The 144,179-nt window shown below is 42.9% G+C and overlaps 2 protein-coding genes across 3 annotated transcripts; one reads left to right on the top strand and one right to left on the bottom strand.

Annotated features, from left to right (window-relative positions):
* Window positions 1-584: 584 nt before the first annotated feature.
* LOC110569671 (cartilage associated protein) lies at window positions 585-34,270 on the top strand. Of its 2 annotated transcripts, XM_021677572.2 has the most exons (7): window positions 585-1,122; window positions 5,198-5,347; window positions 8,235-8,406; window positions 14,019-14,147; window positions 17,993-18,138; window positions 19,248-19,331; window positions 33,496-34,270. In XM_021677572.2, the coding sequence occupies exons 1-7, from the start codon at window positions 652-654 to the stop codon at window positions 33,547-33,549; spliced, it is 1,206 nt and encodes a 401-aa protein (XP_021533247.1). In that variant the 5' UTR covers window positions 585-651; the 3' UTR covers window positions 33,550-34,270. The 2 variants fall into 2 exon arrangements, with proteins under 2 accessions (XP_021533247.1, XP_021533248.1); XM_021677573.2 differs by lacking the exon at window positions 5,198-5,347.
* Window positions 34,271-43,023: 8,753 nt separating this feature from the next.
* On the bottom strand, window positions 43,024-102,879 carry SUSD5 (sushi domain containing 5). The gene is made up of 5 exons (XM_021677542.1): window positions 102,789-102,879; window positions 92,744-92,921; window positions 88,658-88,776; window positions 70,068-70,256; window positions 43,024-44,327 (listed from the first exon to the last, which is right to left on the bottom strand). Exons 1-5 carry the CDS (start codon window positions 102,877-102,879, stop codon window positions 43,024-43,026), a joined length of 1,881 nt encoding a protein of 626 aa, XP_021533217.1.
* Between the last annotated feature and the right edge of the window lie 41,300 nt (window positions 102,880-144,179).

Consider the following 144,179-nt stretch of genomic DNA (forward strand, 5'->3'; position numbering starts at 1 on the left):
ATCTTTTGATGCACACACACGTTTCTCGATCATATTCTGAAGAGTGGAATCGCGGACTCAAGGTATGTGCATCTTCAACTTGATCAGATAAATAGCTTACAAAGTGCCACTGACATCCTTATTAATTTTATTTATTCTTCCTCTCTCATTGAAATGTAAGGTCGTTGGCAGTGTTATCAAAGTGTGGGCCTTGGGCCCTCAGCATCAGCCTCACAAGGTGCTGGTTAGAACTGCAAATCCTCAGACCCTCACTCCAGACTTGCTGAGTCAAAAACGCTGAGAGCACGGCCTAGAAATCTGCGTTTTCGCGTCTTCTAAGTGATGAGAAAGTTTAAGTCGCGCTGTGATGCGTTAGGGCCGCGCCTGGCTTGCAGGCCGCCAGCTCCAAACAAATGAACAGTGGAGGCCGGGAGCCCGGGTTAGACGATGCAGAACCAGAGGGCAGCGCGCCATCCCCAGGGCACCGTCCCTTCGCCGGCAGCCGCTCCCGGACCCCCCGGCTGGGTGGGGAAGGGCGGCAGGACGGGGCGGGCCGGAGGCTGCTGTCCCCGCCTCCCAAGCCTTGGGCTCGCCGCGTTGCGCAGTCCTCCGCCTTCCTTGCCTTCTCGTCCCCCTCCTTCCTTCTTTCCTTCCTTCCTTCCGCCGGGCGCGATGGAGCCGGGGCGTGGGGCAGCCGCGGCGCTGCTGGCGCTCCTGTGCGCGGGCTGTGCGCTGCGCTGCGGGCGCGCCCAGTACGAGCGCTACAGCTTCCGCAGCTTCCCGCGGGACGAGCTGATGCCGCTCGAGTCGGCCTACCGGCACGCGCTGGACCAGTACAGCGGCGAGCACTGGGCGGAGAGCGTGGGCTACCTGGAGATCAGCCTGCGGCTGCACCGCCTGCTACGCGACAGCGAGGCCTTCTGCCACCGCAACTGCAGCGCCGTGCCCCAGCCCGAGCCTGCCGCCGGCCTCGCGCACTACCCCGAGCTGCGCCTCTTCGGGGGCCTGCTGCGCCGCGCGCACTGCCTCAAGCGCTGCAAGCAGGGCCTGCCAGCCTTCCGCCAGTCGCAGCCCAGCCGCGAAGTGCTGGCCGACTTCCAGCGCCGGGAGCCCTACAAGTTCCTCCAGTTCGCCTACTTCAAGGCAAGTCGGCCCGCTCCGCCCCCAGGCCCGGGCTCCGCCCCCAGGCCCGGGCTCCGCCCCTCCGTTTGGGGCGGCCTCGCACCGCCTTTCCCGATCCAGCCTGCTCCCACCCAGCGTTGCGCAAGGACGCCTCCAAATCCTGTCTCCCCCCTTCTTCATCTTAAATAAGGATGAAAATGCTTTTCTGGAAGGGTTATTCTGGGGCAGAGAATACGTACACAGAGTGTCTAGCCATCCAACAGTGCCTGATAAATGTTAGCTGTTATTTGAAGACAGACTCGTCTTTTCTGTGCGTATCTTTAAAACCCCTTTTTCTCAAGTAAGTGGTGACTTTCAGTAATGGAGGGGAAGAGGACCTGAGCTGCCGTCTAGTTCCCTTTAAAGAGGAGGAAGTTGAGGCCAGGACAGGGCAGGGGCTCGTCGGGAGCACACACCCAGCCTAAAGGAGCAGAAGTGTGCACTGTGGTTCATCAGGATTGGTATCGGCTCTTTTATCTGGAATTTAACACAGTTGTCTTCCTCCTTCTTTGTGGCTGCTTAAATTCTGTGATTGCTGGCTAAAAATAGCCACAAATTGCAGTTCTTGATCCTTGGAGTCCTTTCTCTGGGGACCCGCAAATTTTAAGAATGGGCTGAATGCCCTGTTCCTGGATAAAGCGACTTTATCTTGGCGGGTCGTTACCAGGTTTTGCCAAGAAAGCCCTCTCAAAGTCCAGTTTCTACTTTATCTAATTGAAAACGATTTTTTTTTAAAGATTTTATTGATTTATTTGACAGAGAGAGACACAGCGAGAGAGGGAACACAAGCAGGGCGAGTGGGAGAGGGAGAAGCAGGCTTCCCGCCGAGCAGGGAGCCCGATGCGGGGCTCGATCCCAGGACCCTGGGATCATGACCTGAGCTGAAGGCAGACGCTTAACGACTGAGCCACCCAGGCGCCCCGAAAACGATTTTTAAAGGAATATAGTGCATTTATTTTAATGACTACAAAAATAGATTCATGGCATATTCCAGACTCTGGAGGTAGAAGTTGTTTTGTTTTGAAACTTTGAGTCTTTGGACTGCAAGATCTTTGTTTTTTGTATTTCTGAAACAGAGCCACCTTATGTTGTTGCATTCATAAGAGCAATAAAATAGCACAAAACCCTAAATAGGTGAAAAGATGAGTTATTTCAGTGCTTACATTTTATAAAGTATTGGTTTTGTGAGTGTTTGTCCTGGCAATAAAAAAACAGTTTTAAAATAGAACCAGGGGATAAGATTAATAAAGCTCCAGGACATTGAAAAATGATGGCTGGCTCTTAAAGGACTATGTTTTAAGTTAAAAATGACTCATTTAATTCTCTCTTTTTTGTATAGCTTTTGCCAGATACAGTCTGAACCAAATTTGAGTCATATAATCAAGGGGGAAATGTTTTATTTTTAAAACTGGAGGATAGTAGAAGCTGATTTATCTACAGATGAATTTGAAACAAGTGATATAGGGAGCAGGGGAAGAGTATTTTACTTAATGTGACCAGAAGGCAAAGGTTTTCTCCTTCATGATGGTGTCCTCAAAGGTCAGGATGGTCACAGCTATTCTTCAAAACCTTCCACCGGTCTTGTAACAATCACTTACTTAAAACTAAGCGAAATGCCATCTGTCTTGGTATTTTGAGATCTCTTAAAGGACAGGAAAGGTTCAGGATTTTATTAGTAAGCCAGGATCTTCAGTTAGTTGCTTCAACTGAAAGTCACTGAAGAAGTGATTTGAGGTGGTGTTACTGTATGGTTTATTTTTTTCCTTAACGATGTTTCTGTTGTCACACTCGGTCTGTGGGTAGTAGGACGTGATTGGTGGCAGGCACATACACCCTGCTGGGCACCCGAAGGCTGGAGGCTGGTGCCGGAGACAGAGCTGCCTGCTTGTGGCGAGGCTGAGCAGTGTTCTTGTGCTGCCCTGGTTCGCAGGCCTCCGTTTCACTGATTAAGGACAAACGTCTCAGTTGAACACATAGGTGGGGATGGTGGGTTTGGCCTGTCAGAGGGAGGTAAAGAGGCACGGATGTGTGGTCTGGCAGTGAAGGTGCTCCTGGTGGGTAGCCCTGAAGCCCACCATAGGGGTTTATGTCATCAGCCCACCTTAGGTCCACACCATCAGCTGTGGTTCCCTCCGGGGCTGCATCTCTGTGAAATGCCCATCTTCCCTGTAGGCCGAGCAAAAAGTGGGCCCCCACACTTGATCAAATCTTTAATGGTTGTTAAACTGAGCGGGTAGAGCTGGCCCCCTCCCAGGCACTCCTACCCCCCACCTTGCCTGGACAAGGACTCTGTCTCCCCACCCCCACCCCCAGCCACAGGGCCTGCCACTGCATTGAGGCCGATTTAGGAGTAGCTCGTTTGGTAGGTAGCTGGGGTCCTCTCATGCAGGTGGCTGTCTCTCAGGAGCACCTGGGAGGGTAGTGCTCCCACCCCCTTCTCCAGAACCTGCCTGGGTTTCTGTCAGAGGGTTAGCTGCCAAGATGTGGCTCCATGTTCCAGCTGGCAGGGCCCAAGCTGAAGTGAATAAATCACCCTTTCCTCTCCAGGAAGGGGTTCCATTTTGTTAAAACTCAGGTCCTAAGTTAGAGGCCTTAAAAATCCCTTTCTGTGCCCCTTTTCTAAATGCTCTTCTGAGAATTAGAGAATCGCAGTTCGTTGGCAAATGCTTTAGAGGGCTGCATTCATACGTCCTCCCCTCCTTGTAGCTGGCAGACTAGCCTTTTTCTGGCCAGGGGTGTAAGGCGTTCTGTAGAACTCTTTGAAAAGCACTCCCACATAGGCCACTGACTGGCCCTTCCAGAACATCAGCACTGACACCTGGGAGTCTGCCCTCATTACCACCCAGCCCTTCTCCAGTGCAGCTGCTGCCTTGTCTCCAGATGACTCAGCACCAGTCCTGTTTCATACAGATAATCTGCTACCCTCTGATTCTCAGAAATCCAGAATGTACCAGGTATCCCTTTATTTTCTCTCTGCAAACCTAATTTCCTAATTCCCACCTCTGAGCGTCGCTCTGGGTTGGCTGAAGGAGTCTCTGTGCACATGTAGGGTGCCTCCCCTTCCCCCACAGCAGGTCGTGCCATGATTCCAGGGGACAGCCAGAGACAGCACATTAGCATGGGGGCCCGATGCTTGTTGGCTGAGTGTCCACACAGGGAGGTGTCCGTATCGCTCTAGCCCATACCCCCCAACACACAGATCCCCCCCAGAGGACCTCTGCCCTCTGGGCACTGTCCACGAGGGGGCCAGACCTGAAGCTCCAGGGCCAGAGACCTTAATCGAGGTTGCTCGGAGATACACGGAAGCATACTGGAGTATATCGCACATGGAGGCAGGGTTTTCTTCCCCTGTTTTGCTCATTGCTACGGACCCACTTCCTAGGATAGCACCTGGCACGTAGGAGGGCTGTGTGCTGAGTGAACGGATGAGTGAATGGGGGGGGGGGGTCATCGAGAATGGTAAAGCAGGAGGTTCTATGAGAGACTTGGGAAGATAGTAATATATTTGGGGATATATCATATATATATATATTTCCAATATATATATATTGGAAAATATTAATATATTTTTCCAGCAGAAAAGGTGTGGTGTAGTCCCACTGGGTAATTAGAGGGATGTTGAAAGGTGGTTATTTACAAAGGCTAGTAATGGTGGATGTGACTCCGCCTGGGCCAAAAAGGGCACAGGAGAGGAAAGTTCCAGGAAGCAGGAAGGAGCGAGACTATCCAGAGAGGGCCACCTCGAGAGGAACTGTGACCTTCAGTTAAGGGCCAATAGCGGCCCAAGGTGACTGAAGGGAGGGAGCCAGGAGACTAAGTAACCCAACTTACCCCCTTGCCTTCTTTCAGGCTCCCACTGGGGCTCCTCACTGGTGAACCCCATTGGAAGCTGGAGAGCAAGAGAGTGCAAGGCTTGATGGGCCATGGTAGTCACTGAACCCTCAGCTGGAAGCATTGTGTTGAAATACAGTTACTTGAAGGACTGAACATTCTTGTTTTGCAAAAATCGCTGCTCATCCTCCATTGAGTAGAGCTCCTCTTACTTTGTTGTACTCAGGCGAATAATCTTCCAAAAGCCATTGCTGCCGCTCACACCTTTCTACTGAAGCATCCTGATGATGAAATGATGAAGAGAAACATGGCGTATTACAAGAGCTTGCCTGATGCCGAGGACTACATTAAGGACTTGGAAACCAAGTCATTTGAGGTATATTTGGGTTTTTACACAGCAAGGTAGCTGCAGTGTGAGTGGCTAAAGAAGCGGATCTTGATGAACAGCTATTGACATCTAAGGACCTCTAATGGTTTTTGATGGCATTGATGAATATTATGACAATGGAAATGATTGACTTTTTAGCACAAAGTTGACCCATTTGAGAATGAGATTTTATATTCTATGATGCACTTAAAGCCACGTTTCCTTTAAATGCTGTATTTTAGAAATAAGGTCATTTTGGGGTGCCTGGGTGGCTCAGTCGGTTAAGTGTCCGACTCTAGATTTCTGCTCAGATCATGATCTCAGGGTCGTGACAGCAAGCCTCATGTCAGACTCCTCGCTCAGTGGGGAGTCTGCTTGGGATGCTCTCTTTCTCTCCCTCTGCCCCCCTCCACTCCTGCTCTCCCTCCCTCTCTAAAATAAATATATATTTTTTAAAGAAATAAGGTCATTTGATCATTTAGTTTAAAGATAGAGGAATAAATACATGTCTTGGAGATCATCCAGAAATGACCAAGAATATAAAAAACAGGAGCATAAGTTTCCATTTCTGATGAAACTAGAAGACACATCTTTTTATACACACACACACACACACACACACACACACACACACCCATATGTATTGAGGTGGAAAGGGAATCGAGGAGCTTGGAGGACTGACTTGACATTTTAGAGGCTACTACTGAAATCTAGGCATCTTGAAGGGGAGTCTGATGGGAATGAATGAGGAAGACTAACTCCTTTGAGCACTTACTGTTGTCCAGATCTATCGAGTTTGGATGCCAGGGGCATGGGTACCAAGGAAGGGTTAGGGTAGGGTTGAAAACAGCAGGATGTGCTGAAAGTATCCAAGGACTGACTTTAGGGTTACCTGTCGTGTGACCAGACTGCAAACACACTTTGTCATTGGTGGTGACCCTCAAATAGAGGGTGCAGAGTTTCTATTCTGGTGGCCCTTCAGTTTTCCAGGGAAGAATTCTCCAGCCTTTTGCAGGACTAGTGAAGTGTCATGCTTGTCTGCCTGTGTCTGAGAGCCAGTCTGGGGAGAGGGGTGGGGGCCTCATAGCTGAGTCAGAGACTTTACCTGCTTCTTGGTTCTTAGCCTCATGCCTCAACTCTCGATCTGCAATGCCTGATCCCTGACCCTACAGCCTTTATAGATAGAGTCTCTAGAATAAATCACCAGTCTCTGGTGAGGAGCGGCTTTGGGAGGTGGGACCCCTTGGGTGCACAGGTGGGTGGGCCTCCAACAGCCCCGTTCAGGCTTTCAGCCCTGCCTTCTGTTCTGGGCCTGGCACCAGTCTCTGTGGTCGCCAGTGCCTGCAAATGCCAACACGTGTGTGATGTAGTGCAGTGCGTAGTGGGGGAGGGAGGTCACTTCGCCCCAGACCCTCCTCTTTGATAATTTGGCTTTCTGTCCTTCCAAAAGTCGGAATGTCTTGTCTGCTGCTGGCTCCTTTTCCATTCTCCCGTGAAAAGGATTTCTGCCTGTGGTTTTCACTGGGCTTGGGGAGCAGAGCCGAGTGCTTGTGGTCAGTGTGCTGTGCCTCACTCCTTCCCTCTTTGGAGTCCTGCCGGGTGTGGTGGGGCTGCCCGGCTGTGTGCCCAGGGCCACCACCGCCATGCCTGGCTTTCTTCTTGCTGCCGCCGCCCTGCCACCCCCGCAGAGCCAGCTGCCTGGCGTTGCTGCTCGTGTTCCCAGCCTCTAGGCAAGTGGTTCAGTTCTCTGCCTGCCTGATTTACAGGGGATGCTGCCTGCTCAGGAGGTTTAGGGGAGATCACCCTCTCTCCCTGACACCTTAAGCTTGGTGAAGAGTTCTGGTCTGAGGGGTGGTCCCTAGACACCCCCATTCTGGAGCAGCTGAACAGGAGCTCTAAATGGAGTGTGCCACGCTTATTTCCGGGCCTGTCCTGGACCCTCCACGAGAGCAGGGTCGTGCATGTGCCCAAGATCTCTACTTATTTCTTGTGAGACCAAGCAGCTTCCTCAGCCTTCGTTATCTCTCTTTTATCTGGTCCAGTCAACAGGCAGCAGAAATTTCTTGAAGTTCCACTATCCAGTGCATGGCCACCCCCCTAGTAACTAGTACTAATGCTTGGCATTCCTATTTTATACTTAACTGTTGGGGGCAGTGTATCTGGCACTGCTCTAAAGCTTGTATCTTTTCTCTGCTTCAATTTTAAAGATCAGCTTTATTGAGGTAGAACTTATTTAAAATTTATTTACCAGTTTTAAGTATATAATTCGATGAGTTTTGGTAAAGGTATGCGAGTGTGTAACCACCACCATAGTCACAACATAGAATATTTTCATCTCGGGGCACCTGGGTGGCTCAGTCGTTAAGCGTCTGCCTTCGGCTCAGGTCATGATCCCAGGGTCCTGGGATCGAGCCCTGCATCGGGCTCCCTGCTCCGTGGGAGGCCTGCTTCTCCCTCTCCCACTCCCCCTGCTTGTGTTCTCTCTCTCGCTGTGTCTCTCTCTGTCAAATAAATAAATAAAATCTTTAAAAAAAAAAAAAAGAATATTTTCATCTCCCCTTTCCAGTCAAGCATTTGTCCCAACCCCTGACCTTCGGAGGCCACTGCCCTGATTTCTGTCACTCTAGTTTTTCTTTTTTTCTTGATTTGAATTTGATTTTATTATCAAGCACCTCCTACTTTTTGAATTAAATTAAATAAGAAGCGTGCCATTGTACATAGGATAGAAAAAGCTAGATATAAGTCAGTTCCTGGCCGGCCTCATCTTTAATTAAGGGTTGGCATGGTTTTCTTGGGACGCATGAGACTGTAACTCCACGGTGGTCTGACTCCTTTCGGTTGGACGGCCCACCTCCTTCACGTCTGAGAGCTTCACCCGCCTCTTCTCGCTTTCCAGAGCCTGTTCATCCGGGCGGTGCGGGCCTACAACGGCGAGAACTGGAGGACGTCCGTCACGGACATGGAGCTGGCTCTTCCCGATTTCTTCAAAGCCTTTTACGAGTGTCTCGCAGCCTGCGAGGGCTCCAGGGAGATCAAGGACTTCAAGGATTTCTATCTTTCCATCGCAGGTTGGTGGCGGGCAGTATTCCACACGTGAATGGGAAAGCTGCCCTGTGGCATCCACATGCCTTCCTGGTGGCTTGAGTGACTGAGGAACTTTTTTTTTTTAAGATTTTATTTCTATATTTGACACACAGAGCAAGCGAGAGAGCACAAGTAGGCAGAGTGGTAGATAGAGGGAGAGGGAGAAGCAGACTCCCCACTGAGCGGGGAGCCCGATGGGGGACTCGATACCAGGACCCTGGGATCATGACCTGAGCCGAAGGCAGACGCTCAATGGACTGAACCACCCAGGCGCCCCTCCGAGGAACTTTTGAGCTTCAATGTGAATGGTGGCTGGGGAGGTAATATGTAACCCACACGTCCAGCCTTTGGTTTAGTAGGGGTTTCTGGAAAAATACCTGAGTACAGTGTTCAATCAAGCACAGGTCTGGAAAGGGGGTCTAGCAGATCAGCCCTGCCCGGTTACAGATCCCCCACAGGCTTTTGGAAAAATAAAAATGGGCCCAAGAGCGACTCATGACTCACGTTATATAAAATGTTACTAGTTGAGCCACCCTTAAGAGTGCAGTCCAGTGGCATATAATACATGCACACTGATGTACAGCCACCCCTGCTGTCCATCTCCACCACCCATCATTTCATCTTCCCAAACGGGTGTTCTGTACCCATTAAACACCAGCTCCCCATCCTCTGCCCACAGCCCCTGACAGCCACCACGCTGCTTTCTGTCTCTGTGAATTGGACTACCCCATGTATCTTGGATACGTAGAATCCTGTAGCATTTGTCCTTTTGTGACTGGCTTATTTCACTTAGCATAACATCTTCCAGCCTCAGAAATAATGTAGCAATTTGGTTGTCTTTTAAATCTCTTTTAACTGGTAGGTTCTTCCTCTATGTCTATTTTGCCCCCGTGGCTATTGAAAAAAACCAGATCATTCGCCCTGTAGAGATTCCCATAGTCTGGATTTTGCTGACTGTATCCCCTTGGTCCTCTGTTCTCTGTATTTCTTATAACTTGGTAGCTGGATGTAGAGGCTTGATCAGGCTCAGGTTTGATTTTCTTTTTTTGCGGAAGTTGGGGCACAAGCCGGCTTCCTAGTTGGTGCTCAGTTCTCGTGTCAGGAGGCACCGGATGTCTGGTTGTCTCTTTCTTTGTAATGTTGGCAGCTGCTGGTACTCATCCTGGCCCTCACGTAGTGCCTGTTAGCCAGTGTACCTCTGCTGGTGAGAGGTCATTCCTTCCAGCATCCCTTCCTGCCTATAATGTCAGGAAGTACTCCTTACACTCAGACTGAAGGAGGGGGACAAAAGGGTGCTTGCTTGGAACTGCAGTGTTTTGACTATAGGTAAAAGACAGTTACTAGAAAAAGTAACATTTACTGTGCTCTAACTAGATGCCAGGCCCTGTTCTATGCTCTTTATGGGTATTATCTCGCGTTTGCAACCCTGTGAGAAAGGTACTAGCATTCTCCCCATTTTACAGCTGGGAAAGCTGAGGCCTAGAGAGGTTAAGTACTCTGCTTGTTATCCTCAGGGGAAGGGCTGGGATTTGAATCCAGGCAGTTTTGACTGGAGTCTTACCTCTTAACCCCAGTGAAATAGTCTCACCTCACCTACATTGCACTTAATCTCGAACTTTATTTCATTTTTGAATAGGTAACATGTATGCACATAGTATAAATTGTGAAAGACACAAAAGGATAGACTGTAAAAAATGAGTCTTCTGTATAGTCAGGGTCTTGACTGGAGATAGATGGCCGACATACATGAGGATACCTCAAGATGGATTTATTTATAGAAATGTGGGTGAAGGTGAACCCCAGGGGGGCGAACTGATACCCTGGAGCTACTAGTAGCTGAGTTATTATCTCCTAGGCTGAAGGGGAGGAAGGAGTTACAGGCAGTTAGAAGGAAGTCTTGCTTCTACCCACATCTCTTCTACGCATTCCACTCACCCCAAAGGTAACCATTTTTATTAGCTTCTGGCTTATACCTCTAAAAGGTTTTTTTTTCCCTACAAAAATAAGCAAAGATCACTTTATCTTTGATCTACCTAAGGTATATCTCTATAACTATATCTTTATATGTAGATAGATAGACAACTGAGAAATTTTTTTTGTTTTAAATTTTATTTTAAAATAATTTTTTATTTTTAGTTTTTATTTTAATTGTTTATTTTTAAGTAATTCCAAGCCTGTAGAGAAGTAGCAAGAGTAGTACAAAGAACTCTCATAAACTCTTTAGCCAAATTCGCCAGGTTTTCACACTGATTGTGTCTCATTTACTTTATCATTCTCTCTGGATATGTGTATAATTATTTTTATTTCAGAACCACTTGAGAGTACGTTGCATACATCATGACCCTTTACCCCATAATACTTCAGTATATTTCCTAAGAATAACAATATTCTGCAAAACTCCACAATACAGTTACTAAATTCAGGCAACTTAATATTGAGACAATACTTTTTTATACAATCTATAGTTTATATTCCAATTTTCTCCATTATTCCAATAATGTCCTCTAGGAGCTTTTTCTTTCCTGGTGAAGTGCAGTCCAATATCATGTTTCCTATTTATTTGTCATTTTTCCTCAGTGTTCTTTAATCTGGAACAGTTCCTTGGCCTTTCTTTTTGTGCCATTGATTTTTTTTTTTAAGCTATTGGTATATTTTTTAAGAATATAGGCTAGGGGCGCTCGGGTGGCTCTGTCCGTTAAGCGTCTGCCTTCGGCTCGGGTCATGATCCCAGGGTCCTGGGATCGAGCCCTGCATCGGGCTCCCTGCTCAGTGGGGAGTCTACTTCTCCCTCTCCCTCTGCCTGCCACTCTCCCTGCTTATGCTTGCGCTCACTTGCTCTCTCTATCTCTGTCAAATAAATAAATAAAATCTTTAAAGAATATATAAGAAGGGCGCCTGGGTAGCTCAGTTGGTTAAGCGACTGCCTTCGGCTCAGGTCATGATCCTGGAGTCCCTGGATCGAGTCCCGCATCGGGGTCCCTGCTTGGCAGGGAGTCTGCTTCTCCCTCTGGCCCTCCTCCCTCTCATGCTCTCTGTCTCTCATTCTCTCTCTCGCAAATAAATAAATAAAATCTTTAAAAAAAAAAAAAAGAATATATAAGAATACAGGCCAGCCACTTTATAGAATATTCCTCAATTTGGGTTCCTATTACATTCAGGTTGTGCACTTTTGGCTGGAACACTACAGAAGTATGCTTCTCGGGGTATCCCATCCAGATGCGTGTGGTGTCTGTTTGCCCCTTACTGGTGATGTTGACTTGTAAGCATTTGGTTAAGGTCATTTCCAGTTTCCAGCTTCTCAGCAATACTATTTTTCCTTTTTTTTTTTAAAGACTTATTTATTTATTTGAGAGAGTGAGAATGAGAGAGAGAGAGAGTACATCAGAGAGGGGAGGTTTAGAGGGAGAAACATGCTCCCCGCCGAGCAGGGAGCCCGATGCGGGACTCGATCCCGGGACTCCAGGATCATGACCTGAGCCGAAGGCAGTCGCCTAACCAACTGAGCCACCCAGGCGCCCTATTTTTCCTTTTGATCTTAATAAATAATTTGGGAAAAGATACTTCAAGACGAGGACAATTTGCTCTTCATCAGACTGTCTCTACCCTCTCCCCTACTACCACACACATACCAGTTTAGTGTGTATTGAAAATTCTTGCCTGATTCTTTTTTCTCTATAAAGGTCATATGTGTATATATGTATGTCTATTTTTCTGTATTTTTTTGTTTGCTTTTTTCACACTGAATAGGTACCATATTTTATACACTGTTCTGTTCTTTGCTTTTTCCACTTAGCAGTGTGTCCTAACTAGCACATAGAGAGAGTCATTCTTTTTTGTTGTTGCTGACTACCCCACTGAGGGGTGGGGGGAGTGATGCACCACAGTTTGTTCAACTATCTGATGGACGTTTGGTTTGCGCCAATCTTTTGCTATTACATGTAATACTGCAATGGGGAACTTTAGGCATTTTCTTTTCTTTTTTTTTTTGCTAAGTGTGGAGGTATGTTTTCAGAATCAACATAAGTGGGATTAATAGTTCAAAGAGTAAATGTCTCTGCAAATTATTTAGTATTTTAAGTTACCATTTTGTATTCCTAGAAAAAATGTGTGAGAATGCCTGTCCTCCCCAGTCTTGCCAACAAAACGTGTACCATCATCATGGAGTCTTTTGCCGCTAGCTGCCTGAAGGGACAAAAGGGAGGGGGCCGAGGATCATGTGGAGGATTTTAGGGACCAGTCCTTAAAGCGGTAGAAGTAGCATTCATTAGTTGTTGCAGTCCACATTTCAATGGCACAACCAGTCATATGGCCCCAACCCAACTGCAAGGGAGGCTGGGAAATGTAGTCTTTGACGTCTTTATCTGTTAACATATTTAGGTCTACCTATTCTCTTTTAAAGGCTCTATAGAGGGGTGCCTGGGTGGCTCAGTCGGTTAAGTGTCTGCCTTTGGCTCAGATCATGATCCCGGGGTCCTGGGATCGAGTCCCGCATCGGGCTCCCTGCTCCTTGGGGAGTGTGCTTCTCCCTCTGCCCCCCCGCCCATCTCTCATGAATAAATAAATAAAATCTTTAAAAAAAATAAATAATTCTGTTTGTTTGTATATACCATAATTGATTAATCACTATTGTATTGATTGGCATTCAGGTTATTTCCAACTCTGTTTGTTGTTGCAAACAATGCTTATGTGTGCCCATGTCTAAAGAAAATTTCCTAGAAGTAGACTGCTGGGCCAGAGGATGTGTGCATTTTAACCTTTGATGCATTTTGCCAAATGGCTCTCCAAAAAATGTGTTCCTGTTTTGCTTCTACCAACAGACTATGAGAGTGAAAGTTTCACCATTTTCTCCCTAACCCTGGGTGTTACCAAATTTTTAAAATTTTCCCAATTTAAATGACAGATGGGAGCTACACTTGTGGTGAGCACAGTGTAATGTATAGACTTGTTGAATCACTATGTTGTACACCTGAAACTAACATAACATGTGTGTCAACCCTACTTCAACAAAACAGGGTTTTGTTTGTTTGTTTGTTTGTTTTTGTTTTTTGGGGTTTTTTTTTTTTGCCATTTAGCAGTTTAAAATATTTTAGGTGGGATTGTGTTCCTTCATTACAAATGAGGCTTAACATCTTTTCACAATGTTTATTAGCCATTTTTACAGTTTCTTTTCCGTGACCATCCTTTGGCCATTTTATATTGGGTGTTTGTCTTTTTCTTACGGATTTTTTTTTTTAAGATTTTATTTATTTATTTGACAGAGAGAGACACAGCGAGAGAGGGAACACAAGCAGGGGGAGTGGGAGAGGGAGAAGCAGGCTTCCCACAGAGCAGGGAACCCGATGCGGGGCTCGATCCCAGGACCCTGGGATCATGACCTGAGCCGAAGGCAGACGCGTAACGACTGAGCCACCCAGGTGCCCTTTCTTATAGATTTTAAGGAACTTTGTATATTAAGGGTTTTCGCCCTTTATTGTAAGTGTTGCAAGTATTTTACCTTTATCATCTTTACCTTTTACCTGGATCGTTGAGGGAGGCAGAAGCGGTACTGAGAAGCTGATGGATGCACTGCTCTGAGAATTTGTGTGTCTTCTTTCAGATCATTACGTAGAGGTCTTGGAATGCAAACTACAGTGTGAAAAGAACCTCACCCCCGTTATAGGAGGCTATCCAGTGGAGAAATTTGTGGCCACCATGTATCATTATTTGCAGTTTGCTTATTACAAATGTAAGTAATTATCTACTACAGATCTTGGGCAAGGTCCTTAGTCCTCCTAAGACTCAGCTTCCCCATCTGTAAAAAATCGGGGTAATAACCCTTACCTCTGGTTTTTGAGAGAATTCGTCAAGGTCTCATTGACAGCCCTGGTGCATGCTTTGCACGAAAAGGCAGCAAGTTCTGGTGATTCCGGGCACAGCCCCTGGAGCCAGACTGCCTGGATTTACATTTCAGCTTCATCACTTCCTAACTTCTCTGTGCCTCAGTCTCCTCATCTGTAAATTGGAGATAATTTGTACTAACCTCATCAGTTGCTATGTGTGGAGTGCTTAGGGTAGTCGTACACTGGCACCTGGCATTATTTCTTCCCTATCATCCGCCTTCCCTTCCAGACTGAGTTTTGTCCCACTTGGTCCTCCTTGGGCCTGAAATTCGAGTTAATCGATCAGAACATCCCAAGGAGTTGAAGGGAAACAAAGAGAAAGAGATTCAGAGTTCAGGCTTCAGAGTCTGTCTTTTTGCCTTTTCCTCCTCTCCCCGTAACTGATGTCATCTGAGTGGGGGTACCGTGGTGGTGACACGCACAGGAGGATCCTTCCCGCTAGGGGGCGGGTGCCCTCGGGATCAGGGATGTGCTTGCTGTCAAGAGTGACCGGTGACCTTGGCTCCCACAGTCCCCCTTCCCCACTGTGGCTGTTTTATTCTTTGTTGAGTTCCCTCTTCTTGCAACAACCACCTCCTGTCCTCTGCAGGATGCCTGCTGAAGGTTGAAAAAGGGACAAAAAAGAAGAAAATTTTCTTCTATATGTATATACATATATTTTTATTTTTATTTTTATTTATTATTTTTTTAAAAGATTTTATTTATTTGACAGAGACAGTGAGAGAGGGAACACAAGCAGGGGGAGTAGGAGAGGGAGAAGCAGGCTTCCCGCCGAGCAGGGAGCCCGATGTGGGGCTCGATCCCAGGACCCTGGGATCATGACCTGAGCCGAAGGCAGACGCTTTACCAACTGAACCACCCAGGTGTCCCTATACATATATTTTTAATTTTTAATTTTGCTAATCAGGATTGTTCCTGAGAAGGCTCTGGAACAGTCATTTACCGCAGAGCTTTGTGAGTAAGGGAACTTGCCTCTTTCAGCAGTGAACCTGCTATCATGACAGCCTGAATCTCACCTAAGGATGCAATGAGATATCCTGAAATGTCCCTTAGTTGGGACATTTCTGAGATCAACAGGAGGGTGAGGTGTGTCTTCAACAGGTGTCCTTCCCCGTGCACAGAGGGCAGGGATGAAGTTTTATTTGCCGCTATAATCCTGGCACTAGCTGTTTGGTAAAGGATTATTTAGCATAGAGGACAAGAGTCTTATTCTTTTTTTCTTTTTCTTTGAGAGAGAGATTGAGAGTGAGCTGGGGGTGGGACAGAGGGAGAGAGAGAATCCCAAGCAGGCTGCATGCTTAGCACGCAGCCTGACATGGGCCTCAATCCTACTACCCCAAGATCATGACCTGAGCCAAAATCAAGTCAGATGCCCAACTGACTAAGCCACCCAGGCGCCCCAAGTCTTACTCTATATAATCTAGGAACACGCTTTCACATAAGATGCACTAAGCTCACAGTGGGTTCCCAGCAAATACTTACTTGGCTGCGTTCTAATGCCGTGGGGACAGTTATTCTACTAGGCAGTTTTTGCTTATGAAGAGCCCTCTTTTTTAGTGTAAGTGATTGATTAGTGCTCTGTTACAAAAAGACTTGTAATATAGGCTTGTCACAGCAAACCGAACATCTCAGAGATGTACAGAGAAACACCCAAAGCAAACCACCCATTCCCATCTCCCCTCCTCCCCCAAATCCCTCTGTTAACTGCGTATATTCATCCATACTTGGAAAAGCCCTGCTTTAATGATAATTATGGAAAGTTATGTACATTTTATTTTATTTTTTAAAGATTTTATTTATTTGAGAGAGAGAGAGAGCATGAGCAGGATGAGGGACAAAGGGAGAAGCAGACTCTCCGCTGAGCAGGGAGCCTGACGTGGGGCTGGATCCCAGGACTCCAGGATCATGACCTGAGCCAAAGGCAGATGCTTAATCAACTGAGCCACCCAGGTGCCCCAAGTTATGTACATTTAAAAAACTTATTCTGGAAAAAAAAGCAACCTTATTCTGGAAATTTAAAAGTGTACATTAGAGAGGATGGTATAATGAACTGTAGTATGCCCATCACCCACTTGAATTTTGATCAACACTTTGCCAATCTTGGATTCACAGTTTAAAAGTTTTCTGCTGGGGCGCCTGGGTGGCTCAGTCATTAAGCATCTGCCTTCGGCTCAGGTCATGATCCCGGGGTCCTGGGATCGAGCCCCGCATCGGGCTCCCTTTGCTCAATGGGGAGTCTGCTTCTCCCTCTCCCGCTGTCCCTCCCCCTGCTCATTCTCTCTCTCTCTCAAATAAATAAACAGAATCTTTTAAAAAAGGAAATAAAAGTTTTCTGTGGATGAAAAAATAAGCTGGTGTTGTAGTTGTTTTTTGATAAGCTACTGTTTTTATTTCATTTTCACAAAAACCTGCGTTGGCACCTTCCTGAGCTAGGCCCTGAGTTGGACTCTGAAACGCGGGGAAGAATCCAGCAGGTGTTCCGGCCCTCTGAGCGGGGCTTGGCTGTGCTTGCACAGAGCCAGGAGACTAGGAGTTTCGAAGTGTTCCAGATACATGCAGGCCCCTCGGGCAGCGCACTGGTCCTTGGAGTCATCGCATGCTCTGAAAGTCCCCGTGCGTATCAGGGACTGCAGCAGTGACTTACAGACACCAGTAGACCAGAACCTCTAGCTCTGCTGGTTGCTTCACGGGAATGTTTGCTTTCTGGGTTTATAGGTAAACAGTATGAGTAAGATGTACTTCTTGAAATTAGCTTCTTGAAAGTCAGCCTGTTGCGAACTTTTTTGAGATTATCTACCACACTGAATTTTTTGAGGGAAGGTGTTATTTATGCTTGAACCCCAGCCCCGTAGGCCTTCAAATAAGTACCTTTCCCCGCCTTGTAGACTTTGTGAATAATCTGTGCCCTGAAGCGCTCGGTTTTTAAGGTTGTTGTTACAGGAGACAGCCACTGGGTGGCACAATTTATTCATACCCACGTTTTGGTTACTCCGCCAACCAACGCTTTAGCAAAGGTAGTGGGTTGAAAATTGGAACATAATGTGCCAGGATAAATACACAGGGGCTTGTGGCTTATCACCTCTTTCCCCTTGCCGCCCCCCCCAGCCCCCAAATAAATCCCAACCCTGCAGATCTCCTGTGCTGAAGGTGCTGTGATAGGTGGGGCAACTCTGAGGAGGGATGCTAGAGGTGGGAACCCCAGTTTCCAGGAGGTGTCAACACCAGGTGACTTCAGATCTCTTCCAGCCCAGAAGGCCCACCATCCTTTGGGTCTTCTAGGTTTAGGGTAGCTGTAGGAGGGCTGCCTGGATGTGGGGGTTGTGGTGCCATCCAGATGGGACGCAGGCACATCCTCCCTACCTCCCTCAGCCCCAGGAAAGTCCAGGGGACCCAGCTTTCCCAGCTCAGGTCAGTGGAGCCTGAACTGGAATATAGTAGACATTTCTGGAAAGGCAGATTCTGCCTAATGAGGAACTTCCATGTTTCAAAACCGCTCCCCAGGCTGCCGTGGAGACCCAGTCTGTGATCTGCCCACCCAGGGATAATTCTGGCTGGCCACAGGCTTTGCCAAGGAGGGGCTGTGGAGAAGGGGCTTGCCCATGGATATTTTCTTTAGGAAGCCGTTGCTGCTGAGGGGGATTTCAGGGCACGGTTGGCTGATTTCCTGTGCCTCTTTTCTCCGCGGCCTCAGTGAACGACCTGAAGAACGCAGCCCCGTGCGCAGTCAGCTACCTGCTCTTTGACCACGACGACAAGGTCATGCGGCAGAACCTGGTGTACTACCAGTACCACAGGGACAAGTGGGGCCTCTCGGACGAGCATTTCCAGCCCAGACCAGTAGGTGGCGGGGCACGGGACATCACGTGTGCGGGCCTCCTCTTCTCACTTTAGGGGACTGCTTTGCACCCTACAGGAAAAAGTTATTACAGAAATGAAGGGGAACTCCTTTTTTTTTTTTTAACATTTTACTGCTCTATTCTGATTCCTAAATCAGTAAAAACAACCAAACATTACAAAAATGTTTTACTTAGAAAGTGAAATTCCCTCAAAACCCCATACTTTTCTTTACCCCCTGCCTTATCGCTGTGCGTTTGCTCATACATACGGCATGTATTTATTTTTACCGAAACAGGGTCACACTTTACCTGCTGTTGTGCAACTTGCTTTGTCTTTCCAGCAATTCATCATGAACGTTTTCCATGTCACACTCCTACAGCTACTTATTTTTTAACACCTCCAAGATAGATTCGTTTATGGATGGACCATCATTTAGTTCACTTGACGGACAAGCTCAGCTTTGCATGTGTTTGTTTTCAGGGAACTCTAGAGATTATATATTGCTTTTTTTTTTTTAAGATTTTATTTATTTATTTGAGAGAGACAGAGAGAGAGATTGTGTGTGTGTGTTTCTGTGTGTTGGCAGGGGAGTGAGGTGTGCATGGCAAACTGGGACAGCATACAAAAATCTCCATGAAAATACAAGTTAAGGGCAAAAACCAACTAGAAAAGATCTTTTAAAAGTAATATATAATCCCAGGCGCCTGGGTGGCTCAGTCGGTTGGGCGTCTGCCTTCGGCTCAGGTCATGATCCTGGAGTCCTGGGATCGAGTCCCGCATTGGGCTCCCTGCTCAGTGGGGAGTCTGCTTCTCCTTCTGCCCCTCACCCCACTCTCGTGCTCTCTCTCTCTCACTGTCTCTCTCACTCACTTGGGGTTGGCCACTCTTTTTTAATTGAGGTATGTTTCATATACAGTAAAATTCATGCTTTTAAGATGTACAATTTAGTGGTTTCCAGTAGACTCACAGAGTTGTACAACCATGACCACTGTCCAATTTTAAACATTTTCATCACCCCCAAAAGAAATCCATACTCTGTCTCCCCCTCCTCCCAGTTCTGACATCAAAGGGTTGGTCATAGAAACTGCTCTGTGTTTGTGTCTGAACAGGAAGCAGTTCAGTTCTTTAACGTGACTACGCTCCAGAAAGAGCTGTATGACTTTGCGAAGGAAAATATAATGGATGATGATGAGGTAAGTTTTCATGTTTAGCACACGCCTGGCTAAGAGAAAATATTACTCACATCTTTGCAGAAATCACTGGAAGGCCAAGTCATCCCTGAAACAGAAGGGAACCTTGAGAAATACGGTTTCTTTTTTTTTTTTTTTAATGTTTTTTTTTTTTAAAGATTTTATTTATTTATTTGCGAGAGAGAGAATGAGAGACAGAGAGCATGAGAGGGAGGAGGGTCAGAGGGAGAAGCAGACTCCCTGCCGAGCAGGGAGCCCGATGCGGGACTCGATCCCGGGACTCCAGGATCATGACCTGAGCCGAAGGCAGTTGCCCAACCGACTGAGCCACCCAGGCGCCCGAGAAATACGGTTTCTATGGGCGTTTTAATGAAAGAGCACTGGAGGGGGGAACACAGCTTTGTAGGAAACCCAGGTCATAGCACCACATTTCCTGACAGTGACTATGGAGGAACCCACCATAGGAGCCATCCAGTGATCATTTTTTACCTTTAGAAAAACGCAGTGCATTTTCAATGACTCAGCGCTCCGAACACACTTGGAAAGCCTCATCCCAGTTTTTCTGGGATATAATTATTATCTCTTTTCTTCTTTTTCTTTTTGTAAGTTCAGTCCTTGCTGTGAGTCATTTTATCGTTCTCTGAGATTGCTTGAAATTCCTGATTCTCACTCAGCTGTCTCCTTTTTTTTTTTTTTAAGTTTTTATTTAAGTAATCTCTACCCCCAGCGTGGGGTTTAAACTCATGACCCTCGAGATCAAGGGTCACATGCTCCACTGACCGAGCCAGCTGGGTGCCCCTCAGCTGACTCCTTTTTTTGACAAAGACTCCACTGGTGATGGATGAGTCATTTTGGGGTGGGGAAGCCTAGTCACAGAAAAGCCCTCATTATGGGGGTATTTAGAGAGATGTATTTGAAACAAACCAGAACATGCTTCTGTGGCCTCTGGGGACTTGTCAGCTTTTGGAGCTTGCTCTGGCCTGACCCCTCACTTCATAGATGAAGAGCCTGGGGGACAGGAAAGTTCGATGAGCTGCTAGGCCAGACCCAGAGGCCCCGAGCTTCCAGGTCTTCTCTTTCCATTGCCCTGGTTTTTGGTGAAGCACTTTTAAATAAGATATGATCATGGAATTTGGGGGTAGACCCCCACTAGCAGGTACTGAATGGGGGTAGACCCATCACTAGCAGGCACTGAATTCCCCAGAGCTCCGGTTTCCATCTATAAAATGGGACTAATAATGTTGACTTCACAGGGTTGGGAAAATGAAGTACTATGCTGCATGTGGAAATGCTTTATAGACTAGGAAGTGATCATTGTGTTGTGAGTCTTAGGTTGGGTTAAGAAGCAGAGCCTGACATAAGGTCACAAGAATGCTGCGAAGGAAGGAGTGCTGGCTAGAATACAAGCAAGGCTGGCTGCTCTAGTTTGGAAAGTGGAGAAAAATATATTTAGAAAAAGGAAGAGTTCAGTTTCTAATGATCCAGAGCAAGCCGCTCTTGATATTTTGATATAGATACTTCCAATGTTTTCTATACATTTCTAATATATATTCATAATAAACCCAACTGTAATAGATATCATGGCTTTCCATTTAGCATTGTAATATGAGAAGTTGCCCTTGTGATGTTTTCCTAGAACAGCTTTATTGAAATATTACTCACACACCATAGATACTCCTTTTTAAAGTACACAATTTAGTGGTTTTTAGTATATGTGCAAAGTTGTACATCCATCCCTAAGAATTGTAGGGTGTTTTCATCACCCCAAAAAGAAATCCCAAACCTGTTAGTAGTCATTCCCCATTCCTTCTCCTCTGCCCACCCCTCCCCCACATCTGTCCCCAGCCCCTGGCAACCACTAATCTACTTTCTGTCTCTATGGATTTGCCTGTTCTGGACATTTCATATAAATGGAATCTTATGGTAGGTGGTCTTTTGCTATTGGCTTCTTTCACTGAGCATAATGTTTTCAAGGTTCAGCCATGTTGTCATATATATTCTGTTACAATGTAAAATTCATTTTTTTTTTTTTAAGATTTTATTTATTTGACAGAGAGAGACACAGTGAGATAGGGAACACAAGCAGAGGGAGTGGGAGAAGGAGAAGCAGGCTTCCTGCTGAGCAGGGAGCCCGATGCAGGGCTTGATCCCAGGACTCCAGGATCATGACCTGAGCCGAAGGCAGACGCTTAACGACTGAGCCACCCAGGCACCCCTAAAATTCCTTTTTATTGCTAAATAATATTGCACTGCATGGATATACCATATTTTGGTCACCTGTTCCTCTGTTGATGGACATTTGTACTGGGTTGTTTCCACTTTTTTTTTTAAAATTTTATTTATTTATTTGACAGAGAGACACAGCAAGAGAGGGAACACAAGCAGGGGGAGTGGGAGAGGGAGAAGCAGACTTCCTGCAGAGCAGGGAGCCCGATGTGGGGCTCGATCCCAGGACCCTGGGATCATGACCTGAGCTGAAGGCAGATGCTTAATGACTGAGCCACCCAGGCGCCCCTGGGTTGTTTCCACTTTTTGACTATTTTGAATAATGATGCTATGAACATTTGTGTACATGTTTTTGTTTGGACCAAAGTTTTTAATTGTCTTATGTACCAGGAGTATATATGTAGAAGTGGAATTGCTGGGTCAGATGATAGCTCTGTGGTTAACTTGAGGAATTCCCAGACTGTTTCCCAAAGTGGCTGCACCATTTTACATTCCCACCAGCAATGTATGAAATTTCCAACTTGCCACATCTTTGTCAGCACTGCCTGGTGTTTGTCTTTTTTATTATAGCCATTCTAGTGGGTGTGAAATAGTATTTCATTGCGGTTTTGATTTTAATTTCCCTAATGACTAATGATGTTGAGCATTTTTTCCTATGCTTATTAAGCCATTTGTGTATCTTCTTTACAGAGATGTCTAGTCTATTCAAATTCTTTGTCCATTTTTTAATTGGGTTACTTGTCTTTTTATTGTTGAATTGTGAGTGTTCTTTATATATTCTGGTTATAAGTCCTCCGTCAGATATATGAATTGCAAATATTTTCTTGCAATCTGTGGGTTGTCTTTCATTTTCTTAATGGTGACTTGAAGCATAAACGTTTTAAATTTTGATGAGATCCAGTGTGTCTGGTTGAAACTACATCATCTTGAAATTGAAAGTATGAGTCTTCCAACTTCATTCTTCTTCTAGGTTGTTTTGGCTATTCTGGGTCCCTTGTATTTCCATATGAATTATAGGATCAGCTTGCCAATTTCTTTTTTTTTTTTTAGATTTTATTTATTTATTTGACAGAGAGAGAGAGCATGCACAAGCAGGCGGAGCGGCAGGGAGAGGGAGAGGAAGAAGCAGGCTCCCTGCAGAGCAGGGAGCCCGATGTGGGGCTCGATCCCAGAACCCTGGTATCATGACCTGAGCCAAAGGCAGATGCTTAACCGACTGAGCCACCCAGGTTGCCCCAGCTTGCCAATTTCTGCAAAAGGCCCCTGGGATTTTTGATAGGAATTGTGCTAAATCTGAAGATCCTTTAGATAGTATTGACATCTTAACAGTATTAAGTCTTCTGATCCATTAACATGGGATATCTTTCTACTTCTGGAGGTCTTCTTTAATTTCCTTCAATAATGTTTTCTTAAATTTCGTTATTCTTGATGCTGTTGCAAGTGGAATTTTTTCTCATTTTTATTTTCAATTGTTCATTGCTAGTATATAGAAATACACAATTGATTTTTGTATAATGATACTGCAATTCTGCAAATTTGTTGAACTTCTTATTATTATTCTAATAGTTTGTGTGTGTGTGTGTGTGTGTGTATTGCTTAGGAGTTTTTATATGCAAGATCTTGTTATCTATGAGTAGATGTGATTTTACTTCTCTTCCAATCTGGATGACTTTTGTTTATTTTTCTTTGCTAATTGCCCTGACTAAAATCTCCAGTAAAATGTCAGATAGAAATGGAGAGAGTGAACATCCTTGTTTTGTTCCCAATCTTCAAAGAAAAACATTCTGTGTTAGCATTAAGAAAGTTGCTAGCTGTGAGGTTTTTTTTTTTTTTTTTGTAGGTGCCCTTTGTCAGGTTGAGAAAGTTCCCCTTCTATTCCTAGTTTGTCTAATGTCTTTATCATGAAGTGGTGTTGAATTTTGTCATTTGCTTTCTGCATCTATTGAGAAGATGTTGTGGTTTTTGTTAACCTTGTTAGTTAATGTTTATTATAAATATGACTTTTTTTTTTTAAAGATTTTATTTATTTATTTGAGACAGAGAGAATGAGAGAGAGAGAGAGAGCACATGAGAAGGGGGAGGGTCAGAGGGAGAAGCAGGCTCTCCGCCGAGCAGGGAGCCTGATGCGGGACTCGATCCCGGGACTCCAGGATCATGACCTGAGCCGAAGGCAGTCGCTTAACCAACTGAGCCACCCAGGTGCCCTAAATATGACTTTTTGATGACTAATATTCCATGGTATAGATTTTTTTTTCTTAATAAGTTTTAAAAATTTCTTTTCTCCCCCTCCCCTTTTTAAAAAAATTTTTTTATTGTTATGTTAATCCCCATACATTACATCATTAGTTTTAGATGTAGTGTTCCATGATTCATTGTTTGTGCATAACACCCAGTGCTCCATGCAGAATGTGCCCTCCTCAATACCCATCACCAGGCTAACCCATCCTCCCACCCCCCTCCCCTCTAGAACCCTCAGTTTGTTTTTCAGAGTCCATCGTCTCTCATGGTTCGTCTCCCCCTCCGATTTCCCCCCCTTCATTCCTCCCCTCCTGCTACTTTTTTTTTTTCTTAACATATATTGCATTATTTGTTTCAGAGGTACAGATCTGAGATTCAACAGTCTTGCACAATTCACAGAGCTTGCCAGAGCACATACCCTCCCCAGTGTCTATCACCCAGTCACTGCATCCCTCCCACCCCACCCTCCACTCCAGCAACCCTCAGTTTGTTTCCTGAGATTAAGAATTCCTCATATCAGTGAGGTCATATGATAAATGTCTTTCTATGTTTGACTTATTTCGCTCAGCATAATACCCTCCAGTTCCATCCATGTCGTTGCAAATGGCAAGATCTCATTCCTTTTGATGGCTGCATAATATTCCATTGTATATATATACCACATCTTCTTTATCCATTCATCTGTCGATGGACATCTTGGCTCTTTCCACAGTTTGGCTATTGTGGACATTGCTGCTATAAACATCAGGGTGCACGTACACTTTCGGATCCCTACTTTTGTATCTTTGGGGTAAATACCCAGTAGTGCAATTGCTGGGTCATAGGGGAGCTCTATTTTCAACTTTTTGAGGAATCTCCATACTGTTTTCCAGGGTGGCTGCACCAGCTTGTATTCCCACCAACAGTGTAGGAGGGTTCCCCTTTCTCCGCATCCCCATCAACATCTGTCATTTCCTGACTTGTTAATTTTAGCCATTCTGACTGGTGTGAGGTGGTATCTCATTGAGGTTTTGATTTGGATTTCCCTGATGCCGAGCGATATTGAGCACTTTTTCATGTGTCTGTTGGCCATTTGGATGTCTTCTTTGGAAAAATGTCTGTTCATGTCTTCTGCCCATTTCTTGATTGGATTCTTTGTTCTTTGGGTGTTGAGTTTGATGAGTTCTTTGTAAATTTTGGATACTAGCCCTTTATCTGATATGTCATTTGCAAATATCTCTTCCCATTCTGTCGGTTGTCTTTTGGTTTTGTTGACTGTTTCCTTTACTGTGCAAAAGCTTCTTATCTTGATGAAGTCCCAATAGTTCATTTTTGCCCTTGTTTCCCTTGCCTTTGGCGATGTTTCTAGGAAGAAGTTGCTGCAGCTGAGGTCGAAGAGGTTGCTGCCTGTGTTCTCCTTTAGGATTTTGATGGACTCCTGTCTCACATTGAGGTCTTTCAACCATTTGGAGTCTATTTTTGTGTGTGGTGTAAGGAAATGGTCCAGTTTCATTCTTCTGCATGTGGCTGTCCAATTTTCCCAACACCATGTGTTGAAGAGACTGTCTTTTCTCCATGGGACATTCTGTCCTGCTTTGTCGAAGATTAGTTGACCATAGAGTTGAGGGTCCATTTCTGGGCTCTCTATTCTGTTCCATTGATCTAGGTGTCTGTTTTTGTGCCAGTACCATACTGTCTTGATGATGACAGCTTTGTAATAGAGCTTGAAGTCCGGAACTGTGATGCCGCCAGCTTTGCTTTTCTTTTTCAACATTCCTCTGGCTATTCGGGGTCTTTTCTGGTTCCATACAAATTTTAGGATTATTTGTTCCATTTCTATGAAAAAAGTGGATGGTATTTTGATAGGGATTGCATTGAATGTGTAGATTGCTCTAGGTAGCATTGACATCTTCGCAGTATTTGTTCTTCCGATCCATGAGCATGGAACGTTTTTCCATTTCTTTGTGTCTTCCTCAATTTCTTTCATGAGTATTTTATAGTTTTCTGAGTACAGATCCTTTGCCTCTTTGGTTAGATTTATTCCTAGGTATCTTATGGTTTTGGGTGCAGTTGTAAATGGGATCGACTCCTTAATTTCTCTTTCTTCTGTCTTGTTGTTGGTGTATAGGAATGCCACTGACTTCTGTGCATTGATTTTATATCCTGCCACTTTACTGAATTCCTGTGAATTCTCGCAGTTTTGGGGTGGAGTCTTTGGGGTTTTCCACATAAAGTATCATATCATCTACAAAGAGTGAGAGTTTGACTTCTTTGCCAATTTGGATACCTTTTATTTCTTTTTGTTGTCTGATTGCTGTGGCTAGGACTTCCAATACTATGTTGAATAGCAGTGGTGACAGTGGACATCCCTGCCGCGTTCCTGACCTTAGGGGGGAAGCTCTCAGTTTTTCCCCATTGAGAATGATATTTGCTGTAGGTTTTTCATAGATGGTTTTTATGATATTGAGGTATGTACCCTCTATGCCTATACTCTGAAGAGTTTTGATCAAGAAAGGATGCTGTACTTTGTCAAATGCTTTTTCTGCATCTATTGAGAGGATCATATGATTCTTGTTCTTTCTTTTGTTAATGTATTGTATCACGTTGATTGATTTGTGGATGTTGAACCAACCTTGCAGCCCAGGGATAAATCCCACTTTGTCGTGGTGAATAATCCTTTTAATGTACTGTTAGATCCTATTGGCTAGTATTTTGGTGAGAATTTTTGCATCCATGTTTATCAGGGATATTGGTCTGTAATTCTCCTTTTTGATGGGGTCTTTGTCTGGTTTTGGGATCAAGGTAATGGTGGCCTCATAAAACGAGTTTGGAAGTTTTCCTTCCATTTCTATTTTTTGGAACAGTTTCAGAAGAATAGGTATTAATTCTTCTTTAAGTGTTTGGTAGAATTCCCCTGGGAAGCCATCTGGCCCTGGGCTTTTGTTTGTTGGGAGATTTTTGATGACTGCTTCAATTTCCTTAGTGGTTATAGGTCTGTTCAGGTTTTCTATTTCTTCCTGGTTCAGTTTTGGTATTTGATACATCTCTAGGAATGCATCCATTTCTTCCAGGTTATCTAATTTGCTGGCATAGAGTTGCTCATAATATGTTCTTAGAATTGTTTGTATTTCTTTGGTGTTGGCTGTGATCTCTCCTCTTTCATTCATGATTTTGTTGATTTGGGTCATTTCTCTTTTCTTTTTGATAAGTCTGGCCAGGGGTTTATCAATGTTGTTAATTCTTTCAAAGAACCAGCTCCTAGTTTCGTTGATCTGTTCCACTGTTCTTTTAGTTTCTATTTCATTGATTTCTGCTCTGATCTTTATTATTTCTCTTCTCCTGCTGGGTTTAGGCTTTATTTGCTGTTCTTTCTCCAGCTCCTGTAGGTGTAGGGTTAGGTTGTGTACTTGAGACCTTTCTTGTTTCTTGAGAAAGGCTTGTATTGCTATATACTTTCCTCTTAGGACTGCCTTTGCTGCATCCCAAAGATTTTGAGTAGTTGTGTTTTCATTTTCATTGGTTTCCATGATTATTTTAATTCTTCTTTAATTTCCTGGTTGACCCATTCATTCTTCAGTAGGATGCTCTTTAGCCTCCATGTATTTGAGTTCTTTCCGACTTTCCTCTTGTGATTGAGTTCTAGTTTCAAAGCATTGTGGTCTGAAAATAGGCAGGGAATGATCCCAATCTTTTGGTACTGGTTGAGACCTGATTTATGACCTAGGATGTGATCGATTCTGGAGAATGTTCCATGGGCACTAGAGAAGAATGTGTATTCCGTTGCTTTGGGATGGAATGTTCTGAATATGTCTGTGAAGTCCATTTGGTCCAGTGTGTCATTTAAAGTCTTTATTTCCTTGTTGATCTTTTGCTTAGATAATCTGTCCATTTCAGTGAGGGGGGTGTTAAAGTCCCCCACTATTATTGTATTGTTGTCGATGTGTTTCTTTGCTTTTGTTATTAATTGCCTTATATAATTGGCTGCTCCCATGTTAGGGGCATAGATATTTACAATTGTTAGATCTTCTTGTTGGATAGACCCTTTAAGTAAGATATAGTGTCCTTCCTCATCTCTTATTACAGTCTTTGGTTTAAAATCTAATTTGTCTGATATAAGGATTGCCACCCCAGCTTTCTTTTGGTGTCCATTAGCATGGTAAATGGTTTTCCACCCCCTCACTTTCAATCTGGGGCTGTCTTTGGGTCGAAAATGAGTCTCTTGCAGACAGCATATTGATGGGTCTTGTTTTTTAATCCAATCTGATAGCCTGTGTCTTTTGATTGGGGCATTTAGCCCATTTACATTCAGGGTAACTATTGAAGGGTAGGAATTTAGTGCCATTGTATTGCCTGTAAGGTGACTGTTACTGTATATTGTCTGTGTTCCTTTCTGGTCTATGTTGCTTTTAGGCTCTCTCTTTGCTCAGAGGACCCCTTTCAAGATTTCTTGTAGGTCTGGTTTCGTGTTTGCAAATTCCTTTAGTTTTTGTTTGTCCTGGAAGCTTTTTTCTCTCCTTCTATTTTCAATGACAGCCTAACTGGATATAGTATTCTTGGCTGAATATTTTTCTCATTTAGTGCTCTGAATATATCCTGCCAGTCCTTTCTGGCCTGCCAGGTCTCTGTGGATAGGTCTGTTGTCAGTCTAATGTTTCTACCATTGTAGGTTACATATCTCTTCTCCCGAGCTGCTTTCAGGATTTTCTCTTTATCTCTGAGACTCGTAAGTTTTACTATTAGATGTCGGGGTGTTGACCTATTTTTATTGATTTTGAGAGGGGTTCTCTGTGCTTCCTGGATTTTCATGCCTGTTTCCTTCCCCAAATTAGGGAAGTTCTCTGCTATAATTTGCTCCATTTTACCTTCTGCCCCTCTCTCTTTCTTCTTCTTCTGGGATCCCAATTATTCTAATGTTGTTTCGTCTTATGGTATCGCCTATCTCTCAAATTCTGCCCTTGTGATCCAGTAGTTGTTTATCTCTCTTTTTCTCAGCTTCTTGATTTTCCATCATTTGGTCTTATATATCACTGATTCTCTCTTCTGCCTCATTTATCCTAGCAGTTAGCGCCCCCGTATTTGATTGCACCTCATTAATAGCCTTTTTGATTTCTACTTGGTTAGATTTTAGTTCTTTTACTTCTCCAGAAAGGGTTTCTCTAATAACTTCCATGCTTTTTTCAAGCCCAGCTAGTATCTTTAAAGTGATGATTCTGAACTCTAGATCTGACATCGTACTAATGTCCGTATTGAGTAGGTCCCTGGCAGTCGGTACTACCTCTTGTTCTTTTTGTTGAGGTGATTTTTTCCGTCTTGTCATTTTGTGCAGAGGAGAATAGATTAATGAGAGAACAAAATGCTAGCAGGGTAACAACGTCCCCAGAAAATATACTCTAAACAAATCAGAAAAGACCTGAAGCAGTGGGAAAAGAAAGGGAAAGAGAGAAAAGAGAAAAAGAAAAAAAAAAAAAAGAAAAAGAAAAAGATAAAGATAAAAATAAACAAAAACAGAACAAAAAAACCCCAAAAAAACCCCAGAATGTGATCAAATATGATCAGGCTGGTATATAGATCAGTGCCACACACTAGATTTTGGGTGTATTTTGGTCTGTTAGAAGAAAGTGCCTCCCAAAATTTTAAAGAAAGAAAAACTTATATATGTATAAAAATAAGGGTTGATATGATGAAGGGATGGAATATGACTGTAAAGATGGAAATTATAAAAAATTTTATAAAAGGAATTGATAAGAAGTTGTTTGAAAAAAGAAAGAAGAGGATTTAAAAAAAAAGGAAAAAAAGGGAGAGAATGTGATCAGGAAGGGGAGTAGAAAAAAACCATAGAGATTTAGGGTATATTTTGATCTGTTAGAAGAAACTATCTCAAAATTTTAAAGAGAGAACAACTTATATATATATGCCAAAAATACAGGTAACTACTATGAAGGGATAGAATATGACTCTAAAAATGAAATATAAAAATGTTTTTTAAAAAACGGATTGATAAGAAGTTGGAAAAAGGGAAAAAGAAAAATTCAAAAAAAAAAAGAAAAAAGACAGTTAAAAAAAAATTAACTTTGAAAGACTAAAGAATCATGGTAAAAAAGCCATTAATTCTATGTGCATTATTCCCCTAGCGCTGGAGTTCTGCCATTCTCATTGATTGGTAAACTTGGTCTTGGCTGGCTGTTCTCGCTGATCTTCTGGGGGAGGGGCCTGTTGCCATGGTTTCCAAATGTCTTTGCCGGAGGCGGAATTGCCCCGCCTCTGCTGGTCTGGGCTAAGTAATCTGCTCGGGTTTGCTCTCGGGAGCTTTTGTTCCCTGCAAGCTTTCCGTACAGCTTTGGAGGCGGAGAGTGAAAATGGCGGCCTCCCAATCTGTGCCTCGGAGGAGCCGAGAACTGGGGCCCGCTCCTCAGTGAGCCCCCAGAGAAAAGCCGTCAGTCACTCCCGTCTCCCCGGTCTCCGGCCACACTCCGTGTTCACCCGGCCTGTGACCATGTGTTTCTATCTCTGGCACCCGACCCCTTGTGGAGTCTCCAAACCCAGCAGATCCCTGCAGTGCGCTCCCGCGCCACTCCTCTCGGGGGAGGAAAGGGAGTCTCCCCGGATCTGCCGCTTGTTGGGTCCCTGCTGGAGGAGCAGGGGCCCGACTGTGCCACGGATCACAGTTTATGACAACCCCGAGCTGAGAGCTCATGCCTTGGCTCCGTCTCTGCAGCCGGCTTCCCTGCTCCGATACCTGGGAGCTCTGCCGCACTCAGGCACCCCCGGTCTTTCTGTGACCCCGAGGGTCCTGAGACCACACTGATCCCGCTTAGCCACTGGAGCGACCTCCCTCAGCGGAGCAGACTTTTAAAAGTTCTGATTTTGTGCTCCACGGCTCTATCACTTGCCAGAAGCGGCCGACGGAGGCCCTCTCCCCCGCCGTCTATCCTCTGGAATATCGCCTCGGATTCACTTCTCCGCACGTCCTACCTTCCAGAAAGTGGTCACTTTTCTGTTCAGAGAGCTGTTGCTATTCTTTTCTTCGATCTCCTGTTGAGTTCGTAGGTGTTCAGAATGGTTTGATCCCTATCCAGCTGAATTCCTGAGAGGAGACGAAATCCAGGTCTCCTACTCCTCCGCCATCTTGCTCTGCCCCTCCATGGTATAGGTTTTTTAAAATAAAGCTTTTTGGTTTTTTTTTTAGGCATTTAGGTTGCTTCTAACTTTTTGCTTTCACAAATAACATAGCTGAGACTAAATTGGTTACTTTTTTCTAGTCATTTCCTTAGGATAAAGACAAGAGAACTTTTATGATATTCAGTAAGGCTCTGTCATGTCACAGATGAGGAGAAAAATTCAGAAAGGTAGAGTGACTTGCTCAAAGTTACACAGCTGGTTTGTAATCATCCATTGAACACCAGGCTTATCCTAGGCTTTAAAATTCCTAGTATTCTTGGACTTGACACTGTCAAGATAAAAAAAAGGAGTCTGTTGAAGGTCCTGGAAGTAATTAGCTTATTAATCAAAGCTTTAGAATTTTGAAAGAATTAATCCATCTCTAAAGAACAAGCTATTTTCTTTTCTCTATATCAAAGTATGACAAGTAATTATTTGAAACAAAGTATAATGAATACAATAAAATTCTTAGTTTAATCTTTAAAATTTCCAGAGGACAAAATACTACATTGGAACAAAACATCAATACGATTTAGCTACTGAAGTTAGGGGCATTCTCCTTTATTATCTTTCTGGGGTTGAAATATGTTGTAAGTTGTTGTAAGCTCCTGAAAGTTTGCACACTGGTTAAAAATTTTGCAGATGCTTATTATAGTTTCAGAAACTTTATAAAGCAGGCTGAAATAGATGCTTCAAGTTTTGGGTTCTGATGGTTGTTTGCTTTGGGAAGGTCTAAAAGAAATAGATTATAATTTGCAGGAGTGATTTATTGAGGGAGTGCTCTCAGGTAGGAAAGAAGTGAGGGGCAAGGGAAGGAGCCATGAAAAGATACGGTCTTAGCTGATGTCAAGCTTAGCCTGATCCCACGGGAGCTCTGGAGCATGAATTGTACCACAGAGTCTTCCTGCATTTTCTAGGCAGCTTATCCTTCTCTCCTTGGTTGTTGGCAGCCCAGAGGGGCTGGTGTGTAAACTCCCTGGTGGGGCTCCCCTTTTAGTCAAGATCAGTTGTCCAGAGAAGGAGCAGCCATTGGCCCATCAGCAATCGGCCCTCCCAGCAGTTGGGGCATGGGTGCAGATCTGAGCTAGGCTGTTGGTGCCTCGACTATAACAGGCCACAGAGGGGCTTGTGTTTCTTTCATCTGTATTGCCTTGGGTGCTTATTAGTGAGCTCAGAGCAGGCAGTACCATCATCCCAGGTCGCAGCTGCCGCACAGCAAGGAACAGTAACTCTGGGAAGAGCTGTCACGGCCGTACATGGAGTCCCTCTACGGTGTTTTCCTTTTGGGTTGCTTCCAGAAAGCAACCAAAGAACATTGTTTTTTCTTTTTTTAAGATTTTATTTATTTATTTGAGAGAGAGAGTAGGGCGAGAGAGAGAGAGAGTAGGGCGAGAGAGAGAAAGAGAAAGAGAGCACGGCAGGCAGAGGGAGAAGGAGAAGCAGGCTTCCTGCCAAGCAGGGAACCTGACATAGGACTCGATCCCAGGACCCTGGGATCACGACCTGAGCCAAAGGCAGACGCTTAACCGACTGAGCCACCCAGGCACCCCAGAACATCGTTTTTTCAATCAGTGGTCTTCCACTTCCGTGACTTTAGTTTCTGATCTCAGGCATGACAAGGTAGAAGTATTTGATGAAAATAATAAGACCCCCTGTTGTGTCTCATGTACTTGGGAGATTTCCCAACTATTCTCAGATGCTGAGATTTTCTAACGGAAAGTGTGTTAAAATATCAAAAAGAGCAAATAGGCTCTTGGCCTGTGATGGTGGCCTCTGTGAAGGAGGCCAAGCTTTAGCAGGGGTGATTAGCTTCAGTGGGGCTGACCCTCTCGTGGGAGTGGGACTTGGCCTCCTTGGTGATTCACTCATTCTTGGCAGTAAAGAGAATGGGTGTCATCAGCTGGGCCCAGGTGTGTTGTGGGAGAGAAATCAATGCAGAGAAGGAAATCAGAAAGTGTGCCGGGCTAGTTCAGGTTGAGGCTTAAGGCTGATTGTAGAAGGAGGGAGCAGGTGGGCTCCTGGCCCTGACAATTGGCAAGTGGGTCCCACTGTACCCAGGAGACTGTCTCGTAAAGGGAGTGACTGCTTGAGCCACACCAGAATTATGCACGCGTACACTCAATCATTCTTCCTTTAGCGGGTTTCCCACCTTCTGCATGCCACGTTCTGGGGAAGAAAAGCAACCCAGGTCCTGGTCCTTGAAAAACTCCTGGTCTGCTGATGAGGGCAGAAGGGGACAGATAGAGAGTGTTCCTGTGGAATAAGTGCTAAGGGGTAGGGGGGATGCCCAGAAAAGGGGGCACTAAACAGGTCTTTCAGAGGGTGGCTGGATTGCCCCCTTCCCACGGGCCGTCTGCGGGCGTTCCAGAGCACGTGACTGCATGTTCACATGGAAGCCAGGTCCCTCCGAGGGGAAGTCAGGTCCTCCGGGCCGAAGGGCAGTGGGGAAGGGCTGCTCCAGGCCACGCAGGCCGGCGGCAGTGACATCTTAGAGACCGTCTCTGCTTACGGGCACTTTTAAAGTTGGGTAGCCCACCTAACGCAGATGTCCTCTTGTCTCTTACAGGGAGAGGTTCTGGAATATGTGGATGACCTCTTGGAGCTGGAGGAGACTGGCTAGTCCACAGCAGAGAGATGCCCCTTGACGTTCAGGAGACACAGATTCTTCGTCTTCCTTTCCCCAGTAGCCCACTTTATTGATACCTCAAAGCCTTCTCTTTACTCTGTGAAGTGAAAGGGAAGCCTCAGCTCTCACTACATGCAATAAGGGGTGAGCCTGCCTTCCCCGTAACCACACCTGCCTCCCCAGGGTCGGCCCACGCTCACACCTGTCTCCCTCCCCATCTTCACACCTGCCTTCTCCATGTTCACACCTGCCTTTCTCACCGTTTTGGTTGGAAGGACAGTCTTCCATTTTTTTCCCCCCAGAAAATCACTATTATATTTTAAATAAGAAAAATACTCCTAAAATTAAGTAATTGTGAAAACCTACTTTGGATTTTCACTCTTCCAGATTTTATACTCCTTCATCCCCATGCCCTGATCCAGGAAAGATAGTGGAAGACAAAGGCCAAACTTCTCCCCGCCCCTGACAGCCTCCACATTGTCTGACCTGAACCATTTCCGGCACCCACTGAAAGACAAGTTGGGTAGATAGTGCAGGCTACAGAAATACGGCTTTTGCCCAACACTTCTGCATCTCCAAAGTCTTACAGTGGTTGGTCGGCCCCTCTTGGGGACAAGAGTCAGTTATAAGTCTCAAAGTTGGGAATGGAAGAAAGCAGAGAGAGTCTAGTTTCATTTCATTCTTTCAATAAATATTGAGCACCTGCTACATACTAGACATTGACCTGGGCACTGAAAATACTGCACAGAATGACAGAAAAAAAAAAAAAACAACAAAACCCTGCCCTCTGGAGCCTACATTCTATAAGGAGAGACAGACAGCAAATAAGTAAGAATAAATATATACAGACTATCTATAGTGATAATTGCTATGGAGAAAAATAATGCAGCGAAGTGGGTACGGAAGCCTGGAGATGAGGCTACAGTTTTAAATAGGATGGTCAGGGAAGAAAGACTTCACTGAGAAGGTGACATCAGAAGCAGGTCTCAGGGAAAAGCATTCCAGGCACAGGGAACAGCATATGCCATGCTTTACAGTGAGAACATACTCGCTGTGGTGAGGGAATAGCAAAGAGGCCAAGAAGAGGGGTGAGCAAGGGGAAGAAAGGAAGGAGATAAGGTGAGCGAGGTGGGAGAGAGGACAGACAGTTTAGGCCAGTGTAAGGCCTTTGGCTCCTACTCTGAGTGCGATGGGAGCCATTGGAAGGTTTGGGTGGAGGAGTGCCTTGGCTGACTGAAGCCCTCCAGCTACCATATTGTGAGCAACGGTGGATGCAGGGATACGAGGCAAAGGGAGTGCTGGCTTGAACCTGAGCCGTCACAATGGAGATGGTGAGAAATGGTCAGACTGTGGGCTTATTTTGAAAGCAGGGCCTGTAGGATTTGGTGACAGATTGGATGTGGAGCATAAGAGAAAGAGGGGTTAATGGTGACCTCAAAGGTTTTAGGCCAGAGTAGCAGGAAGGATGGAGTTGCCATTTACTGAATATCGGGAAGTTGGTTGTGCGTGGTAAGTAAGGAATTTGGTGCAAAGCAGGCTGTCTGAGGCTGGGATGGGAGGTTCAGGCTGCAAATAAAATTTGAGAGCGTTCTCAGATCAGGCCTTCAACAGAGCCTGAAACAGGGATCCAGATGCATATGGTTTCTTGTGGGGGTACATTCAGAAGAAACTTGTGAAGGCCTCCATCAATCCGTTAGTTATTGACTGTCCCGTAGGGGGAAGGGGTGTACCTTTGAAGGCAAGTAGCTCGGTCGGCTGAGGGCAGTTCTCTGGAAGAAGGACTGTGACCACAGGGAGTGGATAGGGGCCGGGGGTGCGGATGTGGGTCTTGGCTCTGTGAAGGGTGTCTGGGAGGAACACCAACCCTCCCCCCCTGCTGAATCATCAGCATGTACATGGTATATAAACCCAGGAGCCTGGATGGGGTCACCTAGACTGCATGCATGTATTAAGAAATGAGAAAAGGGCCGAGGACAGAGCTCTGAGGCTCTCTGGGAAATGAGAAACTTGCCAAAGAGACTGAGAAGGAGCCACCTTTGAGATTGGAGAAACCCAGGAAAGTGGTGTTTTGGAATCTGAGTTTTCTTTTTTCAACCTTATTCCCTCCTCCAATAAGCCGCTTAGTCGAGTTGGGACTCTCTGGGGATGGAGGCTGGAGGAGGCTGGCTCAGCATTTGGGAGACAGGACTTTTCTTACAGTGGCATGGAGTGAAGGGAGCTAGAATTTGGGGTCTTTAATGTAATGGTGAATAATTGGAGGTGGAAAACTCCTATATTTTTCCCTACCCCCCATCTCGCTACTCCAAGCTCTGGGAACACAGATGGGCCCTTCTGTTTCTCCTTCTGCACTATTCTGCTTCCCTCATCCCTTTCTCCTAAGAGCACTTCCTCCTTTACCTGCACAAGAATCCTCCTGGCAGGTCCTCCTCCTGGGGCACTCAACTCAAGACAATAAGCTGCTACTTACTCTCTTTGGCTGGACTTGGCCAGCCTACAGAGCCTACATTCCCAGGGGCTGTGTGGCCAGGGAGTCCGTGTGACTGGCATTGTGATGGCCACACTGGTGTCCCCAGCAGCCCCCAGTCAGGGCAGCCTCCAGCTCAGCAACGAGTCAGATGCTCCTGCCTTCCACCCGTGGAACACTGGGTCCTCCTTCTTCCCTCGCCCTGCCCTCCACTCCACCAGAGAAACTTCCTTTTGAAGCCAATGGGGAGGAGAGTCATAGGGCAGGACTCTAAAGTAGAGGGGGCCCCAGTGAGTGGATGCCCTGCCCCAGGATGCCTGGAAGCCAGTTGCGCCTGGCAACTCCGGGGGGACCTCTTGGCTGCAGCTGTCCTTCCCAGCTGTGCGAGGACAGCCGAGGACACCACCATGGGGACCAGCTGGGTGGGGTGGTCTCACCCACTCCACCTCTGTGTGCCCTGCAGAGCTTCCATTTTGTCCTTTTCCTTGAGCCTGGGCTGAGCTGAGCTCTTTGTGGATGATGTTCTTCCACACAGGGTTGAGTGGTGGTGGTGGTGGCAGGGGTCCTCATTCACTCTCTGAACTTGGCCCCTCTTTATGGGGGGTTGAAAAGCACCTCCACCCCCATCCTAGCAGTAACCCTGAGGAAGAAGCCCTGGGAGCAGGCTGGTCGGCATTGTCAGCACTTTGCTTTGACTGAAGGCTGTGGAACCCGGTTCCTGATCTTTTTATTCCAAAGGAAAACAAACCAATCTTAAAAAAAAAAAAAAAAAAAAAAAGAGGTGGGCCGATTCCGCCACACCTACCATGAAACCCAGTACTCAGGCTGCACTCAGCGACCTCAACCCAGCACCTCCCTGAGCGTGTTTCTTGGAAGAGCCTAGAAGATTCCTGGATTGAGACTGCATGGGTTCAGCATGAGTTGTGCCTGTCTTTTGAAAAAACAAACACATTTGTTAAGCTTTCTGGGAGTTTCCAGACCCAGGCTTGCTTATCCTCCGACCCATCTGCATGGAGCCCAGCTGGGAGGCACGGGGACGGGGTGATCTGTCCAGCCACCTTGTCCCCTGGGCAGCCCAGGGAGGGGGCACCCACTGTGGCCCCGTTAATGTTCAGTCTTTACACTAGTGGTGGAAGCGGGTTTAAAAGGGACTAATTGAAATGTCTCACACACCAACATGTTCAGTGTGCTGGGACCTCTGAATTTGGAGCCTTTCTAATGAGGGCCACTAACCTGTTGTGCGCACCTCTGGGAACCGGGAGAGCCACGGGGTCTGTTGGCCACGAAGGCCGCCTTGGGAAATGCTGCTTTTAGGAGTTCTTACTAAGGGAATTTTAAGAGCACAAACATTTTATTGAACCAAACTCAGTGGCAAACAAAAAATGATCTGTTCGATTGTCAATGGGGAAGGGCTTATTACGACTGCTGGTGGGATAAACAGCCGCCGGTTCCCGCCAACCTTTATGGAAATAATGTTTTTAAGTTTTGAATGTGAGCTGTAAACCTAAGCTACTTCAGTTTTTTTTTTTAATTCAATACTGAAACCGTGGGGGAAAGGTGGGTTGGTGCCAGAGAAAACATTCTCATTTAATAGTGTTTGCACATGGAATTGCAACCCAGTTTGTAGCGAGGCCCTGAGAAAAACCCACAACTAATCCTTCATCACAGCTGTCTGCGCTCTTGATCATCTGCCATCCCCCGAACAGCGACTTCTTTTTTCTGGTGACTGCAGGCTTGAATGACCTAGTGTGGAGAGTTTCAACTATATACAAGGAGGGGAAAAGGGAAAGGAACCTCAAATAAGCCTCAGCCAAAGGTTTTGTGCATAGGACTTCCTGTGCCTGCAGCCAGGGTTAGGGCCGTTCCCCACCCCGTCCATCCCTGTAGCGTGTCCCCGACAGGGAAGACACCGGGACAGCCCAGCTTCGCCTTGACTGACCCACTCCTGTCCCTGAAACCAGTCAGGAGCGCTATGGTTTATGCCCCACGGTAGGGCCCTTCTCCCCCTGGGGCAGGTGTGGGAGCAGCCTGACCCCAGCCCCTCTCACTGCCCACTCTGGTGCCTCCCCACAAATACCTGGCTTTGGTGGCTTGTTGAATGAACAGTTTGGCTCACTATTCTCTCGGAGCTGATAGGGTAAGATACTGGTGCCTCATTTTATAAGAAAATAAGAAGGAAGTAAGCAATTTGGCCAACAGATACAAGATGGACGGGTTTTCAGGCCTACTTGAAGGTGGCAATCAGGAAGCCAGATTATGAACATTGTTGCCAGTGTCTCTCTCCCCTCCCTTCCCTTGGCCAGGGCTGTATGTGCAATCCCATTCTTACAGGAAATTAGGACTTGGAAAGTCATTGAAAACAAAGATTTTTTTTTTTTAGGAAAATCACATTAAATGTTTTATTTTGCTTATGTTCTACTGTTTATCTACTGGGTGGGACTGAGCCACACCCCGTCATTCGAGGATGCGTGTTGTAATGAGCTCTGTTTTCTCAGGTCCCTGAGATTTCTAACGGTCGTCTAGCAAAGCAGAACCCTTACCCCAAGGACTCTGGGATCTTACTCTTGCTAGCCTCGCGGGCCAAGGGCCTTTTCAGGAGACAGGGACTCATTCCTCTTCCCAGGAAGGTTCTCTTTTCGAGGAAATCTAAACATTTGGGATCCAGGGCTTGCTTTCGATCTAAAGAGCTGGTCCCTTGCTGCCAGCATCGGAGAAGTGATAAAATATGTACCGTTTCAAACAAGGACCAAAACACCTTCAGGTATGACCGCTAACAGCTTCCATGCTTCGTGCATGTCAGTAAAGGGCAAGAAAGGAGACAAAGAGCGGAGGAAGCAGGTGCAAAGAGTGAGGGACCAGACGGGACAGTAGCGGAGACAGGGCATGGAGTATTCAAACAGTAGCCGTGTGAAGGGGGGCGGGGGGGGGCACACAGGCGTTTTGTTGGAGTTGGCCCAAAAATCCACAAGATACAGGGGAGAAGTATGGATTGAGGAGGAGGGGAGATGCAGGGAACCAGAGCTTGGGAAGGCTTGTGTGGGATGGAAGGCTCTGAAGTGGGGTGTGAGGGAAACCAGCCTTAGGCTGATCGCATGGGAGGTCAGGAGCACGAGTGATACCAAGGGTTGGCCCCGCTGCAGGCAGGGAGGCAGGCCTCAGGTATGCCCATGCCCGTCCGAGCTGCAGGCTGCCCTGGCCATGATGAGGTGGGTCTGACTCCTGGGAAGGAACTCCCATCAGGCCGAAGGCAATCCTCTGGAGGAGAAGGCGTTTTTGAGCATTTTAGCAGCCAACATTCAGGGCAGCTGGAGGGTGGGTTCACCTGCAGAGTGAAGGGGATCTGGGCGGGGCACAACAGTGTCCGTGACACTGAGGAACCTGGGAGGCATGCCTGGCCTCCTGGAGGTTGCAGAAGTAAAAGGGGACATAAGGCAGATGGGATTGGTGCTGATGTTCTCTGAGCTGCATCTCTCCATTTGTCTCTCCAGATCTCTTTCTCAGCCTGCCCTGCACCCCAGGGGCCTGACCCTTATGGTTGACATTGCCTGGGCTCCCTCACCCTCTGACTTCAGGTTGCCACTGGGACGTGCTGCCAAGATTGCAGGGTGAACCCTGCTTCCTTCAGGCCACCATTGGACAGCGGGGCTGTGCTCTCCTTGAGGCTAGAGGTTTTGTCCTGAAGAGCCGTTCCTGTCACTGAGCTCTCCTCCGGTCCCCTAAGAGCCCTCCAGCACCCCTGGATGTTTCTGTTAACCCTGCCCACGCTTTTATGACTGGTCTCTACATCTAACTCTCTTGAATCATCCCTCCGAGTGTCCAGTCAGGAGAAGGAGGGCAATCAGCCCTGGGCTCTCAGCCCTGCACACTCCTGCACACCCATCAGCTACACACCCTGTTAAATGCGGAGTCTGAGTCAGCGGGTCTGGGGTGGGCCTGGGATTCTGCATTTCTAGCAAGCTTCCAAGTGGTGCCTGTGCTGCTGGCCTGGGAACCACACTGAGCCCTGATCCTGGGCTTCGTCGTAGTGAAGGGCCGGGTCTCCGGGTGAGGTGAGGAAGAGGAAGGGAGGCAGGAGGAGGGGCGGGGCTGTGCAGATGTCCCTGAAATCCTGCTGCAAGAGGTAACAAAGTGGAGACTCCAAGAGGGTGGTCTTAGAGCAAATATGAAGACATGCTTTTCGAGTTTTAAACCATCATGATGTAACCCAGATATAAAATACATTTGGCAACCGTTTAGGGGAAATAATTATTTATTTTAAAGATCTCAGAAGCTTTGTGTTGATGGACCATCCGACCCTCAATTTTCATGAACATGTCTCAAGACGTGCATGATGACATAATTTAGATTTACAAATGTTTTCATCATTCCCTTTCCATATGCATTTTTAGATCCTGTAACATTAATTTATTTTTTTTAAAAGATTTTATTTATTTGACAGAGAGAGATAGCGAAGGCAGCAACACAAGCAGGGGGAGTGGGAGAGGGCGAAGCAGGCTCCCCGCTGAGCAAGGAGACCAACGGGGGGCTCGATCCCAGGACCCTGGAATCATGACCTGAGCCGAAGGCAGACGCCTAACGACTGAGCCACCCAGGTGCCCCTGTAACATTAATTTAGATGACAGCAAATCAATAAAAACTTAAAAACTGATGTGTTGGGTTTGTTTTCATGTAGTTCATATCTATAAAATAATACATTTGCATGTATTAATGTATCTGTAATAAATTTATTAATATTCGTATTACCATTACCTATTTTTGTGTTGGTATTAAGTCAGTGTTCTTGGGTTATTACATAATAATAGTCAAATAACACAATCCCAATGTTGAGATGGGGGTTATTTTATATAGTTAACAATAGAAAAGTTATCTTGTCATAGATTAGAAAAGAATCTAATTTATAAATATATACAGTCTCTGGCGTCTATTCTGTCGTGTTTTGCTTTGGCTACATGGCAGAAAGTATTTCAGTCCTATTCTAGATCTCACCTGACACAGAGGTGTTCCATCCCATAGCTTCAGGCCTTCATTTCACCCAGTAATGGGGACTAGCGTCTTTGATTTTGCTGCATTGCCTTTAGAGCTACTTAGCCAGTTATTTTTCCAAAGCTTGCACCGGAAAGAGGTGGCAGGGTGGAAAACATGTTATGCAAATTCCTTTTTCCTTAGGTCAAGGACCACCACCAACTTTTCAGTTGTAACGATCAGGATTTCTCTCATGCCCCATAAAAGCACGTAGACACTTAGGGTCCCAAAATCAATGTCCAGGCTTCACCATTTTTTACCACTGAAGACTGTTTCTAAGGTGACTCACACTGTAAAAATACAACGTGCTTCGTTTCCGTGCGAATGCGCAGGAGCCCACCGGAGATGGCAGGGTCGGACGCTGCCCCCGGGGCACGCGGCAACGCGGACTTCCCGGCGAGGCAAGCCGTGGGTGTTCCTCACCGTCCGAGCCGCCAGAGCCTCCGCCGGCTCGAAGCTCACGATTCACACGACAGAGCAACGGTGCTCAAACTTGAGTGTGCTTCAGAATCACCTGGAGGGCTCCTCACAGCGCAGCTGGCTCAGCCCCGCCCCCACGGCTTCGGCTTCCTGCTGAGCCGATACAGCCCGTCTGAGGGCCATGCTCCGAGAACCACTGTCGTAAACGTGCTGAGCCATCCTAAGACGACCCAGATACTAGGAAATGGGTTGCTCAATAGCCAGGGGAGTCCATCCTGGGCTCATGATGTTTCCACGGAGCTCCCAATTGCCACAACAGAGTACAGAGGAGGTCAGCACAGAGCATTTCGTATTCCTTTTTAATTCCTCTGCTTTCCCACTGAATAGGTACCCATACTTGATATCTTAGTCCGCTTAAAACATTGTTTTCCTCCCGTGTCATTCCCTCTTACTTGGGTTCAGAGAAATGGTTAATCCTGAGAGAGGAAACCAAGAACTGAGTTTTGTTAGTTCAGCGAAAAATTCTAGGGCATTCCTAGGCACAGGCTGGTCAAGGACAACTAGGCCACTGCTTCCAAGAAGAGATGATGCTTACTGGTACAAAACTAACCGTTTTTTAATTTTTTCTTTTATTTTTAAAAAGATTTATTTATTCATTTGGGAGAGAGAGAGCATGTGCTTATTTATTCATGTGAGAGGGAGAGAGAGAAAAATCATCAAGCAGACCCCCTGCTGAGCACGGAACCCAATGTAGGGCTCGATCCCAGGACCCAGAGATCATGACCTGAGCTGAAATCAAGAGTCAGACGCTTAACCGACAGAGCCACCCAGGTGTCCCCAAAACTAATCACGTGTTTTTTAAAAAAACAATGGTCTGTCCTACAAAATGGAGGGAACAAAGGTGGATGTGTCTTGCTACTCCTCACCTCCCTCCCCACCCCAACAAAGCATCAGTCCTAAATTCTCTCGGATTTTTTTTTTTTTTCCTCCCTCCAATTTCAACAAAAAATTAAAAAGAAACCAAAAGCTTCTAGACTATGTCCTGGTTCTTGGCTCATTTGCCTTCACAATGTTACAACATTAAAACGAAATAACCCATTACTTTTCTATGTCCCACCCCCAACAATTAAATATCTCTATCCTAAATAACACTGCTCTCAAGTGCTCAGTTTATCACACTTTTTCTAAAAATTTCAGGTCATGGAGTTATTAATTTTTTTCTTAAAACAAGGGAATGGAGACAAGAGCATGATGAAGTGAGAGGTGAGTTTTGACCTCATACTGGAATTAGGGCCTGAGCACAGGTCTGAGATCAGCACAGTACATTCCAGGGTTGTTGGTTAAGGAGATACCGATGCGTATGATGATGCCACCAGAGCCTTCTTGTCCTACCAGGTGCCTCCAGAGGGACTTCTCGGCCTATAGAACAAAGACCCGAGAAAAAGAGAGACGAGCCCTACTCCACCTGTTTCATGCTCTAGTGAATTATCAGTGTTTATCAATGAGACGTGGCAGTTTCTTTTCCTCCTAAGTGGCTTTGGGAGAGCCAGCTCTGAAGGTGGCTAGACCTTCTCCATCTCAATCTGCTGGTGGTAGTGCCGTGCCTGCCGCTGCCCAGCATTCAGCTTGTACACGGAGCTCTTGTGCTGGCACTTACGGTGGCCCCACACTGCCCCCACGCCTGCCAGGAGCACCAGCAGACACAGGACGGTGACAGTGGTGGCAATGACAGGGCCTCCGCTGAGGCCGGGACACCCATCCCCTCTACACGGCTCCACACTTGGAAGAAGCTCCTCACCTGCACCTGGGCCAGGGCTTTCCTGTCCCAAGAATTCCTCAGACAGCAGGTATGGGAAACTATCCTGGACCTCAGTAGCAATGGTTTCCCCTGGAGTCTGGCTGGCCGCCATGATAGTTGAGGGAATGCGATTTGGCATCTGCTGGACAGCAGTTGTCACCGTCCCCAGGGTAGAGCTGGTGAGTTCATAGGGTAGGGTGGCCATGGGAGATGTCTCTGTGGCAAAGCTCCAGGGAACAGTAGACTGGTACCTGGTCAAGTCACCATCTCCCTTGCTCGGACTCTCAGTTTCAGACACATTCATTGGTCTGAGAGCCAAAGCTTCTACGTCTGGTGTTTGAGAGGGAAGAACTGAACTACGGGTCATGTCGTCACTTGGTGTGAGGGTGGTACTCCCGGGCTTCTTAACTTCGACAGGAATGGGCTGATTAGGAGTAACGGGAACCCTCTCTTCCAGCCCTACTGACCCATCTCCCTTGTCCCCATCTTCCTCCTCTTCCTCCTCTTCTGCCTCTATCTTCCTCCAAGCCCCATCGGTCACAGGGTAGCCATCTAACCAGGACTCATCACTGCTGCTCACCATTGGGTCCCCTGTCTTGCTGTCAGTCCTACCCAAGAATGGCCCCAAAGGACCACGAGTGCTGCTATAGATCACCTCGGCTTCAGGTTCACCTGGAGCTGGTGTTGGGCTACTATGGCTGTCTCTAGCTGGAAACTGCTTTTTGGTGCCATCATTCATCTCTTTCTCCAGCTCAGGCTTGTGGAAGTTCTCAGCAGGAAACCAGAACAAGTACTTCTGGTTTAGCTGGGATCCTGGCAGGTCTGTGGGGACACTGCTTCCCATGATGGACAAGCCTGTAGTTGGCACAAAGGCTGTATCCTGGGCTATGTTTTCTCTCCCCACAGAAATGGAGACCAGACGGTCCTGTCTTGGAGCCTCTTCAGAGGCCTCTCCCGGACCTCTGTCCTCCTCTGCCTCTGTCCGGGAGTCCTCCATGAGCTCTCTGAATGACACGGATCTGTCATCCGGGAAATAATCCTCATAGTCAATATGTGCCTCAGCTGCATCTGGAAGGGGAGAAAGAAAAACCCCATTAGGTCCAAGGTCACAGAGCCAGCAGTGTAGAACACAAGAAAAGGAAATAAAAAGCATAAGGACTGGAACAGACAAAATAAAACTGTCATTCACAGGTGATATGACTGTGTATCACAGACAAATCCAAAGAATCTACATATAAACTGTTACAATTAATATATGCGTTTATCAAGGACACTGGGTCTATTGTCAATGTAAAATATCAACTGTATTTCTATATACCAGCAATATACAGAAACAAAAATTTTAAAAGACACCATTTGCCATAGCATTAAAAAAATCAAACACCTAGGAATAAAGCTAACAAAAGATGTGCAAGATTTCAACATGGAGTGGTACGGAATATTGCCAAGCAAAATTAAAGACCTCACTAAATGAAGGGATATACCATGATCATGTAATGGAAGGCTCAGAATTGTTAAGCTGTCAACTCTGTCCAAATTGATCTATACAGATTTAATACAACCCTAGTAAAAATCTCAGGCATTGACAAGCTGATGCAAAAATTTATGGAAATGCAAAGAACCAAGAACATTTCTTGAAATCTACAAAATTTCAAGATTTACTCTAAAACTGGAGTACTTTTTAAAACTGTGATATTGGCGGGGTGCCTGGGTGGCTCAGTCGTTAAGCGTCTGCCTTCGGCTCGGGTCATGATCCCAGAGTCCTGGGATGGAGCCCCTCATCGGGCTCCCTGCTCAGCGGGAAGCCTGCTTCTCCCTCTCCCAATCCCTCTGCTTGTGTTCCCTCTCTCGCTGTGTCCCTCTCTGTCAAATAAATAAATAACATCTTAAAAAAAAAAAAAAAAGACTGTGGTATTGGCACAAGGACAGATAACTGGATTACATTAACTATAGGAACTTGTGTTTATCAAAAGCCTCCGTGAAGGGAGTTAAAATGCAAGCCACAGATTTGAAGATATTTGTGACACATACTATCTCCAAAGGAGTCCTATCCAGAATTCATAAGGAACTCCTACAAATCAATACTAAATAGGCAGACAAGCCATAGAAAAGTTGGCAAAGATACTTGAATTGGCACATCACAAAAAGACATCTAAGTAGTCATTAAACATGTGGACAGGTGCTCAACCTCACTAGTAATAGAGATATGCTAATTACAGCCATAAAAATATGCCATTCCATAGCACCACAATGGCTAAAAGTAAGCAGACTGACAATATCTAGTGTAAACCGATGGTATCTAGTGTTTGGGCACCAAAGGACATGCACATGAATGTTCCTAACAGCCAAAACCTGGAAATGATTCAAATGTCCCTAAACCACAGAGCTGATAGAAGCCATAGCATATTTGTACAAGGAAAATCTGTACATCAATGAAAATGAACCAACTATTACTTCTGAAGGACATAGATGAATCTCACAGCCATAATGTTGAGGAAAAGAAGCCAGACACAAAAGAATACACTTTGTGTGATTCTATTTACATAAAGTGCAAAAATAGGCAAAGCTAATCTATGATGTTAAAAGTCAGGTTGGTGGATGGAGAGAAGGGGTGATGACTAAGTCTGGGGACAAGCATGGCTTTGGGGATCCTGGCAACATTCTACTTGACCTGTGTGGTGGCCAATTTCTTTGTTTCTTTTCTGATAATTAATTGATCTGTCCCCTTACGATATGTATGTATGTTAAGTAAAAACATATCTTTTAAAAATCCTGATTTGCTCTTTGCTTGAGGCCATGCTGTGAAATATTCTAAATCCAGCCAAGTAAGAATGAACAAAGGGCCCCGCAGTTAGGAGACCAGAATGTAAGGATAGCAGGTCAGGAAGGCTCAAGGAGCTGTGTCCTCAGAAGACAGCAGCCCACTGGGCTTTCCCCATTCTCAGTGGTCTTTGAAAGTCAAGTCCTACTGGAAGTCATACTTAGTTATTAAAACAGAAAGGCTCCCTAGGACGTTGCAATGTAATAAGAAGTATATGTTTAGTCTTTGCCCCCGGTTCCCGGCACAGAGCTCCTAAAACCCTTGGAATTACCTAAGCAATGGGGGTGATAAGAACATCTTTTGTTATTCATAACAAGCTCCTTTCAGCCTTACCTGAATTTATGCTAATGAGGTGACCCCTAGATGGCTTCTGGATGGTGGCTGGTTGCCAGAGGAACCAACCAAGTGATCAGAGGGTTGGAACTTGCAGACCCAGCCCCTGACCTGTGAGGAGGGGGAAGGGGGCTGCAGGTGGAGTCCATCATCAATGGCCATGATTGAATCAATCATGCCTAAATAATGAAACCTCCATAAACCCCCTGAACTACAGGGTGCAAAGAGCTTCTAGGTTGGTGAATGCATCCACGTGCTGGGAGGGTAGCTCACCCCAATTTCACAGGGACAGAAGCTCCTGTACTCGGGATCCTTCCAGACCTTGCCCTTTATATCTCTACATCTGGTTGTTCATCTGTATTCTTTATAATATCCTCTATAATAATTGGTAAATGTAAGTAAAGTGCTTTCCTGAGTTCTGTGAGCCTTTCTAGCAAATTACTGAGGCTGAGAGGATGGTCATGAGAATCCCCAATTTATAGCTAGTTGGTCAGAAATACAGGAGGCTCAGGACGGAGGATTGGCGTAATTGGTTGCTGGTGTGAGAAGTGTTCTGTGGGAAGAAATAGATCTTAGTAGTCTTCCCCCACTTCAGTTTGCAACTCGGAAAGCACAAATGCAAAGAGCTCCAGAACCAAGGTCTAGATAGAGTGCTGAGCTGTCATGTGGTGAATTCCTAGGCTCTGAAACTGGATTAGAGGGCATTTGGCTTATTTCTTACAAGACTCCTTATTTTGCTTCCTTAATGCGAGTTATAAATAAATTTAAAAGTCCTTTCTGATCTGCTCCTAAAATTTAAGTGCATTCACTTTATTTGTGTCTTCAAAAATGCAAAGGGGTGCCTGGGTGGCTCAGTCGGTAGAGCACGTGACTCTTGATCTCAGGGTTGTGAGTTTGAGCCCCACTTTGGGTATAGAGATTACTTAAAAATAAAATAAGAAAGAAAGAAGGAAGGAAGGAAAGGAAGGAAGGAAGGAAGAAAGAAAGGAAAGAAAGAAAAAGACAGTCTAGTAATTATTTCAGGAGACCCTTCTACCACATGATGTCCTGTTCACAATCCCCAGACAAAAGCCACATCAATGGCGGGACCATGCTTAGGAGCATCCCAGAATTCCAACACAGGGCAGGCTGGCCCCCTACACGCTCTCTGCTGTCATAATGCCTCACGCTCCGCTGTACCTCCATTCCAAGTACTGCAGTCACCTGCTCCAACATTCAACAAACTTCCCCGAGTGCCCACTGTCTGACGCTGCGAAGGCTCCAGGTCACTGGTGAACAGGGCAAGCAGTCCCAGCCCTCATGGAGCATAGGGGATGGAATTCCATGGTCCTGAGACCTACCAGCTTGAATCGCAAAGCTTTTGTATGCACAAATTCTCACCCATCCTGCTGAATAAAGACTAGGTTTTGCATTCAAGTACCATCTTTTCTTAAAAACACAACAAAATGAAACAAACCACTATGACACAACTTTTCTCTAAAATTTACCCAAACAAGTCATACTGAATCCAGCTGGCCATTTAAGAAGGCCATGACTTAAATCTCTGACCTTAATGCTGTTATACTGTTTGTTTGAATATGTGTGTCCTGACTGAGTGCAGTACGGTGATCACAAAAATGGCCACGATTCTCCATCCTTCCCTGCACTGAGTCCTTTTGCAATGTGATTGCGTAACTCTTCCCTTCAAGAAGTGGTGTCTCTTTTTCCAGCTCTCAAACTGGGACTGGCCTGTTGCTTGCTTTGACCCACAGAATACAGTGAAAGCCTTGCATGCTCTCTCTCTCTTTCTCTCTCTGCACCCCCAGCTGCCACGCGAACAAGCCTCCGGACAGCCTACTGAGGGGTGAGAGGCCATGTGGAGGAGAGGCCAACTGTTCCAACTGAAGCCATCTTAAACCAGTCAGCTCCATCAACCTGCGAGCTGACCACATTCACCTGAGTGACCCAGCCAAGCCCAGAAGAAGAAGAATGAGCCGGGTAAGCCCAGCCCAAACTGCTTACACAGAAAACTGCACCCAAATAAATGAGTGTTCTTTAAGCCATTACCTTTTTTTTTTTTTTAAGATTTTATTTATTTATTTGACAGAGACACAGCAAGAGTGGGAACACAAGCAGGAGGAGTGGGAGAGGGAGAAGCAGGCTTCCTGCTGAGCAGGGAGCCCAACGCGGGGCTCGATCCCAGGACCCTGGGATCATGACCTGAGCCAAAGGCAGACGCCTAACGACTGAGCCACTCAGGCGCCCCAGGCCATTACATTTTGGGGGGTGGTTTATTATATAGAAAAAACTGACACATTGGCCATGAGCTGGCTCAAGGACAGAGACCAAGTCACTGTATCCCTAGAGCAGAATGGTGCCCAACCCGTTATAGGTGTTCTTATAGGTATTCTTGAATGAGTGAAAGATTTACTGGCACTGGGAGAAACAGGAAGGAATATCTACTCAGCTTCCCAGTTTCTCCTGATTCCTGCCTCATAATGGCTCAAAGCTAAGATCTAGTGCCAAGAACACAGTGCTCTAAACACAAGAGGACTTTGGGCTCGTTTCCAATCTCTGAGGAATTAATGACATATAACCATAGTATCTTATAACACCTCTGAAAGATACCACCACTGAAGTACTACTTGAATATAGACACATACATGGGAGTACAACACACACATACACACTCACCTTTCACACGCAGGTGAGCAAATCAGCCTGGCCCATGAGAACACCTAGTCTCCTCCCAGCCTTTCCTTGGTGCTCCCGCACCTACCATCATAAAAGGACACCCCAGGAGAACTCCCTCCCCACTGCTAGCAGATTCATCTTCATGAGGCAGGGAAGTGAGCCATGTCCACCCAAGTTTAGTCCTAATGCAAAGAAACTTGGCATTTCACACATCTGACAGGTCATTTTTGCCTCAAATCTGCTGTATCCAACTTGTTTTTTGTTTTAAAAAAACAGAATGTGGGGCACCTGGGTGGCTCAGTCAGTTAAGCGTCTGCCTTCAGCTCAGGTCATGATCCCAGGGTCCTGGGATCAAGCCCCACACTGGGCTCCCTGCTCCGCAGGAAGCCTGTTTCTCCCTCTCCCACTCCCCGTGCTTGTGTTCCCTCTCTTGCTGTGTCTCTGTCAAATAAATAAATAAAATCTTTAAAAATAAATAAAAAACCAGAATGTATTTTAGGGCATTGTGGAAAAAAATAATATGTTTGCAAAACAATGTACATATACCAGTTGTCTCCCAGAGGTTCTGCTGTTGAGGATGAATACGCCTGTGTTCTCAGCTAGAACACAGCCCCCTTTCACGATGGGGAATGGCAGGAAGCAGGTCTCTCCAAGACCATTTTTCCTCAAGAAGCTTTCCCCAACTTGAAATCGCAGGCTATTACCTCATGCACGATCTGCAATGGAGGGCCTCTTACCACACATTATTTTACTAGGGAGTATTTCTTGGTTGCCTCATTGCAGCCCCAAGACACCAACCCGTCGAGAGCCCACAAATGGTTCTGTTTCATTCCATGGAACTTCTGTCATTTCTGGTTAAATTCTGACACTGCATTTATTCTCTATCAGGTCATCCACTGGAGCTCACCGACCGTTGGGTATAAGGGCTAAAGGAGCCCACATTTGCAGAGTTCTGCCAGTGTGAAAGCTGGCGGGGGCCCGCATAAAGGCGGGTAGTGGGGTGGGCATGTTCTCTTGTGGTCCTCGCAGCCACCTCTTTACAACCCCCAGCAGGCGCCAACCCTGATGTGGTCCATGGGTAAACAGAACTCCACCCAAACAGGCAACAGCTAAAAAGTGTGAGTGAGGGATACTCAGGATCTTCCAGTACTTCAGAGTATTTGTTGCCTTGACACGTCCTTGTAACCTCTGCTCGGACTTCTTCCTTTCTCTTCTGCCCAAACCCCGATTCCATTTCCTCAGCTGCTGTTCCATGTGCTTCTTGTTCTCCTGACGGCCCCTCCCTCTGCTCTGCCTTCTCCTTCTTCTACCTCACTGCTCACACTCCAGACTCCTTGAGTATATCACCAGGGGCAGAAGCGCAGATGACCTTATCATTAGGGTGGATTGTATGCCAGGTTTGAAAATATCCAAATGGTGCAGCTAAAACAGCATCACATATTTTCTCTACCCTATACCTTTCAAAATGAGGAAACAACACCTTTTTTAAAGTATGTGTGTGTGTGTGCACACAACTAGGCTTGTTGAATATGAATTTTTTAAAATGCAAAAACTATATTAAGCATCAGGAAAAAGTTTTTACAAACAACCACAATGCATGGAAAAGGACATAATATTTTGTAACAAATTTCAAAAAACAGTTATCAGAGGAGAAACAGAAGATTCTGGAGCAGAGTAGAAAAAGGCAGCATGGCTCCACTCCTAACCCACCCTCACCCTTCAAAAACTGTACCGAGGAGTCAACAAATCCCAGACAGAAGCCAAGCGGGTGGAGAGAACCAGACTAGTAATCAGCAGGGCTGACTGTTCTTAATGGAATCCACAACGCCAGGACTTCACCTTGTGAAGGTGAAGTAAATCTCGGCATAGGACACTTAACCTTTCTGAAGAGAGAGCAGAGCCCAGATATTTTAAAGCAAACAGATAAACAAGCGAAAGTAAAACTACAGGGCGCCTGGGTGGCTCAGTTGGTTAAGCGACTGCCTTCGGCTCAGGTCATGATCCTGGAGTCCCGGGATCGAGTCCCACATCGGGCCCCCTGCTCGGCGGGGAGTCTGCTTCTCCCTCTGACCCTCCACCCTCTCATGCTCTCTGTCTCTCATTCTCTCTCTCGCAAATAAGTAAAATCTTAAAAAAAAAAAAAAAAAAGTAAAACTACATACCCCTTCTGCTGAGTCATCCCCTTCTAGCTACCATTTCCTCTCTTGGATGAAAGGAAAATGCATGTAAAAGGCAAAAGAACCTAACTTAGCAGAAAGAATTTACGGAACAGAATGAATTCCTCACAACGGTTTCACACTACAGAACTTAAGAAGAAAGTGAGTGCAACAGAACAAAAGTTCAAAGTGGGGGTGATAACAGAATGTCATGAAAAGGGTGATTTTAAACTTCAGGAATCAAACTGAGGACTGATGTAACATCATGACAGAACTAAAAAATAAACATAAACTGTAAGGAATAGAATAGAATGAGAATTTTACAAAACTGAGAAAAAGACGTGAAGACTCATATTCAAGAGTCAATGCAAACTTCAGGCAGAATAAATTCATAGAAAATTACATGTAGGCACGTCAAATTAAAACTGCTTAAAACCAAAGAGAAAAAAAAGTAACCAGTGAAAACAGTCATATAGCCTTCAAAAAAGCAACAGACTGAGAGCAACTTAAAAAAAAAAGAAAGAAAGCCAGAAGACACTGTGTGATACCTTTAACATGTTAGAAGAGGGGCACCTGGGTGTCGCAGTTGGGTTCAGCGACTGACTCTTGGTTTCAGCTCAGGTCATGATCTCAGGGTCAGGACCTCAGGGTTGTGAGATCAAACCCTGCATGGGGTTCTGAGCTCAGCACAGAGTCTGCTTGGGATTCTCTCCTTCCTCTGCCCGTCCTGCTCATGCGTGCTCTCTCTCTCTCTCAAATAAATAAATCTTTAAGACAAAAAAGTGTTAGAAGAAAAGAACTGCCAATCTAGAATTGTTACTCTGTGAAAATATCTTTGCTGAAAGCATCCTTGCTGAAAGCCCCAAGATGTAGGAAGGAAAGAACAATGAAGCAGGTAAATACGGGGTGGGGAGCAAATCTAAGTGAATAATACTGCCTGCATAAAACAAGTACACACACACACACACGTGCACGTGACTGCTTTTCTCTGGGGGCTCACTGAGGAGCCGGGCCCCGAGTTCTCAGCTCCTCCGGGGAGGAGATTGGGAGGCCGCTATTTCACTCTCGGCCTCCAAAGCTGTACGGAAAGCTTGCAGGGAACAAAAGCTCCCGAGAGCAAACCTGAGCAGATTACTTAGCCTGGACAGGCAAGGGCAGGGCATTCCGCCTCCGGCAAAGACATTTGAGAACCACGGCAACAGGCCCCTCCCCCAGAAGATCAGCAGGAACAGCCAGCCAAGGCCAAGTTTACTGATCAATGAGAACGGCAGAACGCCAGCGCTAGGAGAATACTGCACATAGAATTAATGGCTTTTTTCTCATGATTCTTTAGTCTTTCAAAGTTAATTTTTTTAATTTTCTTTTTTTTTTGAATTTTTCTTTTCCCCTTTTTCAACCAATATCTTATCAATCCCTTTTTTAAAAATCTTTTTTATTTTTCATTTTTAGAGTCATATTCTATCCCTTCATAGTAGTTAACCTTATTTTTGGTATATATATATATATATGTTGTTCTCTCTTTAAAATTTTGGGATACAGTCTCTTCTTACAGACCAAAATATACCCTAAATCTCTAGTGTATGGCTTTGTTCTAATCTCCTGCCTGATCACATTCTCTCCCTTTTTTTTTTTAATTCTCTTCTTTCTTTTTTCAACCAACTTCTTATCAATTCCTTTTACAAAATCTTTTATAATTTTCATCTTTATAGTCATATTCCATCCCTTCATTGTATTTAACCTTATTTTTGTACATATATAAGCTTTTATTTCTTTAAAATTTTGGGAGGCAGTTTCTTCTAACAGACCAAAATACGCCCAAAATCTAGTGTGTGGCACTGATCTATTCACCAGCCTGATCATATTTGATCACATTCTTTTTCTTTTTTTTTAACCTTTTTCTTTTTTCTCTCTCTCCCTTTCTTTTCCCCCTGTTTCAGGGACTCTTTTGATTTGTTTAGTGTATATTTTTCTGGGGTCGTTGTTACCCTCTTAGCATTTTATTCTCTCATTCATCTATTCTCCTCTGGACAAAATGACAAGACGGAAAAGATCACCTCAGTAAAAAGAACAAGAGGCAGTACCAACTGCCAGAGACCTAATCAATACAGACATTAGTAAGATGTCAGAACTAGAGTTCAGAATCATGATTATAAAGATACTAGCTGGACTTGAAAAAAGCATGGAAGATATTAGAGAAACCCTTTCTGGAGAAATAAAAGAACTAAAATCTAACCAAGTCGAAATCAAAAAGGCTATTAATGAGGTGTAATAAAAAATGGAGGCTCTAACTGCAGGATAAATGAGGCAGAAGAGAGAATTAGTAACACAGAAGACCAAATGATGGAAAATCAAGAAGCTGAGAAAAAGAGATAAACAACTACTGGATCACGAGGGCAGAATTCGAGAGATAAGTGATACCATAAGATGAAACATATTAGAATAATTGGGATCCCAGAAGAAGAAGAAAGAGAGAGAGGGGCAGAAGGTATAATGGAGCAAATTATAGCAGAGAACTTCCCTAATTTGGGGAAGGAAACAGGCATCAAAATCCAGGAAGCACAGAGAACCCCTCTCAAAATCAATAAAAATAGGTCAACACCCCGACATCTAATAGTAAAACTTACGAGTCTCAGAGACAAAGAGAAAATCCTGAAAGCAGCTCGGGACAAGAGGTCTGTAACCTACAATGGTAGAAACATTAGATTGGCAACAGACCTATCCACAGAGACCTGGCACACCAGAAAGGACTGGCAGGATATATTCAGAGCACTAAATGAGAAAAATATTCAGCCAAGAATACTATATCCAGTTAGGCTGTCACTGAAAATAGGAGGAGAGATAAAAAGCTTCTAGGACAAACAAAAACTAAAGGAATTTGCAAACACAAAACCAGCCCTACAAGAAATCTTGAAAGGGGTCCTCTGAGCAAAGAGAGAGCCTAAAAGTAACATAGACCAGAAAGGAACACAGATAACATACAGTAACAGTCGCCTTACAGGCAATACAATGGCACTAAATTCATATCTTTCAATAGTTACCCGGAATATAAATGGCCTAAATGCCCCAATCAAAAGACACAGGCTATCAGATTGGCTTAAAAAATAAGACCCATCAATATGCTGTCTGCAAGAGACTCATTTTAGAACCAAAGACACCCCCAGATTTAAAGTGAGGGGGTGGAAAACCATTTACCATGCTAATGGATACCAAAAGAAAGCTGGGGTGGCAATCCTTATATCAGACAAATTAGATTTTAAACCAAAAACTATAATAAGAGATGAGGAAGGACACTATATCCTACTTAAAGGGTCTATCCAACAAGAAGATCTAACAATTGTAAATATCTATGCCCCTAACATGGGAGCAGCCAATTATATAAGGCAATTAATAACAAAATCAAAGAAACACATCAACAACAATACAATAATAGTAGGGGACTTTAACACCCCCCTCACTGAAATGGACAGATCATCTAAGCAAAAGCTCAATAAGGAAATAAAGACTTTAAATGACATGCTGGACCAAATGGACTTCACAGACATATTCAGAACATTTCATCCCAAAGCAACAGAAGATACATTCTTTTCTAGTCCCATGGAACATTCTCCAGAATAGATCACATCCTAGGTCACAAATCAGGTCTCAACTGGTACCGAAAGCTTGGGATCATTCCTTGTGTATTTTCAGACCACAATGCTTTGAAACTAGAACTCAATCACAAGAGGAAAGTCGAAAGAACTCAAATACATGGAGGCTAAAGAGCATCGTACTAAAGAATGAATGGGTCAACCAGGAAATTAAAGAAGAATTAAAAAATTCATGGAAACAAATGAAAATGAAAACACAACTGTTCAAAATCTTTGGGATGCAGCAAAGGCAGTCCTAAGAGGAAAGTATATAGCAATACAAGCCTTTCTCAAGAAACAAGAAAGGTCTCAAATACACAACCTAACCCTACACCTAAAGGAGCTGGAGAAAGAACAGCAAATAAAGCCTAAGCCCAGCAGGAGAAGAGAAATAATAAAGAGCAGAGCACAAATCAATGAAATAGATACCAAAAGAACAGTAGAACAGATCAATGAAACTAGGAGCTGGTTCTTTGAAATAATTAATAAGATTGATAAACCCCTGGCCAGACTTACCAAAAAGAAAAGAGAAACGACCCAAATAAATAAAATCATGAATGAAAGAGGAGTGATCACAACCAACACCAAAGAAATACAAACAACTATAAGAACATATAATGAGCAACTCTATGCCAACAAATTAGACAATCTGGAAGAAATGGATGCATTCCTAGAGCCCTATAAACTACCAAAACTGAACCAGGAAGAAATAGAAAATCTGAACAGGCCCATAACCATTAAGGAAACGGAAGCATCATCAAAAATCTCCCAACAAACAAGAGCCCAGGGCCAGATGGCTTCCCAGGGGAATTCTACCAAACATTTAAGGAAGAATTAACACCTATTCTTCTGAAACTGTTCCAAAAAATAGAAACGGAAGGAAAACTTCCAAACTCGTTTTATGAGGCCAGCATTACCTTGATCCCAACACCAAAGACCACATCAAAAAGGAAATCTACAGACCAATATCCCTGGTGAACATGGGTGCAAAAATTCTCACCAAAATACTAGCCAATAGGATCCAACAGTACATTAAAAGGATTATTCATCACGACCAAGTGCGATTTATTCCTGGGCTGCCAGGTTGGTTCAACATCTGCAAATCAATCAATGTGATACAATATATTAATAAAAGAAAGAACAAGAACCATATGATCCTCTCAATGGATGCAGAAAAAGCATTTGACAAAGTACAGCATCCTTTCTTGATCAAAACTCTTCAGAGTGCAGGGATAGAGGGTACATACCTCAATATCATAAAAGCCACCTATGAAAAACCCACAGCAAATATCATTCTCAATGGGGAAAAACTGACAGCTTTTCCCCTAAGGTCAGGAACATGGCAGGGATGTCCACTATCACCACTGCTATTCAACATAGTACTAGAAGTCCTAGCCACAGCAATCAGACAATAAAAAGAAATCAGCAAAGAAGAAGTCAAACTCTCACTTTGCAGATGATGATACTTTATGTGGAAAACCCAAAAGACTCCACCCCAAAACTGCTAGAACTCATACAGGAATTCAGTAAAGTGACAGGATATAAAATCAATGCACAGAAATCAGTGGCATTCCTACACACCAATAACAAGACAGAAGAAAGAGAAATTAAGGAGTCGATCCCATTTACAGTTGCACCCAAAACCATAAGATACCTAGGAATAAATCTATCCAAAGAGGCAAAGAATCTGTACTCAGAAAACTATAAAATACTCATGAAAGAAATTGAGGAAGACACAAAGAAGTGGAAAAACGTTCCATGCTCATGGATTGGAAGAACAAATATTGTGAAAATATCAATGCTATTTAGAGCAATCTACACATTCAATGCAATCCCTATCAAAATACCATCAACTTTTTTCAAAGAAATGGAACAAATAATCCTAAAATTTGTATGGAACCAGAAAAGACCCCGAATAGCCAGAGGAATGTTGAAAAAGAAAAGCAAAGCTGGCGGCATCACAATTCCAGACTTCCAGCTCTATTACAAACCTGTCATCATCAAGACAGTATGGTACTGGCACAAAAACAGACACCTAGAAAAATGGAACAGAATAGAGAGCCCAGAAATGGACCCTCAACTCTATGGTCAACTAATCTTCGACAAAGCAGGACAGAATGTCCCATGGAGAAAAGACAGTCTCTTCAACAAATGGTGTTGGGAAAATTGGACAGCCACATGCAGAAGAATGAAACTGGACCATTTCCTTACACCACACACAAAAATAGACTCCAAATGGTTGAAAGACCTCAATGTGAGACAGGAGTCCATCAAAATCCTAAAGGAGAACACAGGCAGCAACCTCTTCAACCTCAGCTGCAGCAACTTCTTCCTAGAAACATCACCAAAGGCAAGGGAAACAAGGGCAAAAATGAACTATTGGGACTTCATCAAGATAAGAAGCTTTTGCACAGTAAAGGAAACAGTCAACAAAACCAAAAGACAACCGACAGAATGGGAGGAGATATTTGCAAATGACATATCAGATAAAGGGCCAAAATCTATAAAGAACTTATCAAACTCAACAGCCAAAGAACAAAGAATCCAATCAAGAAATGGGCAGAAGACATGAACAGACATTTTTTCAAAGAAGACATCCAAATGGCCAACAGACACATGAAAAAGTGCTCAACATTGCTCGGCATCAGGGAAATCCAAATCAAAACCTCAATGAGATACCACCTCACACCAGTCAGAATGGCTAAAATTAACAAGTCAGGAAACGACAGATGTTGATGGGGATGCGGAGAAAGGGGAACCCTCCTACCCTGTTGGTGGGACTGCAAACTGGTGCAGTCACTCTGGAAAACCGTATGGAGTTTCCTCAAAAAGTTGAAAATAGAGCTCCCCTATGACCCAGCAATTGCACTACTGTGTATTTACCCCAAGAATACAAATGTAGGGATCCGAAAGAGTATGTGCACCCCGATGTTTATAGCAGCAACGTCCACACTAGCCAAACTATGGAAAGAGCCAAAATGTCCATCGACAGATGAATGGATAAAGAAGATGTGGTGTATATATATATATATATATATATATATATATATATATATGTACAATGGAATATTATGCAGCCATCAAAAGGAATGAAACCTTGCCATTTGCAATGACATGGATGGAACTGGAGGGTATTATGCTGAGCGAAATAAGTCAATCAGAGAAAGACACGTACTATATGATCTCACCGATATGAGGAATTCTTAATTTCAGGAAACAAACTGAGCGTTGCTGGAGTGGTGGGGGGTGGGAGGGATGGGGTGGCTGGGTGATGGACATTGGGGAGGGTATGGGCTATGGTGAGCGCTGTGAATTGTGTAAGACTTGAATCACAGACCTGTACCTCTGAAACAAATAATACATTATATGTTAAAAAAAAAAGAAGATAGTAGGAAGGGAAAAATGAAAGGGGGGGAAATTGGAGGCAGAGACGAACCATGAGAGTCTGTGGACTCTGAGAAACAAACTGAGGGTTCTAGAGGGGAGAGGAGTGGGGGGATGTGTTAGCCTAGTGATGGGTATTAAAGAGGGCACATATTGAATGGAGCACTGGGTGTTAAACGCAAACAGTGAATCATGGAACGCTACATCAAAAAAAATAATAATACTAGAGATAAGAAAGGTCATTTTATAAAGATAAATGTTTCAATTTACCAGGAAGATATTAACTTTTAAATGTGTATGTACTTAACAGAGCTTCAAAATATATGAATCTAAAATATGGGAACTAAAAAAAAGAAACACATAAATCCATGATTATAGAGAGATGTTTTAAATACCTTTATCATCAACAATTAGAGCAAGCAGACAAAGAGCTAAGAATATGTATTTAATAAATTAGATAATACTAATAAATTTGATCTACTTGACATATGTAGATCACATCCAACAACTATAGAATAAGCATTCTTTTCAAATACACATAAAATACTTTTACAAAGTAGACCATAAATGGAATGTCAACAAACTTTAAAGGATTAAGTTCTCCAGCCATAGTGAAATTAGGCAAAAGATTACTAGGAAATTCCTGTATTGTATAAAAATTAAACAAAATATTTCTAAATAACTCATGGGTCAAAGGAGAAATTACAATGGAAATTAGAAAATATTTTAACTGAATGATAATGAAAAATGACATCAAAACTTGTGGGAAGCAGCAAACACTGTGCTAATGGGAAGTTATAGCTTTAAATACCTATGTTAGAAAAGAAGAAAGGCTGAAAATCACATTGATTTCAGGATGCTGGGAAAGGAAGAGTAAGTTAAACACAAAGAAAGTAAAGGAAGGAGGGGCACCTAGATTCCTCAGTCAGTTAAGCCCCAACTCTTGATCTCACTTCAGGTCTTGATCTCAGGGTTGTGAGTTCAAGCCCTGTGTCGGGCTCTATACTGGGTGTGGAGCCTACTTTAAAAAAAAAAAAAGAAAAGAAAGGAAAGGAAGGAGATAAGAAAGAGCAGAAATTAATAAAATAAAAACCAAACATACAATAAAGGATCAATGTAGCCAAAAGTTCATTCTTGGAAAAGAACTACTGATTAATAGCTCAAAAAATTGATAAGTCCCTAGAAAGACTACCTCAGAAACATTTAGAGAGAACACAAATGAAAATATCAGGAATAGAAAGAAGCATCACCACAGATCTTTCAGATATTGTCAGGAAAGACGGTGACAAGATTATGATAAATTTATGCCCCCCAAATTCTTTTTTTTATAGTTTATTTTATTTTTTTAAGTTTATTAATTTTTTTTTACTAATCTCTACACCCAACATGGGGTTTGAACTCAACGACTCGGCAATCAAGAGTCACAGGCTCCTCTGACCGAGCCAGTCAGGCGCCCCCCACACCCAAAATATTCTGATGAAATAGACAAAATCCTAGAAGAAGCTCATCAAAAGTACCACAAAAAGAAATACAAAAATTTTATATGCCATTAAGTATTAATGAAATTGAATCTCACTACACAGGTAGTGAGAAAACTAAGCACAGGTGGCTTTGTCAATGAATTCTATCAAATATTTAGAAGTATAATTCCAATGTTACACAAATTCTTCCAGATAACAGAAAAAGAGGAAATACTTCCCAACTTATTTTATACATCTAGTGCAATCTTGGTACCAAAACCTGGCAAGGACATGATAAGAAAGTAGATCTGCAGACCATTCTCACTAAAAATAGATACAAAAATCATAAATAGAATATTGACAAATGGAAACCAGTAATATATTAGTATTGATAAGCTGAATAAGCATTACATTAAAAAGATAATCTATTATACCAAGCTAGGTTTATCCTAGGAACTCATGATTGGTTTATTTGAAAAAAGGAGTTTCAGGGGCACCTGGGTGCTCAGTTGGTTAAGCATCCGACTCTTGATTTTGGCTCAGGTCATGATCTTAGGGTTGTGAGATTCAGTCCCACGTTGGGCTCCCCACTGGGCATGGAGCCTGCTTAAGATTCTCTCTCCCTCTCCCTCTGCTTTCCCCCATCCCTTCCCTGTCCCCACTCATGCTCACATGTTTTCTCTCTCATTCTCTAAAAGAAAAAAAGGAAAAAGGAGTTTCAGAAAAGCATCTGACAGAAGTCAACAAGGTAAAAACCCTTAGGAATTAGGCATATAAGGAAATTTCCTTAATTTGATTTTTAAAACTGATGTGGAAAGGATGACTATCACAGCCTACAACACGGATGAACCTTGAGGACATTGTGCTAAGTGAAATAAGCCCATCACAAAAAGACAAATACTGTCTGATTGCACTTACATGAGGGACCTAGAGTAGTCAAATTCACAGAAATGGAAAGGAAAAGTGTGGTTGTCAGGGGTTGGGGGCAGGTGATTGTTATTTAATGGGTACAGAGTTTCAGTTTTGCAAGAGGAAGATGTTCTGGAGGTCTGTTTCACAACAAGATGAATATATTTAATGCTATTGAACTGTGTACTTAAAAGTGGCTAAGATGGTAAATTTTGTGTTATGTATTTTTCACCACAACTTTTTTAAAGGAAAGGATTAATAAATTGAACTATGTTAAAATTCTTTTCATCAAAGATACTATGGAGAAAGTGAAAATGCAACTTACCTAGCAGAAGATATTTGCAACATATATAACCTCAAAAGTTCTGGTATCCAGAATCGTATAAAGAACTCCTACAAATCAATATGAAATAAATGGACAACCTGGTAGAAAAATGAGTGAGAGAAATGAACAGACACTTTAGAAATGAGATATTCAAATAGCCAATAAACATATTGATAAGGTGCTCAACATCATTAATAATAGGGGAAATTAAAATTAAGTGGTATTACGACCTATATATTGGAATGCTTAAAGTCAAGAAGAACGACAATACCAACTATCGGTGAGGATATGGGGCTCCTGGAGCCCTCATACACTGCTGCTGGGAGCATAACTTGGTACAACCATTTTGACAACTGGTTAGGCATTATCTACTAAAGTTGAACCTATCCACACCCTATGACTCAGCAATTTAACTCCCATGAGGAACACATGCCACACAGACACCAAAAGACCTGCACAACAATGTCATAATAGCCCCAAACTTGAAACAACAAAAATATTCATCAACAGTGGAATGGACTATTCCACAGCAAGGAAGAAGAATGAACTGCAGCTTCATGGAACAACATGGATGCGCCTCACAGACATTATGTTGGACAAAGGAAGCCATACCCAAGAGTACATCCTTTATGCTTTCACTGAAATAAAATTTAAACAGGGAAAACAGAGTTCATGGTCTTGGAAGTCTGGATATTCTTAGGAAGGCAAGGACGGGAAGGTGACGCTAGGAGTGTTTTCCATATAATTCAACAATATTACACATTAAGTTGTCACTAAACCATAAATACAGTAGGCATTCATTCTGGTTGTTTGATGTTATGCATATGTCACTTACATTAAGCTGTAAACCAGGTGCTGCTGACATTCCAATTAAGAATTCACAGTCCAGGAGTGGACAGTTAGCCTTCTCATCACGAAACTCACCCTCTAGATGTGCCTACTACAAATACTTCTATTATCTGTACCTTGCTCAAAGCCACTGCTATGCTAATTAGTGCCCTGAATATCTGAAATGGCTATTGGCGAAATTAGTGGCCTATGAACTATGACGATACATATCAGAAATGGGCTCTCATTGGTAAGATGCAAGATGCTTATGAATGGGGATTGGCTAAGGATATTTTGGAGACACTTCTCATCCTTATATGGACAGGGTAACTCCAGTATAGACCTTGATGGTGCTTGAGACTTAAACCTTACATGGTCTCATTTGGGAATCATGTGTTACGCATGGGACGATGGACGCAGCAACCATCTGTGCACTGGGTACAACCACCCTGCTCACTGCAAAGCATGCCCAGCCCTTCCCAGCCCGGAAACGCCAAGAACAGGAACTCTGCCTTTGCATACCCTGCACACAGCACAGCGCTTGGCACACAGTAGACACTCCAGAAACGTTTGTTGAGGGAACAAACGAGTGAGTGAAGAGGGGAAGTAGTGAGTGGTAGAAGCCCATTTTGATAAAACTTGATTCGGTCTGGAAGTCCATCAAGCAGGGCATTATTTGATTCGTGACAGTAGCAAAGAAGAGTGAAGGAGCTCTTAGTTCCATTCCCGGGCATAATCAATGTCTGCTAAGTCCCTTTTCCTGTATAACCTACCCCATGAGCTTCATTAAATATGTCATGAAGTCAAAAGCACCTGGAATGTGGGTAGTCCATGAGCCATGTTTTCTTCCCCCACCCCCCTGTCTTGCAGGAAACCGGCCTCATGCAGAGTTACAACTATGGGTTTGGGAAAGATCAGTGCACTGTGGCTGTGGGGGGGTGCCTTCCTTGACTGGACCCTTACGATCAGCGTGATAGTGTGAGTTCTGTGTGTGTGTGTGTGCGTGCGCATATGTGTGTGCATGTGTATGTGTGAAGGCTCTACCCCCAGAGCCCCCTGAGCCTAGAGCATCCCTCCATGGCAGCCTGGGGCTGCTTCCTGTCTCCCCAGGTTCTCAGACCAAGGTCCTGGCTTAGAAACAGGTTTTCACCGTGTCACAGTTTTCCCAAACGTCAAATGAAGATAAGGACACCAACTGTTTACCAGTAGTCTACCCCTGGCAACGTATCCCAAGCCTGTTTTTCTCTTCATGAGTAAGAGTCAAGCTTGTTATTCACTGAATCGCAACCCCAAATTAAATTCTGCCCACAAGCGGGAAAAGCCCAGCTGTGTGCCTACTGAGGTGCTAGTTCTCTCAGCTCCCCTCTGATGTGTCTACGCTCCCCGTAATCATCCAGCCATCCTTCTTGCCCTCTCCCCTCTCCCACGCTCTCCCTGAAACCTGTGCTAACACAACATGGGGCCTTCTCATTAGACCAACAAGTCCAGGAGATGTAAACTCCATGGGAAAAACCAGCTCATCCAGGTGTTTCTATTTCACTGTTATTTTAGGGAAACAGAAGAGCACAGATCAAGAGAACTCGGGAGTAAAAGCAGAAGCCTTGCTTGTGTCCTGCCCGCATCTATCCAGGTGTGACAGGGCTGAAGGACACAAGGTCACAGTCCAGAACCCCGAGGCTCTGTCCCAGGGCGTCATGCTATTGCATGTCCAGAAGTCCACACATACTTCTTTTTCCTCTGGTCTTGACGACATAGTCTTTAAAAATAGTAATTCTGAAAAAGACAACCAGACAAGCCAGAAATAACCACTGGTTCAATGAACCTCTGAACAAATATGGCAATATTGACAAGGAAATTCTAAATTTGGTTGCAGTCTCATGCTTTATTCTATGAAGGAAGTTAAATCCAAAAAATGAAGACAAACAGAAATTGAAGTTAATTTAAGAAAACAAAAGGAAGCCTTTAGAAATGAGATAAAAGAGCAAAGGAACATTCTGAGGGAACAACTAGTTTGTGGGGCCTTGCACTGCCCTGTGGCTTTGCTCTCCTTGAGCATCACAGGCCCCTGGAGGAAGCAGAGATGAGACAGATGTTGGAACGAGACCTGCCTACTTTTATATCCTGGCTCTAATGCTTTCTGGCTGTGTGACGCAGGTAAGTCACTGACCTTTTCTGTACCTCAGTTTTCCCATCTGTACATTGGAGCTAGCCATTTCTGCCCTCAGATTTGTGCAGATTAAATGAGATAAAATGTGTAAGACACCTCTCATTGAAATGTTCTCTATTTTAGTTGTGGTGGTGGTTTCATGGTTGTTTGAACCTGTGACAACTCAGACACTTTTGTAGTTGCAATGGGCACAGTTTATTGTAGGCAAATTAATCCTCAATCAAGTTGTTGAAAAAAGGGAACAAAAACATGGGACACCTGAGTGGCTCAGTAGGTTAACCATCTGTCTTTCGCTCAAGTCATGATCCCGGGGTCCTGGGATCTGACAGGCCAGGGAAGGGAAAAAGAGAAGCTGTCTGTTTGTTGTTGGACTCGGAGGTGGTGGGGCTGCTAGGGTGAGGTCAAACTGGGTGTCTCTCACGTTCCTGATATTACAGACCAGAAAGGATCAACAGAATCCATGGAGCTTGGGGTGGAAAATCTTAAAGGCTTTTCTGAGCCTATCTTGGCAGATGCCCTTTGTAAGGGCAAGTTTTAAAGGAGAAACAAGGGGCAAATCACAGAGGAAGAGTCTACGAATCCTTCACTTCCTGGGTCATCGGCCCTATGCTACTTTGCAGCAGCTGCTCTCTCCCAAGCCAATCACAAAGACAGGATAAACAGCCTCACCTGGAATGGGGGCAGATGCCACAGGACCACTGAGTGTTGAAGTCAAGAGAGAACAGAGGTGTTGAAGGCAGCGTGAAGCCAGGACAATGAGCATGCCAGGGAACCAGAGGCTCCTTGGGAAAGCCACAATTGAGACTGCATGGGCACCATCACTGGGGTCATGTGGCCAGGGGAGGCCTCTTGGAGGACTGGGAGGTCGAGACTCTTTTTAGGGTACAGGTGACCAGAGAGAAAACAGAATTTTGAAGATGGACATGGGACTTGGCATAATAAGAAGCTCAAAGGAAAGCAAACCTAGCATGGATGTCTACTGCATACACACGGAGGGAGCAAAACATCAGGATGTTTCCGTAATTAGGGCAACAACCAATTATAGTTAGATATTGAGAACATTAGAGAGGTATGTATGACAGACATTTCCTGCTGCCTAGCTGGGAACAGAAACCAAGAAGATGTGTGTATTTGGACAGGAGAATGGAAAGCTAAAGGGCCAGATCCAGACCTGGTCTCTAGGAACCAAAGCTAAAGAAATACCAACACACAGAAGGAAAAAATGGTGGTCAAATAAGTCCTCACCCATTTAAGTTCATGGTCAAGGACAAAGTCACCATGCTTAGGTGAGAGACCTCACTACCCCCACTTGAGGCTGGATCTTAACTGCAGTGAACACACAGGCAGCGTGTGAGCAAGGTATCCTCCTGTACCCGCCCCACGACCAACCCAGGTATACATGCCCCTATGGGTTCATTCATGCTCATCATTACAAATTTTAAATTTCAGCAAGCTCATTCAGCAAGTCCCCACCTTACTAATAGAACAAGAACAAACAAACAATCAAACAAACAAACTGCTGCTCTCCAGTATTGATGGTCTGCACTGTAGGAGAGGGCGCTGTTGACGCCCCATCCACGGCCCCTTCCCGGGCCAGCGCACCCGCACCCACCACTGTGAGTGCGGGCAGCTAATTGTTCACAGCTGTTCTCCTTCTCTGGCGAGCTGCCTTCAGGGGAATGGGAGCTCTGCTCAGGTGTCACACGCGCACCATGCCACCTAGCCCCGGCAACCAATGACAGATGGAGATGGAGGAACTCAGGGCTGGCCTCCATGCTTCCAAGTGGGACCAACCCTGTGGTACAGTTCATGAGATTGGGCAAAGGGAGAAGGCCTCTGAGGTCACATCCTCTCCTCTCCTTCCCTATCCTGCTTCCCTCCCTCAGTAAACCACATGCATCTGAACAGGCTCTGCTTTTAGAGAATCTGGCCCAAGGCGTCCAGTCAGTCTTCAAATGTCTATACAATGCCAACTTTGAATGGAATAGTCTTCATGGTAGCTTGACCCCCTAAGCCTCGGGAATCTCCAATATCAAACTCATTGGAGCCCTCAAGTTCTTTAAGTCTTGATGTCCAGGGTACTCACACCTGAAGGCTCCCTGGGCCTGGAGAGGTCGAGAGGGGAAATAAGGGACAAGGATCCTACCATGACCTCAGCAGAGCTGCTCCTGAGGCAGCATCTACGGGCAGCTTCTACCAGAGGGTTTGGAGTGGGCACCAGCAGCTCACAAGGAAATAAAAGGAAATACTCTGGGGTAAGAGTAGGGGGATGTCCCATGTCCTGAGGGCCTGAGGGGAGGAGGGTGAGGAGCCAGGCCCCAGTACAGAGAGGACAAGCACTCCTTGGAGGAGTGAGGCAGCTGTGGCCCCAGTTTCTGGTCTCCAGGACCCGAGACACCTGCTGGCAAAGGCTAACTACTCACTCAAGGAACAGACAGTTCTAAGTCAGAGGATGCCTTTGGTGACCCTTGGTAATAGGGGCTAGAGTCAATAACCCACAAGGAAGTGGGGAGGGAGCCAGAGTCATGCACAGAGCCCCTTAGATCCCGTAAGTGAGGAGGCCTGAATGCTCTCCTGGATCAGCATGAAGGTGAAAGGGAAAGAAGAACACTCCTTGAGCCCATTCACCTCGCAGGTCCTGTTCTAAGTGAGGCACCTGCAAGAAGCCCATGCAGGAATCTATGTGAAAACTAGTATCCATGTTCTCATATGAGCAAATTAAGGTTCAGGGAAGTCAAGAAAATAATTGTTTCCCCTTCTCTTCCAAGCCTTTCCATTGTCATTTACATTAACTGCCATCTCTCCAACCTAAAAACAACAGAAGCAAGCAAACAATACAAACCCCCACAATCTCTTTGGTCCCCTGATCCTCTTCCAGCACTCTGCCTAGTGCTCTTCATGAGCCCCAGAGATTCAAGAATAAATTGTCTGCCCCCCACCCTCTTCTCATCCCAGTTCATTCCTGCACTCACTGCAGTGTGGCCCAGCGGCATCCCACTCCCCACATTCACACTGAAAATACAAGACCACCAGAACCTTCTCATGCTGTGAAGCCAAGGCGCACATCTGTAGCTTTCATTTACTTGATGTCTGCAGCCTTTCGCGTCATTGAGCACTTCCACCATCTGGAAACACACACTTCCTTTAAAATTCACCTTGCTTTCCAGCTCTCCCTTCCACTGCATCAGCTACTGCTTCTGTCTCCTTTGAGGCACCTGGTTTATAGAGTTGCCTTTAGTGATGGGACAGCTTTGCTTCAGTTTGTACACCCAGCACCTGGGCCCTGCCACAGGAAGGGATGTGCAGTGAGTGGCCAATCAGCCCCTACAAGGAAGAGCTCTCATCCAAACCCGCCTGGGTCCAACCCTTGTGTGGCCCACTCTCCCAAGATGACTGTTCTCCAATTTGAAGCTGTTCCCTCATCAAAAAAGTGGATGTCACTATAAAAATAAATGTGCAAGAGGGAGTGAAATCCCTGGTGAAGACAGTCTTGTAACACACACACACACACACACACACACACACACACCCCTTATAATGACACAGCTAGTTTAAATGTTAAATCTACAGGGCGACAAAATCTCTTAACAGTCTGTATACTCAGCCAAGTACAGAAAGCAGAATTCCTGCCCACCAGCTGAAAGCTCCAAAAACTCTGCCTTGCCGTGAGAAAATAAACACCACTGCAGACAAACAAAACTTGCTTTTAGTTCTCATTCGGCCGGGGCCTGTAAACAGCCCATTTGGCTGGTGGGTGTGGCTCCTGAGATGGCCAGGCTTGAGCCTCACCAGAAACAAAGCCAGCTTGTTATCAGTCTCAGAGTGTGCTTTGAGGTGACACACTCCATAAGCGGCAAGCTTGAGCCTTATGCCTGATCATCTGCTGCAGGTGAATGATCAGGATTGGCAGGGAGCTCCTGCCTGCCACAAAACAACAGCAATCTTATAATGATGAGGAAAGTGCCGGAAGATTGCTCAAACAGTGCTTCTAGTGCTTGTCCCAGTCTGTAACTTTGGTTGCTAGCCTGCAATGAGGCATGTAGATACCTGAGAGGATGTTCTGAGAAGCTTTCATAACAATTTGGCAGGGGAATTTTATGTCCATTTAATTTAACAAAAAATCGTGTTTGTATCTGGAATATCTTTATTTTAGCTTCATATATTTTTTTAAGATTTATTTACTTGTCAGAGAGAGAGAGCGTGTGTGTGTGTGTGTGTGTGTGCAAGCATGGGCAGGGGGAGCAGCAAGGAGAGGGAGAAGCAGCCCCCCTGCTGAGCAGGGAGCCCGATGTGGGGCTGGATCCCAGAACCCCGAGATCATGACCAGAGCTGAAGGCAGACGCTTAACCGACTGAGCCACCCAGGTGTCCCTATTTTAGCTTTATATTAATTGATTTTTTACTGTATTTTGCTAAGGTATCAGTCTGCCAATACTAGAAAACAATTTTTAATGGTCCACAGAAAGTTTGAGAAGTAGTGAAATAAACAATAAAAGGAAAAAAATCCTATTCATTAAAAGATCCTCCAAGAGGAGAAAGATAAGCCACAGAATGAGAGAAAATGTTTGCAACTTATTATGAAAGTTTTATGTAAAAAAGAAATCCTACCTTATGTAAATAATTTGAATCAATTAGAAAAATGGGCAAGAAACTTGGGTAGACATTTTACAGAGGAAATACTAGTGCCTGTTTAAAATGTAGTAAGTGCTCAACCAGACAAATGCATATCACAACTAAGTCAGCCCAGGGTAGTCACCAGATTGGCAAAAAGGTAAAAGTCTCCCAATCCCGAAGGCTGGTGAGGATGCTGACCAACAAGAGAGTAAAGTGGTCGGAATAGTTTAGCAAACTCTCTGGCAGCATCCACTTATGCTGAAGACACACCTACCCCATGGGCAGCAATTCCACTCCCAGGAACCAGCAGAAATATATTCACATGTGAACCACATGACCTGGATGAACACAACCATGGCAAGAGAGCTTGTGATGGCCACCAAACGAAAACAAGTCAAACGTCCACCAGCACATTGGAGAAATAAACAGTGCTGTATTCACACTTAGTAAACAGCAGTGAAGACAACAAACCATAGCCTAGGCAACAACGTGGATGAATCTCGACGACAAGACAGTGCCCTAGTCTCAGCATGGTCCCATGGGATCTGCAGGACGTTCTGGGGACAGACTGCCTGATGAATTCATTCACATTGTGGTGCTGGAGTCATTCCCCTCCATGGAGCTAGCCTCTGCTTGGTTCCCAGATATCATGGGGGTCAGGAAGCGGCCCCCAAAGGAGTCTTAGGGTAAGAGGAGCCTTGTGAGGTCAGGGAACAATTCAGAGTCAGGCATGAAGCCATAAGATCAAGAGTGGGGAGGCCAGGTTAGGTTGTGGCTGGGGACAGTGATTTCTGCTACTGGAAGAATCCCCAAGGGGCTGGGCAGAGGTGGGATGCAGAAGCCTGTGACCCCCAGGTGTACGACAATAATGGAGTGAGGACATCTAGGGGAACCACATCAGGTTTCTGTCGAGGCCCACCAGGAGTCTTTTCAGTCTCACCTAAGTATGTCGGCTCACGTGACTGCCATAGGCTATAGGCCAGGGAATAGAGCAAGGCTGCAGGGCAGCGACAGGTGGCTCTCGTCAGTGGGGCCAGGCCACACAGCTGTCTTAGAGTATCCTCCCTGCCTCAACCTCCCCAGGACTGCTCCCGGGCAAGGGAGCAGGACTTCCATGTGTGGCTGTGGACCCACCCTGCGTTCCAAGCCCCATGCCCCAAAGAGCCAGAAGCTCCTGTCCCAAGCCATAGCAAAGCCCGCAAGGTCCCTACAAGGGTTATGCCCGGTCACAAGAGTCACCACTCAGGGAGCCCAGCTTGCAGCCTGCATTCATGACAGCCCTCCCGGCCCAGTTTACCAGTCCCGGGTCCCTTTCCCCACAAGTGCTCTTTCCTGGTAGCGCATCTTGATCAGATTTCCAGGTAAACTTTCTAAATAAGTTAGAGTGGAGATGTTGTCAGCTCCAGAACCCAGGGGAAAGGTCTGGAAGCCTCTTTCAAAGGGACCTTTGTGGAGAAGAGCCCATCCAGCACAAGTGGGGTGGCTCTGCTCCCAGGGTGTGGGGGCAGCTTACCTTTCCCGCAGACCTGCACCAGGCCGTACCACTCCCCACAGCCATTACACAGCAGGGTGAAGGCGGTTTCGCGGTGGCCCGGGACGTGGCCTGGGGCGCACACGTACAGCAGCTCGTCCCCCATCTCCAGGCCCGTGCGGCCCTGCAGGATGGTGTGTGGGAATGAAGGCGGGTCTCCACACGGCTTCTCTGAGGACAAGGAGTCACAGTCAGCTTTCCCAAAGCACGCAGCCCTTGAGCAGCCGGGGAGAAAACCAGGTTAAATACAACTCTCCCCCTCCCTGGGTGCTGCCTGCACCCTGAGCTGGGATCACAGGGGCTAGTTCTCCTTCGCCCTTGGCATCCCCAGAGCCTGGACAAATGCCAGGGCCCAAATGAGGCACTGAACAAAATACTTGTTGCAACTTTGTATTTTGAAATTGCCAGGCATCATTACCCTCTCACATCTCCTTGAAAGGAAGATTCAGAAACATATGCCTGGCAGCAAGCTCCTTTTTGTCTTACTTACATAAGTGAGCAGGTACTCTCTGTCAAAAAGCTAAGAGGCTACAGACTATCAAGTGCAGCGGAAGGGGCCTCTCGCTTCCCCCAGCCTCAACTCTGATGCTGTCACTGTTACCCGTTAGGTCTACACAAATAAATACAGACAGAGGTATAAATATATACCAACATACAGACAGACTTAGGTAGGTATAGATAGGTATAGTTCTTATTTATTTATTTGAAATTAAAATTTAATATATCATAAGTTTATGGTATTCTACAAAAACTAGTGAGACATCCAGGTTAGCCAAATTCCAAACAAGTTAGAAAATTATGCCACAGAGTTTGCTGTGACTTCATCCACACCCTCCCTATCCCTGGGTCAGTCCTACCTGCTGTAAGTTGTTTTTTTTTAAATTTTATTATGTTATGTTAATCACCATACATTACGTCATGATGTAGTGTTCTTTTTTTAAAAAGAGTTTATTTATTTGAGAGAGAGAGAGAGAGGGAGGGAGGGAAAGCACAGAGGCAGAGGGAGAGGGAGAAGCAGGCTCCTCACTGAGCAGGGAGCCTGACACAGGGCTCGATCCCACAACCCTGAGATCATGACCTGAGCTGAAGGCAGATGCTTAACTGACTGAGCCACCCAGGGGCCCCTAGGTAGGTATAGTTCTGTGTGTGAGTGTGGTTTTAACATAAAAAAGGTTGTATCATATATATTACTGATACCTGCTTTTTAAAAAACCTATTTTTGGGGCCGCCTGGGTGGCTCAGTCGTTAAGCAAATGTTTTTCTGTATCTATCAATATGATCCCATGCTTTTTCTTTAGCCTGTTGATATCATGGGTTGTATTAACTGATTTTTGAATGTTGCCCCAGGCTTGCACACCTGGGATAAATCCCACTTGGTTCTGGTGTATAATTCTTTTCTATATATTGCTAGGTTCAAATTCCTAATATTTTGTTGAGGATTTTTACATTTATGTTCATTAGTTATTGGTCTGTAGTTTTACTTTCTTGTGATGACTTTGTCTCATTTTGGTATGAGGGGTAAATGCTGGCCTCATAGAATGTGTTAGGAAGTATTCCCTCTGCTTCTAACTTCTGGAAGAGATTGTCTTAACAATTGGTATAATTTCTTCCTTAAATGTTTGGTAGAATCTCTAATGAACTCATCTGGGTCTGGTGCTCTCTGTTTGGCAAGGTTATTAATTATTGATTTAATTTCTTTCCTTACATGCTGGGCTAGAAACTAGAAGTCTGTTTTTCCCCCTAATGTTCTAGAGCTGTTTCTCCATAAGCACCATAAATTACCTCAATCTTTTAAAAGGCTACACTATAGCACATTATTTAGTCATTACAGAGACATTTTATTGATTCCAAGTTTTCACTGTTATAAATAATGTTACAAAATGAACAGCTCATTTGTACATTTTGGTACATACTTTATTAGGATAACCTTCTAGAAGTGGAATTGCTGCATCCAAGTGATGTGATTTTTTTTCAAAAAAGGAAATAATTTTTAATTTGAATTTCTTCTAGTTTTATGTTAGAAAGGAGAACCTTTAGTCCATATGCAGTCAAATCACCTAAGAAGCACATTGCTTAAAAAAAGAAAATATGCTAAGAAAAGATGAAAATAGAAAACAGAACTTGTGCCTTAAGCCACCCTGATTGGCCTGTCAGCTTGTAATTTTGGTAGCACTTTTTCAAAGAGAGTCATTGCTATGCATGTTCTTTGACACAAGAATTTCTGAATGAAAAAACAGTGTGGTTGCATTTCAGGGAAGCTGGCACAGAGTGCCAACCATGTCAAGATGGTAACCCCAACCATCCTGACTGTGTAGCCCAGGAGATCAAGCGTTTGCTTCATCTATGGAGTAAGTAGGGACAGGCAGCCATCTGAGAGTTGCCACAAATCCAGCGCTGCCCCCACTGGGCAGAGAGGCGTCATCACTCGGTCTGGGCAGGGCATCCTGAGGGGAATGGACCAAAGCCTCAGTCATGCAAGGCTGGCCTGAATTCCAGCTAGCACCTCAGGGCCAACGGCCTCCATCTCTCTCTCCACCATCCTCAGAGGGCTAGGACTCATGCTGGACATCCCAATTTTCTCTCCTCTTAACAGGACCTCATTCTGGGAAACTGGAGGCTCTTTGTCAAACACTATCAAAGGACCGGTAAATACGATCAGTCTCACGCAGCTCTATCTTGGGACACAACACCAACTCCTTGGAAGGAAAATTCGGGAGCAGAGTAACTGTTTTGAAAGTAGATAAAGGGGGAACTTCAGGCCAAATTCACACCCTACCAGACTCACAGGATCTTCTCCCTCACAGTTAATTTCCAGAATAGCACAGGCTAGAATCTGGCTCGGGAAAACCACAATCATACTCCTGAGAGTCTACATACACATACCATATATTTCTGAATTTCCCACAAATGTTCAAGACAGGAAACATACTGCTTCTTAGGTGGTGTGATTTCAAAAACTTCAGGACAACGGTTCCATGTGTTAACACAACCAAGGGCATGCCAAAAAACACCACTCATGTCCAGGCGCAACTTGAATTAGTTCCTTTCATTAACCTTCCCATCTTAAACCTCACAAGGGAGCTCTGAAAAACAGCTGGCTATAGACCCAGATCCTATTTCCTTAGCCTTCCCTACTACTTCTCAATTATTCTGCAACTAGGGATGATGGTTTGTGAATTTCTCAGACCCTAAAGTTGCGTTTCAGTAATTTCAATATAAAGAGCAATTTCTGTTATTTTCCCTTCCAAGAAAAGAGATTTTATGAAAGATCTTGTCTATAAAATAGTATTAATAAATGACTCATTTGCCAATCACAACTTCTGATAGCCAGTTTCCATAGAATTTAGAACTCATATGAAAATTGATGCTTTACTTTTGAGAAATTTTAAGCCTACAGACCATCATAACTCCTTCGCAAAACCAAGATGCAGACATTCTGACACAAATGCTTGACCTCTCCTCCTTCCTTTTGGTGTTTTCTAAGCTATGTGAAAAAGTTGTCTTTTGTGCCCACCTGCCCAGCTCCCTCCCACCCTACTCACCCCATACACAACCAGCACCTCTCTCCCTGTTCTGTCCAATTTTATTGTGAGTTTCCAGGCTCTCCATATCAGGGCTCCTCAAACTTGAATGTGATCAGAATCACCCAAAGGCTTGTAACACACACACACCCTCTCAGAGACTGCTGAGTTTTTGAGTTTCTAACTTAGTAGTAGGTCATAGTTAGGGCCCAAGAATTTGCATTTATAACAAGTTCCCAGGTGATATTAATACTATTGGTCCAGGGACCATTCTTGGAGAACTAGTGCTCCAGATAAAAACCTACCCTGAAAAACAGGCAGAACTAAAAAGCAGGCTTCTCACTGAGCAAGGAGCCTGATGCGGGAATCAGAACAGAGATTGCCTTGGCTCTGCTGGGATAAGGAGGGGCAGAGGATCTTCGGAAAAGAGCTCCAGGGAACTTTCTGGGATAAGGGAAATGTTCTGTATCTTGACTGGGTGTTGGTTACACTGGTGTATATGTCTGTCAAAACTCATCAAACTTAAGATCTGTGCATTTTGCTGATATAAATTATACCTCCATGAAATAAGTTAATTTAAAAAATATCTCCCCTTCAGAAAATCTGCTATTTATTCAGCATGAGGTATAAATGGTTGAAAATTATTCACACCCTCTCCCAAGGGGAACTGCATTTGACAAGGATCCATGCTTTAAGGCAGTGGTTTCCAACTTGCAGACTTTCTACCCTGGACGTACGATAAGTGTGTGGGCAAGTTCATGCGAAGTTAAATTCTGTGTCGATCAATAAATTGAAATCATTTACTGTCACATGGAACCTACATGAGACTAGTTCCTGAGTTTCCCCTCGTAGAAAATAATTTTTAAATGTTCTAAAATAAAATGACATAATGCCCAGCATTTGCTTTAAAATATCTTGATAGGAGAAAAAAAATATCTCAATGGGAGAAAAACGCTGGGGAAAATAGATGAAATCAAATTGGCAAAATATTGACTACTGAAGCTGGGTGAGGGCACATGGGGATTTGTGATACTATTCTTGCTACTTTTGTGTTTGTTTGAAAAATTTCATGGTAAAATTTTTAAAATTATCCATATAGGTATTTCTTACACAAGCCAGAAAACTCAAAAAACTCACAGGGAAAAGAATACCACAGGAAAAAGAAAAATTCTCCTTGAATTTCACCAATGATAACCATTGTTAACGTGGGTTTTGTTTTCAGTTTTACACACACACACACACACACACACGTATATGATATTTTGCCACACAATGATGTAACTGCTTTGTTTTGTAGCTTGTTAATTTAACATTATATTGTGATATTTTTCCCCATCAACAGATATTTGTATTATTTGTTGTTCTTGTTTTTTAGTGATTTTATTTATTTGTCAGAGAGAGAGAGAGAGAGAGAGGAAGGCAGAGGGAGAAGCAGGCTTCTCGCTGAGCAAGGAGCCTGATGCGGGACTCGATCCCAGAACTCTGGGATCATGACCTGAGCCAAAGGCAGACTCTTAACTGACTGAGCCACCCAGGTGTCCCTGTTATTTTTTAGAGATGGAGAGAGGGGTGGGTGGTGATGGGCAGAGGAAGAGGGAGAGAGAGAATCTTTTTATTTTTATTTATTTTTATTATTATTTTCAGTTAGCCAACATATAGTAAGTACATCATTAGTTTTTGATGTAGTGTTCAACAATTCATTAGTTGCATATAACATCCAGTGCTCATCCCAACACGTGCCCTCCTTAACACCCATCACCCAGTTACCCCATCCCCCCACCCCCCATCCCTTCTGTAACCCTCAGTTCGTTTCCCGGAGTCCAGAGACTCTCATGGTTTGTCTCCCTCTCTGATTTCTTCCCATTCAGTTTTCCCTCCCTTCCCCTGTGGCTGAGAGAGAGAATCTTAAGCAGGCTCCATGCCCAGCACAGAGCCTGACGTGGGAGCTCCAACTCACAACCCTGAGATCATGAGCTGAGCCAAGATCAGGAATCAGATGTTTAATGGACTGAGCCAGCCAGGCACCCCAAATACTTGTATTATTTGAATTTACTTGTAAATGACTATATATTACTCCATTTTAAGGGATTTACCATAAAGGACTCCCCTATTGTTAGACATTAACTTTGTTTCCAATTTTCCCTATTAAGTAATGAACATGTTTGTAACATACTTTTGTATTTATCCATATTAATTTCCTTAGAATAAAATACCCAAAGTAGAATTGATGGGTGAAAGGGCATATGTATTTTTTTTAAAGATTTTATTTACTTATTCATGAGAGAGAGAGAGGCAGAGGGAGAAGCAGACTTCCCGCAGAGCGGGGAGCCCGATGTGGGACTCGATCCCAGGACTCCGGGATCATGACCTGAGCCGAAGGCAGACGCTTAACCATCTGAGCCACCCAGGCGCCCAGGGCATATGTATTTTTAAAGCTTCTGATAGTTTGTGCCAAGTTGAATATGAGTGTTTAAGAGTCTATACCCCTCAGTGGTGTATAAACTTGCCTCTTTCTCCTTAGCACACCATCTTTGTAAACTTTGACAACTTCATGAGCCAAAAAAGGTGATTTCTTATATTAACGTGTGTATCTTTGAATTGGTAAAAATAGTTGAATATTTATTAACCAGTTGTATTTCTTAAAAGTATTTATCTATTATGGTCTTCACCTTGTCAATCTTTAAGAGATCTCCATGTATCAGTACAATAATGCATTGTCTTATCTTTCCAAACTCTTAACCAATCAACTTAGTACTATCAATCCATCCATCTTTCTCCCACTGACTGGAAGTCTCACCACCCACTTCACTATAAACTTATACTTAGGGGTGCCTGGATGGCCCAGTCAGTTGAGTGGCTACCTTTGGCTTGGGTCATTGTCCTGAGACCCTGGGATCAAGCCCCCCATCGGGCTCCCTGCTCAGCTGGGAGCCTGCCTCTCCCTCCTCCTGCCACTCTCCCTGCTGTGCTTTCTCTCTGTCAAGTAAATAAATAAAATCTTTTAAAAAAATAAACTTAGGGCACCTGGGTGGCTCAGTCGTTAAGCGTCTGCCTTTGGCTCAGGTCATGATCCCAGGGTCCTGGGATCGAGTCCCACATCGGGCTCCCTGCTCAGCAGGAAGCCTGCTTCTCCCTCTCCCACTCCCCCTGCTTGTGTTCCTGCTCTCGCTATCTCTCTCTCTGTCATATAAATAAATAAAATCTTTAAAAAAAAAAAATAAACTTATACTTAGGCACATTGGGTCTGTTTTGGTGCTTCCAGCCTTTTGCATTAAAGTGTTTGTCTACTTGTGTTTCTCTACAGTGCCAAATGATTTTGTTTACTATAGCTTTAAAATGTGTTTTGAGGGGCGCCTGGGTGGCTCAGTCAGTTAAGTGACTGCCTTTGGCTCAGGTCATGATCCCAGGGCCCTGGGATTGAGCCCCGCATGGGGCTCCCTGCTCAGCGGGGGGCCTGCTTCTCCCTCTCCCTCTGCCACTCCCACTGCTTGTGCTCTCCTGCTCTCTCTCTGTCAAATAAATAAATAAAATCTTTAAAAAAATGTGTTTGATATCTGAGCCTTTCTCATTATTTGAGGAATGGCAAGAAGTTAGTAAAACTGAAGCATAAAGTACAAGGGAGGTAGGCAGCCATGAGTTTATGGAAAGCCTTTGTAACCCAGGGAGGAAATCTGGAATTTGTCTGGTGGAGAAGGGGGGACAATTAAAAACAGGAAATAACACAGTCCCCTTGGCACCTTAGACAGAACACTGTTGCAAGGTAGAGAACGGATTGAGGAAACACCCTGGAAACTGAAGGACCAGTTAGGAGGCCATTTGAGATGTCCAGGAGAGCAGGACAGGAGCTGAAGTGAGGTGCAGATGGTAAGAACCAGGTGGATATGGGAGATACTAAGAAGGAAGGTTCTTGCAGAACTTATAATTGAAAAGTTGTGGGAGTAAAGGAGAGGATGGGGCAAGGGAAGGGGTAAGCAGGTTAAGGGATATGAGCACAGTGCAGGACTGGAGTTTGAGGTTCTAAAAGAAGCATCCATAAGTAGCTGTGTGTATGGAATCTGGGGCTTAGTAGGGGAACCAAAGCTTAAGAAAATGATTTGAGATTAGGAGCACATGGGTGGCTCAGTTGGTTGGGCGACTGTCTTTGGCTTGGGTCGTGGTCCTGGGGTCCTGGGATGGAGTCCCACATCAGGCTTCCCTTGCTCTGCAGGGAGCCTGCTTCTCTCTCTGCCTCTGTCTGCCACTCCCCCTGCTTGTGCTGTCTCTCTGTCAAATAAATAAATAAAATCTTTAAAGAAAAAAAAAGAAAATGATTTGAGATTAATGGGCATTTTTTTTTAAAGATTTTATTTATTTGACAGAGAGAGACAGAGCACAAGCAGGGGGAGCAGCAGAGGGAGAGGGAGAAGCAGGCTCCCCGCTGAGCAGGGAACCTGACATGGGACTCAATCCCAGGACCCTGAGATCGTGACCTGAGCCAAAGGCAGACGCCCAACCGCCTGAGCCTCCCAGGTGCCCCAGATTAATGAGAGTTTAGATGAAAATTGAAACCACTGAAGTGCTGAGTTGGGGGAGAGGAGGGTCTAGGTGAAAGCCCCAGGAGGTGAGCAGAGAATGAAGAGTTCACACAGGTCACCCCTGCAGCCAGACAGATACGAAGAAAAGCCAAAGGAAGTCAAGGGAAAAGATGTTTCAAGGATGAAGGCATGGTCAAGTACTTAAGGCTGCGCAAACAGCAAGCAAAATGCAGGCTGAGAAGCGGCCACTACAGTTATCTGTAGGGAAGCTGCCAGAAACCCTGAGTTTCACTTCCGTGATAGGACAGAAGCCAGAAAGCAGTGGACAGAGAGATGAAGGAGCAATAGGAAGTGAGATCATGGAGACCATGAATGTAGAGGAAGTTTAGGGCCATGAAGGGGAGGAGAGAGATGGGATGGTACGTAAAGGGACATGGAGTAGCTGCTCAATGAGAATATGAATTGGGCGCCTGGGTCGCTCAGTTGGTTAAGCGACTGCCTTCGGCTCAGGTCATGATCCTGGAGTCCCAGGATCGAGTCCCACGTCAGGCTCCCTGCTCAGCAGGGAGTCTGCCTCTCTCTCTGACCCTCCCCCTCTCATGCTATCTCATTCTCTCTCAAAAAAAAAAAAAAAAAAAAGAATATGAATTATCTTCTAAACAGTTTCAAACAGTTTCTTTGCTCTGACTCCCTTAAAGGGATTCCCTCTCTTTTGAAATGTTGACACCTTTTGCTTTTCTTGTAATTCTTCCCTGCTTGCTTATTCCCCCAACTGACCAGTGGCGTGCTGGTGAATACTAACAACAGGCTCTTGGTTGAGGATGGTACTGTTGAAGGAAGGGGGAGGGGACCGTCATTGTGTAGGTAGTTAAGCATGTCTGATGCAGCACACAGTTGACAAGGTCTTAGTGCAACTTCTGACACATAGTTCTCAATAAATTGTAACTATAAAAAGAGCCTGAAAATTAAAGATGGGCACAAAGATACATGTGTGAGGATGTTCAATCACGGTATTATTTATCATAATGAAAACCACAGAACTACCAAAATGTCTAATGACAGAAGAATGTCTAGTTTACATACATTCATGTGATGGATTGTCACAATAGCCATTAAAAAATCATCCTTTGGGACGCCTGGGTGGCTCCGTCATTAAGCATCTGCCTTCGGTTTAGGTCATGGTCCCAGAGTCCTGGGATCAAGCCCCACATCGGGCTCCCTGTTCATCAGGAAGCCTGCTTCTCTCTCTCCCACTCCCCCTGCTTGTGTTCCTGCTCTCGTTATCTCTCTCTGTCAAATAAATAAATAAAATCTTAAAAAAAAATCATCCTTTGGAGCATATTCAGTGTCAATGGAAGATATATATTACTGAGTGAAAAAAACAGAATGCAGACCTATATATTGTCCATAAAATCCCAATTTGGTGAACTAAAAATGCAGCGTAAACAGGACTGATGCTTAAGTACTTATCTCAAGGCAGACTGATTATAAATGATTTTAATTTTCTTTAGACTTTCTACTACAGTGACCACCTATTCATGTTTATAATTTAAAAATCTATTAAAAATGTAACATGGAGCTAATGACACCTATTTCATACGATTTTTACCAGAATTAAATGGCCACTACATGCCTGGAACTTAATGGGGACATAAATAAAAATGAGTTCCATTTCCCAAGCAAACAGTTAGAGACTGATGGTCTTTGGAATCATTCATCAAGTCACAATGGTAATTGAACACCCAGTTCCCTCTGGCCAAATACAGCCAAGCACACGATGGCTGGACAGGAACTGAATGCCCTCTGTGGCCACAAAGAAGGGCAGAACAAAATGATTCATAAGAAGACCAGAACAGACATGGGCCCAGGTTTCCTACTGTTGATATGGCAGCAGTGGTCCGTGATGGAGGCTAGGTTCAAGGTGAGAGAAAGCACAGAGGGACTGCTGAGGGATACAAACTCTTGGGGTCAGGCTTTGGCTGTTGAGAGTAGCAAATAACCAGGTTAAGTTCAGATGGTTACACCACAGGATGTGTTGGAAGGGTCCCCTGCTGGGCCCTGGGCATGGGCTGCATTTCTGGCTCTGTCAGGTTATCTGGGCTCCAACAACAATGAGCCTCTGTGGTGAGCAGGGTAAAGCCCAGATCCACGCAGAGCTATTCTGCCATTCACACACACTCCCCTTTTGGTAAAGAGAGTTCCCAGGGAGAATTTTCCTTCTAATTCAAGCCTGTAGTGATAATAGCTAGGGTGACCATATAATTTATTATCCATATTAAGGTACTTATAAAAATGAGAGGGAACACTGTTAATAATTACAGTGGGACAAGTATAAACAAACACAAACTGTCCCGGGCAAACTGGGAGGCAGGGCCACCGAGTCTGAGCACCGCACCTCCCAGCTGGAACAGCAGTCCCCAGGGAAGATGAGCTGTTCCAGGGTAAAAAGGAGAATGCCTCAGAGAACAAAATCCTTTAGTGTCTGGGTTTGACTCCTTGCTCCCCTACCTGCTAACTGTGTGACTTTGGCAAGTTACTTAACCTTGCTGTGCCTCAGTTTCCTCATCTGTAAAATAACAATAGTAACTTTCTGTGGGGTTGTTGTGTTAAACAAGTGAACACAGGTAACACAGTGGGTGCTACAGCAGGTGTTAGCTCTTAATATTCTCTTCCTGAAGTGAAAAATTTGAAGCATGTGCCAAGTCCAGATTAGAGCTGCAGCCTCAGGGTCAACAGGAGTCGTGGAGATGGATGCATCAGGCTTGACTGGCTCTCATGTCCTGCTGCACAGAACTTGGAAGAGCAGGGACAGGAATGTGTTTGGGTGAGAGTTTCCATATGCATCTTCCAGGAGCTGTGTGACCAAAGACAATGCCCCAAACCTTTCTGTTCTTCAGTTGCATCACCTGAACAGAAAGAATGATAATACCCTCTCCACAATATGGCTTTGAGAATTAAATGAGATAGTATATGCAAGAAAGCTCTGGAGAGAAAGAATTTTGGAATTCTAAAGCTGCTCAATATTTTTTCTTGTTTTTTGTTTTATTAAATATTATTTATATAACTAAAACTTGCCAATTTTAAGTGTACAGCTTAATAGTTTTTGGTCAATATATACAATTGTGTAACCGCCACCACAACTGAGGTATAGAACAGCTCTCCTCAGCTATTTCCTCCTTGCTCCTGGCCTTGGATGCCCTCCCAAACCCCAACCCAAGCAACCACTGTTCTTACTTTCTGTCACAGGTAGTTTTGCCTTTTCTGGAATTTCATTCAAATGGAATAATATAGTATGTAACCTTTTATGTTTGGCTTTTTAGGTTAGCATAATATTATTCATCCATGTTTTACATGTACTAATAGTTCATTCTTTTTTTAAAAAATTTTATTTATTTGAGAGAGAGGGAGCGCAAGCAAGAGAGAGAACATGAATGGCAGGGAGGGGCAGAGGGAGAGGGAGAAGCAGGCTCCCCACTGAGCAGGGAACCCAACGCAGCTTGATCTCAGGACTCTGAGATCATGACCTGAGCCGAAGGCAGATGCTTAACTGACTGAGCCACCCAGGTACCCTAGTTCATTCTTTTCATTGCCAAATAATAACCCATGATATGGATGTACCATAATTTTTTGATCCATTCACCAGCTGATGGACATTTGGGTTGCTTCCGGTTTTTGGCTTTTATGATAAAGTTGCTATGAACATTTGTGCACCCATTTTTGTGTGGTCATATGTTTCTCTTGGGTCAATACCTTGGCATGTAATTGCTTGGTTGTATGGCATATTCATATTAAATTTTGTTCAATGTTTTCAAAAGAAATTATGGGTTGCTTTATTAGAAATAGTGTGACATCAAGGTGAAGAAACCATGCCACTAACACCCTGTATTGTTAGAGTTTGTATGCAGCTAGATACTAATCAATCACCGCTTGTATTTGCCAGGTCTTACTCTGTGCCAGGCACTGGGCTAAGTGATTTACTTGCATTGTCCTATTCTGTCCTCTCAACACCTCTACATCATGAATACTAATATAATTTCCAAGGCAGGTAAGTGATAGAGCCAAGATTTGAACCCAGGGATTCTGGGTACAGACCCCACAGGTCTAACCACTGTGCACTATTGTGTTTGAGCATTATTTCCCTTGAACCACAACATGGTTTAGTTCTGATTAACCTTCTTGTCATAAACAGAGGGCTCCAGAGCACTTTGCACAAAGTTTGGAGGTTTCTGATCTATCAGACTGCACACTAGCAGCCAAAATGATCTTCAGAAATTTTTCAAAAATCAGCTGCCAGCTAAAAACCTTGCAATGGTTTCCCATTTCCCCTTAAAACTCAGCCCAATGTTATCACCCCTGCATAGCTAGCTCTTTTCCCCACCTCTCCAGCCCTATCTTGGGCTACTCCTTTGTCACTTGAACAATCTAGGTACACTGTTCCTCAAACACACTAAGCTCTCTCCTGTACAAAGTACATTTTTTTAACGACATAAATTAGGTCATGCTATACATATTTTGAGACCCGCATAATATGTCTTGGAAGATTTTCCATGTCCTAGCTCTCACTTCATTCTACTTGCTATTTCTTCCTTCCCTTCTCCCCACCTCATCTACTTTTTCCCTTCCTTCCTCCTCTCTCTCTTTTATGATCACTCAGTAGAGTTGTGTTAAAAGTAGAAAGTAAAAACATCTCTTCCCCTAGATCAGCCCTTTCCACTGCCCCAAGGTGACCCCATTCACGGGTTGAGGGTAAAAGGTAGTTCAGGCAGTTCTGACTCTGTCCCAAGGCCTGCATCGCCCCCAGCGACCCACCCCCTCCCTCGCCACAGCTGCATTAAACCAGGCCCTCCGAGGTGTGAAATCATGCATGAGTGCAGCTCCTTCCATTAAACGCTTTTTTCCTGTAGGGGCATCTGGCTGGCTCTGTCAGTGGAGTGTGCAACTCTTGATCTCGGGGCTGTAAATTCAAGCCCCACGTTAGGTATAGAGATTATTTAAAAAAATTTTTTTTAATCTTTAAAATTTAAAAACCAAAACATTATCTGTAAAGTACACTTGAAACTCTTGGCCCCTACAAACAGAGAGGAATGCTCATGTGTGGTTTACTGCAGGGAAATGTTAAGAGCCCAAATGTTGCCGTTAAGTTGATGAGTTGCCCAAAAGTCACACTAGGAGAGCTAGCTGTGTGGATCTGAGTCCCCACATCTGGGAAGACAGGCTTTAAAATGATCTTACTATTGAGTAAACTGAGGCAGGTCAGGCCTTGATGGATATAGGGAGGTGCCCAGGAGAAAGAAGGAAGCAGGTCTGCAACCGAATTGCATATGAATCAGAAATCCTGGTGGCTTTGATTACGGCCTCCCAAGGAGGGAGTGTGCTTGAGCGAAAACTCTCCATCACAGTCAGTGGGATTCTGGCTACACTGAGGGGTGGCCCTGGCCCACCTGTCCTCTGGCACTCCGGATCCTCTCCACACCTTGAAGTTTCTCTCAGCTCATTTTTACCAATGAAAGATGAGACATGAAGGGCAGAGAATCTACATTATTAATCCTTTTAAAGCATAAACAGAAGTGCAACTGAAGCCTGGAGGCCCCAGGCAAACACTAGACAGGGATGTGGTTCTGGGAGGAGGGCTGCCCCCCGCTCTGCGACGCTGTGCCGGCTGCCTGGGTGGCATCTGCCCCCGTGGACGGTCAAGGAAGCTGCTAGTTCCTGAGGCATACTGTGTGATGGAGCAGAAAACCTGGGCTTTAGAGTAAGAAAGATCCACACTCTAATCACTGCTGACGATGGGTTGGGCAGCTAATAACTCCCTGAGCCTGTACGAGCTGCTGGGGGATTCAGAGAGGTATTATAAACCCTTCTGATGATATCCTGTAAATGTGTGGCCTCTGCTCTACCTGAAGAACACCTGGCTCTAGGTTCTCTTTCCGCAGAACTCTGAGCCCCATGAGGACACTCTCTAGGAAAGCTAATGACAGATGGTCACGAAGTGACTTACTGATTCAGAGACTGTTGTGGGACTGCACATCATTAAGGACCTCCGAGAACCTCGAGAACAAAGTTGCCACTGGAGTGCTCAGCTCTGGGGGCTCATGTATGTGTCTGTGAGGCAGGACTTCGGGCTCCTCCTCCCAGCGCATACAAGAAAGCCAAGCACAGGCTCCCTAAATGCACCAACGGGTTCAGAGGGCAGCCGCAGTTCTTCTGGGTAGCAGGGAGTGGAGAAGTCCATCCAGATTGTTGGTGCCTGTAGCCCCAGGTCACAGAGACATCACCGTTATCTGCCCCAGGGGATAAGGACCCACTGGCACTTTTTCTCTAGCTGCCCAGGCACCTAGCATCTCTGGGAACTGGCTGTTTGTGCATCAGGACTGTTCTAGCCCAAGTTTTTGGAATGGAAGACCTCAGTCTTGGGAAAGCAAGACCTGATGCTGTCTAGGCCTGGGGGTGGGGGTGGCAGAGGAGGGGGCATCCCTGCTTCCTGCAGTGGGGATTATTTGGGCTGCCTTCTGCAGCCACCTCAGTCCTGCCCAGCTGCTACTCAGGACCACAGGGATGTTTTGAACCCAGTTCACTCCCTGAAGCACTAGTACAATGGCTCTCCCAGAGCGAGTCTCCCCCGAACCACTGGGATCTATGCTTCTAGGCTTTGCTCCACCTGCTCTCTTCTGTCTGCAGTGTCCTCTCTGCCCTTCCTTAACCATTATCCCTATGAAACCAACTCCTTCCAACTCCACCTCAACTGCCACCACCGCAAGAACCTCCCTAATTACCCTCCTAAACACATTAATTTCTTATCTATCTTTATACACTGTCAACTCCTCGAGGGTGAGGATGAGTCCTCTTTCTCTTTCTCTCTCTCTCTCCCATAAGTCTGGGCACTAGACTTCGCATTACCCTGGACAAATAAACAAACGGCCAATATCAGGTTAATGCTAATAAGCTCAGAGTCTTCCACACTCCCTTGGGAGAACCTAAATTATATCAGTTCTATCAGCGGTTCAAAACCTTCAATTAATGGATTCCAGTCTCTTCAAAGCAGTGGGAGAATTTCCCCAAAGTCAATCCTGAGGCACAGGACCTCCTCTAGGCAGACTTGGGAACTGGCTACTCTCACAAATTCCTGATTGCTCTCAAAAAGGTGAGCATCCAGCTCTAGTTGATGACATAAAGGAAGGGAATAATTCCTTTTCTGTTTTAAGGGAAATACAGGCAACAGTAAAGTATGCAGGAGAACAGAAGCATACCTGACATGGAGCCTTGGGGGGTGCAACAGGGAGAAGGCAAGAGGACATGCGAAGCCTCCAGACCCCATGCCGTCGACCCCACAGACAAGCCGCCAAGAGAAGCAAAGCCAGAGAACCCAAGTGGAGGCAGCTTATTTCATCAGCATCCAGCTGGTTAAAAATAACTTCACTTATTAGTTTAAGTGAGATCACCACAGGGCTGGAAATTCACTGTCAATGAAACAAAAATACTGGAAGGTAAATGAGAAAAGTCTACATTCATGATGAGCTTTATTTCAAAAAAGAAACACAGGAAGGAAGCTGCCTGGATATTCCACAGGCTCTGTTTTCCTTCTGGGCTCTTCATGAGGCACTCGTCTACCATTCTGGGAGTCAGCACGCTTCATTCCTCCCATCTTGCCAGAGAGAAGCAGCAGCACGGAGCCAAGTGCCGTGGAGCATCATCAGGAAAAAGGCAACCTTAGGAGATGACGCGGCACTGGCGCGAACGCTGAACCAGACCAGCCCTCCCCTGCCGCAGAACCTCAAGGAACTGCCTGTTCTCGGCTTCTGCCGAGGCTCTACACCTTCCTTCAGCACACAGATTTCCCTTGTTGCCTGTGCGGCCAACAAAGGCTCTACTGAGGAAAAGTGAAGGCTCCCGAGTAGGGCGGAGGCCGGGAGGGAGTGCTCTACAGGCTCTTCCCAAAGGAGGAAAGGCAGCGCTCAACAGGGACAGTGCTCTCTCTGAGTGACTTTGGGGAATCCATCCTGCTTTTCTAGAACGCTCAAGAGAGAGCAGCCCTCCAACCCTAATCCCCCCTCAGCATGCATTCCTGAGTCCCCTTTGTGGCCCACCTGAAGCCTCCTCCTAAATCAGGCCCATAGGACCAAGACTCCAGTCTTCGCCATATGAGCTCATCTGCATTGACCCGGAGGTGCGGGGAGGCCAGGCGAGGCTCTGGCAAACTGCTCTGGGAGGCAGGGCTCTGGAGCACCCTGACGCTAATGAGCCACACACGGGGGCATCGCTCCTCACATTGGTTGACAGCCGTCATGAACTGTCTTCCCTTGTTGGTTCCCATGAGTCAGAGTGTTTTTGTGTTTGTTTTTCCTGTTGTTGTTATTGTTGTTTTTGGAAGTATGTAGACCATTTTTTGGTCGGAAATTTTTCATTCTTACATAATTTCAAAATTTCAGAAAAATTGTAAGAATAAGGATTTCCCATAAAACCGTTTAAACAGAGTCACCAATGTGTTTTCATTTTGCCCATTTGCTTTATCATTTGTCTCTCTCTAGATAGATGGATGATGTAGATATCTATTTATACAGAAACAAATATATGTATGCGTATATACACATATATGAATACATATGTATATCTATACCTGTAATTCTTTTCTGAGCCATTCGAGAATAAGCTGTAGATATGATGTCTCCTCGTTCCTAAAACCTTGGCACACATTTCCAAGAACAAAGATATTCTCTTACAGGACTGCAGTACAGTTATTAAACTAGTCTCTAAATCATAATCCATACTCAGATTTTATCAATTATAGCTATTTTTTCTGGTCCAGGATACAATCCCCGATCACAAATTACATTTTGCATTTTATTGTCAAGTCTTTTTAGTCTATTTAGTCTTGTTATTGTTAATCTAGAAGAGTCACTTCGCCTTTCTCATCCCAGACATTTTTTAAAGTCATTTTGTGGAATGTTTCTCAATTTGAGTTTGGCTCATGTTTCCTCCTGAGTAGATCCAAGTTATGCATTTTTGGCAGGAATGCCACTGAATTGAAGTAATGTTCCTCTGATTGCTGTATACCGGAAGGCACATTATATCAGTTTGGCAAAAACTCAGTTCTGGAGTCACTGTCATGGCTTGAGCTTGGTGCCCTACAGGGATGTGAATGGATGTTTCCAACCTCTGGCTTCATGCACTATAATTGTGGGCAAAAAGGAGCACATACTTGCACAGACACAACCTGTCTGAAGGCCAGTGAGGTGGAAAGCCCAAACTATCCTGTTGGATGATGATGAACATATGGCTCAGTGGCCCCCAGCACCCTAGCCAACAGCCACCAACTCCTAGAAGCAAGGCCACCTAGCCATCAGCTGACTGTAGACTCAGGAATGAGCCCAGCCAAGACCAGGAGAAAGACAAACTGCTGATCCAAAAAACTAGTGAACTAAATAAATAGTTGTTTTAAGCTACTACATTTTGGGGTGGTATGCTACATAGCGAAAGCTAACTGATACCCCTTGTTCAGCAGGGAAAGAGAAGATTCAGAAGCCCCACATATTCATTGAGATCACTGAAGAAAGAAGATCATGCTCTTTTTCTTCTGGCTCTGTGCTGTCTCTCTCAGGAATCTGAACTTTTGCCTATGTCTGGGATTCAAAGGATCATCTTAATTTACTTACATGGTTTTGAAAAACAAACCATGGATATTGTTCTCACCAAGCTTTACAGCGCAAGGCCACATCATTCAGTAGCTCAACTGGGCAGATATCAGAAGACTCTCCCAACACACTCTTCCATAGCAATGAGCATATGAAGACTTTCTGGAGGAAGACCCCATAGAAGCAGGGAAGCTTGTCACTGATAAGTATCTAACAAGCATCAGCCAGGGCCTTGGGGTTCACCTGGCTCTCTGATTTCCCAACTCCTCCGACCCCTTCCCTGGAGATTAGGATTTGGTGCCTCTAGGATGCAGCCTGAGGGAAATTTCCTTTTGGGGAAAAATGATTTTTTCCTTGTTCGTGTGCTGTCCACCATGAAGAGAGACTAGAGGGCAAGCTACATCAACAACTGTAGCAGATGCTGTCAGGGGTCTGCCCCGTATTGCCTAGATACCTTTACCAGTTCCATGCACAGGGGTTCCCAGTAGGCATCTCTGCATCTTTGTTGGAAGGTGGCGCCCAGGCTCCTGGAACCCTTTACCAGCACACAGCATAAACCACAAGTGCCTGGGAGTTTACATCCCCTGAAGCAGCCAACGACTCACAGGCGCAGTGGTATAAATACCGCTGCTCTCACCTCTGATCAGAAAAACTGGTGACCTACACTGTCTCCAGAGATCTCCTGTAGGACTGAGCCAAGGTCACCCCCACCTCACTGCCACTGTGGACTTTGCTCAGTACTGCCACACCGCTTGGTCTACCTCCTTTCTCTTCCCACTGCCCCACTGCCCTATTGGCTTTTCTTTGGAAGACTTCCTCATCTCAAGGTCTGCCTCTGGAGAATGCAACCTAAGATGGTGACCACCATACGCACCCTCCAGAAACTTGACAAAGGCTCCGGCACTGACCTTCATCCTTAATACAAAGGGCACTGTACGTGCCACCAGGAACTGGGTTGCTTTCAATTCTCACATCAATGGCTCTCGTGATTTGCTGTTCATTGCTCCCTTTGCTACACACGGTTGTCCTGAAACAGACAAAGAAGACACTGTGTTAGGAGTACTAACTAAGAATAGGAAAGAACAATTCTTTTCTGCCATCGGTTCCCAATCAGCAGAGATTTTTCTGAGTTAGGATCTTTGGCTGAAAGCATCAGTAGGGAAGTACTCTCAACAGGCGATGCCTCCGTTGAGGCCCACATGTATCAGTTCAAGTTTCAATGCCGGTACGTTGTTGATCTTTTCTAGTGTATGTGTGTTTTATTTCACAAAATGCTGCTCTTCTTATTAGTTCCTTTCTTTTTGAGGGGGTTTGTTTCTGTTCTTTTTCAGATTTCTTAAAATGGATCATTACTTAATTCATAAACCTTTAGCCTTTTCTCTGTTCTAATACAAGCATCTAAATGTTTTACATTTCCCTCTAGGTATAGCTTTAGTAGCATCTTATAAGTTTGAGTATGCTATAGTTTTAGTATCATTCAGTTCTACATACGTGCTACTTATTAACAAACCATAATTTATTCTTCTCCCATGATTTATTTAGGAGTATCTTTGGCAAACAGCAAATAGTAGAATTTTAAAAAATCTCTGTTTTCTAAATGGAGCATCTCATCTATTTTAATCATCTAATTTAATCACAGATCTCTTTGAATTGAAATCTGCCATCTTTCTATTAGTTCTGCACATTCTTTGTTTCTCTCTTTTCTTTCCCCTATTCTGATTGTTTGAATCTTTTTTTGGCATTCTCTTTTTCATATTGGTCTGGAAGTTATATATCCTTTTACTATCCTTTTAGTGGTTATGACTTATTAATATTTAATATTACTTTTACTCTCTTCTCCAATACAACTTAAAAATACTTAAAATACTATGTATTAGCATACCTAAAACATTACCTGATCTATGTGCCATTTTTTAGTGTTTAGTATTATTTACTGCTTTATATAATTACATAATTTCAATTTACCCCATATTTACTCTTGACATTCATTTCTTTTTTGCATCTCCAGCCTTCCACCTGTAATTACTTTTCTCCTGCCTGAAGATTAGCCTTTAGTGTTTCTTTTAGTGCAAGTCCAATATAATGGATTTTCTCACCTTTTGTCTGTCTGAAAATGTCTTTATTTTACTTTTATTCTGGGAAGATATTTTCTCTGGGTATAAAATTCTAGGTTGGCAATAATTTGAAAGTACCACTCAGTTGTTTTTGAGCTTTCATTGTCCATTTATTGTTGCTCCTTGGAAGGTACTTGTTATTACTTTTAATATTTTTCCTTTATATTTGAGTCTTACCAGTTTCACCATGATGTGCTAAGTTTGAATTTGTTTGTCCTACTCAGGTTTTGTAGGGCTTCTTAAATCTGTGCCTGGGTGTTTTTCTTCAGTTGTAGATAAGTCTCATATTGCTTTTGCTCCTTCTTTCAGAATTCCAATTACATACATCTCTTCCTTTGACCCTTTCTTCTGTATTTTTCATCCTTCTTTTACTTCTGTTCTTTATTCTGGATACTTCCTCTAAAATATCTTCTAGTTCACTAATTTTTTCTTTGGCTCTTTTAAAATCAGATGTTAGATCCATCCATTATGCTCTTAATTTCAGTTATTGTATGTTTCACTTCTAGAGTTTCCATTTGGTTATTTTCATAGTTTCAGTCTTTTGCCAAAATTCTCCTTCTTGTCTTCTGTATCTTTGAACATTTGAGAAAGTTATTTAAAGTCTGCATCTACCAATGCAAATATTTAGAGTTTCTATTCGCTGTCTTTATTCTGGTTGCCTTATCTCCTATGTGACTGGTTATTGTATATTGCGGGACAAATCCTATATTTTCTAAAAATTGTTTGTGGAAATAAATTGCCTAGGATAAGGCTATCCCCTTCTAGAGAGGATTTTTAAAATCAGTTCTGCTAGCTATTGGGAACACTGGAACTCCAGTATCATCTCAACCCACATTCGTGGCTCCAGAGGATTTTGAGCTATGCTGTGGCTACTATGAGGGCCTGTAAGCTTCTTCCAATTTACTCTTACTCCTGGGATACAGCCCTGTAAAGTCCCAGCCCAAAGCAAAAGACTCTGCAGGCCCTGACTACACAAAACCTGAATTCAAATCTCTGTCCTAGTCCATAAGGCCATCTAAATTGCTACTGTTTTTCAGCCATCCTTTATGGAATCTGCAAAAGCTTCTAGGAAGCAAGTGGTTCCCAATTCTGTATTCACCACTCTAGGCCTCCATCCTCCTCTGGATTTATGTGTACACTCAACATAAATTCATGGACATACAGATCAGATCTACTATATATTTACTATGCCATCAATTGCAAGATGCACCGTGCATTTAATAATTGGTTTTCAGTGTGGAGGGGGGATGGCTGTATAGGAAAGACCCACAGTGAAATGTATATACTGATGATCAGATGCTTCTTGGTTCCAGAAACATTAAAATAGTTTTATTTTTAGAATTAATATGTTGTGTAGTAAATATATCAAGTAAGTATGTTTGCTACAAAGAAATATCATCTAAGCAATGTAGAGATCTACTAATATGTCCTAACATTTTAGAGCAAACCTAGAGAGGATGGATCTTTCTAAAGACCCAGTCCTGATTTGCAATGCCTGGGAGACGGAAGTCTGGCTCCAACCTGGCTCTTCAGAATTCCCAAACATCCTGGTTATCTGATGCAATGATAATAACAGAGTTATGAAAAATATCCACATTTGACTACACTGTGGAAACATGCATGTATAGGACCTGTTTTGTCTGTTCAGGAACCTGGACGTAAAATGTCAGGCAGAGAGTGCCATGGGTCCAGAGTCACTGGGAGGCTCTGGATGTAGCCTAGCTGTCCTCTTTATTCAACTGCTGCTTCACACATGACACAACCAGAGACATAAGTCAGCCTGGTTGTGTGTGTTTTCTATGGCCATCTGCCAGCCCATCTTCAAGGTTATTATCAGCCAAAGTAGTTGCTGGAGCCCACTTTGCTCTTTCACATTCCTGTGGCATGAAGGAGACAGTGGAAGGGCTCCTGCCTTTTCTGAGTATGACTAAAGAAGCAGTTAGCAGAACGAATGGGCAGTTTTCTCCTAGCTAGCCATAAGAATTATTTCTCCACAAGGATTCTTTGGGTCAGGAACTCAGAGAGGGCACGATGCAAATGGCTTGTCTCTGCTCTCTAATCTCTAGTCTAGGGCCTGAGCTGGGAAGACTCATAGCCTGGCAAGAACTCAACAGCTGGGGGTGAGACTCACGCCGAGGCACCTTCACTCACATTTCTGGCAATTAATGCTGGCTATGGGCTGGGACAGCAGTGGGGGCTGTCGGTGGAGTCACCTTTGTGGGGCATCTCCCTGTGGCCTGGGCTTCCTCATAGCATGGCCTGCTCAGGATAGGCAGACGTCTTACTTGACATCTCAAAAGTGACTGTCCCAGAAATCTGGGCATGGATTTTTCTGACCTAACCTCAGAAGTCACATGGTATCAATCCTGCTGTATTCTATCAGTCAAGGCAATACTATACCGTCCCTGATTCAAAGGGAGAGGACACAGACCCCACTTATCAATGGGAGTAACGTGAAAGAATTTGTGGCCATACCATCCTCCTATTCATATGTATGTAGATGAATATCCACAGAGAAAAAGAGATAAAGAATATATACCAGTTAAGAGTCACTACAATCGAGGTGGGGAAAAAGAAAAAAGAGAAAAAACTTGGTACTTTTACATGTATCTGTATTATTTGAAATTCTTTACAAGCATGTATTATTTTTGTAACTTAAAAAGGAAATTCAAAATAACAAAGGGGGGGAAAAACTGTGACAGAACGCCACAAAAATGTTTTTATTTGAGAACTCAAAACAAGAATGTGCTGGAAGCTACTGCCCATTGCATGTTGCCTATCCTGGCACCTCAATAAAACAATTACTGAGCTCCCATACAAGCCCTGGTAGGCAGCGGGGGTGAATGGGAAGGAGAGCTTTCCCCAGCACACCTGACTTACCCCAGGGTGCCATCCGCCAACCAGCCGGTGGTGCACACTGCAAAGGCACAATCCTGGACCACCCTCCGCAGCTCTTCCGCAGACACCAGGTGAGCGCCCCTGCTCTTGCAGGAAAGCCGAGCCACCTCCAGTTCTAGGCCCCGAGAGCCATTCTGAAACTCCAGCACAAAAAGCTTCCCTGTGTGGGGACAAGCACGAACACAGGCTTACTCCAGGATCCACGGGAATTTAACCTGAGCAAACTCACTCTCTGGCAGACACCTGTCAGAACTGGAGTTTCCTGCTTGCCTGAAGACCCGAGGGCAGCAACTACGCCATTGCACTCATCCCCGGGACTAGGCGATGACAATTACTTTGGTGCTTTCATCTGTTTTTTGCTCCTGTCTTCTTTAAAAAAAAAAAAAAAATTAACCATCTGCTCTGGTATGTTTATCTGGATAAACCCTTCAAATCTTCCTTTCTACAGGCTATTTTACAAACACCATGGCGTGAGGCTCAGTGTTCTCCGTCCCCCTGAGTTGGGTCAGTTGGTGTCCGGGGCACTGATTTAGGTCTCAGCTCTGCCTTCTGCCCCAGCCCTAGGGGTGACCCCATACACAGTTCTCCCCATTCCCTTCTCTCTGTCCTATTGTCTCAGGACACTATCAGGCCCTTCCCGCAATGAGTTCACTTGTGCTTGCTGCCATTTCTCCCAGACTGGATGAGGTAGCAGAAACCATATCTGGTGCACCTTGGCTCGCTGCAGCACATGGGCATGTAGAGGGCCTCAAAAAACATGTGGCAGATGAGCGGAATGGAAACATGAATTCAGGCAGAGGTGGAAGCTGAGGCTGAAAGCAAAAGAGAGCTTTAGGCAAGAAACCCATGGAGGAGGAGGGGAGCACTGCAGTCCCTAGGAGCTTCCTGTAGAGATGAAGCAATGCCTTAGATAACCTGACCAAGTTTAAGGTAAAGGCAAGGGAGAAAAACACACAGTTAGAATGAGACACTTCACTTCTGTCTATTAGCAAAATTATCATAATATACTGATTTTATTAGAATGAAACACTTTAACTGTTATCAACTGCAAAATATCTATAATAAATATAACTATCCCTCAGCTTTGGAACCAAAGTTATGAGAAAAATGCAAAAATGTTTCACAATAAACGTATCTATAGGTGACTGGTCCTCCCTTAGACTTGGTACCAGTGTGCAATACACAATCTGAACAGCTATACTTTATGGTTTGGTCTGGAGAAGCATGTGCCCCAAGAGACTTTTGTATTAATGGCATTTGCCTATCTGGAAAAAAATATTATGAAATTTAACTAAAGTGTTGATGGCCAAACTCCCGAGCAAGGGGCATAAAAGTGAAAGCCCAGGCCTCACAAGGTAGGGAATGTGATAGACCTCTCCACCCCCCTCCACCACCATCTCATGCACATATTAATACACAAAGCTTGGACACTGAAGGGTTAAACTCTCAGGATAAGAATGAACAAGGATAAACAATATTCCCTCCCCTCATTCTCAAGGGACTGTTGGAAGAGTTGTCTTGGTGCTAGGAACCCAAGTGCTAATCCTCATTGGGAATTGCAAAAACTGGCCTCTGAGGTACTTTAAGCCATGAATTTAGCTTAAAATGGCTTGAGATCGACATTTATCCAGACACCTGGTAAGAACAAACATAAATCTTGTCTGGAGAAAAAAATATTTTCATCTTATGCTTCAGGAAATCCCATGTAAATATTTTTTCAAAGGCAATGACAAGGACAGTAAAATACATCTAAGTGTATAGGAAACAAGGCACCACTAGTGAGAAGCAACATATAAAACATTTAGCAGACACTGACTTACAGAGAAATCTGATACTGGTGTTAATAGGCATAGATTATAAAAGAGTGATGATTACTACATATAAAGGAATAAAAGGCACATCTGAAAATACCTGCAAAGAATAGAAAACTATAAAAAGTGGCTTAGCTGATAAGAAAAAGAACCAAACAGGATTTCTAGAAATTAGATACAATGATAAATTAAAAATGCAATGGATATTTTTGGCTGCATATCAGGCACAATTGAGCAAAGAACTTATTCTTGAAACAGAAATCAGAAGAAAGCATCCAAAATGTAGTAAAGAGACAAAAAAGTTGGAAAATAATAAGATAATAAAGAGACATGGAGGAAAGAATAAGATTCCAGAAACAAACCTTCACATTTACAGCCAACTGATTTTCAACAAGGGTGTCAAGACTATCCAATGGGAACGAAGAGTCTTTTCAAGAAATGGTGATGGGACAATTGTATGGGCACCTGTAAAAGAGTGAAGTTGGACTCCTGCCTCACCCCCTACACGATAATTAACTCAAAGTGAATCAAAGACCTAGAAGAAAACATAGGAAATCTTTGTCATCTTGGATTATGCAGTGGTTTCTTAGATATAACAACAAAAGCCCAAACAAAGAGAAAATACATAAATTGAACTTCATCAAAATTAAAAACTTTTTGCTTCAGAGGACAAAATCAATAAAGCGAAAAGACAACCCACAGAATGAAAGAAAATTTCTGCAAATACACATCTAATAAGAAACTTGTATATAGAATGGGTAAGGAACTCCAAAAACTCAACAACAATTAAAGAAACCAAATAACTTTACTGAAAGTGGGCAAAGGACTTGAAAAGATGTTTCTTCGAAGAAGTTTTACAAATGGCCAATAGAACATGAAAAGATGCTCAACAGCATTAACCATTAGGGAAATGCAAATCAAAACTACAATTAAATACCACTTCATACCCATTAGGATGGCTATTAATAAAAAAAGAAACAACAGAAAATAATTGCCAGTGGAATTATAAAATAGTGCAGCTGCTGTGGAAGATAATATAGTGATTCTCAAAAAACTAAACATGGAATTACCATGTGATCCAGCAATTCCCAAAGAAGTAAAAGCAGGGACTTGAACGATATTTGTACAAATTCATATCAGTATTATTCACAACACCCATGGGTGGAAGCAACAAAAGCATACATCAACAGATGAATGGATAAACAAAATGTGGTGTATTATATATATATAAATATTAATCAGCCTTAAAAAGAAGAAAATTAATCAGCCTTAAAAAGAAGAAAAATTTGACACATGCTACAACATGGATAAATCTTGAAGACATTATATTAAGTGAAATAAGTCAGTCAAATTACAGAGACAGAAAATAGAATGGGGGTTACCAAGGGCTGGGGTGGGGAGGAAAGAGAACTAATGCTTAATGGGGCAGAGTTTCAGCTGGCAAAGATGAAAAAGTTCTGGAGATGAACAGTGGTTGGTGATGGTTGCCCAACAATGTGAATATACTTAGTGCCACAGAATTGTATACTTAAAAAGGGCTAAAATGGTATTTAACAAATGGGTAAAGGGTCTGAATAGACATCTTTTTTTAAAGATTTTATTTATTTATTTGAGAGAGAGAGAGAGCGAGAGAGAGAGAGCACGAGCAGCAGGGAGCAAAGGGAGAGGGAGACCAGACTCCCCGCCAAGCAGGGAGCCCTACGTGTGGCTCGATCCCAGAACCTGGGGATCATGACCTCAGCCGAAGGCAGATGCCCAACCGACTGAGCCACCCAGGCACCCCTGAATAGACATCTTTAAAGAAATAGTCAATCAGCACATGAAAAGATGCTCAACATGGTTAGCCAACAGAAAAATGCAAATCAAAACTACGAGATATTACTTCATATCCACTAGGATGGCTATCATCAAAAAGACATATTTTGACATAAGTGATGATGAGGATGTGGAAAAAGTAGAACCTTCAAACACTGCTGGTGGAAATGTAAAAGAATGTAGCTGCTTTGGAAAATAGTCTAGCAGTTTCTCAGTTAATAGCAGTTTCTCATAGAGTTACCATATGACCCAGGGATCACACTCTTAGGTGAATACCCAGGAGAACTAAAAACACATGTTTACATAAAAACTTCTATATGAATGTTCATAGCAGCATTATGTGTGTAAATAATAAATTAAGTTCATAATTGTAAAATTGTGTTTATAATAGCCAAAAAGTAGAATCCACCCAATGACCATCAACTGATGAATGGATCAACAAAGTACGGTATGAATATCCATACAATGGAATGTTATTTGGCAGTAAAATGAAGTGCTGATACATGCTGCAAATGGATAAAAACATTATGCTAAGTGAAAGAAGCCAGTCACAAAAACCCATATATTTTATGATTCCATTTACATGAAATGTCCAAAACAGGCAAATTCATAGAGTCAGAAAGTAGTTGCTGAGGACTTGGGAGGTTGAGGAGAAACAAGAAGTAAATGCTAATGGGTATAGGGTTTATTTTGGGGCGAAAAAATGTTCTAAAATTGTGTGTAGTGATTCATAACTCTGTGAGTATACTAAAGACCAGTGAATCACACACTTTAAATGGGTGAATTGTACGGCATATGAATCATATTTCAATAAAGCTGTCATTGAAAAAGGCATCACTAGAGAAGAACAGGTTCTGTTATGATGATAGTTATTTCATGAGTAATATAAAATAATTTTAAACACTTAAATAAATAACAACTCTAGACTGGAAGAAGGCAATATTAACAAAACTACAGGGAGATTTGGAAAAATCCACAGTGCTTATAATTTTTTAAAAAGATTTTATATATTTATTTGACAGAGAGAGACAGCGAGAGAGGGAACACAAGCAGGGTGAGTGGGAGAGGGAGAAGGAGGCTTCCCGCGGAGCAGGGAGCCCGATGCGGGGCTCGGTCCCAGGACCCTGGGATCATATCCTGAGCCGAAGGCAGACGCTTAATGACTGAGCCACCCAGGCGCCCCTCACAGTGTTTATAATTTTAAGCACAATCTTCCTCAGTAATTGATAAAACAGGAAAAAATTGGAATGAATATAGAAGATTTAAGCAACAAAATTAACATGCTTGATGTAAGGACCAATGCACAATACTGCATACTACAAAATACACATTCATTTTAGACACACACAGGACATTTGTAAAATTGATCAAATACTGATCTACAAGACAAACTGAAAAACTTTTCAACACTCAAATCATACAAAGCATATTTTTAAACCACAATACAAACACCTAAAATCATTTGTTTTATTTATCAAACACTTATACAGTGTTTACTATGGTCCAGGTGTTATTCAAATTGCTTTACAAATATTCATTAAGTTAATTCTTATAACAACTCTATGATGTAGGTGTTATTATGATCATCCCTATTTTTTAAAAAGATTTTATTTATTTATCTGATAGAGAGCACGCGAGCGCACAAGCAGAGGGAGCAGCAGAGGGAGAGGGAGAAGTAGGCTCTCCGCTGAGCAGGGAGCCCTATGCAGGGCTCAATCCCAGGATCCTGGAATCATGACCTGAGCTGAAGGCAGACACTTAACTGACTGAACTACCCAGGCATCCCTATTATCCCTATCTTATAGTTAAGATTTAGTATTAATGATTTGTCCAAGATCACACAGCTGAGATACAAAACCAGACTCTGTATCAGTGATCCTAACCACTGAATTATACTGCCTGTCAATAGCAAAGTAATAACTAGGAAAAGCCCCTTGTGCAAGGAAATTACAAAATATACTTTTAAATAAAACATGGTTCAAAGAAGAAACCACAATTGAAATAAAACATTTTTATGTAAGTGACAAAAACTGGTAGAGAAACTAAAGTAGTATTTAAGGGACATTTATAGCCTCAAATGCTCATATTACAAAAGTAGAATTGTTGGGGTGCCTGGGTGGATCAGTCGTTAAGTGTCTGCCTTTGGCTCAGGTCATGATCCCAGGGTCCTGGGACCGAGCCCCGCATCAGGCTCCCTGCTCTGCGGGACGCCTGCTTCTCCCTCTCCCACTCCTCCTGCTTGTGTTCCCTCTCTCGCTGTGTCTCCCTCTGTCAAATAAATAAATAAAATCTTTAAAAAAAAAAACAAAAGTAGAATGGTTGATAATCAATGATCTAATTTTCTATCTTAAAAACACAGAAGAACATAAAATTAAAGTGAAGTAGAAGGAAATAACAAAGACAGAACAGAAATCAATGAAATGAAAAGCAGACATACAATAGAGGAAATAAAGCCAAAAGTTGCTTCTTTCTAAAGAATGACAAAATTGATAAATCCCTAGCAAAACTGATCAAGACAAAAAGAGAGAAAATACAAATTAGCAATATCAAGAATGAAAGGGGACATCATTACAGATCCCATGGACAGTGAAAAAATCACGAGATTATTATGTTATATATGCCAGTACATCTGGATGACAATTTAGATGAAATGGACAAATTTCATAAAAAAACAGATTTAACAAAACTGACCCAAAATGAATAAGAAAATTTGAATATCTCTTTATCTACTTAAAGAAATTAAATTCATCATTTAGGGGCCCCTGGGTGGCTCAGTTGTTTGGGCGTCTGCCTTCAACTCAGGTCATTATCCCAGAGTCCTGGAATCAAGCCGCGAGTCAAGCTCCCTGCTCAGTGGGGAGCCTGCTTCTCCTTCTCCCTCTACCCCTCCACCCCTGCTTGTGCTCTCCCTCCCTCTCTCTCTCTCTCTCTCCCATTCTGCTCTCTCTCAAATAAATAAATAAAATCTTTAAAAAATAATAAATTCTTCATTTAAATTCTTCCCATGAGAAAAACTTCAAACACATATGACGTCACTACCAAACACTAAATAAAGCAAAACAACAGCTCACTTTGCAGCAACCTTTTCAGAGAACAGAAGAGGGAACAACTTCCCAACTTATTTTAGAAATCATCATAATCCTAGGGGCACCTGGGTGGCTCTGTCGGTTAAGTATCTGACTCTTGGTTTGGGCTCAGGTCATGATCTCAGGGTTGTGAGATCAAGCCCCATGTTGGACTCTGCTCTCAGCGTGGAGTCTGCTTGAGACTCTCTCTCTCTCTCCCTGTACCCCTCTCCCATGCTCTCTCTCTCTAAAATAAATAAATAAATCTTAAAAGAAAATCATCACAATCCTGATGTCAATACCTGACAAGAATATTTTAAGAAATGAAAATTATAGGCCAATATATTTCATGTACACAGAGTCAATAACCCTAAATCTGTTTCCTTCACTCCAGGCTCAGTTGTAGGTCATCTCTTCTCACTGTGAAACCTTTCCCTAGGATTCTATCCACACACATGGTTTCAAAGACTATACTTAAAACAGATGACTCACATTTTTCTCTTCAGTCCAGACCCTTTCCATTCACCCCATCCACCTCTATACCTCCACCCTCTCTCACCTGCACAAATAAAATGGCCTCTCCATATCTAGTCTTGCGCTGGTCCCATCCATTCTCGCTACATCACAATCAGGGTGATCTTTTCAAAATGCAAATCTTATCAGTCACTCTACTACTGGAAATCATCCAGTGGCTTCCTTTCCTTTTTTGGATTAAAACAAAACTTTTTTCTATGAGGACCCACCTCACTGTACCCACTCCAATTTCCTTAGCATCATTTCAAACCACTTCCATTTTGGACTCTTGGCTCCAGTCATTCTGTCTCTTATCACATAGCCCATTTTCCTGGCTCACAGTTTTTTTTTTGGTACATGCTATTCTCTACCCAGACACTCATTCTTCCCCCTCAGACCCTCCTACACCAAATCCAAACTTCCTAGTATATGCTTTCATAGTACCTCTATCCTTTAATTTCATCATCTATCAAAATTACAACTTCACGTTCCATTCATGTAATGATTTATCTACTGACTCTCTAACCCATTGGATTTTAAGCTACCTGATAGCAAGGACCTATTTCTCCTCACCATTCTATCTCCAACAGCAAGGCCTGTACCTAGCCTACAGTAGATGCTCAATAAATTATCTGTTGAATTAACAAATCTTTTCCTGTAATGCAGTTAATTTGCCTTCAGTTAATGTGAAAATTTTTCAATTTCAAAAGTATTTTAAAAGTACAGTAGAAAAAAGGGAAAAAATACAGATATCTTTTATATATAAGATGTGTATCTTATTAGTCAAATGTAAACTAAATGCTCTTTATTTTATCTATTGACTTATTTTTAATAGGTCCATAGAGTTAAGAACTCCAAGTCTCTCTTCAAATGTCTGTAACACATCACAGTTTAGCTGAACTTTTCTTCTTCTTCCTTCCATCACTGCAGAACACAAATAACTAAATGTGGAAAGTGGTAGTAGTTAAACATGTATTTGGTAAAGAAAAGAATCCTTTCATAATATAGGTTCTAATTCTTCAATGGTTCTATTATAAAAGTTGGAACTCAGCAAATGGAGTTTCTTGAAAGTAAGTGTACCCATAATTGGGGAAGGGGGGAGAAGGAAACAAAGGAGAAGGGAGAAACGGAAGCATTTCTGGCAAGGGGCAACAAGAAAACAAGCTCTCATGCTGCGGTTACTCTCTCCTTCTCCAGTGATATTTCTGCTCCATTTTTCTATGACCCACCTCAAGCCAGATAGGGGCAAAATATTGATCCATATCCACTTGGCATTCCGTTTAAGCAGTAACAATAGGGTGAAACTCTAAAGCCTCCTGGATTGCAGAGATATTTCTTTAAAAGGAATTAAGTTGGTACAATAGTATACATTGTTCCAAAAGTTAATACTAGCTCCAATTTATTCTACTTGCATTCTTTAAAATCAGCTAATTTTCATGACTCAATGTCAGGCAAAAAAAATGCTACAGTAAAAAATGAACAAGGGATTGACTGCTAACAAGGGATTGACTGCGGTATGGGATTTCATTTCAGGGGATAGACATTTTCAGGAGTTAGATCGTGGTGATGGCTGAACAACATAGTGACTATGCTAAAAACCATTGAAATTAAATTTTTAAATGGTAAATTTTATGTGAATTACATCTCAATTTTTAAAACATGAACAGTTATCATGAGGAGCCTTCAAAGTTAAAACTGTTTTCTCCTCTAACACTCTGAGGATATGAAGAAATAAGGCATTCATCCTTAATTAGGAGCAAAGAGTTTTTCAAGCTGGCACTTAGGACAAAAAGTACCAAAAATTCTAAGATAATATCTGGAAGTTTTTTCTTACTTTACTCCTTTCCTTAACCACCATGCTTCTTTTTGTCGGGTCTTCTCATTTCACCCGATATTGCTTAATAAAAATCAATGACATTTAAAAATACACAAAGCATCCCAAATCAGGCGAGGGTTTTTCTCCTTCAACAATTTAATTTGTCCCAAGCTTGGATTTTCTAGAAACTGCTCATGGATGTGAGAACTGCTGGCTTGTTTTCTTTCAGATCCTCCTTCACCAAGTCAACGGGGTTTTGTTCCAAAATCAAAATACAGCTTTATTAGCTTTTGGAAACTTAACCGATATAAGGCTCTGATCCTGCCAATTTAAGGGAAGTACTGAAAGCTGAATTGAGGTTCAAGAAACAAGAAACAAACAAACAAAGCAGATCGATTCTTATAACCTGCAATAATCTCTTCCTTATCTACTTCTCCAGCTTTGTGTCAAACGACATCCTCACCTTGCAATCTCGGCTCCAGCCAGTTTATCATTTATCCCATTTTCCCTGCCATTCACAGGGCCTTTACACATGATATTTCCTACCCGACAAGACACTCTCCTCTCCCCTTTATCTAGTTGATTTCCACTCATCTTTCAAATATTCTTGGACCAAGCCAAACTACCGAGGGAGTCTTCTCCGCCTTGCCACCAGGAGTACGTTTAATACACGTGGAAAGTTGTATCTCGGCAGAAGAGGTTCCAGGGCTCCCTAGACGTGACTTCATTGTAAAGACCTGTCATGAAGATCTTCGGAAAGCTAGCGGCAGGCTCCCGGACCATCGCACAGGCTTTCTGCGGTGCTTGGAGGAAGGGTTCACCGGCCGGGGTTGGGGTGGGGGGCGCTGGGGCGAGCGGAGACCCGGTGGGTCAGGCGAGGGACGCAGGGTCGCCCGGGCGCCGCTCGCGTCGTTCCCCGCCAGGCTTGCGGGAGGGAGCACCCCAGCGAGCGTCGCTTTCCCCACCCGGACCCCACGCGCCACCCCCGGCACCCCGCGCACACTCACCATCCGCCCGCACGGAGAGGCGCGGCAGACCGAGCAGGAGCAGCGCCGCCGCCCAGAGCTGGGCGCGGGGGCCGCGTCCCTCTGCAGCCATGGTCCGGGCGTCCCCGCGCGGCGGGCTCGAGCGCGGGCTCCGGCGGCGGGCGCGGCTGCGCGGCCACTGCCCCTCGTGCGCCACTCGGCCGTGCGCGCTGCGCTCTGCTCCGTGGGCTTCGCGCCCCACGCGCCGCTGGGAGGAGCGCGCGCAGCTCGGGGAGGCCGGGCGCCCGGAGCCGCCGCGCTGGGGCCCCCGAGCTCCCGAGGGTCTCGTCCCAGGCGCCGGGGAGGCGGCTGGACCCGGCTCCGCCTTCGCGCGGGGCACCTGGAGGCCTCGGTACCAAAAGAGGCTGCGCCGGACGCCGAGCTCCCGGGGCGCCGCCGGGGCGGAGGATGAGGGCGCGGGGAGGCGGGGAGAGCCGGCTGCAGGGAAACCCGCCTGCTTGGGGGACCCTCGGCGAAAGGGTGACGCAGTCTGAGAGGCCGGGCCCTCCGGGAGGACCATTCAAAACCGAATGCCTAATTCTGTCCTCTGCCTCTTGACTTTGCAGTTGGCGTCCTCCCACAGAGCAGGAACATGTTTATGAAAAAGAAGACTCTAACTTGCCAACTTCACTCTAGGGAGTGAAACGCACGGAACAGCGAGACTCCTCCTAAAAGCGTAGCTTGAAAGTCCCTCAGAAAGGAGCATCTTCGAGACGCTTCCTTCACGACTTTTCAAGGTACGCCCTAACATTTCTCAGCACCGGCAGCGCGGGCGTGGTTGTCACCATTTTCACACCTTCCAAATCAGGGCTTCCTTGACCAGGAGAGGGCCTAAAATTCGGATTCTGTAGCCTGGGCTGGGAATCCACATTCTAAAGTGGCCACCTCTGGGGCGCCTGGGTGGCTCAGTCGTTGGGCGTCTGCCTTCGGCTCAGGTCATGATCCCAGGGTCCTGGGATGGAGCCCCGCATCGGGCTCCCTGCTCCGCGGGAGGCCTGCTTCTCCCTTTCCCACTCCCCCTGCTTGTGTTCCTGCTCTCACTGTGTCTCTCTCTGTCAAATAAACAAAATCTTTAAAAAAAATAAAAAATAAAAATAAAGTGGCCACCTCTGGATTGGTTCCTTTTTCCCGCTCACCCCCTGTCCTGTTCATAGCACTAACATCATTCAGTGAGGGAAGGAGGATTTGCATTTTTCGCGCGTGGTGTAATAAAGATCAGTATTGTAACTGGGGCACCCGTGACACTGTACAGTGTACAAGTCCCTTCCACCTTCACGTACTGGCCAACAGATATGTAGGGAGGGCCCACAGTGTGCCTGACCCTGCGTGAGGCTCCAATCTGTCCAAAAAAAATGCTCAACCTTAAATAAGACAGATATTTAAGGAAGATGAACAAGTAATTGGTGCTAAAAGGAACAGATGCTTGTCCCCAAGACAATGAACTAGGACACAGACATCGAAAGACTACCTACTTTCTTTTTTAAGGTAAAAACTGGAATTTGAACCCACATCTGATTTACTACAGGTGTCATTTTTCAGCTCCTATAATTTTTGAAGTGTACTGAAAAGATATCTCCTCTCCTTGTTCTAAATGTCAACAAGGCTATTATTAGTGATTAATTCCTTTGTGAAATAAAACTTTGCTTTTAGGGGCTCCTGGGTGACTCAATCCATTAAGTGTCAGACTTCTCATTTCAGTTCAGGTTATGATCTCAGGGTTGTGAGATTGAGCCCTGCCTTGGGCTCTGTGCTGAGCATGGTGCCTTCTTAAGATATTCTCTCTCTCTCTGCCCCTGCCCCACCCTCTCCCTTAAAAAAAAACAAAACACAAAACTATGCTTTTAAAATAAAAATGCTCTGGGGCCCAGAGCTCTGAGCAGCAATAATCAGGCTTTAAAAGGTCCCCTCCAGCTCAGACATGTGAAGTCTCACTCCTTAGGTTACCAGAAGTCTTAGTCCTTAGGTTATTGCTGAGAATGGAGGGGAGTGGCCAGGAGGCACCTGCAGGAACTACTGACAGACTCCCTCAGGAGCTGTGCCACTAATGTGTTTAGAATAGTCAGTTGACCATTACTGTCTAATCCTGACATTTTAAAATTTGTCTTTTTTCAGATCTGTCTTGGCCTGTCCTAATTTGGGGAGATGGCATGCTCCAAAGGTTTGGTACCCCTGATTTAGAAAACTGTTTGGCATTTTCCTATACAGTTAAATATACAGCTCTCCTTTGACAAAGAATTCCACCTCTAGATGTATATCCAAAAGAAATAAAACTTATATCCACAAAAAGATTTGTACACAAATTTCACAGCAGCTTTAGTCACAATAGTTAAAGTTGGAAGCAACCCAAGCATCATCAACAGATGACTAGAAAAACAAACTGTGTCATAGTCACACAATGGAATGCTATTTAGCAATCAAAAGAATGAAATACTGATATACTCAATAATGTGGTTGCTGAGTGAAAGAAGCCTTACACAAAAGAGTTTATGATTCCATTCATATGAAGCTCAAGAGGGGCAAAACTAATCTGTGATAGGGCGCCTGGGTGGCTCAGATGGTTGAGTGTCTGCCTTCGGCTCAGGTCATGATCCCAGGGTCCTGGGATCGAGTCCCGCATCGGGCTCCCTGCTCCTTGGGAGCCTGCTTCTCCCTCTGCCTCTCTCTCTGTCTCTCATGAATAAATAAATAAAATCTTTAAAAAAAAAAAAAAACTAATCTGTGGTAACAGTAAATACTGTGGTTGCCTCTGACAGGGCAGGAACACAAAGGAACTTCTGACCTCATGGGAATGGTCTATATCTTGATGACGATGGTGGTCACACGAGTGTATATATTCGTTAAATCTCACTAAACTGTACACTTAAAATCTGTGCATTTTCTTGCTTAATAGCAAATACTTCAAAATTTGCCCTAAAGAATAAGTAGGTTTAATAGAAGAAAGTTTAATAAAAGGACCACGTATAGAGATGTAGGTAGGGTTGAGAGAACCAATAAGAAATGGTAGAGGTCTTGGGACTGTCAACAGTAGGAAGCCATCACAACTCTGAGGACTGAAGGTAGGAGGGGAGGTTAGGTGTTACCAAAACTCAGCAAGAGCCATGGCCATGAAAGAGGTTGCCTGAAAGGAGCATCGTCCATACATAGAGGAACAAAATTGCTGCCACTTATCTGGTAGGAAGGGAGTGGGGAAGAAATACCCCAAAATCTCTCTCCTTTGGCCCTTCAGATTCCTCATTATGCCTCCTATTGGCTGAACCATTTGATAGCTGCAGGGCAAAGGAGAACAGATGCCAGGGTCCTTAGAAGTCATCCTGTCATGGTGCAGAGTTGGTCAGAGAAGGGCAGAAAATGGAGCTGGAGAGACAGTTGGAAAACGACCACACAGTCCATCTATTCTTTTCTTTCATTTGGAGGAAGAGAATTCAAAACAAAACAGGGGAAACCCAAAGTCCTATCAGTTTTTGTATGTCGATTCAATGGTATTCTCATTTGGAGCTAAACTGTAATATTAACCACCATCAATGGTTATTTTCACATAAGTGCTGTTTCACATAAAAGGAAAAGGGGAGAAGTAAGTAATTAGAAAATATGGATGCTAGAGACACATTTCCATAACTGGTCATGAGGCCTTATTTGATAATCATGGCAATGCTCCCCCCTTCCATTCTCTGAGCATCTTGGCCTGCATGACTTTTTTTTTTTAACTGGTGGGAGGGGCCCAAACTTTCATGCATACTAAGGATCTATCTTAATTAGTTTGCCATGGTTTCTCACTGACTGTTGTCATTGGACATGGGAGTTCTCTGGGATCTGGACATAATCATTCATGCCTTATTATGTAGCAGCAACCCAATTTTCCCTTGGTAATCAGGACCAATCACCAGCCCGTACAGTGACCTTCTCATCTGTCTGTTAGAGAGCAATCTTTGCTTCCAAGTTACTAGCACATGCCTGTGTGTTTACTGGTGAAAGTATGTCCTTTGCCCACCCAAACCTCTCAGTTCACTGATCTAAAGGTTGAGGGGATGGTATGCAGAACTTTGGTAGGCGGGTTATTATGTGTAATGGAAAGGAGGTCATTCCCACTTCTGCTCCTTGGTTTTTAGACAGTGTATTCTGTCTATAAGAGAAATGACACCATATATTGGCTGATAGTTTAAGACACATCTGTATCCTGGGTAAATGCCCTAACCTCTCAAGGTATTGTCACCAGCTAGTGACCTCACATTTTTATCAAGCCACCTGCTTCTGGATAAAGAGGCATATAGTAAAACTCAAGGGCACATCTACACTGTCCTACTGCCTTTGCTGCAAAATCAGTTTCTTGGTTCTAGATAATGTAATGCATGATTCTATGGCAAAGGATGAGGCATTCTAGGAGACCATGGTAGTCATGGTAGTAGAAGCAAAGTAGGTAAGGAAGACAGTATCATATCTAGAATAAGGATCTGTTCCAATGAGAACAAATAACTGTGACTGGGAAAAAAGGATCCAATACAAACAATTTTTCCCCACTTAGCCAACAGGAGGGACCAGCTAGGGAATTATGCTGTATGGGGACTCACGGGACCTCTGCTCTTGGCACACAGGACAATCAGCAGTGGTGGTAATCAGATCAAATCTAAGAAGAGAAGAGATGTTTGTATTATTCCACTCCTGCATGGCCTCCATCTCTGCTACCATCATCTCTACATACATGGTTCCATTATAGAAGCACAGATGTGGCTGTAGAAAGAGGCACCTGGGGGGCGCCTGGGTGGCTCAGTTGGTTAAGCGACTGCCTTCGGCTCAGGTCATGATCCTGGAGTCCCGGGATCGAGTCCCGCATCGGGCTCCCTGCTCGGCAGGGAGTCTGCTTCTCCCTCTGACCCTCCCCCCTCTCATGTGCTCTCTCTCTCATTCTCTCTCTCTCAAATAAATAAATAAAATCTTTAAAAAAAAAAAAAGAAAGAGGCACCTGATGACTAGAGAATGGGTCCAATTCTCCAAGGTGTCCACCTGATTATTAAGGGCATCCTCTGCACTGAATGCCTCTGGGGAGCATAGGCTACATATATTCACAGGCTTCTAATTCTAAGAGGTCCATACTGATATCCTTGTTATCAGTCTTCTAGTTTTAAATTTTTCAGATCTCTGACCAACTATTTTAGGCATTATCCATAGATCAGTGCAGATTCATGAGTAAGGCCATTAGTCATATTAACCAAAGTTCTACCCATTGGGAGAATTTTCTTCTGCTATTTTTTTTTTCATTGTGGTAAAAATATACTTAACAGAAAATCTACCACTTTAATCATTGTTAAGGGTAATCTGTGACATTAAGTACATTCACATTGTTGTGCAACCATCACCCCCATCTGTCTCCAGAAATTTTTCAGCATCCCTAACTGAAACTTTGTACCCATTAAACAATAAATCTCATTTCCTCAGCCTCCCAGGCCCTGGTAACCACTGTTCTACTTTCAGCCTCTCCAAATTTGACTGTTCTAGGTACCTCACGTGAATGGAATCGTATAATGTTTGTCCTTTTGTGTCACTACTATTTTTTTAATATTTTATTTATTTATTAAAGAGAGAGCAAGAGTGCACACAAGTGGGGTCAGGGAGTGCAGAGGGACAAATAGACTCCCTGTTGAGTGGGGAGCTGTTGCGGGGCTCGATCCCAGGGCCCTGAAATCATGACCTGAGCTGAAGTCAGACGCTTAACCACTGAGCCACCCAGGCACCCACTGTTTTTTTAGTGCTGTACCACAGTGGGGATGGCTAGTTACATGTTGTGGACACTCAAGTGTAGAGAAGGCCCAAGGTTTTTCCTCTTCTGTTAAGTGGAACTCCTCAATGGTCCTTAGGTGTGTGTTGAGGTGGAGGCAGCAAAGCAATAGAGAACCAAGTGCCATGGGAATCTGAACCACCTGCTCATCAATTTACTTGTTCCTTCCAGACCTACTGATGTATATAACCATTTTTGTTTAAGAGTGGAATTCTGCTATACAATTCAAAATAGCCCCTTCATAAGACCAGCTAAGGTCTCATACTTTCATGGTATCCGTGGTCAAGCAGTCAATCTCCAGCAGGGCACAAACTGCTTATCAAATGGAGCGTAGTTGATTCAACTTTTAAACTCTAGGAGTTTGCATTGCCATTCTACTATCTGGTCTGCCCAAGCTTCATAAGGCATCTCTATCTGCCACACACACTTCAAGTATTGTGTCTTTTGTGACATGAGGCCAAAGTGGCAAGGCAGTTTGTACTGAAGCCTGGTTGCTACAGAGTTCCCTATTGCTATGAACTGCTTTCAACACTGTAAGCCTTATGGGTTTCCACCCATGATTATATTTGCTGATGGAATTAAAAATAAACCATTTACTCGGTTAATAACTACCTACAGGCACCAAAGCCCATATTGATTTATTCTAGTAATGACGATATTCTGGGAAGAACAGGTATCAACCCCTGGTATTTTTGTTTTTGTTTTTTAAATTTTATTTATTTATTTGACCGAGAAGAGACACAGCAACAGAGGGAACACAAGCAGGGGGAGTGGGAGAGGGAGAAGCAGGCTTCCCGCCGAGCAGGGAGCCCAATGTGGGACTCGATCCCAGGACCCTGGGATCATGACCTGAGCCGAAGGCAGACGCTTAACGACTGAGCCACCCAGGCGCCCGACCCCTGGTATTTTTGAAGATAAGCCACTAATATTTTCCAGAGTCTTCTGTTTTTTGCTCTGGCAAACAGGAATCTGAATGACGAAACATCCTGGTTCATACCTCCTGTTTATACCTGTTGTCCCAGTATCCCATCCGATTTCATATTTGACCCAGATTTTTCATTTTCTGAAGAAATATTACTAGAAGGATTAACATAAGCCAGAATGGAATCCTCAATCTTGTATTTCTAGTTTGTGAATGTTCTCATCTAATAGTGTGTGAGATGCATGTGTAGTTCTCACTTGAAACATGATTAAACATGGAAGCTAACCAGTGACCCATCTCATTTTCCCTGTTCTTTTTCTGATGCCATGTAACCAACTTCTCCCTTTCAAGGACAGTATGCAGACTAATCAATTATATAATCAAGGGTGCTCAGTCCCAAGTAACTAGGGACAGCTCACTCCTTACGGTCTGTGGTCATTGTGGGAAAAGTATTCAAAGCTCCTGGCAGCCACTTAGTTTATTAGGCAGTTTGCAGTGGCCTGAAAGATGCATGAGGCCACCAGTCAGCAGGTCAGTAGGAAAAGTGGGATATTATAGGCTAGGTTTATGTGAAATATGTGTAGCAAATAGGGACTAAGGAATTTGGACCTGGAGCACTTAGTGTGTAGTTTGAATGCTCTTTCTACTCAGAATGATCATTTATTGTATGGTGTAAATCTACAACTCTTCAGTTATTTATGAGATTGACAACAGTTTAATAGTTATACTCATAGCGTAGGGGAAGAGGACACTGCATGCCATGTAGGACCACATAGGGGTTGGAACTTGGGAACAGAGTGAACAAGTAGGGGCTAAGGGATATAGGCTTTGAAGTAACAAGAAGGTCAGGTGACCTCTGGTTCCTCTGGGAGGATGTGACTGTCCTTTTGAATAATTTCCTCAGGCTGGTGAAGAACTGGAACCTGCTACTCAGAGAAAAGCAGAAACTATGCCTGGTCCCCATGATAAGGAGGATTGTCTGGCTAGGGGACCTTATCCTTGGGATCACAATGGGGAGGAGAACTTGAGGTTAGCCCTGTGAGGGCCTCCTGATTTTACCAGATATCATGACCTTGGGGAAACAATTTAGGTGCTGGGTATCACATCCTTGTTTATTAAATGGGGATAGTAATACCAACGCCTTATAGTTCTCTCTGTGATTAAATAAGATATCCCAGCACACTATAAATGCAGCAAAGTAATTGGCTAAGCAATAGGTCTGTAATTCATTCTCTTCATTACTTGGGAGACACACCAGGAAAGAAAAAGGGCGAGCCAGTCAAATATTTTTATGAACATTTAATGCAGACCTCCTAGCAAACAAACTAATGGTATTGCTAGTGGGAGAGTCTTATCCTTGGAATGCTTTTAGAAGGATGTACCTGGTTTTCTAGGATTGCTTATGGTAAACAAACCTGTAATCTATGGATTCCTGGGGCCTGGGTGCCTGGAGATATCATGTATGTTATGTAACCATCTACATAGAAAGTGGAGTTGTATCGTGACTTAGATGGCTCCTTACATGTAGGTGTTATTACAGCACACATCCCTTGATGACCTCATCTGCTGAAAGGTGGACAATGCAGGGTCACTAGGTATCTGAGGAAAACCTGTAAGATGATAGATAGAGACCTAACTAAAGAAATGAGAAGTGGGGAAAAAAAAGAGACAATGCAGGGAAAAGAAATCTTCAACAGAATAACTTTAGTGCTCTCATAGAGATAAGATGCTGCATTCAAAAATGTAGAACAGAGTGTTGTACTCTGTTAAAAAGAAAATCACAGGCCCAAAATGGTGTCACTTAAGTCAAGTCACCCAATCTGAGCTTAATACCTAATTGCAGTTTTAACCTCCCCCAAAATGTAGTCTTAATTGGTCAGTCAGGAATTTTCTGATCAGCATCTATGAGGAATCTATCACAGGTGCTCTCTCCATACCCCCTAAAGAAGATGAGGTAATCTACCTAATAAGACCTGCTGTCCTTCCCCTAAGGAAAGGTGACCTTGCCTGAAATAATCCTTTCTTTTCTTTTGCTAATAACTTCTTGCTCCACCCTCCTTCCTATAAAAACCTTCCATTTTGTACAACTCCTTAGAGTTCCTCAACTAGGTGGGATGCTACCCATCTAGTTCATGAATCATTCATGAATCATTTAATAAAGCCAATTAGATCTTTATGCACTTACTCAGCTGGATTTTCTTTTTAACAACCCCTTCCGCCCCCAACAAAAGGAATATTTAGAGAAAAAAAAAAAAGATTTCTTAGGAAAAAGTATGGAAAACTCCATAGATGGGTTTGAAGGTAAAGTTGAGAAATATCCCAGTTAAGTATAGTGGAAAGATAGAGATAGCAAATACGGGAGAAAAAGTAACACCCAGGATTCCCTTCGCCTGCACTGCTGTGATCTTTCCACATGGTCCCTTGAGGCACGCCAAGTACCTATTCTCGGACCTTTAAGTAATAAACTTCTTTATGGCTTTACTTAACACATGTTAATTTAACAAAGTCACGAGTTTCTGTGAAAAGTCCAAAGTCCACGCAAAGGTTTCTGAAAATTTCTGAGACATGGGTTTTGAATTCCTGCCCCACTTCTGGTTCTACAGAAAGTGGCTGCCCCTTTATTTTCACCCTTGTGTCCATTCAAATGTGGAATTCATGTTGGAGTACCTTTTTCTTTATTTTTACCAAAACTATTTACTTAAGGCTTTACCTATGAAATAGTCTTTTATTAAAGGATTTAGAAAAGTGAAAGGATATTTTTGCATAAATGCAAACAACATAAAACAGAGTATTAGACTTCCCTATTCTTAGCAGTCCTATTGGTCACTCTGCCATTTTCTGTGGACACCTTCTTTTGTTGTCTCCCTGACCCCTCATCTCCTCCTCTCTCTTTTACCCCCAAATCCATACCCTTTTCAGATCCCCCACCTCCCCTAGTTTCCCATCATCACATATAAACACACCACTCATAAACATTCCGTGGTAATTAAATTTGTATGTGAGAAATGGAGTGAGCTTAGACCCTCCCTGAGAGTCCCATTGTTTATATTCAAAATATTTTGCTTCGGTTATGATATTTCAGAGCTCATGCATTCAAAAAGATGTCTGCCTATGCTCAAAGCCCTAGATAATCCATACACTAGTCTATACTGTCTAACTTGTTATCTTGGTTGTAGGGCAAGTTGTTTTTCTGTCTAAAAATCTGACCAAGGACTCTAATGGCCTAGATCATTAAGTAGGATCTCTTAGAATAACCACTGAAGATTTTAAAATTTAATTAGCTTACCTGGCCTCATTTATATCTTGTTATGTCCATATTTCTCCTGGGCACATAGAGTCAGAAGGCCAAATATTGATCGTAGTTTTCTTTTTTTTTTTAAAGATTTTATTTATTTGTTTGACAGAGAGAGACACAGCGAGAGAGGGAACACAAGCAGGGGGAGTGGGAGAGGGAGAAGCAGGCTTCCCGCCAAGCAGGGAGCCCGATGCGGGGCTTGATCTAAGGACCCTGGGATCATGACCTGAGCTGAAGGCAGACGCTTAATGACTGAGCCACCCAGGCACCCCTGATCGGAGTTTTCTTAACAGTGAAGTAATGAATAATGATTGTCCTAAATAAACTTAACATATCACTTTGGTACTGGAAATTCCATTCTCAATGTTAAATGTGCACTAAGAAGTAATTGCCTTTTATTGATCATTTTTGATAACCAGGCATTTTAATACATATGTTATCCCTAATCCTTGCAACAACTCCATAGTCAGGTTGCAGATGAGAAAATGGAACTTTTTTCTGTATAGGTTATGCAAATTGCCCAAGGTCACACAGCTAGCTTGGCAAAAGTGGGATTTGAACACAATTGTATATGATTCCAAAATCTCCACCCTTACCTCTTATACACCCTGTAAGCATTTCTTCCTATTAAATTAGGGTTAAATTCTAGAAAGGCAGACTCTAATGTTGACAGTCTATGTTCAGATGTGAGAAAGAAATCATAAGTAACCTCTTGAGTACCTTGTGACTGTACAGCTTAGGTCATGTGTTGTGACTATGTATTTATGGGTCTGTCCCTTTTTCTGGAGATGTTTCCAGGGGTCTTTCCATCCTCTGTATCACCAGTCCCTACTACAGCCCTTATTCCATGCCTGGCATGTAACAGGTACTCAATAAATGTCTGGTGAAAGAATGAGTGAGGTACTTTCCATGGTGTTGGGGACACTCCATTTCCCACAGTCCACCTGGATGAACACCTGCTCATCTTTCTTGAATCAATACCAGCATCATCTCCTCTGTGAAGTCCTCTTTGTAACTTAGTCCAGTCTCTCCACTGATGACTCCTTTGTGCTTCCACTGGAGCCTGAATAGTTGTCTCTTAGTCATTATGGCTCTTTAATGCAACTGTTGTTCTGCAGATCTGTTGCTCCCACTAGTCAGAATATCCTTGAGGACAGAGTCCATGTCTTTCCTGTGTTGTTATCTCTGCTGCCTTGAGAAGTACCTGGTTCATTGTATGTTCTCAACCTATGTTTGATGCGTTAATCATATACCTCAATCTGCTGTTAACTCATCAAAGGATCCCAAGAAGAGAGCATGTCAAGTGTCATAGTAATGCTCTCAGTATAATAAGGAACTTGCCAGGGGATTGCACCGGTATCTTCTTAGCATCTTCTTTTTAGGGCAATGACTATGTCCTTTCATGTCTTCTTATCTCTAACAGCTAATACAGTATCTAGCACATAGTAGGCATTTAATTAAGCTTTGATGAATAGAAGGATGAATGAATGAGCCTTCCAAGCAATACACACCAGCCAAGGTAGAATTTCAAATGTGATGGATCTGAAGCAGTCTCACAAATCATCTGCCACCAGCCTGAAGCCACATAACCAAAAAATCACTGCACAATGTAGCATTTACATGTAGGCTGCCTCTGGGGCTATGGAGGTTGTGGGCTGCTCCTGAATAAACACAGGCTGCACTGAAGAGCCATTGTGGGCACTGGTAGTTCTTTCAAGTTCCTCTGGGGTCTGAAGTTGATTTGCAGCTGGAGCCAAGTCCCTGCCAAGCCCCCCCCCCCTTTTTTTTTATAAACAGTTGAATTATTAACTAAAAGAAAACCATCCAGGCGGTAGCTGTTAGCAGTGGGCTGCCAATGCTAGGGTATTTTTATTTTGTTTACTCAGAGTGTTTGCACCTAATCTAATGAAAATTAGGAATGAGCCCACAGAAAGCAATTCAGAAGCCCTGGCCCCAGAGGAAGACAGGCTTTGGACTTGGCAGGAAGGCCATTCCAGGCAGCCAAGGAGTGGGGCTGCAGTGCTACCCTTCTTTCCAGGGGCATGTTATCATAGGTTACTGCCATGCTGGCTTTTCAGGGACCCAGGGAGGACCCCTGTGCTCCAATCTCCCAAATAGCTCCAGAAGTCCCTGGTTTGAATCCTACAGCTTTCATGGAAGACTTTTATCCTTGTTGAGATTCAGATGCCACTGAGAGGGATGACACTGGTAAAGGAGTCAGCAGAACTGAGTTTAAGTTTGACTTTTGGAACTTAATATCCATCATGGAGACATCACTTTACATCTCTGGTCTTAGTTTCTTTACCTATAAAATAAAGATGATAATGCTACCTAACATTCAGGGTTTTTGAGATTGGAATTACTTGGTAAACCAAAAAACTTCCTACATATAAAATGATTATCCCTAATAATTTCTATGTGCATGGTACCTTAGCACATTGTCTCGCTCTGTAAACCACATGAGGGCAGAGGCTGTGTCTCCCTTTACATCTGCAGCTTCTAGCTCAGTATATAGCACAGAGTAGGTGCCCAATAAAGGGTAGGCGAATTGAGCAAGGACAACTTGTGGAGCAGGAAGGATAAGTACACTCCAATCTTCTATCATGTCTGATGTCAAGATCCTCACTTCCTTAAAGATCACAGAGGAACTGCTGAACTACATCCTTTTGCTCTGGGAAAGCGGGACACCTCCTGCTCAATTTCCAGTGGAACCCTCAGCCATTAAACAAGATCACTGCTATTCTGGGGACCATTCATCCTAGATCTCCTTCAGATAGTCCATGAATTGTTAATAGAGAGTCCTATTGTACCCGTTGGTATAAATGTACTTGTCAGACTATGCACCCAAATCTTTATTTCCAGAAGAATGGTCATCATATACATGAAACATGGTGACAAAACAGGAAAAACCCAGCCTAATGATGTGACATGTTAAATATCTCTCATCTTCGCCCATATGTTGATTTTGCTTTTTACTGAAGTATAACAAAGGCTAGAGATTTTAACATTTACTTCAAGAAATTGTGTTGATAGAAGGGCCCAAGATGCCTGGCCATTAGAAAAGTAGATTCGGAGGGTGCCTGGGTGGCTCAGTTGGTTAAGTGTCTGCCTTCTGCTCAGGTCGTGATCCCAGAGTCCTGGGATTGAGCCCCGCATCAAGCTCTCTGCTCATACGGGAGTCTGCTTCTCCCTCTCCCTCTGTGCCTCTGCACCCACCACTCATGCTCTTTCTCTCTTTATCACTCTCTCTCTCTCAAATAAATAAAATCTTTAAAAAAAAAAACAAACTAGATTCCCCCTCTTAGACTGTCATCAAACCTATTGTTAGGTTAATTATTCTGTTGCCCTCCATTTGTTGTTCAGTAAACCCCAGCAATAGAGAGATGACTGCTAAGCAGAATAATTAAAAGCCCACTGTTTTTCATTATATTATATTTTAAGACAGCATATTTTCGTATCTACTGACTTTTAAAAGGGGCCTGCCAGATAGTCTGTGTATGAATAAATGAGCAAATAAAAGGGTTGTTCTGTTGCTATTTGGACTTGGTTTTTAAGGAAATTCATCTTCATTCATATAAAAATAATATTGTCTAGAATGTATTTTAATTTTTTACATGAATGATATAATGTGTAATCAGCAAATTTCTTTATTTTCTCAATAATTAGGTCTTGGGCTTCTATATTAGAACATACAGATTTTCCTCATTCTTTTTCTTTTTTTTTTAAGATTTTGTTCATTTCATTAGAGAGAGAGAGAGAGAGAGAGAAAGAGCACACAAGCAGGGGGAGCAGCAGAGGGAGAGGGAGAAACAGGCTCCCCGCTGAGCAGGGAGCCTGATGCGGGGCTTGGTCCCAGGATCCTGGGATCATGACCTGAGCCGAAGGCAGACACTTAACCAACTGAGCCACCCAGGTGCCCCTTCCTCATTCTTTTTTGAACAATACCACCAAACACAGAATGCTGGATAGGTAGGTAGGGTAAGGGTTTGCTTTTCTATATGGTTAGTAGTCAAAGGGTACTTTGGATTTTATATAACATTTTGATTATTTTATAAGGTGAATGAATTTTTTTTTTTAGTTATATAATTAAACATTTGAAACATGAGTAGTTATACTGGTGAAAAGAGCATTTTGGAGTAAGAACAGAAGACCTTCGGGTAAGAGAGTGTCACCTTGCCAGACAACTTCTTTGGCATTTGGGGATTATTTTTAACATACTGTGTTTATTTTTTAAAAGATTTTATTTTTTTAAGTAATCTCTACACCCAGTGTGGGGCTTGAATTTATAATCCGGAGACCAAGAGTTGCATGCTCCACTGATTGAGCCAGCCAGGCACCCCTAACATACTGTGTTTATAGTAACTTTTACTCTGTAGCATTTCAAAAGATCCTACCCTTCATTTTTTCTCAGTAATTTGGTCAATATTACCAGCTAGTCAATCCATATAATCTGTTCACTGATAACAGAATCTTCCTCTGAATACTGAGTCATTCTTTCCATCCATTTTTCCCTTTGGCTTCTGTAGGCACACATTGTGCATCTCTGTGGGATCTGGAAGCTGAAGTTAAGAGGTGTTTGTTTGTTTGTTTGTTTGTTTTTAATGCTGATCATCATAGTACCTATGCCCATTATTTGGAGTGACGTTAATGCTGATCATTTGGTTAAGGTGGTGTAGGTAAGAAAGAGTTGCCCCTTCTCCTCAGTTTACTTATTCAATTCAATTATTCACTATGTTATTAGCTGTTTGATGCCTTCTGATACCAGAAGTTATTTATCTATAACATATCTACTTATCTATATTTATGCCTATGATATCTATTTCTGTCTCTGTCTCTGGGACATAAACAGGAAAACTTTAAGGGAATTTTCACTTCTGGTAATGGTGAAATAAATTAGATAAGTCTCTGAAAATGAGGACAATTTAAAAACTTGCATAAAATTTGGTAATGTCTACTTAAACGCATCAAACAGCTAATAGCATAGTGAATAATTGGATTGAATAAGTAAACTGAGAAGGGGTAACTCTTTCTTACCAACCCCACCTTAACCAAATGATCAGCGTTAACATTACCCCAAACAAGACTTATTGACATCATGTACTCTCTTGTGCCACCCACTGAGGAGGAAACAGCCTCTGTTGTATTCTTCCCCCAAATCTATGGCCTCAATCTAATCATGAGAAAGTATCAGACTAACACAAATCGAGGAGTGTTCTAAAAAACACCTGATCAATACTCTTCAAAAAGTATTCAGGTCATAAGAGGCCCCTGGGTGGCTCAGTCAGTTGGGTGACTGACTCTTGGTTTTGGCTCAGGTTGTGATCTCCAGGTTGGGAGATCAAGCCCCACCTAAGGCTCCACGCTCAGGGAGAAGTCTGCTTCCCCTCTCCCTCTGCCCCCCCCCCCCCCACAGGTGCTTGCACTCACATGCTCTTTCTCTGAAATAAATAAATCTTAAAAAAAGTATTAAGGTCATGAAAGACTGTAGAGAACTGAGGAATTGACACTGACAAGACAGGACAACTAAATGCAATGTGAGATCTTGGATTTGATGCTGGAACAGAAAAAGGACATCAGTGGAAAACTGGTGAAATCTGAATAAAGTTGCCATTCAGTTAATAGTATGGTAGCAGTGGTAATTTCTGAGTTTTGATAATTGCACCATGATTATATAGGATGTCAGCATTAAAGGGAATGATAACAGCTCTGTCCTATCTTTGCAACCCTTCAACAAGTCTAAAAATCATTTCAAAATAAAAAAATTTTAAATCATTATGCAATATAGTCAGCTGTGAGAGAAAAAAACTAAAAAAGATTTTGAAAATACAACACATAGTTGTTGGAATTTGTAAAAGCCCAAATAGATGGGTTGAATAACAGATTGAACATGGCCAAAGAGGAATTAGAGAACTAAACATCAAGCTGAGAATATCTCTTGGCACACAGCACGATGAGATAAAAGGTGGAAATTATAGGGGTGAAAGACAAATCTTTTATAGCCTCCTATGGAGAATTCCCACTATGTGTCTAATAGGAATCTCCAGAAAAAGACAATGGACAGTTAACTTTGGCAATCAGCCACAGATGAGAGTGACTTTGTGGACGTCCAGGAGTCCAGCCCTGCTGGAGAAAAAAAAAATATCCAAGATTAGATGCATTGAAGAGGGTAAGAAGAACAGCTTCACTTGACCTGTGTCACGTCCCCCAGGGCTGCATGGCTCAGTGCCTAGAGAAACCTACTCAGCCGGTGATTTCTCCCACGGGAGAGAGTGAGACCATGTGAGTGAGCACCTGGCTTTCCCAGCTGTATGGGAGGCTGCCAAAGAGACCCCTTCCTTTCTTGTTCCATCCAGAATATGGAGGTATGTGCCACAACTTGGGTGGGGGGGCAAGGGGGGGCTGGCAAGAACAGCAGCTAGGGCACTCCACAGCATCAAAGAGACACAGATCCTACCGGCTGCTTTGTGGACTCCACTGGGAAGCCTCCCCACAAACTGCTGGGGATGATTCGTTTGTGGATCCCCCCCTCAACTGGCCTACGGGTATCCTCCCTATCCCCTACCCCCAGCTTCACACACCTCCCCATGGCTACCTCCCTATGTGCACCCCCAAGGGCAGTGAGTGTGAGCCTTTGCAAATGGCTAGTGAGCACGTGCAGAAAGCCAGCCAAATCATTTTTGCATTTTGTGATGAAAGCTTGATTATCATTAGTGATTTATTACTTTGCTGGAATTGATGTACTAATGTTAATATTGAGGATTTCCACATCTATGTGTATAAGTGAGATTGCCTTCTGTTTAGTTGTTATTGTTTTGCTGTCTATATATGTCTAACTTTTGTGACAAGGTTATTCCCAACTCACAAAATTAGTTTTCCATTTTTCCTGTACTCTGGAATATTTTATGTAAGAGGATTTTTCTGTTCCCTAAAGTTTTTGCAAAACTTGTTTGTAACATCATTTGATACATTTGGGAAGTTTCCCAGATCTTTCCGTTTCTCATGTGATTAGTTGTCTTTTTATGTTTTCTACACTTCCTTTACTTTTTTTAAAATATACAATAATATTAATAATATTATGTATAATGTATAATAATTTTTAATATACAATTTTGAAATTTACAACTTTATAGAAAAATGACTATTTTCATTGAGGTTTCAAATTTATTAGTGCAAAATTATTCCTAGTATTATGTATTGTTCTTCTCATACAATGCCCTTAATGTTTTTATATGTACCTTCTCTCTTTTTGACTTGATCAATATTATCAGTAGTTATCTATTTTACTAAACTTCTGAAAAAACCACATTCTGGTTCTATTCAACTCTAATTTTTTTCCCTGTGATGAATTTCTGCCTTTATAGCTTTTTTTTTAATTAATAGACGCTATTTTTTAGAGCTGTTTTAGGTTTACAGAAAAATTGAGGGGCTCCTGGGAGGCTCAGTCAGTTAAGCGTCTGGCTTGATTTCACCTCAGGGTTGTGGAATCGAGCCCGGTGTCTGGCTCTGTGCTGGGCGTGGAGCCTGCTTGGGATCCTCTCTCCCTCTTTGTCTACCCCCTCACTCCTCTCCCTCTCTAAAAAAAAAAAAAAAAAAAAAAAAAAAAAACAGGAAAGAAAGAAAGAAGAAGAAAAAACTGAGCAGACAATACAGAGTTCACATATACTTTCTATCTCCTGCCCACCCCCATCCCACCCCACATCATCCCCTCACAATTTCTCCCATATCCTGTGTTACTGTGGTACATTTGTTACACCTGATGAACCAATAAATTATTAACTAAAGTCTGTAGTTTACATTAGGATTCAGTCTTTTTTTTTTTTTAAGTAGGCTCCATGCCCAGTATGGAGCCCTATGCAGTACTTGAGCTCACAACCCTGAAATCAAGACCTGAGTTGAGATCAAGAGTCCCATGCTTAAATGGATTGAGCCACCCAGGTGCCTCAGTCTTTTTTTTTTTAATGGAAGTATAGTTGACACACAGTGTTACATTAGTTTCAGGTGTGCAACACAGTGATTGGAAAAGCCAATACTTTATGCTATTCTTGCCACAAGTGTGGCTACCATCTCTCACCATAAAATGCTATTATAATAGCATTAAAAAAACTGTGCTATACCTCCATCCAGTCATCACCATGACTTACTCATTCTATAATTGGAAGCCTGTACCTCCCACTCCCTTTCACTTATTTTGCCCATCCCCCCACCCACCCCTCCGGCAACCACCTGTTTGTTCTCTTTATTTATGTGTCTGTTTCTGCTTTTTTTGCTTGTTTGGTTTTTTTTTTTAGAGTCCACATATAAATGAGATAATATGGTATTTTTCTTTCTCTGTCTGACTTATTTCACTTAGCATAATAAAGACTTCACTTTTGTGTTGTATAGTTCTAAGGGATTGACAAATGTATTTCATGTGTCTACCATTACAGTACCATACAGAATAGTTTCACTGCACTAAAAATCACCTCTGCTGCCCCAGACTCCTGGCAATCACTGACCTTTTAACTGTCTTTTTTTTTTTTTTTTTAAGATTTTATTTATTTATTTGACAGAGAGAGAGAGAGAGAGAGAGAGAGAGAGTGCGTACAGGCAGGGAGAGCCAGAGAGGGAGAAGCAGGCTCCTTGCTGAGCAGGGAGCCTGATGCAGGGCTTGATCCCAGGACCACAGGATCATGCCCTGAGCTGAAAGCAGACGCTTAACCGACTGAGCTACCCAGGCGCCCCTGATCTTTTAACTGTCTTTATACTTTTGCCTTTTCCGGAATGTCATATACTTGGGAGTCTTACAGTATGTAAGCTATTCTGATTGGTTTCTTTCACTTATCAATATACATTAAAGATTCTTCCATGTCTCTTCTTGGTGGTGATAGTTCATTTCTTTTTATGCTAATAATATTCCACTGAATGATGTAGCACAGTTTATCCATACACCTACTGAAGTGTATCTTGGTTGCTTCCAAGTTTGGACAATTATGAATAAAAGTGCTATAAGCTTCATATGCAGCTTTTTGTGTAGATATAAGTTTTTGACTCATTTTAGTAAATACCAAAGAGTAGAACTGCTGGGTCATATGGTAAGAGTATGCTTAGTTTTATAAGAAACTGCTAACCTGTCTTCAAAATGGCTTTATCATTTTACATTCCCAATGGTTCCTGTTGCTCTACAGCTTTATTCGCATTTAACCATTCTAATAGGTATATAGTGGTATTTCATTGTTAATTTGCAATTCCTGTATGACATATGATGTTCAGCATCTTTTCATATGCTTATTTGCCATCTGTATATCTTCTTTGGTGAAGTGTCTGTTCAGATCTTTTGCACATTTTTTAAATTGGGCTGTTTTCTTATTGTTGAATTTTAAAAGTTCTTTATATATTTTGGATACAAGTTCTTTATCAGATACATGTTTTGCAGTATATTCTCCCAATGTGTGACTTATCTTTATCTTTTCATTGTCTTAAACTGCCTTCATTTTAACTAGTTTTTTCTTCAACATACTTTAGGTTTGTGTACGTTTTCTAGTTTATTCTGCTTTGTTTCAGTTGTTTTGTTTTTTATTTAATGATTTAATAATAATTTTTCCTCTGCTGATTCCCACAAGTATTTGTGTTACTTCATTTTGTTTGGTTCTAAATATTTTTATTTCAATTTTTATTTCATCTTTCAACCATGATTGATTCAAATTTGCCTTTTAGCTTTTAAATTTATGATTATGTTTTGTCATTTGTCTAGTTTTATTGAGCCATGGTCAGTGAATAGAGTCAGTAGGGTTTTTTTAAAGAATTTCAAGCAACATCCTTATGTCCTACTAAGATTAATTTTGGGCAGGGATATCATGTTGCACAACTCTGGGGGTACCAATTACATCCTAATTTGTATGACTAATGCCCCTCATGGTTCATAGTATGTAGACTTTGTAGCTCTCCCTGATTAAGGAAATAGTTTATGTGTTTGAAAAAATGTGCATCTCCATCACATTTGTCAATTTTTATGTTATGTAATTTAAGGCTATGTTGTTAATGGAATAAAATCGAGAGTCCAGAAATAAACCTATACATCTGTGGTCTGTTGATTTTCAATGGGGTGCCAAGATCATTCAATGGGGAAAATAACCATCTTTTCAAGAAACGGTGCTGGGATAACTGGATATCAGCATGCAAAAGAATGAAGTTGGACCCTTCCCTCACATCATGTACAAAAATTAACATAGGTCAAAGATCTAAATATAAAAGCTAAAAGCTCTTAGGAGAAAACATATGGATAAATCTTCATGACCTTGGATTTGGCAAAAGATTCTTTTTTTTTTTTTAAAGATTTTATTTATTTATTTGAGAGAGAGAGAATGAGAGAGAGCACATGAGAGAGGGGAGGGTCAGAGGGAGAAGCAGATTCCCTGCCGAGCAGGGACCCCGATGCGGGACTCGATCCAGGGACTCCAGGATCATGACCTGAGCCGAAGGCAGTCGCTTAACCAACTGAGCCACCCAGGCGCCCCTTGGCAAAAGATTCTTAAAGTATGACGGCAAAAGATTCTTAAAGTATGACACCAAAAGCACACACAGTGAAAGAAAAAAGGACAGCTATCCTGATTAGAAATGAGCAAAAGATGTAAATAGACATTTCTCCAAGGAAGATATAAAAATGGTCAGTAACCCTTCGGAAAGATACTCGACATCATTAATCATCAGGAAAGTGTAAATTACAGCCACAGTGAAATACCACTTCACACCCACTGGGATGGCTGGGATCAAAAAGTCACATAATAACAAGTGCTGACATGGCTGTGTGGAAATTACCATCCTCATACACCACTAGTAGGAATGTAAAATGGGGGAGCCACTTTGCAAAATGTACTGACAGTTCCCCAAATGCTTAAACATAGAGTTTGATTCATATGATCCAGCATTTTTACTCCTGGGCATATACCTACGGCTAATGAAAACATTTGTCCCTGCAAAAATGTGTACATGAATGTTCATAGCAGCATTACTCACAATAGCCAAAAGATGGAGACAACTAAAATGTCTGTTGGTGGAGAAATGGATAAGCAGAAAATGGTATATCCATCCAGTGAAATGTTATTTGGCCATAAAAAGAAATGAAGTACTGATACATGCTACAACTTGGATGAATCTTGAAAATGTTGTGCCAAATTAAGGAAGCCAGTCACAAAAGCCCAATTATGTATAAATACATTCATATAAACTTTTAGGCTAGGGAAATCTATATATTTTGCACAATGGAACATTATTTGGTCTTTAAAAAGAAGGAAATCCTCAGGGTGCCTGGGTGGCTTAGTTGGCTGAGCCATCAAACTCTCAATTTTGGCTCAGGTCCTGATCTCAGGTCATGAAATTGAGCCCATGTTGGGCTCGGCATGGAGTCTGCTTGGGATTCTCTCCCTCTGCCCCACCCCTCATTCATGCATGCACTCGTACGTGCTCTCTCTCTCTCTCTAAGTAAATAATCTTAAAAAGTAAAAAATAAAAAGAAAGAAATCCTGCCATTTATGACAACATAGATGAACCTGGAGGGCATTATGCTAATCAAAAGAAACCAGATGCAGAAAAACAAATACTGTATGATCTCACTTATATGTGGAATCTACAAATAGTCAAATACATAGAGGCAGAAAGTAGAATGGTAGTTATCAGGGGTTGGGGGTAGAAGGAAATGGAGAGATGTTGGTCAAGGCATACAAAGTTTCAGTTATGCAAGATGAATAAGTTCTGGAGATCTAATGTACAACAATGTGATTATAGTTAACAGTAACATATTGTATACTTAAAATTTGCCAAGAGGGAAGATCTTAAGTGTTCTCACCATACACACACACACACACACACACAGAAAAGAAAATGTAACTATGTGAGATGATAGATATGTTAATTTACTTGATTGTGATGGTTACTTCACAGTGTATACATGTACCAAATCAGAAAGTTGTACATCTTAAATATATATTATGTTTAATTGTCAATTATACATCAATAAATCAGGGGAAAAAATAAAGGGGATTCAAAGAGAGAAGTTCAGGACCAAGAGAGATATTTCATATTGATACAAAGATAAATTACCAAGAATATATTAGAGTTAAGAATGTGTATGAGCCAACAACAGAGTTTTTTAAAAAAATCTTTATTGATATATAATTCACATACCATGCATTTCACTATTTTAAACTGTACAAGTCAATGTTTTTAGTATAATCACAGATGTGTGCAACAGTTTTAGAACATTTTCATCACCCCAAAAGGAAACCTCATACCCCTTACATATCATCTCTGTACCTCTAGTCCTAAATAACAAATATACTCACCATCTCTGTAGAATTCCTCCCTTTCCACAGGGCTTTCTGGTGTTGATTGTTGAAGGTTGCAGTTGTCCATTTCCAAACTAGTTTTGCAAAGATTGTAATCCTTGTCCTGTATGCTCACTGAAGCTTCTGTTCTGTTATCTCAGCAGTGAGCTAGGAAACAGAATATATTTCCTTAAATGCCTGGAGACAAAAAGAAAAAAAAAAAAACCAACCTCCCTTCCTTGGTCTTTGCATATTGGCTCTGGGCTAGGGTACTCCTTAAATGCTAAGCCAAGCTAACTACAACTCTGCCTTAGCTTTCACCTCCTACTTTAGTGGAGTCCAAAGATCAGCCAGAGATGTAAATCTAGGGTCCTCTCAGGTCTTTTCTGAGTATGTGTCTGCCCGCCGGGGAATGCACATTGCATTCCAGATCCCCCAGTCCTGCACTGCTCTTGGTCCCCTAAGAATCTTCCTCCTCAGCTTCCTTATACCCAGGCTTTTGGGCCTGTCTGCTATTTGCCTCATCCTTCATTCCTTGCCCCAGGCAGCAATGGGTACCATATAGCTTTACTGCTTCCATCAGATGCCACTCAGAAAGCCAGTCTAACTTGAGGCAGGCAAAATATAGATCAGTCTCTGTGCTGGTCCCTTAGACAGGTCATATGCATGACCACAATTTTTAAGAATAAGGTCCATATTGCTTTCCCCGGCACCAATACATTGTACCAGGAATGGGCTGTCCACAAGGCTGCTGTTGATCTGGGGAGTAAAGGATGCTAGGCAGGTAAGCAAAAACCACACAATGTCTCTTACCAAAATTCAGTTGCTTTTTTCCTCATTAAGCACTTGCTGTTTGACACAGGCATTTGATTAGGTTCCAAAATTCCAAAAAAGTTGGTTGTATCTGTTTTTGCTAGCAGAATTCTTTCTTTTTAAAGATTTTATCTATTTATTTGTGAGAGAAAAAGAGAGCGAGAGAGAGAGCAAGGGGTAGGGGCAGAGGGAGAGGGAGAAGCAGACTCCCCACTGAGCAGGAAACCTTATGTGGGGCTCAGTTCCAGGACCCTGGGATCATGATCTGAGCCAAAGGCAGACACCTAACCGACTGAGCCACCCAGGCGCCCCTGCTAGCAGAATTCTTGCTGGGAAGACCAGTTCTTGCAAGGAAACCATTCCTGGAGCTCTCTACTAATCCCGTGTCACTTGTCTTGCAAGTACTTTGGAAAACAGTTTGGCACTATGTGGTAAATCTAAAGATATACAAACCAGGAATTCTATTGCTTGTTATTTACCCTAGATCAGTGATTCTCAACTGGGGTAAATTTTGCTTCTCCAGTAACATATGGAAATGCCTGGAGACATTTTTGGTTTTCACAACTGAGGCCATGCCACTAGCATGTGGTGGGTAAAAGCCATGGATGCTGCTAAACATCCTACAATACATACGATAGTTCCCTCTCACCCTGTTCCCCCACCATCTACAACAAAAGATTATCTGTCCCTAAATATCAAAATTGCCAAGAAACCCTCATCTAGAGAAATGAGTACTCACATGCACAGGGAAGATGCTCACAACTGCTTTGTTTTATAATAGTCCTAAACAGGAAATGATTCAAACAACCCAAATGCCCAACAGTGGAATGGATATATTCTTGTATATATATTCAATAGAATACTTAATAGAAATGAAAATTAATGAGCTATAAAAACTATATAAAGGAGAGCAAGAAAGTGTTTTTTTATAAATATTAAGATAGTGGTTATTGGAGAAGGGGGGAGTTAATATTGGGAAAGGACACATGGTCTCTTCAGAGCTTTTGGCAATGTTCTATTTCTTGAACTAGGTGGTGTTTACATAGGTGTTCACTTTTTAAAAACTGTACATTTATATTTTACTACTTATATGTATATTTCATATTAGAATAGATAAAACTTATAATTACAGTTTTTCTTCTTCTATCACACTCCCTACTTTGACAGTCATATTCTTATTTGTATCTTCAAACTGACCATCCAGTCTGAGAATGTATGTTCGTTCATTCAATCAAGCCTCAATATTGAGTATCTACTATAAGCAGGAACTGTTCTAAACAGTAGGAACACAGAGAGGGAACAAGATAGATATCTTGCATTCCAGGGTGAAGAGACAGGATGTAATTAATATACCAAAAATTGTAAAAGATAATTTCAAGGGGCATTAGGTATTTGAAAACAGGACAGTTATAAGAGAGGTTATAAAGACTGTGGTGAGAAAGAGTAACGGGGGTGAGATATTTCAAACGGAATGGTCAGTGAAGGTTCAGTGAAGATGACATTTGGGGAGATAAGTGACCTGTTTCAAGCAAAGAAATGGGCAGTGTGAAGTTCTAGAGGAAGAATATTCTAAAAAAAAGGAAACAGTTGTTGCTGAGGGTCTTAAGTAGGAAAGTGTTCAACATGTTTGAGGAACCTCAGGAAATAAAGCATGGCTAGTGTGGATTGGATGAGGGAAGAGGGTAGGAGATGAAGTTAGTGCAGGAGGCAAGATCTCCATCACGGAGAGTTTGGATCTTTTTCCAAGTGCCATGAGAAGCTACTGAGATGCTGCTTTGTGTAGACTGTAGGAGAGAAGACAGGTGGCATGGAGACTAACTTAGGCAAGAGATGATGGTGACTGTGAGGCAGAGATGGCGACAAATGGATAGACTCAGGGTTTATTTAAAGATAGAGTCCAGAACATGTGGTATGAGTAAAGGAGAGAATCAAGGATGATTCCTAGGTTTTTGTCCTGAACAACCAAGGAGAAAATGGGAACTTTTGTTGGGATGAGGAAGACTGGTGAGTGAGCATGACATTTGAATCAAGGAGCTGAGATACACTTCAACAGGTGAGTGGATAAAGAAGATGTGGTTCATATATACAATGGAATATTACTTAGCCATCAGAAAGGATGGATACCTACCATTTGCATCGACATGGATGGAACTGGAGGGGATTATACTAAGTGAAATAAGTCAAGCAGAGAAAGAATTATCATATGATTTCACTCATATGTTGAACATAAGGAATAGAGCGGAGGCCCACAGGGGAAGGGAGGGAAAACTGAATGGGAAGAAATCAGAGAGGGAGACAAACCATGAGAGACTCTGGACTCCGAGAAACAAACTGAGGGTCACAGAAGCGGGGGTGGGGGGATGGGGTAACCAAGTGATGGGTATTAAGGAGGGCACGTGTTGGGATGAGCACTGGGGTGTTATATGCAACTAATGAATCGTTGAACACTACAACAAAAACTTATGATGTACTATATGCTGGCCAACTGAACATAAACAACAACAACAACAACAAAAGTCTTATTTGGGCTTTATTAAGTTTCAAATACCTGTTAGACATTCAAAGGGAGATGTCAGATTGGCTGTTGAACATGTCTCCATAGATTTAATGCGCTGGATTTGAGGATATCTAAAGTTCCCTTCAACCATATTAAACACATGCAACAAATTGCGAATCAATTTAATAAATTAGAGTATACACGCACAACGCTATTCCATGAATTGGCATGCAAAGATAATTTTTAATTGAAACAAGTAGCTTATAAAAGTGCATATGGTTTGCTTCAATTTTTAAGAATATAATATAATATATATTTCACTGGAAGCAGATAAACTAGAATATAAGCTGTGGTTACCTGTGCTGGGATTTAGTGTGGTTTTAATTCTTGCTATCATTAGTTTAAAATGTCTTTAATAATCCTGTATTACCTGTGTAATCTCTTTCTTAAAGTAAATCCACAAAGGTCTCTTCCAGCTGGGCAGCCTGTGGCTGGGTTATATGTCAGGTGAGGGATGTCAAGGTGATCAGGGTGATGATGGTCCAGATGCCAAGTGTGAAAGGCGAAGAGGCCCCGCCCAAGAGCAGATGCACGGATCGGAGTGGGGGCGCAGGGGGAGGTCCAAACGGCACCGCCCTGCACGTCACGTGCTCGAAAGCCGCCAATGGCCGCCTCCGAGCCCACCTTGGGAACGGGGCGGGGCGCCCAGCTGGCGTCACCAGGACAACGGGCGTTGCCGGCGCCTTGTGACTCCGGGCTGTGGGCGCGCTCGCGGCTCTTCGGCCATGGTGAGTCTGGGGCCCGAACCGGTTGTGCCACCCTGCCCTTCCACGCCGGGGCTGAGCCCCCGCGCGGCCACTGCTCGGTTCCGGCGGGCGGCGCCGGGGTCGCGGAGAGGCCAGGCTGCGGCCTTCGGGGCTGCGGGGCAGGGCAGGACTGGGCGGGCCCGGGGGGGAAGAGGAGCCCCGGGGGGCCCGGAGCTCCCGCCTGCCCGGGGCGCCCGCGACGCAGCGTTCTCTGCGTTGAAGGTCTGGGCCTCCGCTGGGACCCCCACCCGGTGGGCCGCCGGACAGCGTGACGCTTTTTGATCCCAGCGAGCCTGGGAAGCCACACAGAGAGGGTGTGGTTTTTTTTTTTTTAAAGGGGTATGTGTATCATATTCATATTAACAGTATATTGCAGTCTGTGTGCTACCTGTCTTGTGTCTACGCAATTATATATAAATAATATAATACACGATAGGTATTTCTTTAAAATTCATCATTGACAGGATTTTTAGCGTGTGGGGAAATTTAAATATGTAATTTTGGATTTTCCCTCCTTTTCAAAAAAAAAATGGGGGCATTAAGCTGGAGGTTTTTTCCTGTGCGCAGCCCCTTAAGGGATTTAATTAGTAATTAGTACATTGTAAACGTCTTAAATCGCTACTTTTATTCAATAAACTTGAGAGTGAGTGGGCATACCACCTGGCCCCCATTAAGCTCGTTTTTTAAAACCTGACTTGAAGACTCAGCAGAGGTGTTGGCTTGACTAGACAGGATTCAAGGAATTGCTGACCAAAGGTGTGATATCCCCGGAGGCCTCCAAAGGGAGTAAAAGAAGAGAGGAGCTGGACTCTGCTGGGGACACACCTTTGATAGAGAATATTTGAGAGGGGTTTGGGGTGGGTAATAAGAAAATGCCTGGTTTTAAGAAACAGTTTTTTTTAACCATCACTACTGTAGATTTGCTCTTTATCTACAGTGGAAGTGCTAATAAGCTGAGAAGGCAGGGGGCTTCCCAAGTGCCAGTTGGCATGGAGAGAAAACCTACCATTTGGAACCCTGGCAGACTCTCTTTTTTTTTTTTTTGATACTTCGGGAGAGGCATGGTAGGAAGAGAAGGTGGCTGGTCTGTATCTATCATTGGTGGCCCAGATGTGTGGCCTTTTGATAGTAGGGGGAAAAAACATTACCCACAAGTAATAGAAATGCGGGCTTTATTTTGTGTATGTTTAATTCTGAATTGTTTTTAAGTGACAAATTAATGGAACCCTGCAAAGGTTTCAGAAAATGAATTTTACAAAAATTTGAGTGTTGTAAATATTGCAATGACTTTCCTATGTTATATGTGGGAAAAGCTCTTACAATTATAGCAAAGAGAAAGGGAGAATATTCAGGAATTCACAGCTCTCTGAAGTCTCATGTTCCTCCTGTTTCCCATTTTCCTTTTCTCTCCTTCCATCCTGACCCACAGTCCACCTTGATTCACTGTTGTGCATGTTAGAGTTTTATTTACTTTAAAAGCATTCTATTATACTTGTGTACTGGTGGTTGCTTTGTTACACTTAGAAATTTTTTTGCTTTTTGTCTATTTTTAAACATTAAGAATTTCATTCATGGAAGGGATTTAATTTGATGATGAGCTGATGCCTAGGCTCCAACGAAAGTAGGGAATGGTTGGTATGTATAGGAGGGGGAATGAGGAAGCTGCCTGTGTAATCCCCCAAACTGTATTCAAGATTGTTAACATTATCGTTCATTAAATGCTTGAATCTAAACATACAACTTTAGCAGTTGATATGAATTACTTTGCACATCAATTTGGAACAATGCTTCACTATCTCTCAATGAAAATTTCTTCAATTAAGCCACTTGTTTCTATTCTATAATGACAGCTGGCATTTGTTATGTACATTCTGAGTGAGATATTTTTCCAAGCACCTTATATGTCTTATTTAACCATCACAACAACCCTATGAAGAAGATACCATTTCCCCATTTTAGAGGTGAGCAAATTGAGGCACAGAAGGGGGATAGAGTATCTTGCCCAGGTCACCGAGCTGATAAATTAAGCGAGATTTCAAAACCAGGCAGATTGTCTCAGAACCTGCTTATGCAAACACTGGATTATACTGTAATATATAGTGCATCAGTATATGTTCCCCCAATATATATGCCAGGTATATGTTACGAAATTTGTTTTCCTATTTGGATTTTAATATTTTTGAGCACTTAGGAATACTTGTATTTTGTTATTCCTGGCACTGAGCTAGATGCTACAGAACAGGGTAGGCATGCCTAGCCTTCTCTCCTCTTACTTTTCCCTCCCCTTTTTTACAAAGATGAAATGAAGAGGAATTAATGAAGACAGACTGTTGGATTGGGGTTCATACTCATGGTTGTAATAGCATTGAAAGTTTCTCCTGCCATTTCACTTTGCATTCAGGAATTGACACATGCTTTTTGTGAATCACAAAGACCAGTGTTTTACATAAAGCCATTTAGACTTGGGAGGATGAATATATTTAAAAAAATAAAATTCTATTTTCTGAGATTTTTCCTAATAGTAATTTTAACATACATTTTAGTTGTATATTTGAAAATTGTTTAAAAAAGACAGCAATTTGATTCATATGGATCAAAATATACATTGGGATACCTTTTGTCATGTTTTTGCTCTTGCCAATACTTTAGCTTGTAAGGCAGATTTTTTTTTTCTCAGAAATATAACATTGTATCATTACTGTTTTCCCATTTTGATTCATTCACTTGGACTTTCCCCTGTTTGGCACTTCTCTTTCTGTGTTTATCTGTGGTTAGGACTTGTCAGAGGTGTTGGGAAGCACAAGGTGGGGGGAAAACTACAATAAAATATAACAAGATTTACAGACAGTTTTGGTCCATTTGCTATCACATGGTATAGTTAAGAGAGCTAATATGTTTATATAATGAGATCTGTGTTAATAGATCATAAAAAGAATATATTTTCCTTCTATTAACAATATTGGTCTCCTTTTGGTCTGCACTGGAATGGGGATGGAGCATAATTTTTAGAACTGTAACAATAACTTTTTCATAGAGCCCTTCCCCACTGTCCAGTTTTAGGCTGATCACTTCACATTTATCTCATTTAATCCTTCCACATACCTCTAAGATTGACATTATTATGCCCATTTAGCAGGCCCATATTGATGAGGTAATTTGTCCAAGGCCTCATAGTGAGTGGCAGAGCCTGGATTTGAACTCAACCAGTCTGACTCTAAAGTCTGGCCTCTTAGCCATTACACCATGGCTTCTTTCCCAACTAAAGATTGTTCCCAGTGCCTGGCATGAATGTACTTCTCCAAGATTAAGAATTTCAGTGTTTTATCAGCTGAGCCAGCAAGCTCTTTTTTATTTTATGACAAACACTCTATCGTGATGTTGTTTAATGACATCCTGCAGGATTTACTTGGCTCCCCCCTCCCACCCCCTTAATAGTGCAGACAGCCAAAGCTCAAATATGGCCAGCCATGGGTTGGACTACACTTTCACCTCTGCCTTCCCTGCTGCATTTTGTGTTTCACCTCTATCCTGTGTAGGATCTACTACTACCACCTCCAGCACTGAGGTGGCTATGAGAACAAAAACAGAGGATAGACCAGACAGAAAGCGGAACAGGGCAGTTGTTGGGAAAGTTTTTGTGGAGTCAGAATCGAGGTTCAAACCCAGCTTTTTGAGTTCTCAGTGCTGCCCCTACAATTGTCTTCCCATTAAATTTTCTGTTCTGTGGTTTTCTATCCAACAAAGGTTTATTGTGTGTACTATGTGCTAGTCACTCTTGTAGGCAGTGGGTATCCAACAATGACACAGGCGAGGCTCTACGCTCGTGGAGCTTACGTTGTGGTGGCAGGAAGGCATAATAAACATACAGATAAGGTCATGAAAGTGCTTTGGAGAAAAAGCTGAGTGAGAAAGGAAACTTCAGGGCAGGATGGGAGAGTGGATGAGAGGAGGGAGAAGTTGCTTTTTATATAGAATGGAAGGGAAGGCCTCTCTGATAAGATGACATTTGAGCAGAGGCTATTTCATGGGCATGCCTGGAGAAAGGCCATTTCAGGAGAGGACCCAAATGCAAAAGTCCTGAGGCAAGATCATGCCTAGTGTGTTGGAGGAACTGCAAGGAAATCAGTGTGGCTGGAGTGTCATAAGACAGGGGTGCGTGGTAGGAGGTAAGAAGAAAGTAGTTAGGCCAAATCACATAGGGTTTATAAGCCATTTGAAGGACTTTTGCCTTTCCCTTTGTGAGAAGGGGAAGCAATTGGCAGGTGAAGAAGAATGTACTATTCTGTCCTGTGGAAAATACATTTGGGGTATGAGTGAGGGGAGAAAGGACAAAAACAGAGGACACTAGATGGGACATTATTGCAGTAATCCATAGGATTAGTTGATGGATTCATTGTGGAATAGAAAAGAAAGTCAAGGATGACTTCCATGATTTGAGCCTGAGTGATAGGAAGGAGTTGTCATCTACTGAGATGAAGACCAGGGTATGGATAAAGAAAGCAGGGGTCAGTTTGGGACTTGATAAATTTGTGATGCTCAAGAGAAATATAAAATCAAAGACACAATTAGGCTTTCAGAAACTGTGAGGGTATATATTTTAAAAACACAAACTTCATTGTACCTTGAAGTTTTAGATTTGAAGGAGACTTCGAGTTTCTCTAGCACAGTCCCTTCAGTTTACAAACTAGAAATATTGAGAGGGTAAATGACTTGTACAGATCGCCTTTTTACTACCTGTTGTGCAGTACAAAGAATCCCTTTGTGCACACAAAGAACTCCTAGACTTGGAGTCAGGAAATATAAGTTTAAATTACAGTTTTTTTTTTTTTTTAAGTTCTAAACCTTGTGCAAGTTATTTATCTGCTCCAAGTCTGTTTTCTGTCATCAAAAAGGGTAAGAAAGACTCCCACTTTCTGTGAGGATGTGGAAAGTTGCAGAAGTTAGACGTTGGTTCCATTGTAATAATGAGAAAGGTGAAGAAGCTAGAAAATGGTAGTTCTCTAAAAACCCACCAGAGAGCTGAGGACACAAGGAAATCTAAATGAAATAAAATCCAGAACATAATGAGCCTTCCCAGGAAAAAAGGAGACCCATAGATACTTCTATCCATGGTGGGACAGCAGGAGGAAGGACCTGCTATAGACCAGTAAAGAGAAACCCGCCAAACTTTTATTAACTGCGTGTGGGCTGGAGTGACAATTTGGAATTTTGAAGAGTCCCAGCCACAGAGTAAGGCTGTACCCACCTGCCACCCCTTTCCCATGGGCCTTCACTGAGTTTAAGGATATAGTATGCTGGAGGCTGGGGTCAGGGAAGGAGCTAAGAATTAGATCCTGAGGGTGGGTGGAGTCTGAGGTGGGTGGAGGCAGGGCTGGAGAGTTAATACAAATCTCTCTGAGGCACTAGAGGCTTTTGCCAGGTATAAAGTAGGGCTACCACAGGCTGGGGCCATGGCAGGAGAGCTGACAAATATCTCTCTGGCTATCCAGGTTTTCACTGAGGACAAGGCAACAGCCTTTCAGAAGGTGGAGTCAGAGCACAGGGGAGAGAGACAGACAGATTTTAAGGCACAGACAGTGAAGGGTGCTTACTGGAGAACAAAGACAGCTCCCCAGCTGGCAGCAAGAATGCAAAATAGGGAAAAAATCTCTTGAGTTCAGAAAGCAAGCAGCTAAGTTGTACAGCTCAGAGATCTGTGAAGTTTCACCACTGCTCAGATCCTGAGTTCTCCTGAAGGTTAAGTTCTGATCTCACCCTAAAATGATTTTAAGCCATTCTTGAACTGAATCTAATAAATGCTTAAAAAAATCTCTAACCCAGCCCAACCATAGATTAAAAGAATTCAGTCCCCTTTTCCTCCCCATCCCTAGCCTAAGCAACGTAATTAAAGAAGGAGCTGCCCTTTGTGGAGGTATATTACTGTTTTTTTTAAATTCAAGTATTACTGACATATAACATTGTTAGTTTCAGATATACAACTTGATTCAGTATTTGTATATATTGAGAAATGATTACCACAATAGGCATAGTTAATATCCATTGCCATACAAGTTATAAAAAATTTTTTTAAAGATTTTATTTATTTATTTGACAGAGACACAGCGAGAGAGGGAACACAGTAGGGGGAGTGAGAGAAGGAGAAGCAGGCTCCTCGCAGAGCAGGGAGCCTACTTCTCCCTCTGCCTGCCGCTCCCCCTGCTTGTGCTCTCTTTCTCCCTCTCTGACAAATAAAATCTTTGAAGAAAAATTTTTTTCTTCTGAAGAGAACTTTTAAGATCTACTCTCTTAGCAACTTTCAAATATATGCAGTACAGTATTACTATAGTCACCATGTTGTACTTACATCCCCATGACTTATTTATTTTCTAACTGGAAGTTTGTACCTTTTGACCCTTTCCACCCACTTTGCCTACTCCCCAGCGCTGGGAACCACAATCTGTTCTCTGTATCTATGAGCTCAGGTGTGTGTGTGTGTGTGTGTTTTAATTTCACATATATATGAGATCATAGGATATTTGTTTTTCTCTGACTTATTTCAGTTAGCATAAATAACAGGATTTATACCTCTAGATCCATGTTGTTACAAATGGCAAGATTTCCTTTTTATGGCTGAAAAATATTTGTATTTTATATATATACCACATTTTCTTTATCCATTCATCCATCAGTCGTCACTTAGGTTTTTCCATATCTTGGCTATTGCAAATAATGCTGCAGTGAACATGGGGGTGCAGCTATCTTTTCAAGTTATGTTTTCCTTTTCTTCAGATGAATACCCAGAAGTAGAATCTGGATCATAGGGTGGTTCTATTTTGAACTTTTTGAGGAATCTCCATACTGTTTTCTATAGTGGCCGCACCAATTTACATTCCCACCAATAGTGTGCAAGATTCCCTTTTCTCCACATCCTTGCCAACACTTGTTACTCCTTGTCTTTTTGATAATAGCTGTTCTGACAGGTGTGAGGTGATCTCATAGTGGTTTTGATTTGCATTTCCCTGAAGATTAATGATTTTAATCACCATTTCATGTATGTGTTGGTCATCTGTCTTCTTTGGAAAAATGTTTGTTTAGATCTGCCCATTTTTTAAATTAGATTTTTTTTTTTTTGCTGTTGAGTTGTATGAGTTTATTGTATATTTTAGATATTAACCACTTATATATGATTTGCAAATATTTTCTCCTATACGGTAGGTTCATTTTAGTGATGGTTTTCTTTGGTGTGCAGCAGCTTTTTTTTTTGGTAGTTTGATATTCCACTGTTTATTTTTGCATTTGTTGCCTTTGTTTTTGGTGTCAAACCCAACAAACTGTCTCCAAGCTATCCTTAAGGAACTTGCTGCTTATGTTTTCTTGTAGGAGTGTTGTGGTTTCAGGTCTTACATTCAAGTCTTTAATTCAGTTTTAGTTAGTTTTTGTGATTGGTGTAAGATAGTGGTCCAGTTTCATTCTTTTGCATGTGGCTGTCCAATTTTACCGACACTACTTCTTGAAGAGAAGTCCTATCCCCATTGTATATTCTCTGCTTCTTTGTCATATATTAATTGATTAGGTATGCGTGAGTTTATTTCTAGGCTCTCTAGTCTATCCTGTTGATCTATGTGTCTGTTTTTATGTCAATACCATACTGTTTTGCTTACTCTATCTTTGTAGTATAGTTTGAAATCTGGGATTGTAATACCTACAGTTTTGTTCTTCTTTCTCAAGATTACTTTGGCTCTTTGGAGGCTTTTGTGGTTCCACATTAATTTTAGGATTTTTGTTCTAGCTTTATGAAAAGTACTGTTGGTATTTTGATAGGGATGGCACTGAATCTGTAGATTGCTTTGGGTAATATGGACATTTTAAGAATAGTAATTCTTTCAGTCCATGAAACATGGTATATTTTTCCATTTATTTTTGTCATCTTCAATTTCTTTCATTACTGTCTTACAGTTTTCAGAATACAGATCTTTAACCTCCTTGGTAAATTTATTTCTAAGTATTTTATTATTTTTGATGTAGTTGTAAGTGGGATTGTTTTCTTCTCTTTTTGCTAGTTTGTTATTAATGTATAGAAATGCAACTGATTTTTGTATTGATTTTATATCCTTTACTGAATTGAAACTTTACTGAATTCATTTATTCTAAGTGTTTAGGGTTTTCTATATATAGTATAATGTCCTCTATAGATAGTGACAGTTTTACTTCTTCCTTTCCACTTTGGATGCCTTTTATTCCTTTTTCTTGTCTGAGTGCTGTGGCTGGGACTTCCAGTACTATTTTGAATAAAAATGGTGAGAGTAGACATTCTTGTCTTGTTTCTAATCTTAGAGGAAAAGCTTTTAGCTTTTCACTATTAAGATGTTAGATCTAGGTGTATCACATATGATCTTTGTTATGTTTTATGTTCCCTCTGAACTTACTTTGTTGAGAGGTTTTATCATTAATTGATGTTGAGTTTTGTCACATACTTTTCCTGCAACTATTGAGATGATCATATGATTTTTATGCTTTATTTTGTTAATGTGGTATTTCACATTGATTTGCAGATGTTGAACCATCCTTGCATCTCTGGAATAAATTATACTTGATTGTGGTGTATGATCCTTGTGATGTATTTTTTAATTCAGTTTGCAAATATTTTGTTGAGGATTATTGCATCTGTGTTCATCAGAGATATTGATCTGTAATTTTCTTTTTTTGTTGTTGTATTTTTGGTTTGGGTATCAGTGTAATACTGGCCTTGTAGAATGAATTAGAAACATTCCTTCCTCTTCTGCTGTTTGAAATAGTTTGAGAAAGATAGGTATTAACTCTTCTTTAAATGTTCGGTAGAATTCACCTGGGAAGCCATCTGGTTTTGGACTTCATTTTGTTGGGAGTTTTTGATTATTGATTCAGTTTCATTACTGGTAATCAGTCTGTTCACATATTTTATTTCTTCCTGATTTAGTCTTGTAGAATTGTATGTTTCTGGAAATTTATTCATTTTTTTTTTCTAGATTGTCCAGCTTGTTGACATGTAATTTTTTTTTTTTTAAAGATTTTATTTATTTTTTTGACTGAGAGAGAGAGAGACAGCGAGAGCAGGAACACAAGCAGGGGGTAGTGGGAGAGGGAGAAGCAGGCTTCCTGCCGAGCAGGGAACCTGACGTGGGGCTCGATCCCAGGACCCTGGAATCATGACCTGAGCCAAAGGCAGATGCTTAATGACTGAGCCACCCAGGCACCCTGACATGTAATTTTTTTGTAGTAGTCGCTCATAGTCCTTCGTACTTGTGTAGTATGGGTTGTAACTTCTCTTCTTTCATTTTTGATGTTATTTGATTCCTCTCTCTCTCTTTCATTGATGTGTCTGATTAAAGGTTTACCAAATTTAACTTTTCAAGGAATCAGCTCTTAGTTTCATTGATTTTTTTTTTTCAATTTTTTGTTTCATTTATTTCTGTTCTGATCTTTATTATTTCCTTCCTTCTAACTTTGGGCTGTGTTCTTTTTCTGATTCCTTTTAGGTATAAGGTTAGATTGTTTTTGGAGATTTTTCTTGTTTCTTCCGGCAGGCGTATATCACTATAAACTTCCCTCTTAGAACTGCTTTTGCTGCATCTCTAAGATTTTGAACCATTGCATTTCCATTTTTATTTGTCTTTAGATTTTTTTTTTAATTTCCTCTTTGATTTCTTTTTTGACTCGTTGATTGTTTAGTAGCATGTTGCTTAGCCTCCAAGTATTTGTGGGGTTTTTTTCCAGTTTTTTTTTTCCTAGTTTCATACCACTGTGATTGGAAAGGATGCTTGATATGATTTCAGTCTTCCTAAGTCGATTAAGATTTGTTTTGTGGCTTAACATGTGATCCAACCTGGAAGATATCCCATGTGCACTTGAAAAGAAGGTGTATTCTGCTGTTTCTGATGGAATGTTCTGTAATATTGGTTAAGTCCATCCTGCCTAATGTTTAATTCAAAGCCATTGTTTTCTTACTGATTTTTTGTCTGGATGATCTATCCATTAATGCAACTGAGATGTTAAAGCTTCCTATTATTATTGTAGTACTGTCTATTTCTCTGTGTCTGTTAATATTTGCTTTATATATTTAGGTGCCCCTGTGTTGGGTGCATAGTTATTAACAATTGCTATATCCTCTTGTTTGATTGATCCCTTTATCACTGTGTAATAATACCCTTTTTTTTTTGTTTCTTATTACAGTCTGTTTTAAAGTCTGTTTTGTCTGCTATAAGTATTGCTACCCCATCTTTTTTTCCACTTCCACTTGCACAGAATATTTTTTTTCCATCCCTTCACTTTCAATCTGCACATGTCTTTGGATCTGTAGTGAGTCTCTTTTAGGCAGCGTATAAATGTGTCCTTTTTTTTTTAAATCCATTCAGTCTTCTATCTTTTGAATGGAGCATTTAGTCCATTTACATTTTAAGTGATTATTGATAGGTATGTACTTATCGCCATTTTGTTAATTTCTGGTTGTTTTTGTAGTTCTCTGTTCATTTATTCTCTTCCTCTCTTCCCTTGTTTGATAACTTTCTTTAGTATTATGCTTGGATTCCTTTTTCTTTATTTTTTGTGTTATCATAGGTTTTTGGTTTGTGGTTACCATGAGGTTCATATATAACATCCTATATATATATAGCAGTCCGTTAAGTCAACTGTCGGTTAAGTTTGAACACATTCTAAGAGTGCTACAATATTAATCCTCCACATTTTATGTATATGATGCCATATTGTATACCTTTTTATTTTGTGTATCTCTTGGCTGATTTTTGTAGGTATAGTTGATTTTACTACTTTTGTCTTTTAATCTTCATTTTAGCTTTATAAGTGATTAATCTACTACCTTAACTGTAAGTTTGCTTTTATTAGTGAAATTTTTTCCTTGCCTTCCCTCAAGTTACTGCCTTTTCTTTTCCACTTAAAGAAGTCCCTTTAACATTTCTTGTAAGGCCAGGTTAGTGGTGATGGATTACTTTAACTTTTGTTTTTCTGGAAAATTCTTTATCTCTCCCCAATTCTGAATGATAACCTTGCTGGGTAGAATAATCTTGGTTTTAGCCTTTTTTCCTTTCAGCATTTTGAATATTTCATGCCAGTCCTTCTGGCCTGCAAAGTTTCTGCTGAAAAATCATCTCATAGCTTTATGGGATTTCCCTTATACTTAACTATTTACTTTTCTTTTGCTGCTTTGAAGATTATCTTTAATTTTTACCATTTTAATTATTATGTGTCTTAGTGTGGACTACGTTGGGTTCATTCTGTTTGGTGCTCTCTGTGCTTCCTTGGCCTGGGTACCTTTTTCCTTCCCCAGGTTAGGAAAGTTTTCAGCTATTATTTCTTCAAATAAGTTTTTTGTCCTTTCTCTGTCTTCTCCTTCTGGGACCTCTAAAATGTGAGTGTTAGTATGCTCAGTGTTAATCCCAGAGTTCTCTTAAACTATCCTTAATTTTTAAAATTCTTTTTTCTTTTTGCTGTTCAGCTTGGTTGCTTTCCACTACCCTGCTTTTTAGATTGCTGATCTTTTCTTCTGTATCCTCTAATCTGCTTGTATTTTTCATTTCAATTACTGTGTTCTTCAGTTCTGACTGGTTCTTTTTATGTTTTCTCTTTGTTGAAGTTCTCACTGAGTTCATCAGCTCTTCCCTCAAATCCAGTGAGTGTCTTTATGACCATTACCTTGAATTCTTTTTTTTTAAAGATTTTATTTATTTATTTGAGAGAGAGAGAATGAGAGAGAGCACATGAGAGGGGGGAGGGTCAGAGGGAGAAGCAGACTCCCCGCCGAGCAGGGAGCCTGATGTGGGACTCGATCCAGGGACTCCAGGATCATGACCCGAGCCGAAGGCAGTTGCCCAACCAACTGAGCCACCCAGGTGCCCCATTACCTTGAATTCTTTATCAGGTATATTGCTTATCTTCATTCGCTTAGCATTTTTTCTGGGGTTTTGTCTTGTTCTTTTATTTGGAACATATTCCTCTGTCTCATTTTGTCTGACTCAGTGTTTGTTTCTATGTATTAGGTAGGGTCAGCTATGTCTCCTAGTGTTGAAAGTGGTGGCCTTATGTAGAAGGCATCCTGTGGTGCCCAGTAGCACAGTCTCTCCTGGTTACCAGAACCAGGCACTCCAGGGAGTGTTGTCTGTGTGGACTGCATGTGCCCTTTTGTTGTGGCTGAGCTACAGCTGCTATAGGCATGCTGGTGGACAGGGCTGGCCTTCTGCCCAGCTGGCTACAATGACTGGCTATGACTGCTACAGGTGCATAGTGGACAGGGCTTGCCCCCAGTGGGCTGGCTGAGAGGCCTGGCTGTAGCTACTGTGGTTATGCTGGTGGGTAAGGCTAGCTCCTCCCTCTCCACAAGGTGGGAGTTACTCTGGAAGAGTGATGATCCTGGCCAGGGCTGCCTGCTGTATGTGGTAGGGTAAAAACTGCTTTGGAGGGGCATCTGCTAAGGTGGATCCACAGGGGAACTCCAGGGTGGGGCAGGTGGTACTAGGAAGGTAGATGGAGGGTGTCAGAACTGATTCACACAAGTATCAGGCCAGCTGAACTGAAAGAAGGCAAGAGAAATGACACCCACCAGCACTTCCTTTCCCATAGAAAGCTCTTGCACATCAGGTCCTAAAATTAGTCTGTGAATCTCCTTCATGTATAACCCAGGTGCCTTTCAAAGTGCTGTTTCTCTACTGGGTCTTGGAATGAGTGAAGCAGCATGCAGGCCTTTTAAGAGCACAGACTTGGTTTCCCATAGCCCTCTGGCTCTCCCAGAGTTAAGTCCTGCTGACTTTTTTTTTTTTGAGATTTATTTATTTATTTTATGGGGCATCTGGGTGGCTTAGTTGGTTAAGCATCTGCCTTTGGCTCAGGTCATGATCCCAGGGTCCTGGGATCAAGCCTGGCATCAGTGTTTGTTGGGAGGTATTCGATTACTGGTTTAATCTCCTTACTAGTAATTGTCTGTTCAGATTTTCTGTACTTTCATGATTCAGTCTTGGTAAGTTGTATATTTCTATGCATTTATCCATTTCTTTTAGGTTGTCCAACTTATTGGCATATAGTGTTTTTTTTAAAGATTTTATTTACTTGACAGAGACACAGTGAGAGAGGGAACACTTGCAGGGGAAGAGGGAGAGGGAGAAGCAGACTCCCTGCCAAGCAGGGAGCCCAGTGCAGGGCTCAGTCCCAGAACCCTGGGATCTTGACCTGAGCCGAAGGCAGACGCTTAACAACTGAGCTGCTCAAGCACCCCTGGCGTATAGTTTTTAATAGTAGTGTCTTATATTTCTTTGTATTTCTGTGGTATCAGTTGTGACATCTTTCATTTCTGATTTTATTTGCATCCTCTCTTTTTTTCCTGATGAACATGACTAAAATACCTCCCAACAAACATAAGTCCAGGACTAGATGGCTTCATAGGTGAATTCTATCAAATATTAAATAATTAATATCAGTCCTTTTCAAGTTCTGCCAAAAAATAGAAAAGAGAATATTTTTAAACTCATTTTGCAAAGCCAGCATTACCCTGATACCAAAACCAGGCAAGGATGCCACAAGAAAATTATAAGCCAATATCCCTGATGAACATAGATGCATTATTTATCTTTTCAAAGAAACAGCTCTTCGTTTCATTGAACTTTGTGAATTACTGTTTTTATACACAATATCTGACATAAAATAACAAATTGTGAGATATGCAAAGAAATAAGAAAATGTCAGAAGTAATGAGAAACAGAGTCACTGATGGTCCAGATGTTGAACATGGTGAACAGAAAATATTAGCAGGAAGATGGAAAACTATAAAAAGAACCAGTTTGGAATGCTAGAAATGAAAAATATATCAGAAGTTAAGTATTCATTTGATGGGCTTAACAGTAGACTGGACACCAAACCCAAGCAAGATAAATACAAAGAAGTCTAAACTTAGGCAAGTCATAGTCAAATTGCTGAAAATCAAAGTTTTTTATAAAGGAGGTAGAAAGAAAAATAATATATAAAAGGGTACAATAATATGAATGATAGCTGACAGATTTTCAGAAACAATGCAGACCAGAGGACAATGGCATAACTTTTTTAAAGTGATTTTTTTTTTTTTAAGCAAACATGGTAACTTGGAATTCTATATACAGGGAAATGTTTTTAAAAATACAATAGAAATAAAGACATTTTCTGGCAGACAAAATATATAGCAAACCTATACAAGAAACATTAAAAGAAGTATTTCAGTGCTGAAGGGAAGTGATAATAAAAGAAACTCAGATCTGAAGGAAAGAATGAATTATACCATGAAGGTAAATATAAGTTTAGGGGATTAAAATATAAAATCAAAAGATTATGGCTATGTAAAGCAAAAATAATAGCAATGTATTATTGGATACTTAGTATAAGAAGTAAGATATATGACTATAAATGCAAAGCAGGAGGAAGTTAAGTTTGTGATAAGTTAAAGATGCACTCTGTAATCACTAGAGCAAACCTTAAAAAAAAATAAAAACAGCCACAGCTATGTGGTCATTAAAGGAAATTGAATAATACTGCTTTATCAAAAATAAGTTATGAAAGCAGGAACAAAGAACAGACAGGACAAATGGAAGATAATATCAGGATGCTAGACAAAATGAATCATATCAAGAATAACATTAAACATAAGTAGGCCATACACTCCAGTTAAAAGTTAGCAGTTGTCAAACTGGATAAAATAGCATGACTCAACTATATGCTGTGTATAAGAACACTTTAAATATAAAGGCACACCAAGTGTCCATCAATAGATGAATGGATAAAAAAGATGTGATATATATCTCACAGAATAGAATATTATTCAGCCACAAAAAAGAATGACATCTTGCCATTTGCAACAACATGGATGGAGCTAGAGAGTATAATGCTAAGCAAAATAAGGCAGTCAGAGAAACACAAATAGTATATGATGATTTCACTCATGTGGAATTTAAGAAACAAAACAAATGGACAAAGGAAAAAAGAC

Source organism: Neomonachus schauinslandi, chromosome 1, assembly GCF_002201575.2.
Source record: "Neomonachus schauinslandi chromosome 1, ASM220157v2, whole genome shotgun sequence".
Lineage (NCBI taxonomy): Eukaryota > Metazoa > Chordata > Mammalia > Carnivora > Phocidae > Neomonachus > Neomonachus schauinslandi.

What these genes read in the sequence shown, in the direction of transcription:
- SUSD5 (XM_021677542.1), bottom strand. Translation starts at nt 102,879, where the DNA reads ATGGCTGCAGAGGGACGCGGCCCCCGCGCCCAGCTCTGGGCGGCGGCG. An exon ending in CCTTTGTATTAAGGATGAAG is followed by an intron (nt 70,257 to 88,657) that starts GTCAGTGCCGGA and finishes CCTTGTCCTCAG; the next exon opens with AGAAGCCGTGTGGAGACCCG. An exon ending in GGTGCAGGTCTGCGGGAAAG is followed by an intron (nt 44,328 to 70,067) that starts GTAAGCTGCCCC and finishes CTCCCCTTCCAG; the next exon opens with ATGCAGCTGAGGCACATATT.
- LOC110569671 (XM_021677572.2), top strand. Translation starts at nt 652, where the DNA reads ATGGAGCCGGGGCGTGGGGCAGCCGCGGCGCTGCTGGCGCTCCTGTGC. An exon ending in TGGAAACCAAGTCATTTGAG is followed by an intron (nt 5,348 to 8,234) that starts GTATATTTGGGT and finishes CTCGCTTTCCAG; the next exon opens with AGCCTGTTCATCCGGGCGGT. An exon ending in TTTCTATCTTTCCATCGCAG is followed by an intron (nt 8,407 to 14,018) that starts GTTGGTGGCGGG and finishes GTCTTCTTTCAG; the next exon opens with ATCATTACGTAGAGGTCTTG.